A 144,179-nucleotide genomic window follows, 5' to 3' on the forward strand; every position below is an offset into this window, starting at 1 on the left:
TGCACATACACACATATACATATACACATATACACATACACACACATACATATACACACACACATGCACATACATATACACATACACGCACACACATACACGCACATATACACACGCTCATGCGCACACATACATGCACACACACGTGCGCGCACGCACACATGCTCACACAAACGCTCACACAAACACACACAGATGCACACACGCTCGCACACACACACACGGGCACCCATACATGCACTTACATTTGAACACACACACATGCGGGTGCACACATGCACGTGAACATGCACACATGCTCACAAATGCGCGCACACACACGCTCACACAAACACACACACAGATGCACACACGCTCACACACACACACATACATGCACATACATGTGAACAAACACACACGCGTGTGCACACATGTGCACACACGAACACACATGCGCGTGCGCACATGCACGCAAGCTCACGCGCACACACATATGCACACACACGCTCGCGCGCACGCACGCACACATGCACACAAACCCGCTTGCACACGCTCACACATGCACACGCACACACATACATACACGTACATATATAAACACACACACACACACAGATCTCTGAACATGCTGCAGGGTATATCAGAGTAGCCACTTCATTGTGTCCTTGTAATGCCACAGCGTTAGTTGTAAGCCTATCAGAGTGAAGGGGTTACAGTGCCGTAGGTGCTCACAGTTCATCAAGTTATTATATTCCAGTAAATGATTGTAAATCTGTTATCTAGTCTTTAAAAATAATGAAATACGCAGCTGTTTCTGCACAGAGGGTTTGGGTTCTTGCCCAGTAAGGTGCTTTTCCCAGAGCCTTTGATTTTTTTTGTGTAATGTTGTCCAAATGTGAAGATCTACCACCATGGCCTCCCTGTTGCATGCTTAATCCAACATACCTGAAGACACTGATTTGTTTGCTCAGTGCCGTTGAATATATTATAATTTCAATGGGACCTAATTAAATAATAAGTAGATGAAGCCATAACATGTTTAATAAATAAGGACACAGATGAACATTGTGCTTTTTCCTGATTTTCTGCTGATTTGATGTTTGCATTTGTTTGTTTGTGTTTGTCTTCTGGCAGTGTGTTCAACAGCATAACAAGCAGGGAGATCCATTCTATGAAGCACAAGAGAATCACAACCTCATTGGCGTAGCTAATGTGTTCCTCGAGTGTCTCTTCCATGATGTCAAGCTTCAGTACGCAGTTCCTATCATCAGTCAGCAGGGGGAGGTACTGCGAATAACACTGTGGTTCCTGATGCGGGATCTTATGTGTTATCTGTGTGTGTGTGTGTGTGTGTGTGTGGTGTGAGACTGTTTAAACGAATATGTATAGCTCTGTGTGTGTGTGTGTGTGTGTGCGCGCGTGTGTGTGAGGCTATTTGATTGTGTGTGTGTGTGTGTGTGTGTGTGTGTTTCAGGTTGCGGGGCGACTGCACGTGGAACTGATGCGTGTGAGTGGACCAGTGCCTGAGCGACTGGCAGGCAGCGACGACTCCTCTGAGAACTCAAGCGAGAGCAGCAGCTATGAGGTCATGGACACTAATGGGGAGATCGTCCACATGGCCAAGAAACTCACCTGCAGGGTACACACAGCTCACCCAGCGCCCATCTTTACACTCACACGAGTACTCGACTAATCAGAGGGTTGCCGGTTCAAGCCCCACCGCCACCAGGTTGCCACTGTTGGGGCCCTCATTAAGGCCCTTAACCCTCAATTACGCAAGTTTTATTCAGTCATAATTGTAAGTCAGTGTGGGTAAAAAGCGTCAGCTAAATGCTCTACATGTAAAACGTAAATCCTGACTGGTGAGGAGCTTTTGGCTGCTTCTCCAGCAGGTTGTGTTTTCTGATCATCATGTAAAAAGATGTGCTCGTTACGCTGTTTAAACATTAAACGTCTTTTAACGGCTTTTTTTTGTCAGTAAAGTGCCAGCTCCTCTCCAGGTGGAGCAGTTTAATGTTTGTGCATGTGTGCACTGTGCGTTTTACAGGTGCGGATCCGCGAAGCAACTGGGCTTCCCCTTAACCTGTCTAACTTCGTCTTCTGTCAGTACACCTTTTGGGAACAAGCGGAGCCAGCAGTGGCCCCTCCCATGGTCAGCCCAGACACGCCCTCTCCTCATACCACGGACTCACAGTTTACTGTGCTCTTCGACCACTGCAGAGTGAGCCAACACACAGGCCACCCTATAAGCATTAAGTCCTGTATAAACACACGAGATCCTGTACATACATACACATTATGAAACGTTATCACAGCAGTTATAGATGAACGGTTCTGCAGGGTTCATATTCTGTACCTTGTAAAGAATGAAGTGGTCTCTACCATATAACAACATCCAAAACACAGACTAATAAAGATTTGTTTCATTTCTCACATGTCTCTCCTGCCAAAGGCCTGTGCTGTGTATTAGTGTTCATTAACACAGCACCCAGGTGTGTTAGAGAGGTAGGACAGTCCACCGGTTCATCATGTGCTTGTGCTGTTTGCTGCAGGACTATGTGGTGCATGTCACAGAGGAGTTCCTGGAGTTCATCACTGATGGTGCTCTGGCCATCGAGGTATGGGGTCACCGGTGTGCAGGAAACGGCACGTCCCGCTGGGAGCTGGACACACTGCAGGCCAAGACACGCACGCTTCGGGACAGGTGATAAAACCCCTCTGTGTGTGTGTGTGTGTGTGTGTGTGTGTGTGTGTGTGTGTGTTCGTGCTTGGTATATCTCTGCAGAACAGACTACTTTCTATATTAAGATTATCCTGTTGTGGATTTTAGTGCTGTATGTAGAAATGCAGTCATGTTGGGGTTTTTTTTGTGTGTGTGTGTGTGTGTGTGTGTGTGTATTGTCCAAGGTGGAGTGAGGTGTCCCGTAGGATTGAACTGTGGGTCTCCATCCAGGAGCTGAATGAGCAGGGTGTTTACTCCTCTGTGGAGCTGTACCCCACCAGAGACATCAGCACAGGGGGGGTGTTCCAGATCCGCCAGGTCTCTCTCTCTCTCTCTCTCTCTCTCTCTCTCTCTCTCTCTCTCTCTCTCTCTCTCTCTCTCTCACACACACACACTCATATAAATGTACAATATCACACTACAGGTTATTAACTCTGTGTGTGTGTGTGTGTGTGTGTGGGGTCCATTTCCCAGGGTCACTCCCGGAGACTGCAAGTGACTGTTAAACCTGTTCAGCATTCTGGAACGCTCCCACTGTTAGTGGAAGCCATTCTGTCTGTCTCTATTGGCTGTGTCTCTGCCCGCTCAACCAAACTCCAGAGACCTCTAGACAGCTATCAGGTGTGTGTGTGTGTGTGTGTGTGAGCCGTATGAAATGCATTTAAACTAACTGTATAGGTAGACAACTTTTGTTTACTACCCTTAACTGTAGCTAAGCAGTGCAGGGGATAAAACAACACAGCATTCATATTCACTTATAATAGGAATAATATAAAACTTACAGTTAGGTGTAAACACAACCACAAAATACCAGCTGTGAAACAAGAAGTCTGACAAACTTAACTTTGAACCTTAAACCAAGAGACATACATCAGCAAATCCAGGAGGCTTGAATCAGCAGCGGCTTGTATGATCCTCATGAACTTGATAGCCACATCTGATTGGATGCAGGAAAAAAACTTAAGACCAACAGGTGTAAAAGCTAAACAGGGCATTTCTAGAAAGTTCACATCCAATCACCTCTTTTGGCAAGACTTCTTGTTTTATGCCGATTTAATGTGCTAGATCTAATGTGCTAAAAGCTTGTTTTCTGAGGGTGTTTAGGTTGAAGAACAGGGAAATGCACCAACAGAGTATATAGGGTTGTTGTCTAGCCAAGCAAGTGCGCGTGTGTGCGTGTGTAAGACAGGGTATGTGTGACAAAAATTGGGTAATGGAGTGTGTGTGACAGTGTGTGGGTGACGGAGCATGTGTTCTCTCCTGGCAGAAGGAGGAGGATGACGATATGGATAGTTATCAGGTACACACTATCTCTGCCTGCTCCTGTTCGCTGTTCAAACAGGCATGATGCGAATGAGCTGCTACCTGTCCACTTACAGCCAGGGGGCGCTGCTGAGTAAAGCCAAAAGCTCATCGAGGATAGACAAAGTACTAAGTGAAGCCAAAAAGAACAGATTAAAGAAATACTTCATCCAAAAATGCTACCATGTGAAGTGGCGGGGATCACATCACATTTCACTAACTGGTTCCCATACCTTTTTTTGTTTGAATTGCTATTAGTAATGTAATGTTGGCTTTGTAAGGCTAAGGCTTGAAATAACCATAGCCAACATTTATCTTTCTTTTTTTAAGGCAAAGTTCCAAAATATTCAAAGGCAAATTTGTTACGTTTGTGTCCAAATAACTTTGGGGCAATGAGGATTAGTTCCTGCAGCTGGTGTCTTAACAAGGCCATGTCGGTGTGGCCAGCTCTCTACAGATCCCCAGCCAGCGTGAACCACGTGGCCACTATGCAGGCCTGAAGCAGGCTGCTTTTCTTGGTGTGTGTGGCCTGCGCTAACACCCCTGCGCTGGGCCCGGGGCAGAGGATGCTTGGGGAGCGAGCTTCGTTGCTGCACGCATGGCTGCATGGCTCACTGCATGGGAGAGCGCATTTGGACATGATCCAATCACAGTGCTTCTACTAAAGGGGGTGAAACTGGCCTCATCCGTGCAAAACCGCCATACCGGAGTTCACATGTTCATTTTGTGCGCGTGTATCATTTTTATTTACTAACAGCAGTTTGGTGTGTGGCGGGTTACTGTATTAATATGCACTATATTAATTTTCCTCTTATCCCAGATGTAGTCGATCAGCCAAGGCAGATTTTCTATCTGGATTTTGCACTGGTGCTACGTGGCTAACATAGGCTAGCAAGCAAGGGGAGGTTCTACTCCCAAGTCAGCAGTGTGTGAGGTGCATGCCAGCATGAGCACAGCCCTGGCTCGAGTTGAGCTGGTTCATGTGGCTGATCAACCGCATTTGGGGTAAAAGAAAAGCCAGCCTGTTCCTCTAAGCCTTACCTGCTCTTGTATGGATATGGGTTGTTGCTGTATTTAAAGTAAGTGCTGCGATTTCAGTCCTCGTGTTTCCTTTTGTATGAGGGTGACGTTTGTTTGTTTTTGTTTGTTTGCGAGGAATACATCACACAAAAATGCAATGACAGCCGGTTGGAAGCAGCATGATTTCATTTGCATTACATTTGCATAACTCCAACCGGACCCTTCTCGGTTTGAAATGATTACAAGCTGTATTAGCGTTTTTGGGTAAAGTATTCCTTTAAGGGATTGCTTAAGGATATGAAGGATGTTCAGATGAGTGCTTGCAGGGATAAAATGACTGATCCCAGACCTGTCTCTCTGCAGGAAGAGGATCTGAACTGTGTGCGTGAGCGTTGGTCTGATGCCCTCATCAAACGCCGCGAGTACCTGGATGAGCAGATCAAGAAGATCATTAACAAATCAGGTGGATTTTTCCCATCCCGGGACACACGTATTTCTCTTCTTATCCTTCTCCTTTTCATTATGTACACTTTCACTTTTACACTGTGTTTTCACCTTTACTCACCCAAACTACAGCCTTTTCATACTTGTATTTAATATTTATATAATTTCATATTTACCCAAACTACATTCATTCGTATTTGCCCAAACCACATTCATTTGTCCAAACTACACTTTCATATTTAACTAAGCTACACACTTGTTTACACAAACTAGTTTCATATTTAACTAAGCTACACACTTGTTTACTCATGTTTACTCAAACTAGTTTCATATTTAACCAAGCGACACACTTTCGTGTATCATTTGTTTTTGTACGTAATCTTTGAGCCATTTTTTAAACCTTTGATTCTACACTTTCACCATTACTGTTTTAAACTTTCAGTTTTTCTCCATTCTGCTTTTTAATTTTGTCAGTACACACCCTGTAATAACTTTATCTTCCTGATTGTGTGTGTGTGTCTGTGTATAGAGAAGTCCGAGGAGGATGTGGAGAGGGAGGCGCGGTTAGTAGAGCAGTGGGTGGGGCTTACTGAGGAGCGGAACGCGGTATTGGTCCCAGCGCCAGGAAGCGGGATCCCCGGGGCACCTGCGCAAGGGTAGGAACAACTGCCAGCAACCGTAACACTCAATCCAGGGTATTGGACACAAGTCCTTATTGGCCTCAGCAGAACACAGTGTAGTCATCTGTCAGACCCGAAGCAACTGGAGCTAACTCATCATTTAATTACCACACTCATTTAATGACCACCCCCCTTTACTGCTCTAGGGTGCCCTCTCCTGGCATGGAAGCCCACATTCCTGTTCTCTTTCTGGACCTCAACGGTAAAATGACCACACTTTGTTTTGCTAAGCATAAATTTGTCTTTGGGATGTAAATGATTGATATTGTGCTTTTATTCAAAGGGATCTTGAATGTCTTTTCTAACTTAAAGGCAGTTCTGCATTGCAGTGTATCTGATTCAAAGCATGCTGTTCTCCAGCTGATAATCTGACAGTGAGTGAGCAGCTCCCGGGTGTCCACGCGGCCGGGATCAATTCCATCCTCCCCAAAGAGCATGGCAGCCAGTTCTTCTACCTACCCATCGTCAGACACAGCAGCGAGGAGGTGCACCTCCCCGGCCGTCGCACGCTCACGCAGACACACACAGACTCCATCATGGTGCACACCCCGGGGGACAGCTCTCAGATGTCCAGGGGAGCCCTTGTTCTTCACAGATCGGTGACGTTTTTCCGCCGAATAAAGGCAGCAGTTTGCCGGCTGATTCTTTGATGTAACACACTTACACTCCTGGTGACGTTAGCGTGATGGGATGAGCCGAGCTGGTGCTGAGCCCTGCAAGGAGAACGGGGAATCTGGGCTGGTCTTGTGGACGGGGCTGTTTGCCATTCAGTGGCTCTGTCTTCCAGGTGTGTGCGACCTGCTCGTGGGACTCCTCCATCCATGACTCCATCTACCTGAACCGCGTGACCGCCAGTGGTGAGCGCATCTACCTGATTGTCAAGGCGACGGTGCAGCTCAGCCACCCAGCCTCCATGGAGCTCGTCCTCCGCAAGAGGATTGCTGTCAACATCTACAACAAACAGGTTGGCAGGACACGCCCACGGTCTGAGGTGTTAGCAAGACGCCTGCAGACCGAGGTGTCTGCAGGATACGCCCACAGCCAGGGTGACTGCAGAGTCTTAAAATGGCTCAAACTGAGTTTTATTCACAATAGAACAGTTCACATTTGTTTATTCATAGTCCCATACTAATACTGTACTGAGGACATGCTGCTTCTGATTCACTGCAGACCTTCACGCAGAGTCTGAAGAGGCGGATGTCTTTGAAAAGCATGCTGCCCTCTTGTGGCGCCACCTATGAAATCGTGTCCAACATCCCAAAGGTGAAGAAGAAGCCGTGTTTATTTGCTGAGAGATCAAGTCTTGATGGATTCACTTTTGGTGTAAAATCAGATCTGAATAGCTTTCATGGTAGACTCAGACCTGCATTTGAAACCTGCTTCCCCTATGATTCTAAGTAGTCATTTGGAAATCAAGGCTTTTGAAGAACCAAAAGAGGACTAGCTTATATCACTGTCGTTACACCATATTTTACTGTTCATTTCTCATATTCACACACACACACACACACACACACACACACACACACAGGCCTCAGAGGAGCCAGAGGAGAGGGAGACGCTGGCATTGATGGCAGCACGGGGGGAGCCTGAGGAGACACAAGATGGGGAGACATACATCGAGAAATACACCCGAGGAGTTCTGGAGGTGGCCAACATCCTGTGTCTGGAACGACTCCGGCAGGTACACACACGCGCGCACACACACACACACACACACACACACACACACACACACACGCGCGCGTACACACACACACACACAAACACACACACACACACACGTACACACACATACACATATGCGCACACACTCACACTCGCACACACACACGCACACGTACACACACGCACACACGCACACATGTGCGCGCGCCCGCGCGCGCCCACACGCACGCACTCGGCTCATTGGGAAATGAAGAAGTTGATATGAGAGTCTGGTCCATATAACAGTCCTGTGATCCCCTCAGAATCATGTGTGTGTGTGTGTGTGTGTGTGTGTGTGTGTGTATGTGTTTATGTGGGGGTGTGTGTGGGTGTGTTTTGACAGGCAGTGACGGTGAAAGAAACACTCTCAGTTAAAAGCAGACACATACGGAGAAGCCTCAGCACTCCCAATGTCCAGCATGTAAGAGACACTTGACCTTCTACCAGCACACACACACACAGACTCACACACACACACACACACCTACACATGGGAGCACTTTGTGTAAATTCCCCTGAGATGTATCCCGTTGTGCTTGGTGTCTCAGACCTCATGCTGTAAGTCGGATGCTCTGTGCTGTGAGGACGAGGACGTGAAGGTGTGCAATCTCTCCTCCTCCTATCCATGTTTAAGGCAAAGCTCTGGAAATTCCACTTTCACACTTTGCGTTTGTCTGCAGGGACCAGGGGAGCTTCAGCAGGATACCGTGGACTGCCATTTCTCCGAGGCAGGCGTCTCCTCCACCCCCGCAAAAGACCCTCCCGCCAAAAACAGGGAGAATCATGGTACAGCCGCCGCCCATGGGGGTTAGTGTGCCACCACAGGCGTTTACCGTAGCTCTCTTGAGAAACCAATCATAAAAATGAAGAATTATTTTAAAAATTCATAAAAATCATACATCGCTTCTGTCACAATTAAATCTCCTTATTTTTAAAGAGCTTTAATGTTTTGTTTTGTTTTTTTTTAACCTTTTTTTTCTTTTTGGACATTCTACAGTTCATGCACATAAACTGACTCAATGTTATTGTTTTATAACATAAAACTACCACACCTCTCGAATACAGTGTGTGTCACTCTGTGGCCTTTGTGTGTTGGATGTGAAATAAGGAGATGGCTCTTGTGCAGGGTCCGTACCCGAGAGCCCCACGTTCTTCATTTCCAGTCCGTTCAAGGGTCTCTCGCCTCAGCCGCCCAAGTTCCTCAAGGCCCTGATGCCCGTCAGGGAGGAAAACAAAGCCAAACGCTCACTGGAGGCCCGTCCTCTGCTGGGACAGGAGGTAAAGCTCACACTCTCTCTCTCTCTCTCACTCGCTCTCTCACTCACACTCTCACTCACTCATTCACTCACATTCTCACTCACTCTCTCTCATACAGGTACCCACACATGTGCATACACACACTAATTTATGCATATATCACAGACATAATTTCCTTGCTGCGTTTCTCCATCTCTAATTAAATATTCCACCTAAACCAGTTCATTCCACCTAAACCAGTATTTTTCAGTTCATATGTCACACCGCATGACGCCCTAGTGCCATCTGTCATTAACAGAAATAAAATGGTTATAACCTGACATGTCAGGCATAATATAAATATGTTAACAGGATGTAGTGCTAAACGTGAATAGCAGCAGAGATTAATGTGTTGGCTTGTACAATGTAATCTTGTCCCCAGCCAATCAGATGATTCCTCAGCATGGTGTTACGCTCCTAACTACTGATTGGTTACTATTAAAAGTGCATGGGCTGCAAAATGACTTTCAAAGAATGGTCCAATCAAATTGATAATGTAATAATGAGGAGCCAGAGGAAAGGGAATTACTGTTATGCAAATGTATTTACTGCTGGCTGCTAATTTTTAGTCATTCTTCATTCTTGGCTGAGCTATTGCTTTAAGAGGCCATTCATTTGAATTCATTGGAAAGTTTCACTGACGTTTGTTACCAAAGCGCTTGTTGTTTCTAAAGTAGCTTTTTGTAAATCCAATCAAATGCTACAAAAATGGAAATTACTTTAATATAAACAGCCAGATTGTTGTTGTGATCCCATGCCCTGCTCCTTTAAGATGTAAATTAAAACCAGGCTTTTTAAAATATGTTGTAAAGTTTCTATTCCTGTTCAGAATAGGCTGTATATGTGGCTGGAATCCAAGCAGGAATGTTTGCATGCCTAAGCCTCACCTAACACTAATACTACTGCCATCAGCTACCAACTGCATCTGCCTGTATGCGCTGTTCTGCATGCTCTGTGTGTTTCTGGGTGTGTGTGTGTGTGTGTGTGTGTGTTGCACCTGTTGCAGAGCATGCGCTGGCTAGTCGAGAGCTCAATTTTGGCTTACGGGGGTCGCTGGCCCCGCCCCCGGGCCCAGAGTGAGGGCCACAACAGCATGACAAACCACACCCCCATCATAACACATACTGCTGTAAGTTTCAGACATACACACACATACACCCACACACAGGACACAGAGTCACACTGCTGTAAGTCTCTCTCTCTCTTACACACACACACACACACACGTTGAAAATATTGAAAAGCATCTCGTCTAAACACACACAGCAACAAAAATAGATGGTTATTGTTTCTTCATAACAGTATCTAAAACACAGGACTGTAATCCCCAGAAGATACCCTATAAGATTACAAGAAACAATGGAAGATCTTTTGTACATTTTTGTACAAATTGGTGATGACTCACTGATAAATTTAAAGGAATTTATTAAGTGCTCTGAAAATACAGCCTTTCCCCTGTTTATTGATCCCTTTAAAAATATAAAGTGTTGAAGTTCATCATAAATAATATAAAAACACCATCACTAAAACTTGAATGTTTTATCTTCAAACAGTAAATTCGCAACAAAGAGTTGGATAACAGCATTCATTAACGTCTGTTTATTGATTATTTGTCACTATTTGCATGGTTGATGTGTTCATGTCACACTTAATATGCCATTTCAATCTAATAATTCACCCATTCTGTAAAGCACTCCATGATTTGCAATCGAAATAACACTTAATGCCATAATATTAAAACACAGTCTGAGGTACCTAAAAACTCAGTCAGCATTTGTAGTTGTTACTAATGAATGAAATTGGCAGTGACTAAAGAACGGGGAAATGGATGCAGGACCTTTAAGGCTTTGGTGAAAGAGGGCAGCAAAGTTGTGTCAAATCCACTACATTGTGATTTGTTTCATGTCTGGCCATGGATGATTGGTCCAGGATTCAGAGGAGGAGGAGCCTGAGCTGCACCAGGGCCTCGGCCATGCCAGTGTTCCAGACCTCAGTTCTCTCACACACCCGAATGCCCAGCTGTACATCCCCGAGGACTTTGCCAACTTCGAGGTGTACAACGCCAGTCTGGAGGGCCAAGATGCCGCTCTGTGCAGGGGTGGAGACTTGTCATCGGCCGTGGCCACGCCGGGCGTGCATGAAAGCTGCGGAGCGGAGAAGGAAGTCCCGCGGAGCCCGACGGCCAGCAGCTGCACGAGCGGCTACTTCTCTCACAGCGCCTCCAACGCCACGCTGTCAGACACGCCGTTCACAGGCAGTGAAAGCTCGGACCAGCTAAGCGTCGGCTCCAGGGACCCTGCCGAGCACCAGCAGCACCCTGGCCCTGCATGCAGAGCCCCCCCGCCCACCAGACATGCCTTAAGCGGGGCAGCGTGCACCCAATCCGGCCCCGGCCCGACCTCTCCTCGCTGCCCCGCGTCCTCCGTAGACAGAGCATGCTCGCTGCAGCTCAGCGCAGGAGCCGCGAACACCAGCCAGGAGTTCAGTGACTTCAAAGGCGCCGGTGACGGTTTTGGTGAAGAGGAGCTGGGCCGCTTCGAGTCTGAGTGGCAGACGGAGCCGAACGGGTCACACACATGTGCCAGGCTCGAGCAGGCCTCCCCGACGCCCCCGGCACACGCTGACCACTGTGTCTTCGCCCCACCGTGTCACCTCCAGAATGGGAAAGTCTCTCTGTCCTCTCCCACACCCAGCACACAACCGCATGGTGATGACAGCTGCCCAGAGACAGAAATGGCTGCTAAAACATGCCATGCTCCCTCGGGAGAGGATGAGGAGGGTGGCCCTGTGGCCCAGCTTCCAGATTGGATGGCCCCTGGGGAGCAGGTGTGGGTGGGAGCAAGGAGCGGCACGGTGCACTACGTGGGTGGAGTCGAGTTTGCCCAGGGCATCTGGGTTGGAGTGGAGCTGGACCATGCCGTAGGTATGTAAACTACACGGGTAGTGCGGCTGGGTGGGTTGGCTGATATTGGTGGATTCATTTAGGGCTGAGCATATATGATCAAGATATCAGAATATTTCCATGAATGATCATACACATCAGTGTTTAGGCTCTACGGGGTTCGCAGACAAGCTGGAACATGTCTAAGGAAATTCTTAGAATAACATTACCATCAGGGATTTTGAGGAACAACACTCCAGAAATAAAAAATGAGATTTAATGGCAGTGTATACATTATTTTGACAGTAACCGTGTTCCATGTTCATGTAACATTTAATGACTGAGGCTAATGTTTATGATAAGAGAAGCCCGTCTGCCTGTGAACCAATATGTGAGCTTAAATAGAGCAGATTTAAGTACAGGTAATTAACTTACATTAACTAAAGAGTTGATCAAACTCATCTCATCTCACAGAGTCTTGCAGCTCCCTATTAAATCACTATCTGGACTGATAAAGTAGATGATCTTCAAAGGACTTCTTCACCCCTGTAATTTTAACATTGCTAATTAGGATGCAAATCTAGCCATGGCGTCTGCGGGGGACTTGTGTAACGCCACCTCCTCTTCCACGCAGGCAAGCACAACGGCACGGTGCGGGGCCGGGTGTATTTCCGCTGCGCCACAGGACACGGTGTGTTTGTCAGGCCCTCCTGGCTCAGCAGGGGCCCGCCGTCCACGGACTCAGACACGCAGCCCCATCCGCTACTGCTGTAAGGCTGCACCACAGATGCATTATGGGACGGAAGGCGTTTCCCCAGGCCCGATGAAGTGGACTGCCGGAACGGACTTCACAAACCACCGTTCAGCTGGGAGTTGTAGCGTCACAAATCAGAGCTGATGTGGAGGCAGTCTGTTCTCTCAGTCCGGTTCTCTCCTTCACTGTATGGGCTCCTTCCTTCCTCTTGCTGGTTTTGTGTGCTGTTTTCTCCTCTGTGTCACTCTCCTTCCATCTCTTTCTCTTTTGTTGTCCCTGGACAAATATTGCCTGTGTATTTTTTTCCCCAAATGTAAGATGTTTCACCATCATTCTTCTCTGAATGTCAAATGCACAGTTGCACAATTTTATATCATGATTTAAGCTCATCCTTCAAGGAAATTTCCATTTTGGCTTATTTACCACTTTTAACATGACTGAAACTATTAATCCTAATGTTTAGCTAATGATAGTGTCCTTTCATGAAGGCTAAATATGGAACTCTATTGAAGTTGAGAATGTACTACTGTTATTGTTAACATTTTTATCTTTGTGTGATTATATCAGGTGTTACCAAAGACATGGCAAATCTGCTGTTAAAACTGAAATATTTTGTTTTAGTTTGTGTGTGTGTGTGTGTCTGCGGAGAGTAAGGTTCTGACTTTCGCTAAGTGCCATATCTCTGATTTAATCGCCAGAAACACATCAAAACTTCTAAGATTGTGGTAGATTTTGAGTTTTGGTGCCTTCGACAGCACGCCGCCTGTTTTTGTGTTGCATTGCTGGCTTTCTTAGTACTGTAAAAAAAAAAAAAAACGCAATGAGCTTCGGAATCACTGCGCGCTTGCACTGGAGTGGCCTGGGCGCGTATTTAGCTCACTCACAAATGCTCACTTCTGCGCCGCCTTCGATGGTCACCGTGAGACCGTGAAAAAACCTGAACTCTGTACTGTGATCGGATCGGAACGCTGTACAGAGATCGGATGCATGAAGCACCTTGGTTTTGTTACGCCTCGGCAGTAAAGACGCCTAATGCGCTCACACTACAGCGTGTGTGACCGGCGGGTGACCGACGTCTCTCAGTTGCTTTGACCTGTTTCACCTTTCCAAGTCAGCTATGCTGGCGATGTTGTTTTTTTTTAACAGTTTGTTTAAATAATGAGTAGTATTTTGCTAGTTTTTAATACTCATGCAAAAAAATGAATATATTTTATAAGTTGGAATGGACAAAGAGGAGTTGAGCGACATCAGGAATTGGGAGAGACACGCATACAACTTTCGTTGCCTGAATAATTCTGAAACGGTTAGACTCATGGAAGTGGATTGTAATACTGTAATTACGTGTCGATGAAACAGACACAAGCCCTTACTTTATAAGACAACTAAGCTGCTCTCCTTCATGAGGAGTTGTACATATAAATGTATTTGAACATATATAATGTACAGAACTGTATTTATATTGTATCTCTACAAAATGTACAAAAAAGGGTACAAAGATGTTCCAGAATACAACGTTTACACGATGAAGTTCCTCTGTGTCTGTTTTTACGCGTCCAAAACACGCACTTGTCTATACAAAACAGTACTTTGCATATGTCAGATATTTTTGTTTAACGTTAATATTTGTTTTTCCTTATTTTCACTTTTCCTCATGAAAGGAAAAGTGAAAGATTCCTAGCACTTATTTTAGTAGACCTATCTGTAAATACGGTTATGTTGAATTAGACTTTTTAAAATAAATAATATACTGAGTGTTAATCTATATGGGCAAATATAACCAAATAATCTGTTGGCCTTGGTCAGAAAACGCTGTATGCAGTAATGCAGAGGATTCGGGTTTTTTGTTCGTTTGTTTCGTGACATGGAAGAGCATGAATAGTTCCCAAAAGTAGAACAAAATCTACAAATTTGTGCTACTTTCTTCACAATGTACTAAGGACATTTCAGTTTTCATCTGTCATTTTAGAATCGTGCATATGCTCCATAGGCTGCTCACCCACGTCTGACTAATCGTAGCCCTAACGCTACCAGCACCAAGACGGTAAGATTTACAGATGTTCAAATGTCAAATTAAAATCTCTTATAATACGCCACTTAGACTTTTTTGTATTGCTAAAAATATACATCTTAGATAAAATTAACAGAACCAAAAAATTGTCAATATTGGCGGTGCGACTGTTCTAACGTTTGTGTGATAAATTGTGGTTGGGTCCGCCATGAAGCTGTCAGGACGGGGCGTTCGGGGGGAGTTTCCATAAGTCCTCAGCTGAGACAGAAACGGTCAAAGACGAAGTTGGAATGAAGTTTACTGGGACGAATACACTTTTAATTTAGCGTTGGAAACACGTACTTTTAACTTTATCTAACTCGGAACAAAGACTTTGTGTATTGCTGTTGCACTTTTGCTTTAAGTCGGTGTGAAGGACAGGATCAGTTGCTGTCTTAAAGCACTTCTTGTCGGACCGTGTGAAGGACAGGATCGGTTGCTGACTTAAAGCACTTCTTGTCGGACCGTTTTCGCCTTGTGTCGACGCTAACGGCGCGGAGGATGCACACCTCACAGACGGACACAACTTACACCAAGATCTTTGTCGGAGGGCTTCCCTATCACACCACGGATTCGAGTCTCAGGAAATATTTTGAAATGTTTGGGGAGATTGAGGAAGCTGTCGTTATCACGGACAGGCAGACTGGAAAGTCCAGGGGTTATGGCTTTGTAAGTTTCGTGTAACCTGTGTCATGCCGCTGTTGGTTACTCTAGCATTGACATTATTATGGTTGTGTTCTTTGTCCCTACAAGCATTGTGCATATTCATTTTATTGACCAAACTGTCATCTATTTATTTACTTTCCTATTCAAAATAAGAATGAAAAATTGTATTACTTGGGCAGTAGTTCAAACGCCACAACTGCATAATAACCGTAAAACTAACTCATTTATACATATAGGTCTTAGCAATAACAGTAGACATGCACAGTCTGTAATTGTCTTTACATAATGTTAGCAAAATTCTGTAGTAGCATGAAATCGGTTTTATGGTTGTCTGCCATGATCAGGTGACCATGGCAGACCGAGCATCAGCAGAGAGAGCATGTAAGGACCCGAACCCTATCATTGATGGCCGGAAGGCCAACGTGAATCTGGCCTACCTGGGAGCCAAGCCCAGGATCATGCAGCCAGGTAAGAACCCAATGTGCTGAGGCTACACCTCAGGGAAGAGAACATCATGGAGCCCCTAAACTGCATTCAGAACCAATGCACAGATAAAAAGACAACGAACAATCTTCACCACACACAACTGAGAGTCCTTCAGATCCAGGCTTGCAGGATCAGGGAGTCTATCGGTGTTGGGTCTTCCCTCAGGACGTTTGAGCTTGATCATTCATTGATGAGTCAGGTATCTTCAGAGCAGGTTTGTAGGATCACAGGTACCATGCTGTAGACCTCCAGGACTGGATTTGAGGAACAGGAACAGTGGTATTGCATTATGCTTGTGCAAGCATCCGATTGATGCAGATCACAAAGGCCCTGATGATTAGCTGGGCTCTGTTCCTCAGGGCTGGGATTTAAATTTTAGATTTCAATCTAGGCTTACAGGAAAAGGAAGTGTCACTCATTGTTTTGTGTATAAGGACAGATGTTCTTAGTGTCATGTAACAATAATAAATCTGTCTCTGTGTGTGTGTGTGTGTGTGTGTGTGTGTGTGTGTGGGTTTTGTTTTTTGTTTTTTTCTCCAGGGTTCTCATTTGGTGTTGCTCAGATGCAACCAACATTTATCCAAAGGCCTTATGGGTAAGTGGAGTTATAAAAATGCAAATTATTGATGTGATTGTCTAGTTGTAAATGTTTCATGCGTTTTTAGCAGTATGCTGAACCCTATGGGTGTCATGCTATGGGCCAGATAATGAAGGGGTCAGGAAGTATGTCATCACATCATTGATATGATCAAATGCCATTCCATAACTCGGAGAAATGATTAGTTATGAACTTTACCACTTTCACACATGTAGCTTATAATGACTTTTGCACTTTTGTTATTCCTATTCATTATTTTACTTGTCTTTTCATAGAGAAAAATGTGCCTTTAAAGCAAATGTCATACTGCTTGTGTCATAAATGCTGTTATTTTCTCTGTGTCTTAGAGATAGTGAGGATGTTCAAACCCAACTACAGTATCCTTCCCCTTTCCGCCAGGTTATGAGGTGTGTGTGTGTGTGTGTGTGTGTGTGTGTCTTTTCTCTTTGCGTGTCACTGCGAATTGCATTGTTGACAAACTGTCAGAAATGAGCATGTGACATCACACCATCCCCCAGCCTGTCTTTTTCTGATCTGGCATTCTGCTTCACGCTTAACATAAGACGCGCCTATGCAGTTAGGTGGGATAACTCAGGTCGGCTTTGCACAGATTACTTTAAACTCTGCTAGTAGACATGCACAATATGAAAATTATTGTGATTTGCAGCATGGGTGTTGTTGCTGTTGTCTTTGGAGAGTTTAAGTTTGGCTGTGCCTGGCACAGTCCGGAGCAGATGTTCATTCTTTTCTTTTATTTGTTTGGGTAGTGCACCCCAAAACCAACCACAGCTTATGGCCTGCATGTTGTATCCGTTGTCTTTTAACTCTTCCTCTTACCTTTGCTGGTGTTCGTAGAAACTAATCGGTCCTTTTTCTCTTTTTCATGACCGCTTTACCATTGAAATCATAATTAAAAAAAATTATGGGACCTATTTATGGTGAAAATTATGGTGAAAAAGTGTCTCTAAATTCTAATCAGTCATATAGACCAAAATGAGGATGAAGAAAGTATAGATAGATGATCACATCCAACAAGTAATCAAATAAAGCAAGTAATATAAAACCCAACGTGCTCAAAGTTCAGCTAAAAAGCTCCAATGTTTACATGGATCATGAGAAGCTCAAATATATAACCTTCATCAGGGAGCCCTAACTTGACGGCCAAGCCTTGCATAATTGTGCGTAACCCAGTTTTACTGACCTTCACGGAGGGGCCTGCGTGTGCCCGGCAGAGCACGTGCGGGCCCCTGCCGCCATGACTGCGTGAATTAGTCCTGATCTAAAAGGGTCTGAGCACAGAGCAGCTGTCGCACCTCTGTTGTGATGCCTGCCTGCCTCTCCTCTCACAGGGAGGATAGCAGGTGGGGAGGGAGGGGCGAGGTGCAGGACTGACAAGGGGCCACTGCCTCAGAGAACCGCCTTCCTCTGCGCCTGGGATTCAGAAAGCAGCCTTATTTAGCCTTGAACTTTAAGCGCCACAGATCGTAGGGGTCACCCCAGGAAAACGCGGAGCAAGCTAGTGCATGAGCTCAGTGACAGCAGTATTTTTAACCCTGGAATGCATGGATGGGGATTTGGGTTTCTGTTTTTGCACAGAGAGTTTGTCCTCAGTCTCCACAGCCAGAGAGCACGCTATTACCTGTTACTATGTGTGGCTTTATTGGCTGTTGACATTCTGGGCTGGAGATGAACAGTGCTGCAGTCGAAGCCTGAACTGCTCTTTGCAGTTGTGTTCAGTTGCCATGAAATCAGACTGACTTTTCTGGAAAAGCCTGCCATGGTTAAAACCCACAATGTTTTGGCCTGATAATAATTAGACATCCCAAAAGGCAGACAAACAAAGAGGAAGCGAGAGAGACAGACAGATAGATGAATAGAAAGTTGGGTGTAAAAATATTTAGGTAGAACCTTATTCTGTCTGTGTGAGACTGCATGTTATGGTGTTATAGCAGATAAACAGGGCTGGGAGTATCGGCCTGTGTGCTTCAGTAGAGGAGACGCGGCGTAGTCCCTCCTGACATTCTTTGAGTGTGTGTGTGTGTGTGTGTGTGTGTGTGTGTGTGTGTGTGTGGGCGGGCGGGGGGATGTTAAAGAGAGAGTATGACTGGGTGAGGGTGAGTACACATGTGCAGAAGAAAGAAAGTCAGTGTGGTGTGTGTGTGTGTGTGTGAGAGAGAGAGAGAGAGAGACAGAGAGACAAATGGTGAGAATAAACTGTGAACTCCATGACAGCCTTGCTGCCATGAGTGTTGAACTAATGCTCAGCTGTTTAATTAGGGTGAGCTGTGTGTGCTGAAATGGAGACCTGACTCTAAGTGTGTGTGCTACAGGACAAAGGAATTACCCATACTGTTCTACTAAGCTCCAGTGCAAAATAATGCATAGAGACACATTTTAGTAGGTTTGATCTGGTGGTGGTGTGTTGGACTGGTGCAGTTTGGTCTGGGGGGTGGTGTGTTGGACTGGTGTAGTTTGGTCTGGGGGGTGGTGTGTTGGACTGGTGTAGTTTGCTCTCCTGGTGGTGTTACTGGTGCAGTTTCTATTGCTGGTTTTGGAAGAATCCTTTTAAAGTCCTACTTATTGTAGAAGTATAGTTTTAAAAAATAAGTATATTTTAAAAAGTATTTAAAAAAAGTAAAAGTTTACAAAATATCTATCATTTATTTTAAAAGCCTTTTCTCATAATGTTTCAATAGTTGTCTCCTACAGTTAATAGGAGTGTTGTCTGCTTTGTTTGTTGTCTGGACATTGATGCACTTTTCAGTGGAAAAGTGTTGTTCAGATGTGATCTAGAGTGCTCAGTTTGCCAATTAAATAGGGTTGCCATGTTTGTGAGGCATTATCATATCACTTTTATCTCACCTACCTTTTTGTTTGTTTAAGAATCACCTTGTATGTGGACAGTCCGTAGGCCGTCTGGCGCTGTGCATGGTCTGTGTTAGATATCGCCCCCAGCACCAGTCATCAGGGTCTGCCCACAGGGGGCACTGTTAGCTGGATATTTTGGGTAATAGACCACTCTCAGCTTGGCAGTGAAAATTTCTTGAGTAAAAATCTAGCACAACTGCTGAGCCTGATAAACTATGACCAGATAAGCACAAGGTGGGTCTTTCTAAAAACGTGAAATAAATGGTGTTTTTTGAGTAAGCGCTACATTAAAATAGATTATAATAGATTGTGTATTAAATGCAAGACAGTCTAAACAAGTTGCATCTAAGTGTTGCATTACTATTTCCAAATGTAGCATATTTTTTAAAAGTTCTGTTCTAAATTCTGAAAATGTATTTTTTGAGTCTGAGTGAATTTATGATTGGATGTACAGTGGTATGAAAAAGTGTTTGCCCCCTGCCTGATATCTTATTTTTTTGCATGTTTGTCACACTTAAATGTTTCAGATCATCAAACAAATTTCAATATTAGACAAAGATGACACAAGTAAACACAAAATGCAGTTTTTAAATGAAGGTATTTATTATTAAAGGTAAAAAAAATCCAAATCTACATGGCCCTGTGTGAAAGTGATTGCCCCTCCATCTTGGTGATCCCCAAGACTTTTGGGAAAATACTCTGTGGACTGACAATACAAAAGTTGAACTTTTTGGAAGGTGTATGTCCCATTACATCTGGCATAAAAGTAACACCGCATTTCATAAAAGCAACCTCATACCAACAGTAAAATGTGGCGGTACTGTAATGGTCTGGGGCTGTTTTTCTGCTTCAGGACCTGGAAGACTTGCTGTGGTAAATGGAACAATGAATTCTGCTGTATACCAAGAAATCCTGAACGAGAATGTCCGGCCATCTGTTTGTGACTTCAAGCTGAAGCACACTTGGATTCTGCAGCAGGACAATGATCCAAAACACACTAGCAAGTCCACCTCTGAATGGCTTAAGAAAAACAAAATGAAGACTTTGGAGTGGCCTAGTCAAAGTCCTGACCCGAATGTGATTGAGATGCTGTGGCATAACCTTAAAAAGGCGGTTCATTTCTCGAAAACCCTCCAATGTGGCCGAATTACAAAAATTCTGTAAAGATGAGTGAGCCAAAATTCCTCCACAGCGCTGTAAAAGACTCATGGCCAGTTATCGCAAATGCTAAGTGTGTCCCAACCAGTTATTAGGTTTAGGGGGCAATCACTTTTTCATGCCACTGTATGCTTGGATATTGGATGAAGTAACTGTCATGTAAACTATACAGTAGCAACCCAATTGTTTTATAATCCCTCTGCTGAGTGGATGTGCCCTCTCATGTGAAGTGTGTGTCTCCATGGGAATGATGTTTACTGACGTATATGTGTGTGTGCGATGTTCCCCAGGATTCCCACTCACTACGTGTACCCTCAGGCCTTCGTCCAGCCGAGCGTCGTCATCCCACATGTCCAGACCACGGCTGCTTCAGCTGCCTCCTCCTACCTGGACTACAGCAGTGCCTATGCGCAGTACTCCGCGGCCGCTAGCACCTTCGACCAGTACCCATACGCCGCCTCGCCTGCTGCCAGCTACGTCGCCGCGGCTGGGTACGGCTACGTGCAGCAACCGCTGTCTTCCCCTGCCCCGGTGGCGGCGTCTACAGCTGCAGCTGCGTTTGGCCAGTACCAGCAGCAGCTGCAGGCAGACCGTATGCAGTAGGGGGAGGAGCCAGGAGGGAGGAGCCTGAGCACACGTAAAACTGGAGCACGCAGACCCAGCATTCACCAAGGAACAAACCCAGCAAACCCATCTGTTGGGTTGGTGTGCCATGCCCACTTGTGAGATTGCTGGGGAGTTTTTAGAATGTTTTCCCCCATTCACACTGGGTCATCTGGTGCCTCAGTTCCTAAATGGCATCATTAGGCTGTTGGTGTTTGTTGGAGAATGTCGGGTTCATGCGTCTTTGGCTTAAGAGGAGGCAGGGGATGAAGAGACTAGTTTATGGCCTGATAGTGCCGGTGGGAGTGGATTGGAAGTGTGCTAGGGGGACATTTCTGACAGTACTGCAACTCAACCAAAGATCATCGTGGTGATATTGGACAGAAATAAGGTTTAATTGTTCTGTGCTTGTGTCTACTGTTATCCATTTGTTTTGTGTTTTTTTAAAAATTTTGTTTGTGTTTATTTAATAAGGCGAATCCATGTTCTGTTTTCACCAGTGGTGTCACACTATTTATCGTGCCACTGGACTGTTAAGGGAAGCTTCCCAGAAGCATCATCTCTTAAAAGATTTGAACTGTTACAAAGAGTGCTTGCTTTACCAGTTGATAAGGATTTGAGTACTATATTGCTTTTTAAAAACTAATTCGTGTTGACAGTCACAGTAATGTTTCATATTTCTATATGTTTTTAGAGGCAAGATTGCTGGCTTCTTACTGAATGTTGTAAACATTGCAAATTTAGGAGCAAAACAACTTCAGACACTGTGGTGATCTCCTGGAGAGCTGAGACGTTTCTGCAGCGTTATTCTAGGGATCGTTCCTGTGAGTCTGGTGCCACAGCACGCTTCTAAACCTACACGTGCTTATTCATATACATGACGGAAACTTCATTCACATGACCATCAACACTACAGCGTGTAGGTGTTAGTTACTGGTGGGTTGCAGAGCTGGCCTATGACATCATAGAAACAGAAACTGTTTCTATGGTTACAGTGCCATATGTCACAGGAGTAAGGTCTTTGCATTTAGTGCTTTACAAATCCAGGGATAAATGCTCCTTTGCATGTGCTACAGCTACTAGGGATGACAAAAGTGGAACTACATTTTCTGGAAAAATGTCTGCTCCCTGTGGCTTCGCAGTAACAGCTGTAAGCCGATGTTTAAACTTTAGATGTCACCCTGCTGAACACAGTTCGGGTCCGTGGTAGAGAAATGGTTCATTTATATTCATAAGATATGGGATTCTATACAATGCCGCTGAAATACACATTTGGATTTGACGGGTTTGTATAGGAGTGTATGATGATGTCTGTATATTGCAATGACACGCGTGTTTTTAGTATGCCCTGTTGCTTGCCAACGCGTGGAGTCCCTCCCATCACTGCTGAACTGTGTGCATGTGCAACTGTGAGTGTGATTTCTTTGTTTTTCCATCATTTTGTGATGGAGGTGTTCTTTACAAATGGGGGTTCAATTTTATACTTGAATGATACATTACATGAAGAATATCTGGAAATAAAACAGCCCTTCCATCTGAATTGTAGTTTTTTTAAAATAAGAATTTCTAAACATATTTTATGAAAACTATTTTTTTTAGTGGGAAAAAACATTCAATATGTCCATGCTTCATCAAAAAATATTAATAGTAGTATTAGTAGAATCTATCCCTCTATGGCTAGAGAAATGTTTGGGCTCCTTTTACCGTACTGCCTGAACTCCTGTGTTGTTTTACGCTGTAATTCAACAATCATGACTTCATGCTCCATGAAAGGTCTTGTAGTGTTAGCTGATGTGCAAATGTGCCTAGGGTTTTTTGTTTTTTTTTGCATATTTTAGGCATATGTTATCAGAACAACATAAATATATATATATGTTTCAGTAGACAGCATGTGTTCTCTCTGGGGATCAAGCCCATGACTTTGTTACAAGCACCTTGTGCTACCTCCTGTACCCAGTGAACTACAGGAACACTAAAGGTTTATTAAAGGTGCCAGTATAATGAGAGAAATGTTTTAATTAACATTGCAGTAATTGAGTAAAAATGCTATATTTTATATGCTTTTTCTGAATTTTTATAACCTCATAAAACATGCCATGATTTGGCTGCCTTTGTGTTACTCTGACATCATGAAAAACAGCACTTTGTAATATGGTAATGAGCTCTACCTGCATATTTTGACAGACATTAAATTTGAATGTTGTTCAATCAGTGTTGAACAAGTCAAGGCCAGATCAATTCACCACATATTTGAGCTGATATTTTACTCCCACTTACTTATAAATTGTTCTACCCATTAATCTGTAGCCTGCTACAAATGTGTGTGTGTGTGTGTGTGTGTGTGTGTGTGTGTGTTCCTCAATGTGTACATTGCTCATGTTCATCGTCACAAGGCCATTGGCACGTGGTGACTCATAGCAATGGAGCAATGGAAAAAGTCACTGCCAAGCACACTGCTAAAAAGACACTGTTAGGGATGGGACTTAATTCCCCAGTGTGGACTTCCTAAGCACACTGAATCAGTTCTAGGGCATACACTTCACAGGGCAAGAAGTGCCAGAGGGTTATTGACTTTTGAAAATAAACTAGAAAGGGCACAGTCCCTACAGACCACAAGCCTCTGGACAGGTGGAATGTGCAAGCCGTGTCATCAGTGAACAGTTAACCTGAACTCCACAATTCAGGCGAAAATGGACTGAAGCCGCTGTACTTTGCAGTAGAAGGGCAACCAGCAACAGCACTCTTAAGTAACTAAGTCATTACTGGGAGACCGACGGTAGTCCCAGGGGTGACCGATCTCTAAAAAGCAGACATTCACTTAGTCAGACTCGCTCCTTATTTACTCTCAGGTTCTATCCCAAGAACCACAGGAAGCTCAGAGTTGGCTCCATGGTGCCTAAGACACCCAGGTTGAAAGTGGGTCATGGTGAGAAAGTACAACAGACAGACTTTAATACCTTGGTGGAATGATCTTTATAAGGTTCTGCTGATTATGGATTTTTCCTGTTAAATGTGAAGGGAAGAAAATATGGACATGCTTTTCACTGGAAATTTGTCCCTGCTCCCCAGAACTGAGCGTTAGGAATAAGCCGGGAGAGAGTGGGAGAAACACAGAGGCTCATGAAGGAACTGTGTTTTTTTAGGTCATGAGGGGCCACCCCTGCAGGTGAAGATTTCAAAACAGTGTGCAGCTATACTAGCCCTCCCTGAGGGGCAGATTGTGGGGAGAAAACAGGGAACACTAACATTGGTCAGACAAAGAATGTTTCAGAAGTATCTAATTGGTGATGGAACAGTGCACAGTGCACATTTAATTTTCTCTCGCTCCCTTGTCTTGTTAAAGATAAGAAGCTGACACTGCAGATTGGTGCCTGAGAGATGAGTCTACAAGATCAACATGATCAACAAGCAAAGCTCCTGATAACCGTCAGGGGCGAAATGAATCAAGTGAAACTTCTGGACTATGTCACATGTACACTTGCTGTACTGAACTCTACACCTACATGCCACTATGTTGAAGCCTGTCAACACATCTCCACGAACTATAATAGCTAATAGTCAGTTTCATAAAGGGAACAACCTTCCAACAGCTGGCAGAACAGGCAGACATACCATTCCTGCTAAAGAAACCTTAGGTTCTGCAAAAGCCAAGCATGACAACAGAGGTCAGTACAAGTGCAAATATGGTCAGCACGCAGTATCACACCTTGGAAGTAGGCAACACAGTAATAATTAGTGAGGGAGGAAGTAAAATTCCTAGAATTTTGTTGATTTAAAAGGCAATATTTTTGCTCTTCTTTATTCCTTTACCAGAGCACATATTTTGTTGTAACAAATCAATGTGTCCCACAACTCAACTGTACAAAATGGGATTTCCTGGTCTGCACACCCCATCTCAAACTGTGACACAACTGCCATAACTCTACCAGGTAATATTCTTAGTTTTCATTAGATGACAAAGCCTGAAATTAATGAAGGTTGTCCCACAGGACAGTAAGTATGTAGTGCTATTTTGCTGCCTATGGGTGAGGATGTTCACTTTTAAAACATTTTTATCTAATTTTTCTCCCAATTTAGTCATCATGCCAATTCCCATCCATTGCCTAGCTAACCTTCCCCTGTCATACAACACCTACCCACCCTGGAATTTTCAGGCAAGCACAAGCTTCCTCTGGGACGTTTTTTAAACTGCTGCAGCACAGGGCAGCTGAACTTACTCAGAAGAAAGCACTAACAGCCCTGGTCTGAAAGTGGAAGCACACAGACATCCATAATTGTCTGGTGTCACTATGATTGACAGGGACAGGGAGTAATGTATCCCTCCCAATCAGAGAGCAGCACCGATTTTGTTCCCTTGGACATCCACTTCACCCCAGTTTAACATGCATCACCCAAGATTAAGAAGAAAAGTGTTATACAGGGAACAGGAAAGCTTGCTGTTTTATTTCAGCTTTAAGAAAACCTTCATGGTTCGAACTCAGTGTAGGTACCCATGTCTTTTCTTTTTATGTTCAGACTATGCTTTTATGAACTGAGCTGTACATAAATGATACAAATTTTGTGTGTGTTTACACAAAAAGGTTAGATTTCACTCGCTCCATTGCTTTTTAACATGCACTGAGATTATAATGACGTTGGGGGACTCTATGCACTAGAAGACTATGATAGCTGGGATTGCATGCAAAGTCTTAATTCAGGAACATCAGGAAATGGTTGAGACTGGCGTGACCACAGTAAGGACAAAATTTATGTTAAGATCACTTATGAACAGACTGAAAATTGAATTGTATCATAGTTTTGATTTGTCACATTACATGTCTTACCTTTACATGAGATTTTTTTTTAAAAACAGCAAATCAGCAGTGGTGGGGCTCAAACCAGCAACCTCCCAAGGCAAGCACCCTAGCCACTGAGCCATCACTAACCTTGCTGAATGTCACTCTTATTGGTATAGCATTGTGTAGTTGCCCAGACGGAGGACTGAACCCCAGTCAGCCACTATACCACACCACATGCAAAAGTACACAAAGCCAAAAACTGAAGCAACTGGCATCTACATTTAATCGGGGTGGTCTTAGGCTATATTTCAGCATTTAAAGCTCAAGTGGAATAAATACATTTTTAAAATTATTGTTTTATGTATTCTAATTATATTGTCCTTTTGCACCAAAACTCTTTCAAGTTGTAATGCTATAGCTTTACCTTACCAACAAATGCACTGATAAACATAATTTTAAAAAGTTTATTTCTTCTGTTATTTGAAAATGTTTGCACATGGTGTAGTAATGGAAAAGCATTCACATTTTATAATGAGTTTCACACTGCACTATTGCACCAAAAATCTCATTAAATAAGGCTAGAGCCTTTTTAATTATTCTATTTATTTTGTACTTTAATAACCTCAGATACTTTTCCAGTTTTGTATCTGATTATGAGCCATTTCCTATTTTTTATTTTTGTTTTTAATCAGTACTTCACAAAAATACGACCTATGCAAGAGTTTACATTTTACTAACTATATCAGGGGAACTCTGACACACTAGGCTGAACAAACTGCAACCTGCACTACTGTCTGTTCAAAACAAATGAAAGGAAAACATTTGGGATTTTGTTTATTTAATTTGCTTATTTCCCATTGAACTGAACTTGTGACTTCTGCAAACCATCACACCCTTAAAGTACTGTTTATTTTTAGTGTCTGTCATTTGAAAATGTTTGTACATGATGTAGTAAATGAAAAGTTTACAGTGAAATTCATGTTGCACTGCTGCACCAAAAATCTCACAATACATAAGCCTTACCTTCAAGTGAGATTTTTCACCATGATACACAAGACACACTACTTTCTTTCATATATATCTTTCATGTTTATACATGCTTTAATAAAAGAAAACATTCGAATTTTACAATAATATTCACACTACACTTTTGTACTGAAAATTTCAGTTGATATAAGGTACATTACATTATTTTAGATGACTTTTCACAATTGATCAGAATCTATCAGAAACTATTAATTAGTTTCCATCTAATTTGGTGAAATATTTGTACATTGTACAACAAAGAAAAAATATTCCAATTTTATGACATTCAGCTGGACTTTTTGCACCAAAACTGTGACAACAGTAAGGCTATAGCATTACTTTCTTGTAATATTTACACAAACATTAGATTGTTATTTTACCCAAAAACCTATAATCCGTATGTAGGGACCATAAAACGGCGCAAAACACTTTTTTTTTTTTTTTTTACTGTGAATGTGTTTTTTATTGTTATACTGAGTGTTAATTACTCGACTTCCCAGCATCCTTGGTTCTGTCAGCCTCTTTGGAAGTGGACCTATCAAGCGACAGTTAAGAGTGATTGATATGTTGCTAGCCTATCAGTAATGATAATGGGGAAGAAGCTGCGGAGAGAAGGGGAGATCGGAGTTCGTCCTTTTCTCAGGAGAGATTAGTGTTTTTTTTTTTTTGGGTGACGGAGTTATTGTTTGGCGACTTAATATACAGGTTATGTTGGCCCAAACCAAAAACGTTCCCGGTTTGACTTGCGTGCTACGCTGTTTATGTGTGTAGCAGTGTAGCCATCGCGAGGTGTAGGTTTGTTTTTTTTCCTCTAAAATTCTCTGAAGTTCAGCAAAGACTGTGTGCTCATTTACTCAAGAGTACACGTGCAATCCTCTGTGCGAAGACTTCCCACCGTAAGAGCAGACTTCCTAAGAGGAGGATGACCGAGCTCAGTGAGTTGCGACTGACCTGCTCAGACCAATAAATCTCAAGTTCATACTGCGTCTCTACTGACCTGGGTATCGCAAGGTCTTACTCGGAGGACTACTGCTCCAGTCACCGCACTAGTGCTTCGTGAGTCGTGTGGATGTGTGAGTACTCTTCTGCCCTGCGTGCTTCGTGGACCCGGGAGTATCGATTCAGTTGAATCAGTGTTTTGATTCACATCTCGAAATGCTTCACACCAACGAAATGGGCGCCAACGAGTTAAAGAACAAAGTCCAAGCGCTTGTGAAGACAATCTTTATAAAAAAATTTCACACTGCACTATTGCACAAAAAGTCTCACATTACATAAAGCCGTCTTAACTTCGTAAAATTTTCCCCAACATATACACTGATTAGAACCAAAAAACTGTTTACTTATACTTTGTCATGTGAAAATGTTTGTACATGCTTTACATAAGGAATAAGGGCTTGGGTTTACTTTTGCCTCAGCAAAAAGTGAAAAGTGCATCGTTTTTTATATTTGAATATGTTAATGCTTCCACTTCATTAAAGAATATACACACATTTTCAGTTGACAAAGTAGAAAATGTTTGCAACAGCACTTATGTTGGAGAAAAAGTCATACGGGAAGGTAAATCCATAGCCTCATGCATTGTCAGAGTTTCAAGTGCAAATGTGCAATGTGATTTTTTTGTGAAAAATATTTCCTATACTATTGGATGTATAAACATTTTGAAATGAAAGAAAGAAGAAAAAATGTGAATATTTAAGGTATATATTATTGAATAATCATATGTGTAGGTGTCCTTATGTAAGAGGGAATCATTTGCTTGTCAATAACAACAACTTTTCGCCTTTGCAATTTCAGGCAAGTTTCTCAAATTTTCTTTACAATTGGTGAGGACTTTTTCAATCTGTTGGTGCTCATCTGCACCGACACCCAAATTATTGACAAAATGCAAGCTGGGCTGTCTGCATCCTTCTTAAGACTGAGGTATTTAGACAGCTCATTTAATGATATCAAACTACATGTGTAGTGCAGTGGTTCTGAGATCAGCGTTTGTGGACCGCTGGACAGTCCATTTACATTCACGGCATTTGGCAAACGCTCTTATTCAGAGCGACTTACAAAAGTGCTTTGTCATTTACTCATAGAATACATCCTAGCCAGTACAATAGGTAAGAATCCAATATACCAATGAACTAGAATGCTGTTGAAATACAAGGATCAATGCTGATGCCTAGAAGTGCAAAATACATAAGCTCTATCTATCAGTGCAATGAACAATAAATACCAGAGTTAGTCAACACAGGAGCAGTCAACATCAGTGCAATAAACAATACCCTACAATAAGTACTAGAGTTTCAGTTGGTCAACATAGGAGCAGGGTCAGTGGTCATTTAAATATTCTACAAATAGATGGGTCTTCAGTCTGGGTTTGAAGACTGCAAGGAACTCTGCTGTCCAGACAGCAAGTGGACGTTCGTTCCACCATCTAGGATCCAGGACAGAGAATACTCTCAATGATTGATTGTCTTTTGCTCAATTCTAGCTGACCATCTGGGCATAGGGGACCGATTTAAGAAATCCTTGTGTGGTGCATTTTTAATGAGGATGACTTGTACTGAGATTCTGTTAAAACAGTGTTCACAAGGATGACTAACCTGGGAAAGTAGCTGTTTCTGAGCCTGTTTCTGAGAACTGTGTTTGCAGTTCTATACCAGCATGGTTAGAGGAAATTGAGGAAGAGATGAGTGGGGTATATGGAGTCCTTGATGATCCTTACACAGTGTCACTTGTAGATGATTCAGTGTCTAATTACTGGATACCAACCATACAGTTTTTATTATCCCTCAAAGTGCTTTCTGCTCAGCCTTGCTGCAAACATCAGCAATAAGGCTGTATAGCTGCTGCTGTGATTTTTACCTGTATTTTAGGATATTTTAGTGTCCTAAGACAAGGCCACAGCTAACAGTTTGAACAGGTCAGCGACAGCAGTGTTTCACAGATTGCTTTTAGTGGGCTCATATAAGTGGAGGAGTAAGTCTTGGTATACCAAAAACCTGCAAAAAGCAATGATTTTTCCTTTCCTTTTATTTTTCTTTCCTGTCAGAAACAATTGATATTTACTTTAAACCACAGGAATCGCCTTTTCCACCACTGAATTAATATTCATCAGGTGATTTGGCTATTTGGTTAGTGGGACTTTAATGCTGTTTAGTCTATTGTTGCTTTATGTTTGGACAGTCTGCTCATGAGTGACCTTATCCTTAGATGGTGCAGCAGTGTAGAAATTCATATATATTCTAGTTCTAGTAAGAGCTCTGGCTGATGCATTTTGAACTAGCTGGAGGTTGTTTATGCACTTAATGGTACAGCCAGATAGTAAGGCATTACAGTAGTCCAATCTTGAAATGTTGAATGCATGGACTAGCCTGTCTGCATCATGTGAGGAGAGCCTGTTCCTAATCTTTGAAATGTTCCTAAGGTGGAGAAAGGCGGCCCTAGAAATATTATTTACATGAGCTTTGAACGAGAGACCAGGATCCATAATAACTCCAAGATCTTTAACTGTTGGAGATGATGTGATTGGGAGACCATTGAGGTTCATTGAGTAATTTGAGAGCGAGGACCTAGCTGTCTCAGAGCCTAATAGAAGCACCTCTGTTTTGTCTGGATTAAGTGCGAGAAAGTTCCTCAACATCCAGTGTCTGATGTCCTTTATGCCAAGCTGATATATGTCCCCTGGTTTGGCTGAGACATATAGCTGAGTATCATCAGTGTAGCAGTGGAAACTAGCACAGTGTTTACGTATAATGTTACCCAGAGGTAGCATATACAAAGAAAAAAGCAGAGGCCTACAGAAAAGATCCTTGAGGGACAGTATAGCTAATCTTGTTGTATGCTGAGAAGTCTCCATTTTAAGTATGCACACAATACGATCCAAGAACATCTAAACGAACCAATGCCACAAACTAAACGCGCCGTGACAAAACAGAGTGGACTGAAAACAAACAAGAAAAAAATGTTTCCCATTACAATTCGGTACAGGAAACGCACGTCGTCTTCCCTTTGCAGTTTACCTTCTTTGGGGTGTGCAGCGGAGGAATTTCTGGCTCTATTTCGACTCCTTAATGCATTTTAACATCTCTTGCTTTTTCCAGATGGTAAAAATCGCACCAAGTATACACAACCCCGATAAATCAATATAATCTATAATACATGCGTCATACGCCACTTATTTTGGTTCGATTGTAAATTTTCTTTTTTTGGGCCAGACCAAGGGAACCGAACTTCAAGTATGGACACACCCTTACATTCACATTATATAACTGAACTCGGCTGTTTCTAGTTCTCTTTAGTGCTGGCGGACTTTCGTGTGACGTTTTCATAGCACAGCTCCTTTAGCGCTCAGACCCCATTTATGTAACAATTCTGAGAAGGCCTGGAGTAAAATGGTCGTGCTGCTGTTATTGGGCTTTGCATTTCATGAAGCAGATGAGAAGGTAAAACAGAAATTGGAACTGACAACATGAATAGCTAGAAAATAGACCAAGAGGATTTAATCATTGAAGAAACGAATTTTGCAGCAAAACCACGCAATTCAGTTGTCTTGAATTCCTTTTTATCTGTAAAGATTGTCCTTATACATGTAAGCCTCGAACTTCGCCTTAAATAAAAAACGCGAAACTGACCCGGAATGCTCTGTTTCCACGACACATTATCTAATCGAGCGGACCATACAGTTAGGATAGTTTGGGGATCTGTGTATGGTATTTTTACACTTGGGTCTTTTCGGCGTTTCAAGTGGTCTGAGACCACTCGGTCATGGTTTATTTTGCATATGTGAACAGGCCAATCTTACACGCTAAACAATAAGGGTTCTCAGGGCCATATTATTTATTTGGCAGCATCTGTAAAATATTTTTTATAATCGAGATCTGTCCCCACGGCTATTGGTTCTGCAGTCAGTGAGAAATACACCGAGGACTACAGAATCGAGTGTAAAGAGATTATCGACGTTTTGTCTCTAGATGGCAGCATATCGCCAGAGAGAATGCCCGAAGACGCTTATTTTCCGTATGGGGAATGAAGCGAATAATTTCCTCTACGCTATGAGGAAATATGGAAGTCCAAGGAGGCTGAGTTTTGTTAATTGTGCAAAAATAGTTTGGAAACTGAGAGACGCGATGCTGTGAAAATCCTTCGTCATCAGCGTTTATAACGTCTTTGTTCTTCTCAGAAAAATAAGAAACATCCTGCAATGACTGAGAAGACATACAAAAGAGACCACACAATTAGTCAACTTCACAACATGTATATTGACATATAGCCTTACACACAAAAGCATTTAACATGACACGTTTCACAGCTCTGTATTTGAGAGGTAGAGACAGGGAGAAATGACCACCTTCACCACGTGCAAAAAGGTATTTGTTTTTGGAATATTTCTAACACTTCAGCCTCTTCAGAGAATTTCCAGAAAAAAGTTGCTGACATCGTGTGATGCAGAAAGTCTTCACCTTGGAGTAATTGAGGTGTGAAACTGTCCACCTGAAATCGCATTGTAGAAAATCTTGAGATTGCATGTGCATGTAGAGCTTGGCGCGAAACAAAAATAATCACTGTTAGAGTACATAACTTGAAATAAGTCTGCAAATATCATCTCACAGCTGTTCTTCATTAACATCCTGAGACTTTCAAAAGCAACCATATCAACCCTATCAACCCATATCATTCAGTGTGGTATCTCACAAGGTTCCACCAGGAAAATGGACATTAACTTTATGAAGCATGTTTATTTATTTTCATGTTCTTTCTTTTGAACTCAGTAGGACCTCCTTGGTAATCCATTGTTCATAGCATTATCAGCAGAATTGTTTCATGCGCTCAACAATGTCTCATGAAACAATTCTGAACAATTTAGTTATCTTATGAATTCATGCCATAAAAAGCCACTATCATATAACAGCAGATACCACAGCAAAAGAGTTTCTGTTTCCACAGATTTAATACAATATTCATGCAGTTTCAGAACATTAATAATACTTTTGAAGATATCATATAGAAGTATATCTTTCTTAATTTCTCCTTATTTTTACTGCAGTATGTGGTCTGAACAGTATGTGTGCTACAAACTACTGTCCCTTTTACAAGGAAAATCTGATTAATTGCAAACATTATGGAGGCCTGAAAACCAAACGTTTCAATAGAATTTTAAGTAAACTGTATGAACACGATTCCTTACAAAACTGGCAGATATTTTTGCCTGTTGTTTGTTTTCTCACTTTACAATACCTACTAATGACCTATGTTGCCTAAGATTAACTATCCAATGATAAAATGACTAATTTGAAAACTGATTTTTACATTAGCTATCATATAGTGTAGTTATATATTGTTTTACACATTTACATAATTAACCATTACTGGGGCTCTGTATGTTTCTTGACTCTAATCCAATACATAATGACTGAAGGCTACAGTATTTCATATTTTAATGTGGTGGTCCCCTATGGTTTATTTTTTTATTGGAGTAAATTTATATTATCACCCAGAGAGAAAATAAGGAGTATCGCTTTGGTAGTTGTAGTCCGGACAGACCTTCTTTAGGAGTTTATAATCCACACTGTAAAAAGAGATGTAGACACAGATGACTTTGAATGGTTTGGAGCAGAGCCATGAGACGTGGCTGTGGGTCCGCTGGGAGTTGCACCCCTTTGAACCCCTGCTGCTTTGTTCCACCTTCTCAGATTCCACCTTGCAGTTGAACAGCCTGGACTTTACAGATTGCACCACAGTCTGTGGCATTAGGTCAAATTCCACCACTTTTGCAGGTGGAGTCAGTCCAACAGACACGTTCCCAAAACCAGTTGTGTTGCTCGTGAAGTAAACGCTGAAGGTTCCATTTCCAAGGTCCACTATCTTCCCTTTAATCAGCATTTCCAGAGTTGTGGTCTTTATACTGCAATGGAAGTCCCCCCAGCCAAACATCTTCCTTAGCTTCACAGGGGGTTGTCGTTTAGCCTGCTCAACCCGTGGGTGGGGGCCTGGGTAGGTAGGGAGCCAGTCTCCAAGTTCCTGCTTGGATACAAATTTCTCAGGTGAAGGGTAGAGAGGAAGCCAAGAACCAATGTTTCGAAGACTGGAAGGTTGCAGAGTCTTAGAGTCAGAACTTCCTGCAGATTCAAATCTTTCAATTTTCTGGAAAGCTGACATATTTTGAATGTTTTCCTCAATGGTCTGTGAAAGCAAAAATAAAAAATGCATTAATGAGGTTATAAATGAAGAATGGACTGGAAAAAGAATGACTGATGTGCACTTTTGTCTGATAGGTGTCTCTTGCAGACTATTCAGAGCTGAGATGGGGACATTGACTCTCTGACTCCAACTGAGATGGTCTGACAGCAGATCTGTTTTGTGCAAGCGAGGCATTTTATCAGTTAGCCTGCAAATCAATACTCCAAATATTACCTTTTGTCACTCATCAGAAAATCTGTTCAGCTATGACACATAAAGTCAATGCAAGGTCAGTTTTGAAACAGCTAAGGATAAACAGAGAGCTATACAGTGTGCCACTAAAGATTTTAGCGCTTTGACGCATCTCACAGTACACAGCTTGTATATTTAATTATGTCAGAGTCTGGCAACACTTCCACACAACTACCGTATGGGAATCTAGTGTGATGAAAGAGACATTAATTAAATTCTCTCCTGGAGGCCTTTGAATGGTAATCATATATCTTCATTATTGACTTCGTTACAGGGAATGAAGAGTGTGGCCAATAGTTAATAGCCAATGAGTCCCTTTCACATGTGATAGGTCTTTCTATTCACACTCATTTAGAACTTGAACCTCTTAAGAACAGATTAAAAATTGCTTCTTTTTTTTTTTTTTACCTCTGGGCTATAACACCTTGGTCTGTCTCTCTCTCTCTCTCTCCTCTCTCTCTCTCTCTCTCTCTCTCTCTCTCTCTCTCTCTCTCTATGTCTGTCTTTAAAGAGACTTAATGTTCACATAAGTGTGTGCCGATTCTACTTGCGGTTAAAATCCTGTGGTGCAAAATTATACTTCAGAACATTTTCCCCCTAAATGCAATATATTCAGAAATAAAATATTAAACAATGGTAAACATGTCAGATCATAAAATTGTATGCTAAGGCAACATCAGTTAATCTATTCATTAATTCTAGCCCCCTGTGGCTTTCTCTTAATAAGACAATGTTCACAAAATTGTAAGAATTCATCTGTTTCTCTTAATTTATCATACAATGCTCCACTCTTTTACCAAAGTTCTATGTCACATAATTAACTTTTAATGCAGAAGCCATGGTCAGGATTAGAGCTCTTTGATGTCTTGAACCTTGTGTAATGGATTAGGACTAAACATAGCACACTGCAGTCAAAGGCTAAAGAATTACAGGATCAGTGTGGTGATCTTTACATGCATTTATATTACTTCTCTTTGGGAATCATCCTGGGGATAACAGTGCTTATTCAACTGGGCAACCTCCCCTCTTCAAATATTCACACATGGGGATAAATGGAACCTTATTTTCCATTGCCACATATATACATTCAGTATCAAACCTTACTGGTGACATGCAATTAACCACTTATGTTTAATTTAGTAATGTCCAACTTAATGATGAAAACTTGCATGATGTAGATAACGTTAATGAAGGATTTCGATATAGTCAATATATCTCAGATACAAACAAAGAAGGGAAGGCATACCCAAACTGTTGCTACAGTCATCATGTCAATGTCAGTGCTAACACAAAGTTAGCATCCTGAAACTTGTGACAGCAATCATCTCCAGACAAAATCCCTGTGAAATGCAGCTGAAACTATATGAAGCTCAAACTCACAAATTTAGTTCAAATAATATTTAGAATAATCCTGGATCCGAGTCCGCACATTTACTGTTACTGAAGTGTACACATACACATCTCAGGATGGTTCTACACACAGCTGCATTATTTACTATATGTTGCACAAAGTCAAATTCAGCCGAACGGCAGCTGTCATTACGAGGAGGAAATGTGTCCTGGGTATAAGACAAGGAGATGTGGGCAGACTGCTGATCAATTCTGATCAAATAAAAGCTTAAGTATAATCAGAAATATCTCCATTGGGTGTAAACAGCTGTTATAAGTGGGTGTACTGTAGCCTACTATAGGGAGCTTTAAAAATGACAGAATATTGCTGATAAATTAAAAATAACTAAACAAGCAACCAACCAAGCGAGCAAACAGTATGATGAAATTAATAAATAAATGAATACGTTGTTCTACAGCCTAGGTACAGTAAAGTGATTACCTCTGACAGCTCAACAGGAGCTGCTTTCTTTTATTTATTTTTGTTATATTGTTGGACTTAATGTCTACATTTCAGCATCATATAAGCCAGTACTTTTCCTGATTGATGTATCTGTGTGTATTAACACTGATAAAGTGTGCATTAGCATTAGTAAAGCTTGCTATTTTCAGGTGATACGGGAGTTACACTACTCAAAATAATTAAAGGCCTCTATCACCGTCTGTCACAGCTTTCCTACTACCCAGATTCTGATTGTTCATTGAGCGACACTTACCATGAATTCTATAAACTTTGTAAATGAGCATCTATTTCTCAATAAGATGAAATGGATGATGGGCAGACTATATTAATTTCATGGTGGCCATATCTAATCAACCTTGAAATTAGTTTTGGAATTACTTTGGAAAGAAATACAGGAATTGTCAGTAACTAGCACAAAATCAGACTGAAAATGGATAGAGTTGTACAGCTAAGCTAAACCTAAACTGTACCTTCTATTTTTATATTTACTTATTTGTTTTTGTTTGTATGTTTTTTAAGTGATTTTTGGCGTCAGCATAGCTCATCGCAGTTCTGTTGCCAAATGTAATTCATAGTTTCTATTAAAAAAAAACCCTGGCTGGTACTATAAAAGTGTCAACCAAAGGACACGGAACTCTCCGTGGTGCTGAATCTATAACCAACGTCAGTAAGTCCAGCGAATTTCAGACGAGGGAACTACAGACTGGACATTATAGAGTGGGACAAAAGTATATTTCTTACCTCGTAAATGGTGGGCAGTATCATAAAATATAGCAGACTGTACGCAGAGAACATCTTTTCCTAAGGTTTCCTAACTTTTCTTACCACTTTCCTTAACCGCAAACGCAATTCAGACAACGTAAAGTAATACTATAAAGTATTTAATACTTCATGGAGCTAAGAAAATACGAACGTTCATCTTAGAATTAGGAAATACAAGAGGTAGATTTGGACAGCCGGTTTGTGCTGCTTAAACGAACCCGAGAGATGGCTTCTCTCTGAAGAGGCGCGTCGAAACCTGCCGCATTATATTGTTCAATAGACGAGGGAGGGAGCGCGTGGGAAAACACACAGGTGCAAAGCCAAGTCATTTAAGTGGTCCCGTTAAAGGTACATCGCGTGATTTCCCAACCACAAAACTTTGCACTCGATTAGCCAAAGAATTGACTGAACGTTTATTGAACTGAATATATTTTATAATGCACGAAGGTAAATTTGTTTTGGACTTAAAGAAACAGGAAGAATACCTTCTCCACATTCATACACAAGACCATATACATACGTCACTCGTTTCGTCTGGGGTATTTTATATAGTATAATATAGATTTAAAACATTAAACTATTTTATTATAAACAATGTTTCCTGCCAAAACAACAAACACATATGAAAGTAACAATACAAATATGCCACCATTTAAGTGTAATCATAGGCATTCCATAGTTAAAACTAACATAAATCCTAAACAGAAATGCCTAATTAAACAAAACATATTAAGTCAGTTACATATCTATTATTTCTAGATTTCATATGGGGATGCAATTCAGTCATTCAAAAGGCACAAGTATATCTTAGAGGAATGTGGGCGGGATCTTGAGCTAGCCTAAGACAGAGCTGCTAATACACATGTGCAGGTTTGAATGCTCTTTTGTCAGTTCAACTTTCATAACTTGCACTAGACAATCTTAGATTTGAGCTGCACTGTAAGATTTCTATACCATGGTGATATCCCATACCTTATTCTCTCTACAGCAACTTGATGAAACACATAATCCTCTGGTCCACTCTGTGCGCTCTGAGCCTGTGTAGAAAATACTCTATAGCTTCTGCTGAAAATGAGAATCCACACTTTCCCCAAGGGTTAACCAGCTAAATGTCTCACTAGTAAAGACACATGGCTATGAGCAAATTTCGATGGCAGGGCCATTAGGGCTTCACTCTGTGATTACAATTTCACTATAGGGTTAAAAATCTCCTGTCATAACATTTGAAATGAAGTAAGAGGTGTCACATGACTGATCAAACCTTTTTATTTCTACATTATAAACAAAATATTAGTATCCTTGTACAATAAACTAGGAATAACAATATTATCTGAAAAGTTCAGTGTAATTACTGAAGTGTGTCTTGATATATTATTTTATATGTAGTGTATGGCGTACTGAGTAACTAAACAAGCTTCAAGGACCACTTGCACTAATGTTTCCTATTGGTAACCATTAACCTTAATATGCTGGGTACATAACGGCTTAGTAATGAAAGGATTGTCATCCGTTGCCTCTGATTTCTGGGTCAGCAAATAGGGCCTATAGTATTAAAAGCTAAATCTAGAAGTAAAAAACATGTGTACACAAACCTTTGGATCTTCTAAATGATTTATAATGTATGGAATACTGATTATAGCAACATACCTTTACTTGGCCTACAGGATAATCAGAGTGGGTTTAGTAATAAGTTTACATCATCTTTGGCCATATACACTAAATATTTGCGAAAGTATTTAATTATGACCAAAGTTAAAGCCATCACGGTTTTCAACTGGAAGTGTTTTCCTAGCACAGGGATAATAACAGATTTTTCTTTCTCAGAGACCTGGTAGAATGAGTTTATATTTTCTTTGCTGAATGTTATAATAACAGCAGTAATAACCATCTGAACCTATACAAACATTTCTAAAAATAACTGGACTTTGTGCAAGCCAGTCATCAGCCTACAAGATACATCGCAAAGGCCTTATTCCTTACATTTTGCAGTCCTCCCTCCCCTTTACTATGCAGTTTATTGAGTCCCATTATGTTCTTTTTGACAGCAACATTTTGCACACAAAACCTTTGTGGCCTGACTGATTTGCATATTCTAAAATACTCTAGCTGGTACAGAGAAAACCTTTTTTGCGTGTCTCTGTAGTATCACTGGACCATAGCCACCATCCTGGATTGTGCTATCCTACATTTACAACATATACAGAACGTTTACAGTATTTTAAGTATCTTGGTGTTAGTTGGAACATACTAGATCAAAACCATACACGCAGCAGTATTTAACATGTCTGGATGTTTCTACATATGGCTGCACAAAACACATAGCTCTGACACATCAGCATATTGTATATTTATTATCTGTAATCCATCAGATACATAAACAACCTGTACAAAAAGCACTAAATTTTGTTAATTTTCTTTCTTACAACATGGATTTCAACATTGTGAACAAAGATAAGCAATACCACTTTTTGTACTAAATTTTTACTAAACATTTTTTTTTGTGCAATAGAAAAGAAATGTACACACTTTCATGAATATCCCAAAAAAATAAAAATAGTTGAATCATTATTTACACATCATATGAATGAAAAAGTAAACATCCACTTTCCCAGCTGCTAGAGGGAGATGGTGAGATGATATCCAGCTAAGGCTGAGCAGCGTTAGCAGCTGGGATAATAATTCAGAAGCATATAGCTAAAAATATTCAACCTTTTCATTTTTTTTCTCTTCAGGATTTACATAAGTAATAGATCTTTTGTATTATATTGTCATTGAATGGGCTCTTAAATGGTTCATGATCATGAGACAGAACATTATATAATGAGTTGCTTTATATATAATGTTTGATTCATTTCAGAGACTAAAGCAGTAAATTTGGCATAACATTAAATGTTGCAGTGAAGAGAATAAACCAAAACTCTTTCCATTCTAACCATACCTGTTTTTTTGATTGCTCGTATAAAATACAACTATGATATCATTATTAGAACTATTACCTTTGGGAAGCCATATTGTTCTTAAAAAAACATTAATGTAAATTAGGTTAAATAACATGGTAATATTGGACATCTGCCTTAAATCTGCATTGTTCTGTGAAGATCTGGCAATTATATCAATTATTAATAAGGTTTTTTTTTTTGTTTGTTTCACATTTTCCATATTTCTTGTTCAACAATAAGGCAGAAACTGCTGGTCTTCACACAAAACAACCAACAAGCACAAAACAGCATCAGTGTGTCACAATGTTTTTTGTTTCCTCTCACAAGTGCATCTCAACAAATAATATAATAAAATCTTAAGAATGGAAAATAAAATTCTAAAATAAACAACCAGGCTATGATGAGCAAAAAACAGACACAACCAACAATCAATTCAGTGCACACTGGACCAAAAGCAAACAAGTAAAACAAAACAACAGCAAAAAACCAACCAAAACCTCAAAAACGTCAGCTTTGAAAAAAGAACTGGAACATGTTCTCATCATCGGAGCCTGCCCACATATGACTTCTGTGTTGTCTCTTCGTCTGGTTGTCGTCCTGTTCTTCTCCAGGACAACACGGCCGTGTACTCTCCTGGCAGGAGGTGGCGCTCAATGCAAACCCTGACTTAAGTGCATGTCATGCTGCACTAATATAGTGCAAAAGTGCCTGAATGGGAGTGGGGAGAGGAGGCAGTGCTCCCGGGAGCACGGGGCCGCGCTCCTACACTCCACCTCCCGCAGAAAGGCTGATGCCCAAGAGTTCTCAAAGGAGAGTTCACCTCTAGTCCATTAGGAGTGTGATCAACGGAGCCCACTTGTTAATATGTCTTATAAATTCTATAAGTGTTCTCTGTTTTTTTGTAGTTTTGTAAAGAGGGATCCTCCAAAAGGTCCAGGGTACGAACAAAACGGGGACAATATTATCCATGCTTAAGGTCTGAAAGGAAAGACCTTGATGCTGCTGTTTGGTTTTGAAACTAAAGTAATACTTTGGAAAAAAGGCGTTCTCCCTTTCTCTGTGGGAGTCGTGTGGGCTCGGCTGTAGCCAAGGTAACCTGTTTTTGAGGTTTTCTGTTTGCCTGCTTCTTCATAACTTCAGCTGTTCAGGTGAATGAGGATTCAGTATTTGGAATGAAGTGTTGAACATTGCTCGTTCGTTCGTGTGTGTGTGTGTGCGTGTGTGTGCGTGTGTGTGCGTGTGTGTGCGTGTGTGTGCGTGTGCGTGCGCGCGTGCGTGCGCGTGTGTGTGTGCGTGTGTGCGTGTGTGTGCGTGTGTGCGCGCGTGTGTGTGTGCATGTGTGTGTGTGTGTGTGTGTGTGTATATGTATATGTGTGTGTGTGTATGTGTGTGTATGTGTGTGTATGTGTGTGTGTGTGTGTGTGTGTGTGTGTGTGTGTGTGTGTGTGTGTATATGGGTATGTGTGTGTGTGTGTGTGTGTGTGTGTGTGTGTGTGTGTGTGTGTGTGTGTGTGTATATGTATGTGTGTGTGTGTGTGTGTGTGTGTGTGTGTGGTTGCCCACGCAGGTCTACATGTCAGCATCGCCGTCGTAGGCCAGTGTGAGGGGCTTTAGTCTGCTGTTATTATTCTGTCTTCGCTGGGGTTTCTTTGGCTTTTTGCTGAGGACAAAAGTAAGAAAAGTGCAACGGTATCACATTCCATGACTTCACAATGGATAAATAATTTTCATCTAGTCATGTGTGAAAACATCTGCACCTGACCAAGCAATCAGGACAAGTGGTAGTCCAAGAGGTATTACTCAGCAGATTGTACTGATCAGTGATATTGGTTTAAACAGGAACGGGAAAAAGTGCACTATTAATCCAGCATTACCGGACAGCGTGTTCAAATTAGCTACTGTACATTTCAAGGTTATTAATATTATTAGAAGACCTCTTATCATGTCATTCCATCTACAGGGACTCAATTTGGATGACTCAAGCAGTGAAGGTTCTGGTATAATACAGATAATTAACATGTCCATGTACACTGATTGGCCACTTTATTAGAGATACCTGCGCTTTTATGATTGGAGCGTTCTTGTATAGAAATTACATATGACCCTGGAGTGCAGCATAAAATCCGTGTTTTCCATGGATTGGATTCATTGTGAATCCACATTAGAATGGGAAAATCCAGTGATCTGGAGGAGGCAGGGCCATCGGTGCTAGACTAGCCGGGGCAGTTTTTTTCAAAAACCGCCATCCTTGTGGGGGTTTTCCCTTGCAACAGTGTGGAGAGTATACTGAGAATAGTGTGATTTAGAAAAAAAAAAAACATCTAGTGGACGGAGATCTTGTGGATGTAAACAACTTGTCAATGAGAGGGGTCAGAGGAGGACGTGAAGATTTGTGCTGATGAACAGACGGTGCATAGTCAAGCAAATTGCTGCTGAATACAAAGTGGGTGTGCCAGCTAACATGCTCAGTTGCACAACTCGTCTTTCCTTAGCACAGATGGGTTATTACAGCAGACGACCAATTACAGTGCCACTACTGCCTAAGGGTAACAGAAAGTCAAGACTCCAGTGGACATGAGCACAAAAAACTGGATCACTGAGCAGTGGAGAAACATCACCTGGTCAGATGAACCCAGATTTCTGCTGCACCATGCTGATGGTTGGGTCAGAATTTGGCACAAGCAGCATGAATTGATGATCCTATGGTCTAGTGTCAAACGTTCAGGCTGGTAGAGGTACAGTAATGGTGTGGGGAATGTTTTCTCTGCACACCCTGGGTCCTCCCCGCATAGCAGCTGTTTGCCTTATGAAAGAAGGACACGAGGACAATGCACCATGTCACATAGTCATGGATTGGTTCCGGGAACACGACAGTGACTTTTCCTTGCTTCCTTGGCTTTCACAGTCCCCAGATCCTAGTCCTACAGTCCTTTGGAATGAGGTAGATTGGGCTTTTGGAGTATGTAAGTACCTCCATCTAATTTGCAGGAACTGCAAGAATCTATCCCTTATACATGGGCCAAGATTCCAGCAGAACGATTGCAACACCTAGGCAGAGCTGCTGACACAAAAGGTCCTGGGCAGGGGGACAGGGCACTGGGGTCAAAAGGTCAGAAGCATGATCACAGAATGGTACTGGACTCAGACATTGCCAGCACTCTGGGCAGGCGAAGGTGGATAGTGGGCATCTCAGGCTAACCACACGCCCATGTGGTGGGCGGAGTCACGTGCATCCAGGCAGCGGCACAGGACACAGTGCAAGGATGATGATAACAGTGATGACAATGCTGAAAATGATAGTGATGTTAAAAATGGTGGATATGGCGGGATGACGGTGTGCTTACCACGCTAGGTAGGTCATGGACACTAGAAAGACCAGGAGCACAAACCCACCGGCGGCCACTCCGTACACCCAGGTCTTCAGTTTGCCATCTGTAGACAGACAGAGGTGAACATGTTACATGGTCTCTAAGCTACACTGGTTTCAGGAAAAGTGATCCCTGACCAGACCCCTGGAGATTAAAATGCACAATTAATAATGAATCATTTTAATCATTAATCATTCTCAGGATCTTAATTAAATTGAGTTAAAAAATTAATTGATTAATTGAGTTAAAAAAGACCATATGAAAGACTAAAACAAAACTATAAGTCTATAAGTCTCTGAGCTGATAAAACACTATTATTAGTCCAAATTTCCCCTCTTTTCATCCACAGGTTCACTCTAGGGTACACAGCTAAATGAAATAGCCAAGTTACCAGGTCCGAAGGGCTGAAGGTACCAGGTTCGGCCCGGCCGGCCGGGCTCCTCAGTGGTACCGGTGGAGGAATCAACCGCCTGGCTCGTCTTCACGTCAGCACCGTTGCCACCAGCCGTGGGGATCTCCAACACGGGGATCTGAGTGCACTGCTCCAACTGGCCCTCGGCAGACAGCACCTCCGTGTAGCCTTCCTCGCACATACATAGGCCATCCTGCAGGGGGCAGCAGAGGTGCAGGACTGGCCACTCTGAAATTCTGTTTTGTTTTTTTTTTTTTAAGTAGCTGCTGACACATTTATGAGTAGAATGATTTTTATAGATCATATTGTAACAAATCAGTATAATTGGAAGCACCGTGGTCCTATAAAGCTTAAGACTGATGCCATATATCAAAAGCTTAAATGTAAGGATCAGTGTACCTGTGAAGCCAGTTTTAGGGCTGAAACAGCACAAGCTTTTCCACAGTAGTGAAACAACCGCTCATACCTGAATACTAATACTGGTACTAGTACTAATACTAGTACTAGTATTAATACTTTGCTGTGCTCTTAGCTATCTGCTTATTTCCAGCTAAGGTACATAACTGCTCTTAGTAGGACTGCACAAATGTCAACAAGCCACTGCCATACACCTCAGCATCGTGGTAATTCCCACAATCCTCTTTTGTCTCACCTCAGAGCAGAATGAACGCGGCTTGTCACAAGGTGGGTCACAGGACTGCTCCACCCCAGGTGGACTCGTGGGAGGGCAGCCACCTACAGGTCAAAGGTCAAAGGGAACATAATGAGCGCTACAAGCAGTGGAAGCAGCATGCATGTGTGGGGGGGCATAGAGGTGTTTGCGCCCGATAAATGCTGACTTCATCAACGCCCTCCCTTGGCATCGTTTGCTGCAGTCTCGCTCGCTGACCTGGTTTCTGGCAGAGAGACAGGCAGACAGAGCAGCACCGTACCTGTGACATTCGTTCCATCTGAGCGCTCACACCAGATCAGACCCGGGGTGATCACCCACCTATACTTGAAACACTCGCCGTCTACAAACGAGAAACCAGGGGCACATAAACGAAAAAGAACACAGCCACAGTGTGGCATAAATCAATAGGCTTCAAGTGATCTAATCTTACTCACACTACCATAAAAGCATTCATACATATTTATGAATGGGCCAACAAGGATCCATAATACATGTTATACAGCAATCCAATATAACCTCTCAGAGTGAGACAGTGGGTCACATATAGTCTATCAGTTTATCATCTACAGTGGGCTGTAGTAATTAAAAGTGCAAATCTAGGATCAGTTCTTTTGTCACTCAAATCCTTACCGATATGACTATGAGGCCAAAGAGCACTGGTTCTGGGTCAGAGGTTTCTAAAGTACATGACAAATCTGCCATGACAAAGATGCGTTTCACTGATGCTAACCAGGGGCCAATTACTAACCGGAAATTGCCAGTGAGAGGGTCCACCATGCAGGGGCTTACTTGACTCCACTTGCCCAAATGGGTGGGGGGTGGGGGGGGGGATATTTCTGGCATTTCAGAGCCATATGTCCTGCATTTCAGCACGCCATATTAACGGGAGTGTATCAGACTATTCATTTCCATTACAACTTGGAATAGAAGTGACAATGTGGAGCGATGAACTTGGTGCTAATCACATGCATAACAAGAACATGTTGACAATGCTCTGAAAAATCTGTGAACAACTTCTGTCAACCACAAAGAAGGATGAACTCAGGACTAGTTTCCTGAATGCAATATAAGACTGCATTTCATACACTGTTATAAATATTAAGGCTCTAAAATGATCTAAGGGACTGCTATTAATGTAGTCAGATGAAAATGCAAAAAAAATGTTTTAAATCTAAAGAGGTCTATAAATATACTGGTGAGACAATCTATAAACAGCCTGGGAAATGTAGTGTCATGTAGTTATAAACTTAATGAGGATCTACAGCTGTGCTGTAAATGTGAAGGTGAACGCGTTTCTTACTGGCGCAGGGACGAGACTGCCACTCCTGCTCGGGACACTGGCCGATGTTTTCGGGCTCCTGGGCAACGGCAGCACGGGAGCGCACCTGCACAGCACCCACGTCCAAGTGCTGGCCCCTCACGCACACGCCCTGGCACACGCTCCAATCAGACCACTCCATCAGATAGCAGTCTCCTGGGAGGAGGAGCCACAGAGGGAGAGGGAGGGGGTCATATAAGGGGGAAGGAATCTGTGGCACGCTGTCGGACGCCGATTCCCTTCTGGAGATTACTGTCGTGCTGTGTGCTTGACTGATGACAGAAATGAACTGAATTCTGATAGCAGAACTTTTTCACATACCAAACCAGTGAACTCAGTACATGTAATATCCATGAGCTCAGCCGAACTGCTGTCTGACTCTGCGGTCTGGTGCCCTGGGAAACGAGCAGGGCTGAAGTGGTATCTGCCGTGGTACCTGGACATGGTAAGGTACAAGCCTCCTCCAGGATGATGGTTTGGTCTCCATCCACAGCCTGCTCGAGAGAGGCACACAGCTCCTCGTCCACACGGCTGCCTTGCTCATCGCTGGAGCCGTCCGACACGAAGCAGGACAGGTTCCGGAAGCGGCGTCCCTCACCACATACCACATCCTACAACACATACACAGCCACCATCCATCCACATGCCACCATATACACATAAAATTAGTCATACACGCAGACAGAGTTGCAGACTGGAGAGGAAAATGAAGGCTTATGAAGAGACAGAAAAGGTACGAATGGGGAAAAGTGCATTCTGTGCTTTATTTTGCATTTGGAGTCAGGGTTTCCTTGTCTTTGATGACAATGGCTGAGCTTTTAGTTTTCAGCTTTTTTGTTCTGCTGTGCTTAGAGAGTTTAGAACACACTGGAAATATTGGTCAGAGTTGCACTCCATCAGCAGAGGAGGCAGTCTGGTTCATGACTGCAGTATTTTTCTTCAAAAAATAGAAATTCATCAAAGAGAAAGATGGTGAAAGACAGAGAGAGAGAGGGCTTAAAGAGAGGACATTTAAGCAAAGAAAAAGCAGTGAAAGTGCACATACAAAACTGCAAAATGGAGCGAGGGAGAGAGGGCTTACAGAGAGGACAGTTGAGAAAAGACAAACAGGTGAAAGTGCACAGGCAAAATGGAGAGAGAAACAGAACAGAAAGATATAGACAGGTACAGAAATATCAGAGAACTAAAGAAATAGAGTCAGAGTGCTGATAAAAGTGAGAAGCACTGACATACAGGGAAAAAAGCAGGGGAGGGAGAGAGGGAGAAAGGGGGAGGTTAGGATGGCAGAGGCAGGCGTTGGACCTCTACGCGGCACTCCGACCATGGACTGTACTGCCAGCGGTAACATGGTCGTACAGGACATGGCTTCCACTGCTCCAGCTGACGGGGACACGGCCTGCCGTCACCCTGGGACGCTTGCAACACAGTCCGCCTCCGGAACATCTTCCCTGGAGCACACACACACACACACACACACACACACGCATGCGCGCACGCACACACGCACGAGCATGCACACACACGCACGCGCACACACACGCGCGCGCGCGCACGTACACAGACAAAAACATATGATGAAATGAATTATGTTTTGAATTTAGTGTGAAACTTGGCATTCACAACTTCTTCAGCCATCTGGCAAAGTACAAGAAGCCATTCATCTCCCATTCCATATGTTCATTCATGGCAAACGAAAAATGCTTCTTGTGCTAGTGCCGACTTCTGTTTAACTTGTGGGAGTTTCTGGCCAGGATTTCAATGAAATGAATTATCTGAACCGTTATCTAAAAGTTACCATAAAAGACTTGTGCACATCTTAGCTTTGGATTTCCCACTTCTGGACGGCACAGATCCAGAATAAAACAGCTCGCCGTCAGGGCTGATATGTACCCTCAATCAGAAGTCAGAAGAACAGAAACATAAGCAAAGCTATAAGAAAATGCAGGAGTGACGGCAGGGCTAAGGGCGGGGCTTCAGCACATAAACATTCCCTGTCACAATTTATACAAACGCAAAGGGAAATACACCTGCCTACTTCTGAAGACCATTAGCAAGTCCTCGACTAAGACTGTGGGCTGTGGAAGAAGACTTCTAGCAAATATTTTCTTATTAATCATTAAATATTAAAGCTATTTTAGGTAAACAAAATTCATAAAGTAACTTTAAATCACGTTTAATAAAAGGTTTAAAAACTAGTACTGATTCAAGACATATTTCAGATGCATACTAATCAGAAAAATATATGTGCTATTTATACAAAGCAGAACATAGTATTGGGGTTATAAAAAAAATAACCTGGAGTAACTTGAAAAAGGAAATATGCCTCAAACAAGAGAAAGTGGATGTCTATTTCTGTACCCTCTCCTCATTGGTGTGTGTGTGTGTGTGTGTGTGTGTGTGTGTGTGTGTGTGTGTGTGTGTGTGTGTGTGTGTGTGTGTGTGTGTGTGTGTGTGTGTGTGTGTGTGTGTGTGTGTCTCTGTTTGTTTCTGTGGGTTGGGAGAGAGTGAGAGAGACAGGAATAAAGATTTTGAAAACATGTTGGTGTACTTCCAAGAGGAAGATGAGACAGCATCTCTCAGAGCTAAATGTGTTAGCCTACCCTATCCATAATTAAAGGAGCTGCACATAAGAAATCATCCATGTTTACCATCTATAAATATATTCTCCTTTTTTCCATTTCTGTAATGTTGACATTTATGACTTTCTTTTCTCTCTATTACATCACATGCACATGCAGAATAAGCACAGCACATCCATCATATACAACACGCCATACATTACTAGTAATGTCAGTAAAGTACAATCAAGCAGAGGGCAGATGCAGACTAAGCTACGTCTACACGCGCAAACAAATGGAGTTCCTCCCTGTGTCAAAACCAAAGGGAGTCCAGTAATCGAACGCTTCTGCAGAGAACGTTTGCAGGAGCCTCTGACATAAACTTTAATGCATCTAAGATTGAATCAGTGAAATGCATTTAAAATATTAACAGCTGTGATGCTACAGGAGGAACCATGTTTCACAGGGGTTAAACGCAGGAAATATTTGAGTCTCCAGCTGAAAAGGCGTCGCCTCCGCACACAGTCCAGAGCCCCAGTGCTTACACCATATCTCCATAAACATACTTCAGCTTTTCCCAATTCTCCAGCCTCCGACTCAGACAAGACACACTCAGATAAGACACATCCTACACACACTCACACAGCAGAGTCCCTAGCAGCCTCTTCCAACATGTCTGCTTCTCTCTGCCTCTTCCTACATCTCCCTCCCTCCCTCTCTCTCTCTCTCTCTCTCTCTCTCTCTCTCTCTCTCTCCCTCCCTCCCTCCCTCCTCCTTCATCTCCTCCTGTGGCTCCCAGCCTGGCTGCACCCTGTCAGTCTCTCTCTCTCTTGCTGGGTGCCTTTGGGCTCATTATGCCTGCTTTTCCTCAGTGAGGCAGAGAGGATTAGCACACCCACTTAAAAAAAAAAAATGCGGGGGAAAAAAAGCCCTGCCTCCCTGCCTCCCTGCCTCCCTGCCTCCCTGCGCCTTCCTCACGCTCTTCCCGCGCCTTCCTTTCTCGTGCCTCTGTTTCTCGCCTCTTATCCGTGTCATTGCACAGGACAGATGGGCGGGCACGAGAGTCGGACAGCGTTCGGAGGAGAATGTGCCTGCAGCGTGCAGATGGCACTCACGCCAGGAACACCCGGAACAGCTTCTGCATGGCAATGATCACCCAACAACACTGCTGCTTTTGCCTGAGGCAAGAATGTCAAACCAGAGGACTGGAGGACCACAGCAACTCCGGGCCTGGAGCCCTGAACTTCAACTCCAGACCCCGAATTTAATTTCAGGTCTTGGATTTTGTAACCACTGGAAATAAAATGTAATAGTTTATGTGTAACTGATTGGCCACTTTGCTGTCACACTGTTATGGAAAGATAAGCTGGACATAGAGCTTGAGGGCTGTGATACTTGGGACAGAAATTAATTACCGGCAATTACAACAGCTATGTCCAGGTTTTCGATGGGGTTTGGAGGTGAAAATACCTGGTTTAGAGTTTTTTCTGCTCTATGCCTCAAGGGCATGATAAGTAGCTGATGAGGTGAAATCAACAGCTACTTAATTGCAATTTCCTTCAGGATCAATAAGGTGTTATCTTAAATATTCATATGAAACCAGAGGAAGCAATTGACAGCGCTTCCAGCCGAGTAGATCTGGGCATATGTTCTGACAGACAGACCTCACCTTCCAGGCCGCAAGACTGCGAGCACTCCGTCCAGGGTGACCACTCTGAGAGCTGGCAGTTGACAGGGCACTCCACTGCACACGAGGTGTTCATCCGCCATGTCCTTTCTAGGCCCAGCTGCGTGTGGGGGCAGAAAGAGCTCACCGTCAGCACAGACATACCGGGTGCTTCCGCTTACTACAGCTCAGAACCCTGCCGTCCAGAAGCACCGTCCAGCACACGAGTCATGTGTTACTCCCACACCTGCATGGTCCAGTTCAATCGACGTTCTCCTGTGCTGACTGAACTTCCACATGCCTGTCACTTGGTGTAGGCTAGCCCAACAATTTTCAGGGCCGGGATGTGGCCTGCATTACCTCGGCAAGCCTCATATACCGTCGGATCATTGAGTGACCTCACCAGCTACTGCCACACAGCTGAAACCTTATGCAGTACAAATTTTATTTTCACTTTTTGTACCACAGTGTAAAAATGATTTGTACTATTAATGTAAAAAATGTTTAGCTTTAAAAAGTCTGTGCTATCTTCAAATTTTGAGTGGACTGAACTTCATATAAAATGAAAAAAATTGTTAGCTTACTGTTAACTTCTTCTGTTCTGTTAACTTAGTATTTTAAGTTCCCTGATCACTTATTTTTTTAAAGTACACAAACTCAGATAAACTAGTCAAGTGCAAGAGCATATTTAACTAGAAGAGGAAGAAGAAGAAGAAGAAGAAGAAGAAGAAGAAATATTTTGCAGTTTGTAATATTTGTACACTGTATGATCCAAACCTCCTTGCAGAACTTGAGATCCACAGATTTTCCGTCACTTCTCACACAGTCCAGCATGCGGGTCTTCAGACCATTACCACACACAGCGTTAGCGCTTAACTGGCACGTGCTCCAGTCTGAGAGGACACACACACACACACACACATGCATATGCACGCACGCACATGCATCCAACCACCCACCCAGCATGGCATACCTCATGAGTGATGACATACTTATCAACTGCATAGTTTTAATCAAATATGCAAGAACCACTGCAATATACACACTAATCACCACTTGTTGCAATTCATAAGTATCACTGAAACACAGAGGTCAAGCAATTGGGAGCTGATTCTGCAGTAATCCTTAGTAATTCAGGTCAACTGCTTGGAGAGTTTCTGGGATGGCACAAATTACAGACATACAATGGCCACAACCTGTTCACTGTATGCAATTCAGACTCCTTAAATTACAGGTCTGATCCATGCATAGACGGCCCTAGTACCACTGACTGTAGGTAAACTACAGGTCTGGTCCATGCACAGATGGCTCTAGTACCACTGACTGTAGTTAAACTACACATTTGCATTAAGCAGCAGCTGCTACAGGGTTTTCTAATGCAACTGTGGCTGGTGCTGAATAATCAGTTCACAGATCTTGGAATGGCAGAGCACTAAAAGCTTTCTCCTGTAATGATCTCAGCCATAATGCCTTAAACAGCCTGGCGCTACTGGGACACCAGGAGAATGAGGATCTCTCTGTCCAGCACTCGCTCTTGGAGCGATGCTGACCTGCACCAGAAGCCAAGTTCAAGAAAGTGAAAGTGTTAAATGTGCTGAGTCCAGCACGTAATTAGCTTTATGAGCTGCTCATGAAACAAGAGAACATAACGCTTGCTACTTAAGACAAGCCATTTTAGGCCCCCTTACTGTTACAGGGATAGTTTGATCAAAATCGTTAACGTGGTTATCACTGAATGAAATGCTAATGCGATTAACACAGAATGAAATGCCAACACGGTTATCACTGAGTGAAGATTGGAAGTGGCAGGTACGAACCTGCTTGACTAGTGCCGAACGGGGTAATGGATATTAGAAACTTTAGCAGTACTGGTTGTACTGGCTGTGTTGGAAACTGCCTACTACATACTACTCGCGTGCTGAATGGGCCACAAATTAGTATGCCATATGCAGTTTGCAACCAAAATAATTTTTCTCATTATACAAAAGACAACCAGATGACGTAATATTTACGGCAAATATTCCAGTACACGACCAAAGCCATCTTCGGGTTGTACCGCATCCCATCATGCAACAGTGGCTGAAAATCTTTCCCATGTGGGTGGAACCTTCACACGTTCATGTGACCTCTTAGTATTGCTTGCTTGCTTGGATACTGTACTGCATACTGCTACTGGGACCAGTATCCAGTATATACTGAGTGCAATACACAGTATGCAGTAGGCCATTTCAAACAGAGCCAGAGTCTTGTTAATGACTGATACATTATGGGTACCTGTGATGTTGTAGCTGTAGTGGTGGCAGTTCCTGTTCAGCACGCAGGGCTCTGCCTCTGTGCTCCTGGGGCAGTCCCTGCCCTCCTTGGGCAGCCGCAGGGTGTAGGCCGTCCTCTGCCGCTCTGCACGGCCACTGCAGGGCTTTGGGACACACAAGCGCAGGAGTCAGGCACAGCGGCCTCGGGCATTCTTGCATGCACCTCAGCTGATCCACCTTTCTAGTAAACTATTAAAGAAGCCTAGCAGCTGATGAGCAGAGCTTGTTGGCGGTGGAGAACAAAAAAGAATTCTGCTGCCTTCTTCTCTGCCCAAAGCCAGACGACTGTTGTCAGGTATCAGAATGGGATGCTCTGCTTTTAGCATGCTGCTGCTTTGGACTCCAGCACGTGGCAGATCTCACTGGAGGCAGCGGCAGCCCCAAAAATAATCAGCTCCCTCTCGTCATAACCCATATGTGTATGTGCGTGTGTGTGTGTGTGTGTGTGTGTGTGTGTGTGTGTGAGAGAGAGAGAGAGAGAGAGAGAGAGAGAGAGAGAGAGAGAGAGAGAGAGAAAGGAGAGTGTGATGGGGCGCAATAATGACTGAGAAAGAGCAAGAGGAAAATGGGAGAGTGAGAGAGAGTGAACAGAGATTGAGTAATAGAGTGAGAGAGTGAGAGTTAATTAGAGTGAGTGAGAACAGAGCTGAGGACAGGACTTGCATTGCTAATGTCTGCCTAACCACAGTGGCTTGCCCCAGCTCTAGATCTGGAGAGAGATAGCATTGCCACAGCTGGAGTGTCGCCTGGAGACCATGTGCTGACTCCTCACGCCGAGCCAGACTACCATAATGTCAGGCCCTTGACAGTGAATAGTGTGTAATTAACAACGTCTCCGGGCCGGGAAAAAGACTAGAAGAAGGACACAGATAGAAATCACTGCTTTTTGAAAGGAATATGAAATCAGCCAGGGGCTGAGGCTAAATCCGATAAGCTCCAATGCAGTGTGGCATAGAGCAAGCAAGAGCCTGAAGCCCGCAATTAACATGACTCCTATTTACATACCTCTAATTACACAGTTAAATTCACACATCTACATACCTCCATATACCTCTAATTGACTCTTATGTTGGGGTGCCTTTTTCGGTTACTTATTGAGTTAATGAGGTTCACTTACAATGCACTGTGAACTACTAAATCACACACAAAACATTCTCAGATTAGTATCTGATTGAACTTTTTTTAACCAGGAAAATTCATATTGGAATGATTAGAAAAGGAAGCAAGAGGAAGATTAAAAATCAGGGACGGAGAGCCGTGGAGCCCCCAGAATGACTGTAATAACAGACAATGGTCTTTGTAACAAATTCTAGCGGATATACTCTTCTAGCTCTCTGTTTGGAAGTCTTTGTAGAAACAAAAGAGGGTGCAAACAAAAAACCCCAAACATTAATACCTCAAATTCTTTCTAACCAGGGCTTGCATCACAGAATAGGACCACTAGCTGTGGTGACAAAAATTGCCATAGGATGTTCAGAAAAACAGGGAGCAGGGAGCAGGGAGCAGGGAGCAGGGAGCAGGGAGCAGGGAGCAGGGGCCCAGCTCTCACCAGCTCACAGGGAGTCCAGGGACTCCAGTCAGACAGCACACAGTCCTCTGGGCAAGGCAGCCTGCTCTCGCGGGTCCCTGGGGGCATTTCCTCTGGGTCACACAGGTAATCCTCCACGGTGTCCGTGGGGCCGTCCGCCGTGTTCAGCATACACCTGCCCGGCACATGGCACTTGTCACAGATTGTTAGGGGCTAGACATTTTGGGGTTACAAATTATGGGATTCTCCATTGGGAACTGCTCTATTAGTCTTGAGTTCCACCAAGACATTAGACTAGTTTTGCCCTTGAATTTGGCCTGTTAGAATCGGATCAGTTTAAAATACTGCTGGCGCATAGATACTATTGCCCTAGCAATATAAGTCAGGACTGTCCGGTAGAATGTCTTGTCTTTACAGTTTTTGTGATATGCCACAGTTTACCTTGTCTAACTGAATCAAGCTTTGGACTATTAGACTTTAGACTATAGACCTTTAGTCTAACTGTACAAACTCATTTCAAATGGCCAATTACGTCAGACTCACTGCTGGGCATCATACAAATTTAAATCCATTACCTCTGACTAACACAATGATGAACCAACATGGCTATACATTCAGATGTGACAACATCAACCCTGACTGCAATAGGGACCAATCAGGAGGGAACATCCCTCCAAACGCGGCCCATGGGAGCAGGGTCTGTTGTCCTCCATGAGGGTGGGGGGATGCACCTGACCCTCCTGGTCTGCACTCCATCGCCGCAGTTCTCCTTCAGGTCCATGTTGCTGACCTTCCAGGCGCTCCACGGCTCTGCCACCCACATATACTGGCTGCAGTCACTCACGCACGGCACCACCTCATACACCTGCGGCAGGGATGGTGCACGCCGAGTCAACACGGGGGCCGAGCCCGCACCTATCAGGCTCGAGGCGCTTCACTCTGACACTGGCAGGAGCGTCTGAACCCCGGACTTCAACAGGGTGAGGGATATGACTGCCTGATTGTACAGTACGAGCAAACATGGCGAAAATGCCAAGTGTAATTTTGCTTTTGGATCTTGTAATGTCAGCAAGCGTGCTTACCTGAGCCTGCGTCCGTGAATCATTTCAGTAATGATTTGGAAAAAGGAGAAATGAGAATATTGATCAGAACATGGAAAAACATCCATAACCCCCTTTACCGCCAAGAATGTGGAAAAAATAAAATGTCACAGTCCAAATTCTAAACAGATTCTAACATTTTGTGCCCAAAAGGTAAATAAGAGCTTGGCCCAAGACAGCAGGCATCAGGAGGGGGAAGAACACACATGCCAATCATCCTGACCTGGACTCCGCTTGTACAATGTGAATATAAACGGAGAGAAAAATGTTTTGTTTTACATTATTTTAAGGAGACGTGCTGACTCAGTCCTGTCCGGCTCCTTTGGACATTTATTTTTATTTCACTTCCAAATTCTTTCAACAGCAAGCTGTTGTTCTTCAGTAATGCAGGGCCAAAAATGGGATATTCCAACATTAGCCATCGCAGAGCTGTAACAAAATGTTTATTTCTCCTAAAATAGCAAATGTTTCTCTTGCGGGCAGTACACACATTTCTTGTTGTGCATTGTCTAAGGTGTGCTCCCTACCTGACTGATGTGGTCCAGTTTGGGGCAGGGTCTCCCGCCATTGTACGGCTTCTCCCGCAGCCACTTGGAGCGAACTTTGACCCCACTGCCACAAGACTTGCTGCACCGTGACCAGTTGGACCACTCACTGAGCTTGCAGTCTGACGGGCACGGGATAACGCATGCCTCCTCAATATACCCTATGCGTGGGCAAACGGTTTCACAGGGTCAGAACCGGGGACGCATGGATGCGCTGCCTGTCCGCAATGCCGCAAGGCTGACCTTGTGGGATTTTGTGAACTTTGCTAAGCTCTAGCAGTTATCGGCGACCTTCACGGACCTGGAGATACTCTTAATGAGGCCTATAGGACACAATCCACTTCAAATCAGCAAATGCGACCCTTCACTGAGGTCAGAGGTATCATGAAGGAAAGATTCCAGCCTAGCCTGTATGACTTGACTGCATTTAATCCAATGACTTACAGACCCTTTTGTAAGGAACATCGTATTGCATCACACCTGAAAAAAGATGGTATGAAGTAATTAGCTGATGCTAATGAGCTGAAACAGGTGTGTTAGAACGTAAAGGAAGGGGCAGTGCATGGTGTACGAGAGCCATAGATTTTCTGCTACATCAAGGAACATCAAGCAAAAAGACATTGGCACCCAGCTGACATTTAAGTATGGTCAAGCTACTGCTACAAAGCTGATGTTTGCAGTCCACACGTAAAAACCCCTCTCGATCTCAAACCACTCATACAGTGGTGCAGTCTTAGCAATGAAGCAGGGTGCAAACAGCTTTCACCAATGGTGATTCATGTCACAGTGTGAAATACAGAAACCTGGGCCTGCACCCTGCGAGAACCTAAGTGTAATTATACACTGTCATTCAGGAGTCTGTACGGGCTGTGCAGGGTATAATATGGTATAATAAAAGTGCACACATATGCTGTAATAACTTGTGCCAAATTATCGTGAGCTATATTAATGTGTCGCATATTAAAGGCACCACATTGGTAATGTAGACACTCCTTAGGAGGTACTGTGGAATAACAGCGAAAACCGTAGTGGAACCTGATTGGCTGCAGGTATCACTACATGCGCAATGGCGGCCAACACGCCTGGCAGTCAGCACAAACCTTTTGTCGCCAGGGGATATTCATCCTGACAATCATTGACCTCTAACCAGCTGAGCCAATACACAGAGTTTTGACTCAGCAAAGCAATGTGGGATGCATCCTGGCAAAAAAAAAATTACACTCTGGCATATGTATGGATGTCATTGCTGAGAATCCTTTGCATTATCTCACCTAATGAAAGCATGGCGACTTTTTTTGTTGTTTGGGGGGGGGGGGGGGGGGGATACAATTGCTCATGCTCAAATAGTAATTGTATTTCAGCGGTTAAGAGCATCCAGAGAAAACATTTACCTTGCTACTCATAACTCAGCAGCGAGATACACTTCTTTATGCATCCCTATGTGGTAGCTGTAATTGAAAAACCCAAACGATTACAATAAGTGGTGGATAAGGACAAAAGAGAGCCTCCCAGCATGACTGGTCCTTCACTCTCTGCCAGTAGGATTAATCATGTGACATGGCATGAGAAGCAGCAGTCCTGTCTGGACCTGACCTTGCAGCTGGTGTTCAGCAGGGTAGCGCCCCAGGAGAGAGCCCTATTAAGGCCAAGTCATCCCCTCCAGCGAACTCTTAGCAACTCTCCTCAGCAGCACTCCTTAACAGCTGTCTGTAAGTGTTATGTCTCACTAGCTCCCGTTCTACCCCGCTGCAGTGGATACATGCCTCCCCAAGAACGAGCACACCCCCCCTCAGTACACTGCTAGAGCTCAGACTGACATCCAAGCCTACAGCCATGTGCAGACAGAGGTTGGCTTTGAGTTCACTGGTCTTTAAAAGCATGCTCCACTGCTGTCTGTCACTGGTCAGCTCATCACGGTGATGACCTTGTTCTCTTAACCTCCTTGCCCATCACTGCCCTGGTAGAGCAGAGGCCTGGCAGAGCGGAGTACTGACAGAGGAGCGTTCTGATAGAGCAGAGTTATGACAGAGCTAGCCCATGATGACTTCTCCCTGTACGACACCTCCCACTCACTCAGAGGGAGACACACACAGGCACACCATATGAGTAAACAAGTTTGATCACAAGCGCAAGCTTGGAAGCCTAAGTAAACCTCAGCAAGCAGTGAAGACCAAAAACCCATCACAGTCCTGTCTATTAGGAAGCATGTCAGTGTGCCATCGAATGGCAAGCACCTGCATGCGCTCTGAGTTCTGTTCCAAATGTAACCATTAAAACACGGCGCCCAAGGGGCTGATCATGGGTCTGATCAACATCAGCCGACGCCCTCGAAAGCAGCACAGGCAGACCAGAAAGAGCAGGTGGGAACATGAAAAAATGGCAGTGTTTACGCTGTATTAATTATCATTCAGACTGGAACCTGGAGTGGGAGAGGCATGGAGACGGCGCCTCTCGGTCTGTGTGCTGAGAGAGATGGGAGCTGCGATGCTCAGTACTTTCCTTTATGTCTCAGGAAGGAGCGATATAAAGGCACTGGTGATTTCCTCCCCAGCCCAGGGCAGGTGTCTGACAGAGCTCCCTATTATGATGAACTATTATGATTAATTCACAGAGGTAATAAGGGAGAGAAGGACAGAGGGAGAGTAAAGAGAACTATAGCTGAATAAATGTGTCAAAGAAAATTAAACGGGAGAAAAAAGGAGAGGTAAGGGAACAAGTGAACAGGATAAAAGAGGGAGGACACATGAGAAGGAGAGAGGATATTAAATCAGAATGGTTACTTCAGTGAAATACTGACTCAGGTTACTTCAGTGAAATACTGACTCAGGTTACTTCAGTGAAATACTCAGTCAGGTTACTTAATTAAAATACTGACTCAGGTTACTTAATTAAAATACTGAATCAGGTTACTTAATTAAAATACTGACTCAGGTTACTTCAGAGAAATACTGAATCAGGTTACTTAATTAAAATACTGACTCAGGTTACTTCAGTAAAACAATGACTCAGGTTACTTCAGTGAAATACTGACTCAGGTTACTTAATTAAAATACTGAATCAGGTTACTTAATTAAAATACTAACTCAGGTTACTTAATTAAAATACTGACTCAGGTTACTTCAGTGAAATACTGACTCAGGTTACTTCAGTGAAATACTGACTCAGGTTACTTAATTAAAATACTGAATCAGGTTACTTCAGTGAAATACTGACTCAGGTTACTTCAGTGAAATACTGACTCAGGTTTCTTCAGTAAAATAATGACTCAGTTTACTTCAGTGAAATACTGACTCAGGTTACTTCAGTGAAATACTGACTGAGGTTACTTCAGTAAAATAATGACTCAGGTTACTTCAGTGAAATACTGACTCAGGTTACTTAATTAAAATACTGAATCAGGTTACTTAATTAAAATACTAACTCAGGTTACTTAATTAAAATACTAACTCAGGTTACTTAATTAAAATACTGACTCAGGTTACTTCAGTGAAATACTGACTCAGGTTACTTCAGTGAAATACTGACTGAGGTTACTTCAGTAAAATAATGACTCAGGTTACTTCAGTGAAATACTGACTCAGGTTACTTCAGTGAAATACTGACTCAGGTTACTTAATTAAAATACTGAATCAGGTTACTTAATTAAAATACTAACTCAGGTTACTTCAGTGAAATACTGACTCAGGTTACTTCAGTGAAATACTGACTCAGGTTTCTTCAGTAAAATAATGACTCAGTTTACTTCAGTGAAATACTGACTCAGGTTACTTCAGTGAAATACTGACTCAGGTTTCTTAATTAAAATACTGAATCAGGTTGCTTAATTAAAATAATGACTCAGGTTACTTAATTAAAATAACGACTCGGGTTACTTCAGTGAAATAATGACTCAGATTACAGTAAAAGCAGCCTTCTAAAAACAACTTGAGTAGAAATCAAAAAGCAGACGGTTAAAAATGTACTCACATACTGAATTACCGACAGAAGTGGAATATAGCTTCTTAGTACAAACATCATCTCACAACATGGGCATAATTTTGATACTTTAGAAAGCTCCAAAGCGAGGATCAAAGCAGAACAGATCCCAAACACAGAAAAGGGTAAACACATGTGACAAAATATGAATGACTAACAAAATATGAATGGATACAACTTACAGAAAAGAGGACTCTTTTCTAGAATAGTTTTGCTTATACCTGAGGATTATTATTATTATTACCTATTATGATTTAAAATACTCAATATATGTAACTGAGAAAAAGCTGCTCCACTGTCCAACTTTGAAGTGGAGGAAGGTGAAGGAATTGAGAAGAAAAACAGAAGAAGAGACAGACAGGGAAAATGGCAGAGAGAAAGAGAGACAGAGAGAGAGACTGAAAAATACAGCAAGAGAGTAAAAAATACAGCAAAACAGAGAAAGAGAGGGAAGAGAGAACGAGAGAGAGACAGCAGAAGTATTCCACACCGAGTTTCCATACAACCCCTCCCCCAATATATAACACAACCTCACAGCAGGCCTGAAACGAAATGATGACATCTCACTCACTCACTCACTCACTCTCTCTCTCTCTCTCTCTCTCATCATCTGCATCTCACAGCACTGATTCATTCGGAAGTCAGAAATCATGTGGCAACTGGCTAAGATGGAACATCTCTTAGCTCTCACAGTTTGACTCTGTATGTGTCTGGCCCATGTGCAGGGGAGGTGTGTGACAGGAATATAATTAACCTGGCACATTTTCACACATTTTCAGCAAAAAGAAAAATGTCAACTTTCAGTTCTCAAGAAAATAAAAACAGCGAAGAACTGGATCTCTCACACTCAGAGCATATTCAATTCAATATGTAGGCAATAAATTAAATAATGCAAAAACACCAGTTGAAACAGTTGTTATAATGAAGCTCAACAAAATGTCAACACTTGTATGTGTCCTTGCTATTTTTAACATTAATTGCGATAAATTTGTGTTGTGCCATTTTAAAACCACTTGTAGCTGAAAGGCAACACTATCATCACACTTAACCTGGCACAGTCAGCGGAATTGAGCCTCTAGTGGTTTATTCTGTCCTGTATCTCTATGAGCTTGCTACTGAGGAAGCCAAAGGAAGCCATCAACCCGCACTGCCTGTTTCAAACTGAAAACTATCAAGCTTTTCCCTTTACGACTAGCCCAGCTTCCAACCTGAAATATATTATATATAAATTCCAGAAGGCTTATTCCTTATTACTGTTACTTGCTGATACTTTTTTTCATATTCTGTCCTTCCCAGACACTTCAAGATCAAGGCCATTACCAGGTGCTCCTCTTTGTTTTCTGTGCAGGTGGTTTTACGGTGCTTGTGATGGATGCAGTCGCTCTTGCAAGCATGTAATCATCACTGCTATACATCATCTGCAAGAATTGAGCTGTGTGCTTCCTAGGTGTGCTAAGTGAGAATGTCCAGCAGGGTCTAGTGTCAGCTTTGATTGGCCCAAGGCCCCATGGACTGTGCTAAGATCTAAAGGGGGGGATTAAGATGAGCAGGGAGTGGCAACCAGCAGGGTGCAAAGGTCATGGTGAACCGAAGAGTCAGCGAGAAACATTCTGTCCACGCTGCTTTGCACCCGAAGCCTCAGGGTTAGAAGAGGGGTTGGAGGAATGGAGGGTTGGACGGAGGGCTGGATGGACGGAGGGCAGAGAAATAAGACAAGAAAGGTTACAGGAGCAATGGAATGAAGAACAGACAAAGCTAGAAGAAGAAAAAAGAGACAGGAAAGATAGATTTCAATTGCAAAAAAAAAAAAAATCTTAAAATGAGAAAGTATGACATAAAACAAAAGTCAAAAGAATGATCTTTGTGCAAACAATTAGATCATTTAGTTCGTGTATGTTCAAAACACATTTTTTATTTATTTTTTTGTTTGCAGCGTAGACAACGCGATATGAAGGAGAAAGATAAGTGGTGGAAAATTTGAATCCAGCAGTGGAGGTGTAGCGTGTGTACCGGCTGCAGCAACGGTGGGCTGGACTGGGAGAGCGCAGGGACAGAGCATTGGCTGGACAGTGCACCCACCGTGGCTGTTGCAGCGCGAAGTCTCCACCAGCCTGCTCCCCTGGTCGTAGCACACCACGGCCTGGTAGCGGTAGCCCTGGCCGCACTCCCTGCTGCCTTCATGCACACGCACACCCGGCAGGCCCGCGGCACCTGCCGGGCCCTCCAGCCGCCCCTCAGGCAGGATGCAGTCGGACCAGTTGCCCACAGGCTGGGCGTTGTACTTGTCACACGGGCAGTACTGTGTCTCGCTCAGCGGATACACCTGTCCGTTCTTGCACTTATCCTTCCTCTTGCTCCTCCCTGGAAGAAGAGGAGGTGGAGCGAATGAAAGCCATTCGGGAGGAGCGTAAGGTGGAGTGTGGCCTCCCTGCGGGTTGGGTCCTGCAACCAGCTTCAGGCTGCCTGGATCTCTGCTGGTGAAAGGCTTTTATTCTCGCTCCGCTCTGTGGAACGCTCGGATGGGTAAGATCGGTGCGAGACCAGAATTCGCAGTAAAGGTGTTTCAGACTTCGGGAACTTATACTTTACAATCTCAAGTCAGAATATATCTATCTTGAGGACAATCAGCGTCAATCAATGCCAGCGCTTAATTATTTGTCAGTGCTTAACAATGTTCAGAATCCAATTCAACCGACTATGTGAAGTGTATAGGGGACAATTCTTCACGGAACTACACTTTCCTGACATATTCGTGGGCAGACTGTTAGGAAGGTATTGCTTACCCACAAGAGCTCTCCTTCGCGTGCGCACCCCCACACAGTCAGCTGTGCAAGACGAGAACTTGGACCAGATGGTGAGCTGGCAGTCATCTCGGCATGGAAGCTGGCACTGCTGGCTTACAGCAGGCATGGAGCCGGCGAACTTCAGACACTGGTCTACGTCTGCTATAGAGCTGTCCAATTGCCGACAAGACACCGCTGTAGGATCACACCCACACACATGCACAGATTAACACACAATAGTTGGGTACATATACACATAGGTATACATTCATGCCCGTACACAATTGAGACAGGACTATGTGGCAGATTTCAGAGACAGGCAGGGGCGCAGGGCCAGAGAGATGTGTGAAAGGGTTCCACAGGACAACGTGGTTACATACGCATCTCTGAGTGGACGCAGAGAGCAGAGAAAAGCTGACAATGCTTCTGGCTGCACCGGCAAATCTCCACTATTCCCAGCATTTGGCTTTTTCTTACATCATATTCCTGAGCGATTCATTTCAAACTCACATGACAGCCAGAAATACTTCTGGTGTGATTGGATCCCTGAATAAGGAGCCTGTAATCCTTGCCAGCGCAGCAGCTGTGCTCTACAGCCTCAGAACTATGCTCCTTCATCCTATTCCTGCGGTCACGTGCATCACCTATTTTTTAATTAATTTTTTTTTTTTTTTTTTTTTTTTTACAAAGAGGCACTGCTCTACAGAGCAGAAATATTGCTTAAAAGGTTTTATAGAGCATTTCTAATGCTGAGCTGAGGTGATGTCCTACAGCGTAAATAGGGTGTCAGTGACACTCTGTTATCAGTGTCCACCAAACTAGTGGCACTTCAGGAACAGTCACCAGGGTCATTCAAGAACTGGGAGGTCAAACAGCCCATTGTGGTACAGCTCGTATTCTGCCATTGTGGATACAGACATAAAGATGCTTGCTCTAATGTCCTCCATATCATGATTTCTCAAATCTATGGAGGTTTTTGTTTGCAAGACTGATACATTTGGGACACTTTCATGCTCTGAGCCCGGAACATCTTGGACAGTAAGAGGATGAGATTTCTGCCGCGTCTCTACAGTACTGCGTGCTCTGTTCTGACCATATGTTCAAGCATACACAGTCTTGGCTATGAGGTTTAAGAAACAATCACTACAAGAATTTTAAATGTTCTGAAGATTCATATGAATTGTATTGAGCACAGGACAGCTTTATGTGGAGGAAAAACAGTGACATTACCAAACCACAGGGCATGATGTAACGACTTTCCCCAGGTGCATTCACTTTCCTAAATAATGCTATAAAAATGGATTTAGTTTCCCAAATAATTACTAATTTGTGCTGTTGAAACTATGCAAATAAAGAATGTGCCATATTTGAATGTTTGAGCAATCTGAGAGATGCCTGTCATGTCTGAGCTGCACAACGGTTTCAGGTGTTTGCCAATGTAACGATGATGCGGTTAAGATGTCGCACCTCTGGTCTGTAGCCCCACCCCGCACGTCTCCTGAGCCCCTTTGTTTTCCCGCCGAATGCTCCATGGCACCATCTGACACCGGCGCCACTTGTGGGTCTTCCACCTGCAGCCGCCATGGAGGAATAACACCATCGCGAATACTTTAAGCCATGCTGTGAGAGAGGAAGCTAATAACAAGTCTCTGTTCAGCAATGCCTGAAGAACCTAGCTGGGTTTCTGGTAAACACCTTCATGGTTGGCTTGCTTGGCCATATGAGCTGCCCCTCTTAGCAATATAAGGCCCAGACATCACTATTGCTCATGTTTGCATCAGCAGAGAGAGAGAGAGAGAGAGAGAGAGAGAGAGAGAGAGAGCAGCATGAGAGAGAATTATAGAGAGCAAGAGAAAGAGTGAGTGGAAGAGGGAGAGGGTGAGAGAGAGCTGGGGGCAATGTGTGCACACCTGTAACCAGGGCAGAGTGAGCTTAGAGGCAGACTCTCACACTCTCTCTCTTCATATAGCACCTCTGGACAGTCCAACCCACCGTAGGCTGGTCTCTGGATGACAATGCGGAAACGTGACTGCATGCTCTTCCGGCCACCATCCCCTAAAAGACACGACAGTCGGAGTCGCGCATCGAGAGTGATTAGGCAGGCTTGGGATGGCAGGCTGTTTACAAGAAGGGTACTTATGGAATACATGCTGCATTAGAACATTTAAATATTCGCAGTCTAAAGAATCTATAATTTCTTGCTTTTTCCTATGAACTGTAAGAATCACAGAGCACGAAAATTTCACCATATTGTCCATTATATCTCTATGAAATCTGGATGACTAATCCACTTACAAGAACAAAGCTCTCATCAGAAAATCTGGAATTGCTAACAGCTAGACAAGCAGATTGATGTCCTTCTGCCACACAGAGCATGCCAGACTATGAAAGGCTTTCTTATTGCACTATAAATCTCAGTCGTGTGTAGAGCACTGCCCCCCGGCTTTGGTGGAAAGTTGACTATCCGATTGACCTCATACAAGTGTTTTACCCCAAACCTGAAGCTGAATGGTTATGTGGCGTACCTGGTTCACAGGACACAGGACAGGCAGACCACTCACTGAATGGTGTGACTATACAGTCCTTCTTACAGGGCAATACGCATGGCCTCACAGATGGTGGACGAGGAGCTTCTGGGCATCTTAAACACACACACACACACATACACACAGACACACACACACACACACACACACACACACACACACACACACACACACACATTGGAAGACTAATACTGATTCATTGAATTCTGCATATATTTAAAAGGAAATAGTGACCAAACTATGTGGGATCAAAAACACAATAAAAAGGCCTTGAAAAAACTGATTAGTGCTTAGTACTTATCATGCATAGCAACACTGTAACAAAAAGCATGCAAAATGGCTTTTAGACTGTGTTTGTTCATAATCCTCAACCATCCATAATAGGATTAATTATCAGGTTTAGCTACTCCGTCATTTCTTCACACCACCTGCTTCACACATCAGAGCACTTTAAGAACCTGCAGCCTAACTGCCAGTCCTGAACTCAAGCACAGACATAACCTCCAACAACAATGTTATATTTGTATGAGAATCATATATCCGCGTTCAAAGTGGTGCAGATTAAAACAATTTACAGACACAGACGAGCAGTGCCGTGGCTTCTAAATTGGATGTAATGACACTCATTTCTGTGTAGGATTAAAGGATGGTTTCAACGTGACCACTTTCAGAGTCCCTGGACAGAATTAAATATAAGCCCCGACAGCAGCTTTAGCACAATCATCTTTCTCAGCAGTAAACTGTCGTTGTTCCCCGCTGTCTCTTGACCTCAGGCTATACATTCGCCAGCCTGAGGGACATTAGGCCGTTAAAACAAACTGCTTCCTTTAGCGTCATGTTCCACAGATTCTATCATTGGTTGATAATCCGCTTTTATCAGCGGCTTTTACAGCCTGGCGAGGTTTCCAAATGTGGGTTAGTTTATTATCCACGGAGTGCCGTTCTTGCCACTGCCGACCGCTGGATAAAGGGCGAACAGAGGCAAAACAACCAGGCCTATGGTAATCTGATCTTAGTCCGTATTATCCGGAGCTTTGACCTCATCTGCGGGTCCGTGTGCACATCTAATTGGAGAAAGCTTCGTGACCTAGCGGGATCAATTTTAACATTATGTTTCTAAGGCAGACCAGACCTTTTATTAGCATCATTCTTTCTGATGGGACAGACCACAATGCAACAGAGCTGCAGCAGCGGAACACCGATTTATTTTTAACACCTATAGATGCAGTAAATCTGTATCTTTGAGGCAAGATTGGGCAAATAAGCGTGAGTTGCTGCTGTACTACATCATGCAGACAGTGACTACAAGCTTTCTTAAAGTAAATAATCTCAAGGTTACGTAACGTTTCTTTCTTTTTAAGATAGGTAGCTTTGGACTTTTCGGTCTCATAACGGAAAGCGTGTTGGTTTATCAGTAATTCCATGCAACCCAACAAATTGAAAGCTCTGAGTAATTTGGACTAATATCACATTACCATAGGCCTGGTTGTTTTGCCCCTGTTCGCTCTAAGGGGCAGCAACAGGCTAGACAAACACAAAAATACGTTCGAATGGAGTACATGCGTGGTCTGTGTCCACTACAGCAGTGACCTGTAGTGACACTGTAAGAATTCTCATTCAAAAATAGACTTTGTGATGGAAACTTCCAAGGCATCAGAGTATACAGCTCCACTGGACTGAGGGCCAGTGGAACCCTACCGAGTCTTACAGAACAGTGCTATACCAGGGAGCAGACCATTTTAGTCCCACCTGTTGGAATGCTGGGAATGACCTGGGCCTGACTGAACCACCATAAACTGAAGATGATGACTAGGGCATGGAAAGCACCATGGCCAGGGTAATTTAATTCTCCTCAACGATATTAGATATTAATAAAATAAAACGGGATCCTAATATCTGTGCATGGCTTGTAATCTTTCCTTTGGAATCTTGCACCAAAAGTAGTTCACACATTTTGGAAATTCCAAAATATTAATTACTTGGCTACATCAACCTGCCATTTGTTTTTAACAATTTTTTAATAGGAGAAAAATGTCAATTCTAATTGATGGATTTCCTCACTGCATTGCCAAAACAGATCATTAGTACCACTTAGAACACTTGAACACCGCTGCTTCCTTAAGCACCTTTCTCAGAATGAGATTCCATTTCAAAGTGATATTATGAACATTCAAATGATAACAATATTATCTTAATAATTATTATTATTATTGTTAAATGTTATATCCACAAATGAAAATGGGGTGGTGCATTTCCTGTTTGTCTGCTTTTGGACAAAATGGCAACATTATTTGGATGATCTGGGTTTTTGTGAAATTGAAATAAATTGCTGAAATTATAAAATTACATTTATATTTGTATTGGCAAATGCCAATGACAGCAGCTTTAATACAAACTTTCTCTCTTTCTCTCTCTCTCTCTCTCTCTCTCTCTCTCTCTCTCTCTCTCCCCCAGATCTTTTTCCCTCTCTCTATTTGGGTCAAAATAAATGCCTTGCTGACAAGCTAACCATCACAAATTTCAGAGTGTGAAGGAAAAACATGATTCTTACTCTTCCTATCACTCGTCTGTGTGAAACATCAAAGGTGTGGGTCTGCAGGTTTTGTAGTTTCTCCTTCACAGAGACAGCGTGAGGGATAGGTGTGGGCCTGGCAGCCCGTGGCCCAGCTATGAAGCTATGGCCTTCTGAAAAAAGCCCAGGTCTGATGTGCCTCTATACATCTGAGGAAGTCTGAGGTACTGTGATTAAATGTTAGCTAAAACCTGGACCATCTGAGACACAGAAATGGCCATCTGCTTATAAAGAACCATGGTATGGGGTAATGCATAATCTTAAAGCATTTTGTCTCAGATACATGCTAGACTAATTCCAAACTACATTTTCTTGTATTTTAGGTGTTTTGTTTGTACAGGACATGGTGACTTCTGTTATTTTGTAGTGTTTAAATTGCATTAAGGAATCAAACCCACTTAATTGCTGCCATTATCATCAATGGAAAATTAAGCAGTTTATAAATGACTGGGATAATTAGCTAGTTTGGGTCTCCATGTTTATTCAGTTTTCCCCAGCCTAGTTTTGCCTGGAGTGAAGAGATAGGCTTTGAGTACAAATTGTCTCCTTCCTAAAGCAATCTATGCCTGGCACACACACACACACACACACACACACACACACACACACACACACACACACACACACACACACACACACACACACACACACACACACACACATTCTCTAGTGAGATGGAAACAAACTCAAACACAAATCTCATTACCCCATTCTAAGACTTGAATCTGGGACTACTCGAATATGGGGTTGATGTGTTCTTGGCCCTACTAATGAAGTCATCAGTCAAACATATCACAGTATTGCTAAGCGGTGGAAATGTATGCATTAAATCATCATCATCACAGTTTCAGCTGGCATAGTTTTTGCATGCTAGAACCATATACAAACATGAAAAACGACCTTTTTCTTACCAAGTCACATATCTTTCTTATTCAAACACTAGTTTCAAGGTACTGTATAAGGCTCTTAGTAAACAGGTGGCAGTTCCCAAGGCATTAGGCCCAAAGCTTTTCCAAAGGGGTCTCCTGCATTCAGTCAACGGAGGCTGCCTTAGGCAAAGGCCCCAGAAAAATGCATCATACATTTATTCAAACTTTGAACCATACATTGAATAAGACATCTTACTTTTTGGGGGGGACTTGGCCCACATTGACTTTGACGCAGATGACCTTGCGGGTCTGCATACCCGTTGGGCAGGATAGTTTATCCAGGCCAGAAGGGGCAGCCCGAGGGCCGATGGTAGTGGAGTTGAGTGTGGTCAGTGAGGGGTCCTCTGTGCATGGCCCCCATGGGCCTGTCTGCCAGTGGTACACCACACAGGCATGCTCGTTACAGCCCCTCACCTCCTGCAGGGTGCTGGCATTCGGACAGTTGGCACCTCCTGCAAGCACACGCACACGCACACGCTGCATTAGTGTCAGCTGTCCAACTGGAATGAGCTTTCAGCAGGCCTTCCACCATATTTGAAAGCCTGCTAGCAACCAGTGCCTGATTTAACACCTCAGAGAAGGTGCAAGACAATGTAGTTTGGCACAGAATCATCTGTAAATTGAAACTACGTTGGGAATCATAAAGCATCTAGCGTAATTAAGAAATGAATTTTTTTAGACATCTGCTGTCAGCACAGCATCACTACTTACTCCGTGTTCACCTCTAAATGATGGCGTGGACATACTCGCTGGGACTCCATGGCAAACAGCAAAGTGAGTCTGAAAAGGCCCTGGGCATGTCCGAATAACCGCAGACATTCCCCAGCTCCCCGGGGGATGGAGAGGCCCCGAGGGTGACATGAATCCCACCATGGCCATCCAGAGAAAGGTGATTGGCTCCCTAATAAGGAGGAAGCTCCGCCCACGAGCAAGGCTGGCAGCGAGCACTCTAGATAGTGCGACTCTGACAGCCGCATGCTCTTGCCTACAGCATGGGGCTGTATAAAGAGGCACAGCGTTGCGAGAAAACTGAAAATGCGGCCATCTGAATTGTTGGAGAAGAAGAGCAATGTTGCTCCCAGTTAGAACACTGTGTGTAACAGACTGGCAACTTTTTACAGCTGTTCTGTAGTTTTATAGCCATATGGCATTTGATGCAACGGCACATCGTGAAAAGAATAAGAAGGAGTAAAAGAAGGGTCCTTGCAGGCAGGGTCCAGTCACCAGTCTAAGCATACATTTGTCAACAATTTTTAATTTGTAACACTAGCATTGTTGAGTTCCCCCACCTCTGACCTTAACACATACTTATCCCATATTCATATAGAAAGAAGGGGGCAGAACACTGGTTCAGTCCCTCTGGAGGACAGGCAAGCTAACAGTCACAACGCAAGATGGTGGCGAGTCGTTCAAGTTTAGCTATCACTTGACACTGCCCCTGGTTCCCAGCATGCTGGGATTCATGTTACAGAGGCTGCTATGGCACTAGGTCTAATACTCCACCCTGTTCCGGTGAGAGCGCATGGAAAAGTGTAGAGTTTGCCAGACTGTTTTTGACAGCCTAGCCGCTGGCTAACTTAGCTTGGTGTCAAGGCTGAATTGCCAAGGTCTGTGGCTTCGGTTTGGTCTCTAACTGCATTCAGAATTTTGCGCTGAAAAAAGTTAGCTTGTTCCCAAGTTCCCGATCTGATATGATGCGTTACGGCATTTCAGGTGTGACCCAGAGGGCATTGCTCTGTGTTTTTCTTTATTTTTTTTTGAAATGTATGTTTGCAGTATAAATTTCAGTCCTCTGCTGACTTACTCAAATCTAATCTGAAAGTCATCCATAATGCATAAAGGGCTATCTGCCTGAATGACTGCATTTAATATCTGTCTCTTATATTAGAAGGCAAGGTGGATGCCTGCTGTATGGAGAAGGCAGCCAGCATAAACTTGCGATAACACATAAAAAGTAATGTTTGTCTTATTAAGGGGGATGCAACTCACAAGGGCACTTTTATGGAAATTGTTCCTTAAACAAACCCATTCAAGCAAATGATCTAACATTCGCAATGGTTATGGTCTACTGCACAGTGTGCTAGTATTACATTTTGGCTTTAGACAGTGATTCTTATGGATTTCAATAAACAAGGCTGTATACAAGGGCTATGTAGTGATAATTTCCACTTCTAAGAATACATTAGCCCCAAAACTCGAAAAGTATAGTCTATAACAGCACTCAGTCCACAGCAACACTGAAAAAGAGGAAAGAAATGTGCCAGAGCTCAGGAATCTTTGATTAAATTAGTTGGTTAAATGGTTAAATTGATCTATGTTGTAGAATCCTGACAAGTCATAAAACTCCTACATTTTACCCTCCATAATCATTATCCATGTCAGGACCACAGAGGTCACTGTGAAGAAAGAGACAACTGCACTTTAAAAGTTCTTAAAACTGTCAGTTCTGAAACTGCTGTAAAAACCCCCTGAGAACTTAAGACATTTACAGGTGTTGGGGTACATGGAGCTTGTGGATAAAAAGCAGCACCTAAAGACAAAATGAAGTCACCATTTAAAGTTACGCATAGGTGGCTTTGGAGTTACCTTCTCTGGCATTGTAGGCCAGGATGGCCCTAGTTCTCATCTGCTTGCCCTCTGTTGTTTTGCTTGAGCAGGTCTGAGAACAGGTGGACCACGCTGTCCAGGGGCTGAGGACGCAATCTTTAGGGCAGGGGACCACACAGGGCACAGCAACAGGGATGTCATCCTCATTACACAGCTCTCTGCTCACCTCCTTACCTGCACACAGAGCAACATGAAGTGTTCACAAGTGATGGCGGATATCGGTCATCAGGTTAGGTCCCCCCAATTGGCATATTATATGGGATTATATTATACTGGGAAAAGGCCTCCTGTGATTCTATGTACGTGGAGCAGCAAAAAGCCAAACATGGATACATGCTGGGTCACGTGGCGGGAAGCATGGTCTTTGTATTGCACATGGCGTCAGGCCTAGAACGAAAACAAGCAAAACAACTCCCACACACAAGTGGCAGGAAAAAAAACATCCAGTGGCACAACAAAAGCTCAAACTGCTATCTCAGTGCTGGCGTTAGGTGTGGCAAAAACAGAGTGTGAGAAGCACGTTGCTGTCGAACTGAGCTAAATCCAGAGTGAATCCATGCAGAACGCCCGCCTACATCTGTATGTGTTGGTGTGAATTATATTCTTAATCAGGGGCTATAAATAGAGAAAGACATATACTGGAAGCTCTCACGGGTTGCAGAAAAATGTACACTTATTTAGAATTCATGTCCTCTGCAGGATGTCTCTGCAGACATCATGCACACTTCACGCACACGCATAATGAATCAGTAAGCTAAATACTCTTTTACTTCAATTTTATTCTACTGTTTAAAAATAAGTAAAAAACAACAGAATCCTTGATTTTTTTTTCCCTCAACTTTTCTCCATGTAAACTTCAGGTAATAGTAATATAGTACTGTCTCGATTTAAACAATGAATCAAAAGGAGAGGAAATTAGGACAAGACAGATGAGACAAAAGTGGCCAAATCATGCTCTGAAGAGCACAAAAGCCAAAAAAAAAAAAAAAAAAATCAAAGCAAGTGAGACTGTTGCAAAGCTTTTTTTTATTGATGACAGTGATGCAGCTGTATCGATTGGTGCAATGGAGCGTGCCCATTTGCGTTCTCCATAAATGCCTGTTCTCAGAAAAAACATGCCCCACCCCCATTTAAAGAGCAAATTAATGAGAACTTAGATGTGGTTGTAGTGCAGAAGTAAACAGAGTCACATCACCACAAGACTGTGGGTCTGAATCCCATTATGGGAGACCCAAAGGAAAAAAGTAGAAGGCAAAAAGATTGCAGGTTCTAACAGCAAAGGGCCTTCCACAGTATTCATAACTAAGAAAGTGTGGCTTGTTTTACGATGATATAGTGATATAAAAGCATTCACTTTTGGTGCAGGGTTTTAAAAACCCTTTTAGAGCCAGACAGAAATGTTCCATGACGGTTCAGTATCGTTTTAAGAGTGTACAAGGCTTTCGAGAGAGTCTCCAGAGACGTGTTAAACTTGAGGGAGTGTACTGAGAACCAATGTGTGTGTGTGTGTGTGTGTGTGTGCGCGTGTGTGTGTGTGTGAGGGAGAGAGAAAGCAAAAGAGATACACAGACAGAAAGATGAGGATGCACTGAGGATAAAGGAAAAGTAAGAGCAGAGATCTGACGGAAACCTTTAGCAGGTCTGATGAACACTTCTCAACACAGCCCGCTGTTCCCTAGTCAATGTGCCATAGCTAAGGGAAAAATCCATTCTGTAGGCAGAATGAGAAACTAGTGTTATCTGTTCCCACACAATATATATGACCTTGGCTTAGAGTATCTTCCACAACCTCACAGTGGCTGTACGAACAGGCAGCTTTGCTTCTGGCTGCAATTAAATGACTTGACTTCAGTGCTGACACCAAAACAAAACATTTCCAGAGACACTGAAGGGGAAAGAACAGCTCCTTTGGAGAGAGTGAACAAGATAGTGAACGTTTGGAGAGAGTGAACGTTTGGAGAGAGTGAACGAGAGAGCAAACGTTTGGAGAGAGTGAACGTTTGGAGAGAGTGAACAAGATAGTGAACGTTTGGAGAGAGTGAACGTTTGGAGACAGTGAACGTTTGGAGAGAGTGAACAAGATAGTGAACGTTTGGAGAGAGTGAACGTTTGGAGAGAGTGAACGAGAGAGCGAACGTTTGGAGAGAGTGAACGTTTGGAGAGAGTGAACAAGATAGTGAACGTTTGGAGAGAGTGAACGTTTGGAGACAGTGAACGTTTGGAGAGAGTGAACAAGATAGTGAACGTTTGGAGAGAGTGAACGTTTGGAGAGAGTGAACGAGAGAGTGAACGTTTGGAGAGAGTGAACGTTTGGAGAGAGTGAACAAGATAGTGAACGCTTGGAGAGAGTGAACGTTTGGAGACAGTGAACGTTTGGAGAGAGTGAACAAGATAGTGAACGTTTGGAGAGAGTGAACGTTTGGAGAGAGTGAACGAGAGAGCGAACGTTTGGAGAGAGTGAACGTTTGGAGAGAGTGAACAAGATAGTGAACGTTTGGAGACAGTGAACATTTGGAGAGAGTGAACAAGATAGTGAACGTTTGGAGAGAGTGAACGTTTGGAGAGAGTGAACAAGAGAGCGAACGTTTGGAGAGAGTGAACGTTTGGAGAGAGTGAACGAGTGTTTTTTCATGGAGTCAGATTTCTGTTTGATGAAGGTTAATTCCGAGTGTTATCAAATGTTTAATCACATTTTATATATTACCATACTTGTCAGTTTAAGGTATCCATAACTCTTATTTAGTTGTAGAACATGCAATCAGACTTTGGGTATATCATATTTTCTATTACTCTATGTGTTGTAAAAAAATCAAACAGATGTATTAAAATCTGAAAATTTGAACATGTTTCAGTGCTTAGTAGGAATGATATTATATATGATATAATTATATATGATATAATAGGATAATGGTGGTTTTGGCACCAAGATCTGCATATGACATTCAGTGTTTTGAATACGTGTCTCACCATGGTTGTTGACGCAGAGGACCTGTGGGAGCTGGGTCCCTGGCCCACAGTACATGTCGCCATTGGGGACACACTCCTCCAGTCTAAGTAGTCTCCAGTTAAAGCAGCTGGGCTCGTCACACGGAACAGCCTCCACCAGGTGAGGACAGCTTCCCTCTCCGCCTGTCGGGTAGTTTGTGATCTTCCGCCGTCGAAATTTGAATCCTGGATCCAGTACACATAGAATATGGATGGTGATGAATCTTTTGATGGTTTGGCTTTAGCTCTGGAGATGGAGAGTCAAGGTATAAGGATCAATGCAAAGTCAGTGCAGAAATGCTTGACCTCAATCTTACCGCTTAGGTTTATGAGGAAACCTCCACATTTACGCTCATTATGGGAGAAATCTGCTGTCAGCATAGGTGAAGGATTGGCTGTAAATTTATTTATTAATTTTAAGGCTTTCATTGCACTCCATTTTCTTGACTTCATTCTGGTTGCTTTTTAACATTAAGCATGATATCACTCATTTAAATAATGTGAATAAGGGTATGCAAAATGAAAATATGAAACACTGATTGGTATACCAAAGGAAAGAATGAATATTAATAACTGCATTCACTATCCTCCAGAGTGCTGAACAAAATACATAGAAGAATGTCAGGAAGTGCATAAAAACTGTTATTTCACAGCTTTGAACTTTTTCTGGGGAGAAGGTGAAGATTGGTCATTAAGTTCCCATACGCTAATATTTCTGACAGCACCACTGAGTAGCACATTGAACTTGCCTCCAAGAAAATTCTCATGTCAGTTACCTTTTAAACAGCCAAGCGTGTTCAACAATGCTTTGTTGATTAAGACTACATGGAGAAGCAAGCTGAATATGCTTATGCCTAGAAATAAAATGCATTCAAACTAATATGTTTGGTGGTGCAGACACCACCCATGTGATTAGAAATTTGGATTTCTTAGAAACTCACTGCAGGTGTACAGCTGGAGACCGTAGCTCTGTCTGCATGCACAATTTGTGTTAGCCATCCTCCAGACACTGACTTGTGCAAATATTCCAACTGCTGCACCAGCCAAAGCTATACCAGCGCTACACTCTACTGTATCACTCCCATGTCATTACACCGCTGTGCTAAGAAATGGTCCACTGTCTAAATAACACCTGTTCAGCACTGGGCGTGTGGTCCGAAAATCAGGCAGAACATGGCTGACAAAGTGTGTGTGTCAATAAATCACAACTATAAAATCTAAATGCCTAATATAAATGGTCCATGTGTGTAGGTGCAATCAAAACGTACATGTTTGGTGACTGTGTTCTGAGGCTGAAGCGATACCTTTCTTTACTGTTTGGTCATCGCAGTTTTCAAAGGTGCAGGGGCCCCAGGCCCCCCAGGGAGAGACCTCACACTCGATAGGACATGAGAGACGACACAGCTGGCTGGTACTCAGTACTGGCCCTGCACACAGCTGTCTGTCCACAGGCTGCCATGCTGAAGGGCACACACACACACACACACACACACACACACACACACACACACACACACACACACACACTTTCCATTATACCATGATCACGGATGGACATGTAGATGAAACATGTTGAGCGATTACAGCTGCAAAGGCTGCCGAAGTGTATGTCTGTATTAATCTCTTTCGCAGCTCAGAAGGGCTAGCATCTGTTCCCTACTACACAGCAGCAGAGAGAACAAGCAGAAAAACAGGGTCATCAGTGAGAATAAGAATAGCGCACTCTTTAACACGGGAGAAAAAAGAAAGACAACAGTCAGAAACACTGACGACAGTGCCATCCGCAGAGGTACGACACAGGGTTTTCTCTGCTAATGCTCCTGATTGAGAAGCCTCTGTGCTGAACAGATGACAGGCCGACTTCAAACGGCAGCCCAAACACTGCCACGCTGACGGGCATGAGAAACGTGCTTGCCCTGAGGAGTGCTTCGCTCCAAATACGTGTCCTCCACTTGAACAGGTTCAGAATGAGTGGCCGCTGGATTCATGCAATCTCCTGAAATAACCAAATTATGGAAATCTAAGTCAACAGGGAAAAGGATGTTCAAAGCGACAGGGCATGCTAACTGCTTTGTCTCTGCACATTCCTGGAATTAATGGAGCCAAAAGTCATAACTAACACATGGAGATTGACTTATCAAAGGCTAAATTAACATAGCACTTCACACATTGTACGTGTTTACCCTGCCAGATGGTCTAAACTCCCCCTACACAGTGAGTGTATAACCAATGCTCTAGAGCTGTGTAAATAATCACACACAGAACACACAGGCTGAGTGTAACTGTACCAACACAACGCTGTCCATTCAAAATGTTCTCATGTTAACTCTGCTTAAGTCCAAGAAAGCAACCGCTTGATGCAATGATGGCCAAAATTACTTTTTGTGACATTCAAAAACTGAACTAATTATAGTGGGTTACGACAGTCAAAGCAAGGGCAACACTAAAGCTGTTGAATGGCTTCAAATATCTAACAAGAAAATAAACAGGTGCATTCACAACACCCCCTGGCACTAATACACAACTAATCACCGACACGAGCTGCCTGGGGCTGCCTTATCTGACATTCCTGATCATTCTCACACACCCGCATACTGCCCAGTGACGGTCTGTGCAGAACTAATTACATTAACTGCTGCCTCAGCCACACTTGCTGAGGAACACAGAGAAAAAGATCCCAATTTAGAAGCAGATATGTTGGCAAAGGCGCAATGGAGCATCTGGACTAATTGAACTCACTATAGCCAAACAAAGGTGTACTATCCCTGTCAGGGATGGAGAATAAGTGATTGTAAACAGAGTGATTCAAAAGAAAACCTCAGAAGAGAGGAGGGTATAGGCTTATAAACCACTCAGTCATAACCTAAATGATCAATAATCAGCTAAGAGTTGTACAGAGCAATGAGAAAAAATAAGTTTAGCTCTTTTTTATTATCCCAGGAGCTGGGACTCAGACTGCTTCCAATCATTTCATAGATGGTTATGGAAGTGATCACGGGTCAAGGCTGTCATAGGAGGTGCCTATATGTAGATTTATCCATCAATTAATTCATTTCCTAATGATTAAAAATTGATTTATCAGCTGGACAGTTAACTACTGAGTGGCTCAAATGGGCTCCCATAGCAGAGAGGGGATTTCTGTGTACTAAGGAGCTGGTAGTTAAGGTGATAAAGTTAAGGTGTTCACTCCACCTTACATGTGATTTCAAATGTGCTAGACAGGAGGGGTGAGGCATTAGGCTCCAGGCTTCCCTCAAGCTGGCCTTCTACAACACAGAAGATCTATCGCTAACAAACTCAACAAGCGCAGTGTGGAAGAAACTACCTTAGAGAAAGAGCATGCCTAAGAGCAATAAACATTCTATATACAGGAATCTCACAGGGCCATGTGGGATAAACCTGCCATGTACAACAGCTGTGTCCCAAGCATTGTTTAAGATGTTTAAAGTCATTATTATCTGCTTTCACATTTCAAAGTTATGTAAAATGCAGGTGGTGCTCTCCACTGATAATTGAATGCCACACCCCAAAATCTTAAAATGGTTCTAAAATGTTAGCAGAAACCACAGGAGGTGTCAACAGTGTGAGGGCTCTTGAGAGAAGAATACAATACTGGCATCACTTTCTAGCAAGTGCCCATAAGGCAACATGTTCCTGCATGTCATTCACATTCTGGCAAGTCGTTCTCTCTTATGGATGGCTGTGCTGCTCCTGTGACACTGGTACAATATACATCGCAGCACAATTCCACAGAGCCGCCCTGTGTCCTAGTCCCCTGTTCCCCATCTGTTCTGGTTATCGTGATAAAGCGACAGGACCCCTGCACTATGTCAATAAGTCACACTCCCCCATACATATATGCACACAGCCAACTAGTACCAACCACAACCAGCCTCTTCCGACCAATACCAGCTGCCGATCCCCCCCCCCGGCAGCGATGTCTTCTGCGGTGATTACACGCCTGCTTCCGCCTTTAAGAAGTGCCAGCTCTAAGGCAAGATCATGGGTGTGTTCTGAAAGGTCTCTCTTCACAGTTATGAGGGAATGTGCGAGAGAAGTCAAAAAGAAGGGTTGGGGAGAGAGTGACAGAATGAATCAGGAAAAAAGTGAGAGATGGAAAAGAAGAGGAAATAAGAGAGAAACAAGAAGAGGCGGAAAAGATTGAAAGAAGAAAAGAAAGGAGAATGAAAAACAGATAGAGGCGCGGAAAAGAGGAATGGAAGGAGATAACGTGATAGAGAGAGAGAGAAAGGGAGACAGAAAGAAAGGTAAGGAGTGACAGATGGAGGGAGATAGTCATGGAGGGAAACAAAAATTAGGTCTTTTTCTAGAATGCGTGCCACTAAAAGGAGGTGGCTGTATGTAGGGAAGCGCTGATGCAATCCGTATGAAAATGTGTGATTTCCTATTCACGTGAGTGGGTGGATGGGCAAACGGCGGTGCTCATTTTGTGTGCTCAGAGCCTTATTCTCCAAGAAAGCCAGGAATAAATCCCTGCAGGTCTAAGCATTCTGCCAGAAATACACCTGCTTTTGATGCATTTTACTACTTTGTGGTAAATGACATATCACAAACAAGAATCGCAATAACTTAATTGTTTGTCCTTCTATCCAGTTTACTTTACTATTAATTCATCCACCACTGATTTAAGATAACCACGTTAGGCCGTGCAAAGTCCATATGCAGATATCTCATAACTGCTGTAGAATTTAATGATATCAGTGTCTCAAATGTGACAGTATCACTCCTAACGATGTGCACATTGTAACCCAGCTTTCACATGCAGCCTAAGTCCATTGGGATCTGGAGGCGTGGCTTTGTACCTGACTTGTCTTGGTTGCTGCTCAGGTCGGAGAGCAGTTCCTCATTTGCCTGGACACAGTACACCTCCCTCACTTGCAAGCCACCCCCACACAAGCCGGTCTGGTTTCCACGACGCCGGTCCTGCTGGCTGAGCAACACATCCACGCGACACTCACCCCACTCTGTGGTCCTCCAGGCATAACTGTTGGGGGCATGTGACAAAAGCCCAAAAATTTTTCCTGACATATAACATTTACATATTTCATTTACATATTGCATTTACATATTACATTTCATCTCTACTGCAATTCCTGTGTATAAACATGACAGTTTATTTTTACAACCCTCTTATCCACAGCAATTGATATTTTTCAGTATTGTAAATATATATTTATATTTTTCAGTTAGTACATGTGCCACCTGGGCATCAAACCCATGACCTTGGTGTTACCATTGCCAAGGCTTTTAATATACATTAGTATTTTAAATGCACTTGGAAAAACAACTTGTGTAAACACTTCAGTGAATACAGCATCAAGTGATATACATGCATTGATATATTAAAAATACACAAAATATCCAAATATCACCTGGTCAAATCCATCATGAAAGAAGCTGAAAGTGTGGCACAATTGTGCAGAAACAAGACAGGTTACCATCAGTCAATGAATACACGGGAGTTCCCGTGAGGACACAGGGATTACCGAAAAAGATATGGAGCCTATAGTTATAACTAATCTAATAATCTCAGTGCAGATGGTATGTTGGTTAAGATATCCTAGCAGGGTTAATTTAATTTAAGCACTATTCAACAAAAGCTGATTCAGCCTTATTTATAGAGTACTTTCCTACTGCAATTGCCCTTATTTCAATAGGTCATTTGCTACAGGTTCATAAACCATGTCAGGAGACATTCATTGTAGAATTTACAATTTCAAAGTGTTATTTTTTTCTCACAACTGTCCTCTGTGCAGGTCATCTCTAGTTCTTATGATCTTCTCTGTGCTATTATGCAGTGCTGCTAACTGGTTAGAAAGCTATTGGCTATTATTATTTCTTGGCTGCAGTTCAGCACCAGGGGAGAGTGCTGGTATCCTTTTCTTGCTCCTTTGCATTCATAGCAGCCTACCAGCACATTAGCCAGACTGACCCATTTTCCCGTTTAGGCTCTGAGTAGTATGCGTTAAAGGTACACTCCACCCTAAAATGCTAAAGGCATTAGTAAGGAGCCATTTAACACTGTAGAATTAACAGTGCGTCTTTGTGCTAACTGTTCCTGCTAGTTCTTATTCAGCACTAGTTATTCCAGCACTTTGGGGTACAGCAGTGTGCTTTATGTTCACTGATCATTCTAATTTACAAAAGGTCTTTAGAAAATGGAATGGCCAGTGGTCATTTCACACTGATTTTAAAGAAAGAGTTTGTATTCCTGGCCATCACATCTTTGATCAGCGATGGGGAAACTGCTGCTAATGAAGCTGACCCTGTCTTAGAAACGCCACTCCGGTGGGAAAACGGAAAGGGTGAGGTGCGCTTCTTTATCTGCACACTCACGAGATTCTGAAAGGTAGGAAAAGCATTTAGAGCTGCTACTAGCAACCCAGTTGTGCGGCCCTGACGTTCTGTCCCTGAGGGCCGTCTCTGTGATGAGAGGAGGAACGTGACCTCCCCTCCCAAACCAAGTGCTGTTTGTCTCTAGACCCAGGGCTGGGCTCTGAGCCCAAGGCTCTCGCCTCCTCCCTTACGCCATATGTTCTCTGCATCACTCCTCTTGCGCCCGGTGTGTGGCGGCTGGCTGAGGGTCAACTGGCACCCGCTGTGGGTGAGACACCCGATCGAGCTGCATCGTGCTTGTGTGTGTGTCCCAACACTGCGTGGCTGTTTTATGGCGTGTTGTGTGTCAGCGGAGAATGCTGGAGAGACTCCAACCTGCTGCCACAGACTGTCATAGACTAGGGGAGTGCCCTGTAAATCTCACGATGTACTAGTGTGCAACATTTAGTGCTTTTAAGAGCATTTCCATGGAAACCGCTGTCCACGGTTGAATGACTGGTCATGAGTGTGAGTACAACGAGCTTGAAATAACTATATAAAGCAAATCTGTCTCTTATGACAGATTTGACAGTTTTGCTCATATGTGAGAGTGCACATGGAATGGAATAACACTGAACACCAATAAAAAAGTAAATTGTATAAAAATTTAAGATTCCACATTTTTGTCACTGCTAAGCATGATGCTCCATCCACTCTTCCGTGGACTTGCGGTGTTGGGCACTTACGTGGCACAGGGTGGAACACTGTCTCCCAGGGGCTCGCAGGGCTGTCTCTCCTCCAGTAGGGGGCACTCTGCGCGTCCACCCACAGGGAGCTGGCGAAGCTGCCTGCTGCGGCTACGGGTACCCTTTGGAGTGCTGGGGTCAGTGCATGTCTTCGAGCAGGGACCCCACTCAGCCCACTCACTCAACACGCAAGCCTTGGGTACAAGGCAGGACTGGTGCAGATCTGGGAGACTCCAGTGGGGGCAGTGGCTGCAAAGAGATTTTACGTTTTGCTTTGATGTATGGATTTACGTACATACCTACGCAATTTTCCTTTTTAGCCTTTATACATTAGTTACAACAGCGTCTTGGTTTTGTAATCCGCATACTGTTTCAAAGTCTGTGGTACATGATTTAAAACTAGATTTACTATATATTTTTTATTGTTTCATGCTTTAAGTGACGCTGGGCTTGAGTTGAATTGGCCTGACGCTCATGAAAAATGTTAAATTATCAGTTATAATTCATGAGAACGTGCCATTTAAATTTCCAATTTCGTACTAACACCATGCAGCCCCTGAACAGTTAATCGATCCGAATGTCAAAACGACTGTTAACCGTAGTCAGCACGCTCAAGTTACCAGAAGTACTTATTTGCCAAAATTGACAATAATAATTAGCTGGGCTTCTAAAGACCTTTCAGTGACCAGTAATTTGATGCAGAAAAAAAAGAAGCATTTTCTCTTTGTCTGTCTCAGTCGTCTCGAGGTAAAGCCGCTGACAAGCAATCAGAGCTAATTACAGGCTGCGCATATCCACTCCAGCTTCATTTAGCAGCCTCCCTTACAGGCGACTGTACTATACTGCGTATAGTATACGGTAGTGTACCGTAGAATACAGTGCTGGTGACAATAGCCCGCGATTGGCGATCGTTAGACTCCAGCAACAAAAGGCAAACGAAGTCGTATTAGTTTGACGTTCTTAAACGTGGTTAAAGATAACTTAGGGAGTAAAACAACACAGGGAGTACCGGAGAATCGGTTATTCTCTCTGCGGCGGACAATTGGGGGAAAAAATCAATTTTATACAACAAAAAAGTTACCATATTCTATAACTGAAAATACTCGCAAAAGATGAGAAACCTGATGAAAAATAAATGAAAAAAACTTAAATACACGTTACACGTGACAACAGCTGCCATTTGGATATTTGTTCATTAGCTAGATGCCTTTCAGGATATCGCATCTCACTGTTTGTGAGCGATACATTCCGCATCGACACCGAATCTTAAGGCAAACGAGCAGACGCAGTGAAGCACATGAAAAGCGATGGAAGCGGAGCGCTTCGGAGGACTACTGGCAAGAGCAGCACAGCTACTGCTTCAGAGGAAAGGGTGTTCCACTTTTCAGAAGTGGCAAACAACTATGAATATTTTAGAGGCAGAAATAAACAAGTCAAAGATTAAAATTTATGCTTCTGGGAGCATGTAAATTGTCTAATGGCTCCATTCGATATATCATGCTGAAATATATATATATATATATATATATATATATATATATATATATATATATATATATATATATATATATATATATATATATATATATATATATATATATATAATTACTAGATATATCGAATTATCGGATGGATTCCGCACATGATAACATCTGAATTTGACGTACTATGTAACATACCATGTAACTTATGTAAGCATTTAGCTATGAGGGCAATTTGATAGCACTGCTTCCATGATCTAAATTGAGATTTCAGTGATGTAAAATGAGAAACGTGATGTTTAATATGTGTATGTGTCTTCTGGAGGGCTGCAGCTGAAAATGAGCTTCTGTGCATCCTATTGTTCAGTGAGACTTGGGCATATCAAAAACTACATGACTTTTACTTGATTTAAAACTGTGGCCTTTCAAGGCTTCTTTTAACAATTAAAAAAATTCTGTCTGTAAAAGACCGATTTGGTCCTTTGTTTTGTTCATCTCCATACAGTCTAGTTAGAGGGACCAGTGCTGAGGTCTAGCCATAGCAAGGTTTTACCATGGAATGTAGGGTTTGTACCTGCATAACAACAAACAGCACAATCTGGGATCATGTAGGCTGATATGTGGATGGTTAAAGGTTAAAGTGTTGTCACTTTCGTTCTCCACATCTTTTCCCACTGTTCCTGTACCTAGAAACATTCTGTGGGAAAGGCTATCTGTATAATCTCTTTCTAATGACTGCTATGAGGCTGAGGAATTAGTTTTTTCTTTCTTATTAAATTTTTTTATATTGCTGGCTAAGATTTAATTTACATCAGGGTGGGAATAGAAATGTCAACAATGCAGTGGAAAATAGACATCTGGAAAGAGGGAGTGCTCAACTCTGACAGCTTGGCAGATAGAGATAGAAGGGGAAAAGCGTAGAGTGTGGAGCAATTGTCCCTTTTCTGTCATCCCCAGACAGAGCAGCAAAAAAGAGCTCTTCAGTATACAGCGCTGGAGCATCTGAAGATGCCCTTAGCTCCAGTAGACTGGAAGGCAGAGCTAAATAAATTGCCCACTAGGGAGGTTTCCTTGTCTCATGATGAGCTTGTTAAATCATGCTGAACATTTGGAGTAGAAGAGGAAAAAAAACGAGTGATGCTAATTGACCAGTAATACAGTCCTCTTGCTCACCTGAGCATCACAGTGCTGCCGTTGCGGTGCACACAGGCCACCTGCCGCTGCTGGAAGCCCACCTCCACATTCCACAGGTCGCTGTCCGGGCGGTTCAGCCGGTTGCGGTTCCTCTTGCTCTTGATCAGCTCGCGTGTCTCTGGGTCCCGAGCAGTATCATGGCCCTTGCCCTTCCGGCGGCGGGCCTGGCGGGCAGCACGGCTTGCGGGCTGGCTGGAGGTAGGGGAGGGCGTGGGGGCCAGGGTGCACACTCCCCAGGCGCCCACGCGCAGGCTGAATGCTGCCTCCTTGCTGTCGCAGGTCCGCGGTGCACACGTGCGGAACTCGGTGAGGTTGGGGCATGGCAGGCCGCCAAACTGCGGCGGCGTCAGCACGGATCGCGCGCGGTTCTGAAGGCCCAGGCCGCACGTCTTGGAGCAGGCAGTCCAGGGACTGAAGTACGACACCACACAGTCACGCGGGCATGGGATCAGACAGGCCTGCTCCAGGAGCGGCCGTGGCTCAAAATACTCGCAGATGGTGTCGGTGGCGAGGGAGCCGTCGGACCTCAGAGCACACCTAACCTCCCGTGTCTGGATTCCCTCCTCGGCCTGCGAGCAGGTGACCGGGTGCTCGCCGGCCGAGCGTGGAGCCACGGGCATGCACCGACCCCAGGTGCCCACTTGCCAGTCATACAGCTCACGGTGCCAGTCACACACACGGAAACAGCTCTGCTGGTTGGCGGGACGCACTCCCTGGAGGCAGTTGGTAGGCAGCGTGGTCCAGCCCTCCACATGGGCGCACCATACTGCCCGGCTCTGACTGCCACCCAGGCCACACTCGCTGCCCATGCACCTCCCCCACGGCCCTGAAGATCAGCAGGGGGCACAGAATGGGACCATGAAAGTAGTACAGGAAGTACAGAGTACAGAATGAACACATAAAAATCCTAAATTTCTACATTTAGGAAAATGAAAAAGCTCATAAAAAGACTCTCCCACTCCACTAAGCAGAAAAGTTTAAAACAGCGATTATATAAGGACACCGAAACTAGATGGTTAATACAATGCAGCAAAGTCGACTTTACAGCTGTTATTGTTGCTATAACTGAAGACTGAAATTAAGATCCTTTATATGTGAGATGTTCACGTCACTGCTATTTGTTTACCTCTGACAAAGTTACAAATAAGTTCACACAAGTCTACAACAGTTGTAACTAATTCAAAGTTTAAATCCAAGCAATTAACCTCCTTAACTTCAGGCTTGTTGCTTATTTATGAAACTGCAGGCTTATTATTCAGTAACTATGCTGACTTAGTAGTAATTACATTGTTACTTCATTAGAACACTAATATAGGTGAGTAGCTACAAGAGTTACAAATGAAAGCCTGGTCACCCAAAACCTGCAGCTCTGTGGAGTGAAAGGGGGTGAAATTACAGTTGATTTCGCTGGACCTTGCTGATTCCTCTTTTGGCTTTGTTAATAAAATAAAGCTGACTGTGGATGTTTCACGGGAGCTCCTAATACATCCTGAATGCTGAGTGAGTAAGCAGCTGAAATATGTTACGCTTTAATTAAGGCCTGTTACTGTTATTGTACAGCAGAAATGTGACTTCAATTCCGAGCACGGAACAGGCAGGAGGAGGAAAAGCTTTGGAGAGCACATCAGACCTTGCTCTTCACAATGTTTCAAGGCAGCCTAATTGCTAAGTTGCATCCTAATTGCTAAGTTGCATCCTAATTGCTAAGTTGCAGCCTAATTGCTAAGTTGCATCCTAATTTCTAAGTTGCAGCCTAATTGCTAAGATTGCTGGTCTGTGACAGTAAATATGTTTTTTTTCGTCATCCAAACATTTGTAGGCCCCTAAACATATAGGGGTAAACATGTCTGCTCAGGTCTTGAAGCAGGCTCCTGAGGGAATTCCAATATGATTTTGAACCTGGGAAGGGAAGGCTTACGAATGTGCCCTGATGAATGAGCACATGCAGGCTGACCACATCTATACGCATGACGACCAGATCAAAAGTGGCTAATACAGTCGGATCAAACTGTGGTTGTAGTGAAAGTGAAAGCCAATGCTTCCGCTTCAGTTAGCAGCTCAGACTGTGTTCCACAACTGCCGCACTACACCAGACGGATCACTGCAGCTTTGCTCCTGTGTCCTGCCTTCTGCTTGTGGCACCATTGACATCAAACGCAATCCTTAACAAGGCCTCCAGCTCTGAAACGGCTTGCTAATTTATTTATTTAACTCATTCCTTAATTAGGCGATGGGAGGGGAGCCCCATTGAAAGCGAGGTCTCATTTCGGTGGGACCCAAGCGTGAATGGCAAGAACGCACCAACTGGCTCACTAGAGGTGGCCATGTCCAACAAGCATGAGAATGAAAGGCATCGTTAGTCAAAGTGTTTGGCTTAGGGTGATTCAAAGCGCACGCAGTGCGCTAGCTTGGTTATCTGCAGGCCAGCACTAATGAAGAGTAATGCAAGAAATAATTGGACAGCATCCTCTCTCAAATACATCCACATCCATCCATAGCCTGTTTCCTGCCTGCCTGTTACACACTGATATATGTGTAGGGGTGAGCATGGGGACTCAGAGGAGGGGATGTTGTGGGGTGAAGCATCGCAGAGTGTTCCCTACTGGCCACTATGGATCAACACCATGGGTGGACGTCCTGTATAGGGACTTTGGGAGGAAGGCCAGGTTTTCACAAATCTTATGGCTGGTGGGTAAAAATTTCAATTACAACAGCACATTTCCTCTCATATCTAGGCCTGTGTAGGCTTTGCAGGGCAATAACTAGTGAACTAGTAACATCCAGAATTTAGTCTTTGTGAATCCGAATTTATGAAGCACAGGTTTCCTCACCAAAGCACCCACTCCGAAGGCTCCTAAATCCACTGCAGATCAGCAGTTAGGTGGGAGATCTGGCAGGCCAGATGGCGAGGCACCGGGCTGAGATTTGGAGGGATAGCGCGCCGCCCCGTCCTTCACATTTGGGACTGCACTGTGGGGTCTTTTATAGCTTCAAAAATTTTGTTTGGGGAGGGGGGTGTGAATCAGTGAAAGAGAAGGAGCGAAAAAGGCGGCCTGCTCTCCTGCCGATAATCTTCCCCGCGGCAAGCAGCAGCGAATGCGAGCCTCACTAAATCTTTCCACTAACAACTGTGGGATTTCGTTTTCAAGTCTGTGCTCTCTGGTGCCGTGTCAGCGAAGGGGTGTCAGACAGTGATTATCAAAGAAACAGAAACCAGCTATCTAAAAAAAAAAGTAAGAGAGACAAGATGCAGGCAAGCGTGCAAGCTTCACTGCTATAATCCGAGATGGAAATTAGAAGCCCTGCACCGATGCATTGATGTCAGCATTACTGTCTTTTAAAAAAATTTTCAGCTGATTTTTTTCCCCACTGGCTTATGGAGTACACAAGTTTCCCACAGACACAGCCAGACAGTGAGGGGGCTGTATGACTATGCGTCTCATAGGGCCACACTGATTAGGGGCACAGAAGGGCTGTCAGGCTATCCAGCAATTACGCTGTATGTTTGCGTTCTGCGTATCAAGAGACAGCTGCTTATGGTGGTGTTGTGCTCAGCTGGCACGAGTGTTAATACCCGCATAAGTATGACTGAAGCAATGTCGTGAAAATTCTTTGTAATGACATTAGTTCTCCATTCTGGACCCAAGTGTTCCACCCTTGGCTAGCTGTCTGCTGAGCCGCGAGCACAGAAAAGCAGTACAGCGGTGCAGCTGGGTTATCTCTTGGTCTCTTCACACTTCATACGTATAATGAACAGGAAACAGCGTCATGTAGCCCACAGAGGGAGCAGGGTGTCAAGGCCGGGACTCCTGCTGGGTACAGCCCAGCACGGGAGCAGCCTGATCATCCATGCTGCGTGGTAGTCTTGCCACAGTCAACAGGTGATTTAAGGTCACCGGACAGTGAACACCTGTCGGGTCAATAGAGAAGCCTTTCAGTCAGTTAGGGTGTTAGGGGAGGGTGGGCCAAATTCTCTCAGGCACCATTCAGCAGGAGGGCGGTTACTAAGTGTACCATCTCTCACTAGCGCCACCTTGCAGGGATTCAGGAGGAAGAGCATTATCAAAGTGTTCCGCCTACTTCACCCTCCATTGGTCAGAGATCACAAGTCTATGTGGACTTTGACCAATGGGCAACTATCCAGTGACCATTTGCATAACTGTCAGTACATATATAATCAGTCTCAGATTTTTTTTAAATCATTATCACATATATATGACCTAAAAATGAACCCAAAATTGCCCTGTACTCTTGACTGAAATAGCATACTAAAAGATGTCTAAACAACAACAACAACAATGTGTCTTTCAGATGTCATAAAAATCATTTTGCTACTGCATATTATGTGACATCTTAAAAATAATCAAGAAAATATGAAGGACATAAATCTTCCTGATCCAGAAACATATGCTATAAAAAGATACACTATAAAATGTTTCTACCAAAACACAAATAGGTTTCCAAAAACACCTTTCATTGTGCTTTGAAAATGTTTAAATGAGGAAGATATAAACATTTATTAATTTCCTGCCCTAGTTTAAAATGAAAAGCAAAAAGGAGGTGAGAAAACCTCAGGCAGCAAGCATTACTGTCATGAGCGATATTAAAACTCCTTAGCATTCTGAGATGATATTCTAAAAGTCTGTCTGGAGGCTTCAGTCTTTGAACACATTGCTTCAAACACAGTTTGGCCTTAATTAAACCATAATATATAATATTTTATTGATGCCTTGTTGCATCTATAAAAAGTTCTTACTATAAAAAGAACTTTTTTACAACACTGTAATAATTCCTCCCTGAAATGGGGCAATTTTAACAGCTGAGTAAAATATACTGCCTTGACTGTCCTGTGTAGCATGTGACCTCTGTTAAAACAGAATGCCCCATTTGCACATGCAATGATTCCAACATTTCAGAAGGTCATAAAAGAACATTGCTCTTGTATTATTTCATTGCCATCAGAATATGAGTGGCTTGACCCACGCCTCTGTATGCGCTGACACACCCTGAGATGCAGGCCATAAAACACTTGCGTGTTACAGCTGGTCCAAGACGAAGCCTCTCACACTAATGCAGAAAGGGATAAAGGTCACTATCCTGCATGGCAGGATACTGGAGCTGCTCACTCTCTCCATCACTCAGTGGGCCTCTGATGGCACTGCTTTTGGAGGACGAGGGGTACACCCCCCAGGAAGAGGTACACCCCCGCAGACTCAAATGCAAAGCTAACTAGGCTTGTAGTAGCTGGCTGTCCATTTGCATCATTAGGATAAATGTAATTAGTGGTTGTGGTCTCAACATACCTATGAAGCAGAGCATTTGTGTGCCATGGTTACAGTTTTGGTCTTTGATGAGCTGAAGTGCATATTCAATAATAGATGCAACCAAACATCAAAGCTCCTTCTGCTCCTAAAGGCACTAATCAATACGGAGGAATCAGAATGAGAGCTGTTAGGAACTTACAGTGTATCTAACAGCACATTTTGAAGCTTCACCTGATATGTGCCATCATCATGCTGGCAGGAAAAGGAAAAAAAAAAAAAAAAACAGTTTTAATGCACAACTGGAAAAAAACAGAAAGGCCTAATGGCGTTATGCTATTAGAGCACAATACGTTCGAGGGATAAACACTGAAATGTTTTTCTTTTTTTTAAAGGATAGATGCAATGAGAAATCGCAGCATGTGCCTGTGCCCCTGGTACCACAGTAAATATTAATGCAGTGCCAGGGTGCGCTCTGCTTTTCTTCTTGATGATGAAACAAGGCACATGCATGAAAGTGGGGAGGGGGTGGGGTGCATGGGAGAAATGGGTATCGGGGGCTCTTCTCAGCATCGAGGAGCCCTGGCTCCACCCATCTGCCCTTCGGGTAAGAGACATTAGTGTGACAGGGCAGAGGCAGGTGGAGCACAAGAAGCCCTGACTTTTGAATGTTGCAGAGCCCCACTGCAACGGAAGAGCTGCTGCACCCAGCTAGGCAGAGGGGCGAGCCAGTCACATGACCAAACAGCCTTACAACCAGGTCATGCACCAGTCAGTACAGGAGAAGGCTGATGTGACATTTAGAAAAGAAAAGAAAAGAAAAGAATGATTGTATGTACAGAGCAAAAACATCAATGTTCAATTAATGCCAGTGGTGTTCATATAAGTCCAATGGGACAAACATGGACGTTGCAAGAGTTATTTCGACAGAACTGGTATTAATTTACACTAGAGTTTGTTTAGCCACAAGCCAAAGGGTTTCATCCAGTGAAACCACATGGTTGAGAATGGAGCTGAATATGTGTTCTCAGCTGTGTCTTCCAAAGAATAAACGCCTTCTGCCCTGCTTGGTCTGGATGAGATCTGTTTGGTCCGAGATGTACGCTTCACTTTGCGTTCCTGATTGTGATGAGTAAAAGTGTGAAGGTGTGCAAGTAAGAAAAGCTCATGTGGTCCACATATGAATAAGAATTGGCTTTTCTCAGAGAGTTAAATGATATGTGATTTATATATATATATATATATATATATATATATATATATATATATATATATATATATATATATATATGTGTGTGTGTGTGTGTGTGTGTGTGTGTGTGTGTGTGTGTAAATATTAAATAATGCAGGAAGTAAGGGAGAACCCTAATGTTATTACAAATCATTATGAGTCATTACACATCTTTCATATGCAGAAACCAAGACTGAGCATCCATATTTCCCAGCCAATGGAAATAATCAGTCATACAGATAAATAAATAAAGAGGCACTTGTGTGTGCATGTGCAAAACATCACAGAGTATATAACTGGACCCCTGCACATAATACTGTGTCTCCTCTGATTCTCCGCTACACAGAGAGACCTCGGCAAGTCTTTCCTCTTGCCTAAAACATATCTTTATCTAAAACCTCATACGAATTTGAGACAACATCTAATGCTTATTCTCTTAGGAGTAAACTGCATTACATACATTAAATTACATACACAAATGAGAATACAGAAAAAATACAGATTTTTTTCACTGCTTCAAAGAGACCAAATAATCTGATCCAAACACAAGAGAAAGGTTCAGCTACGATTTCAACATCTCAAAAATTCTTCCATTATTTAAAAAACCATCATTCTTCCAAAAATGAACATATGGGATATGCATAGCAGAAATACTAATGAGGTTATGAAGATTGGAAGCAATTTTGTATAAGTTCTGTATAATTTAGTTTCTTAAAAAGGGCATTTATTCATATTGTAGGGTTCTTTTTTAATATAAATTATTTGGTAATGATATGATTTCATTAGGATATTTTGAAATAATGTAATGGTATTGCAAATAATACTTGAGGATATTGAGGTGAAATATTGGATAAGGCCTACTATCCTTGGTAATAATAACTTTATTTTTTTTCTAATATCATTTTATCTTAAATAACTGATTTGAGGTTAATTTGCCCTTAAGTGAAGCCCACTGAATAAATTAAACTGTTGAAACCCCTGAAAAGTGCAAAAGGATAGCATCATGAAGAAATATAATATGTGGCATTGAGTTCTTATGAATTCTTTCAGCCCTAGTAGAAAAAGGCAACATCCTTGCATTTGTCATACATCTTCATAGATAATTTCTATCAGTAAGGAGAGTAATATCATTAATTTAAGGCTTCATTTGAGAATATTGTACCATGGTACTTTTCTTCCTAAGCATTTAATTGTAGAGAGACATTAATATGTCTGTGACAATTTCTGTCTGAGACTGAAAATGATCAGTTTCCCAGATAGTGATTAGGCCTACAGACAGACCAAATTAGTTTGAAGTTGGGGTTAATCTAACTTTTTAAACCGGGCCCATCATGAATGGTTGTAAATTAGTGCTGATCTAATCTGAACTCGTCGACCAGTGCAGACTCCTTAGAGCTTTCTATTTGCTCTGAGACAACAAACTAAAGGCTAAAGTGATGCTAAAGGTTCAGCTGTTCAATGACAGAGATGGAAGGAATCATTACTACATTTAGATGATGGCAATTCATAAATTAGCAAGATGTTTCCTAGGGCATGCGACAGCAATCCCTTATGGTGTGTCTATATTTCAATCTATGTATCAATCCTTATGTGTGCTAAAAATATCAGTGCCTGTATCTGATTTCAACCAGAGAGTTCTGGGCTCGGAGCATTCAGTTCACGGCCGTGAAAAAATGGCACGGATAAGTTTCTGAGCCTTCCCTGAGATCTGGATTTAACAAATGAAAGAATTGCCTATGTAGTCTCATTGCTGTTTTTTTTTTTTCCAGGATTATTTCATTATCCACATTTCAAAGTATCCTGTTTATTCGCAGAAGGAAAATGATAGGAAAGAAAACAAGTGATTATAAATATAATCAACAAACATTTTTTTTTACAGTGTTAGTAAGCAGTGCTACTAAAGAAAATGTTTTATCTAGCAAGTAAACCTCTGTATGATAAATAGGTTTCAAACGTGCTCCAGGCCCCAGGTCTGCAGTTGCTTTATTGAGATAAACGGCGCAATCAAAGAAACATATCATTGCCATCTTCTACCTCCTCAATACTCACCATACTGATTAGATTCCATATTTAACCTAGAGTGCTTCACTCTTCAGTTTAACAGCACACCAGTGGGTCGTGAGAAACACTAAAGTCGTCACATCCCCAATTCTTTTCACACCCACTAATTAAGCAGGGATGCTGGGCTTTATTTATACATTAAGATAAAGGGGGTCATATTGTCCCTCTCACTGCAACCTCCTGATCATTCTCCTGAGTAAACTATCCACATTTTCATCTGAGTTCCCTGAGAAATGAGCTGCTGTGGATGGGCATGGAAAATGATTACGAAAAGCGAACGTACCCAGTGTGCTCACCTCAAAGCTCCCTTAACCCAGCTACTTTAAACAGCTCGGATTTAACTTATATAAGACGGAGCTGTTTTTAATCGCCGGGGGACCATGGGACCACTTATGGATTTGGCTTCTCATTGAGCACAGTTTCAGGTGGGTGTTAGAGCTACACTCCTATAGGGTCATTTAGATGCTTACAAAGTTGCTTTTCTTTCAGACGGGTAAATATACCTGGCTGGCCTGACAAAACGGGTATGGCAGTAAAAGGAGTGAAAAAACATTTGATTGCAGGACAAGTATTTGGCTAAATATTTCTCAGAAATATTGAGGTGTTTGAATGAAAGAGTGACTACTTGATAACCTCTGAGGATGAAACCAAGGGGGAATTGTGCTGCATAACTGCTACATACTAATCTCTTAATTGTGCACAAGAAGGAACAGCCATGTGTGTACATGACGTCACATAGCCTTGTTGTGTGAAGTAGGTGTGCCGTGAATATCCTGTTGGGGAAAACGCTAATTTCACAACATCACTGCCATCAGGTTTTACCAGCTCTTAGACGGAAGGACCATACATGCATCTTTAGAGAAAAATGCTTTCTTTTACATGTGAACCTACTAAACTGGTAGGTTTAAACCAGAAGCAAATCAAAAGTATTGATATTATGTCTGAATACAGAATAGTGCCTTCTACTAAACAAGCCTCCCTTTAATAATCAGCTATTTAAATAAGTACTAACTGAATTTTAAAAGCATTGTTTATTAGAAAGCGCTATCACTTTTGCTCACATAATGTCAGTGTTCAGACATAATGTCAATACTTTTCATTTGCTTCTGGTGTGAAGTATTTCATTCTTATTCTCATGAAAGAGTAATATCTGTTATTGATGTTGTGGAGTGCTGACTCATTTATAGACTGAGAAACCAGTCACTTTGGTAGGTTAGAGAAAATCTAATGTATGATAATCTACAGGCTCTACCTTCTATGGGTCTGTCATTACACTGATTTTTAAAAAAATTTTTTGTCCCATCAAGCCCTTCTGTATTCTACTTTGGAATAGCTAGAAAATACTTTTGAGTGGAAAAGAGTGTTAAAATTGGGCACAAATGACTGATCCTGACACCTTATTCTAAAATTTTACATCAAAATATAACGATGAGCGGTAAGGAGGCAGACGCATGTGCGCAGATGAGCGAGATTTAATAGGGGCAAATCCAAAATCAGTCGTTAAAGGCAACCCACGATCAAAGAGCCGACACAGAGAGCACGGGGATACATGATTAAATGGGACAAGGGCTAAGATACACAAGTAACTACACACAGATGCTAGAACTAAACACACGGAGGCGAACAGGGGAGCAGGCTATAACATAGACTAGGAAACGCAAAGGCACCGAGTACAAAGAAATAACCATTAGAATAAACATGCAAACACAATGAACTAATCCCATTCAAATGAACAGCCCCGACCAAGCCACACAGCAGGGTATAAATACATGAACTTCACAAAACTAGAAACGAGGGACAGATGTAAGCAATCAAACAAGGTGAGAACAAAAGGAAACTATGGAACGGAACTGAAAAAAAAAACACAAGACAGGGAAAACACGGAACACGCAAGATGGAAGGGACTGATCGAGACACAAAATAAATACAAGCCTAATAATCAGTATACAGTAAGTTTATTTATTTCACCAAAACTGGCTGAGGGTGAATACGTTTAAAAATTAAAATTATTCTGAAAAATTGCAATTACTTTTAAAAGTGGAAACAGGGTTATATAGTTGGCTAGCTATGACACAAAACTTTAACATCCCCAGAATATTTTTGAAGTAGTTATTGGTCCAATATTGTAACAGATGAAACTATGAAACTTGAGAATAACATGCCTGTTTATTTTTCCCAATTATCATGCTATAACTTATACCATAGAATACAGGGGAAGTCCACAAAATCACCAGCACAGTAAACCTTTTTTTCTTTATGAGTTTTGTCCAGAGGATACAGAGTCCAACACAATCAATCTATTTATAACCAGCATTAGTATAGTTCTGCTGGACCAGAACCACGGGCCTTTGGCTAGTCAATCTCTATGCAAAATATTTTTGCAGTATCAGGAAGAACAGGGACCAAAATTATGGTAACATGTGCCAAACAAGGAACACTGCCTGAGGAAATAGGAACAAAGGTTACAGACAGAACTCACTGACTCACCAGAAACTGTGTCATCAGCCCTCCACAAGCTGTTATTTGTAAAAGGGCAGGCATTTTGAAAGACGTCCTACACCTAAGAGTATGTAAAAACACATGGGATGGAGAAACCCACAAACGAAACCATTTGAGGAGTGTGAAGATAGACCTACTTTATCAAACCCATCCCAGTGATGGCAGAATGAACATTCGTGCTGATGCTTTTGCTCTAAAGTAGACTAATATGATGTAGAAGATATGGGAAATAAATCCGTCATTATTTGTTTTTTACTTATTTGCATACATCTGTGGATAAAAAGCTTATTTTGTAAACTCTACTGTTTAAATTTGTTATATGGTGTGTTTATACGGATGAATCTAAAGGACGTTTTCAACATGAAGTATCAACTGTAAGGAAGATAGAGGGCTTTACATTTACATGAAAAATGACCCATACTACCAGTAAAACTGAAAAAAACCCTCCATTCCAGACAAGGAGGACTGAAGCTGTTTGAAGTTCTTTTTGATTTTACGGTTTTTAAGTTGTTCTGCTCATGAATCCCATTTTTTTTATGATCAATCAAGAGAACATGTAAGGTTTATCTACGAAAAACCAGTCAAATCTGGTGTGACTAATTTATCATATTTTAAGGAATTTAATGTGACTGCGACAGGGAGGGAGCGAGACACGAGTGCGTAATTGCAATTCTTTTATTCTGTACCGAAACGGAACAAAGGAAAGCGGCGCAATGAGCTGGCACAATACGCAACACAAAACTCAGGTAAAATACGGCATAGACTGGCAGCACGGCGTTTAGCTAGTTGTAAGCACAGTAGCGGGGAGCAAAGCGCAGCACTGGACGAGTGTCGATGTGGGTTCATAAGAGGGAGAAACAAGAAAGGCACAAGTCGTCAGTAATCAGGCGACTGGGAGCGGAGCATGTGGGGTATGTGTGGGCGTCAGACGTGTCCATCGTGTTGGGTGCCTGGTGCACCTTGACAGTTAATAGAAGATTGTTGGTCTTCATCCCTATTCGTACCCCGTCACACCATGAGTAGCACTTTACACAAGATTTTTTCAACTTTGCCATAAGTGAACCCGCCGTGTCACCGTATTTGTAGCACATATTATTTTAGTTTGTTGTTATCCTGTTGGTACACCTCTTTTAATTATTTTTTAATCGAGAAAGCTACCTGCAGCTCAGGATAAAATCAGCAGGGGGTATATTGTTCAGTCAGAGGATAGCAGTGTGGGTACACAGATCGCGCCTTACAGAAAGTGTTGTAGAGATGGAAGGATGGACGCGCAGGAAAGTCAAGCAGAAGACGTGCCACACCGTGTGGGAAGATGAGGAACGTGGGTGGAGCTCCGAGAGCCAGGTCACGACCAGGCTGCGCGGCATGGGGACAACGCGTTCTCTGATACGCTGACACTTGGCATCATCTGCTGCATGATATTTAACGCGGAGACGACATGACATTTGAGAACAACCCCTAGTTTTGTTTTCCAGGTGTAGTCTTGACAACGCCGGCAACCATGCACTCAGTTTTACCCCTTGCTGTGTAGCAAATCTGAACTTGGTCACAATGGCACAGTTGATATGGCTCGTTCTAACCCACTAGCTCTGCTGCAAGCATTAACTTCCATACTGTCTAACACTGAGCAGCAGAGGAGCCCCAGGGAATGGGAATTGTTTGAACTGACCAAACACTTCCTAAAGATTATTAAATACACTAAATACATATTCTTATCAACTCCATCTTAATAATCTAGAGCAGGGGGTGACCTTTGGGACCAATCAGAGGCTGAGGAGCTCATTTGAGATCTGGGGAAGATATGGAGCTGTTTCCCAGGCTTTTTTTTTTGCTCTCACTGAGAAGCGATAATGGTGTCCACTGGAGAGGGCTATGGATTAGTGGAGAGATTCTCACCCCTTCTGTGCCTCTGACAATCCTCACTGCTAGGCCTGAATTCACATGGAGGCCAGTTCTGATGTGCCCTCTGCGTGAGTGCTAGCACTGGTAGACGCTGGCAAACGAAATGCCAGCATGATTTGCTGAGCAGCTATCCCCGCCGCTGCAGGGCTAGCTCTCCGAGGGAGAGCACACGCCCCAGGTCTGTAGACGCTGTTGTTTAAAAGTGGGCCAGGTAAATCCAATTATCCCTGAAAACAATGTGTATGTGTATGTATATGTGGAAGGGTTGCACTTCCTTGCTTTGTATTTTCAACACAGGAGCATGACAGCATGTAATTCTTTGGACATCTTATTTGAGTGTCATGCTGAATTCTTTGTGCACCTTGCACACAGCATCGTTCAATTCAGGACCGGAGCAGAGGCAGCAGACATAGTGGACGATGATATAATCAACCCAAACACTCAGGTCCTGGGCAGACAGGAATGAAACCAGTGAATAATTCAGAAAGCAATGATACAGTCCCAGTGTTCTGGGAGAGGAAGTGTCAACCAAAGTACACGTGCAGAACTGGGAGGACAAAGGAATGAATTTAATGTTGTGTCAGAGTTGCAAGGCAGTTCCAGTTCATTTAAATCTGAGATAAACCTTTGTGATTTTATCTTGATAAAAATGGTGATAAATTGGCATTAATTTTTGCAAATGATAATTTCACCTTCTTGTCTTCTTCACATTGAACCCAGCTTGTTTCATGAATAAAATGGCACAAATAATTAATTCCACAGGGAGAACATAAAAATTATGATGTACATAACACAAAAGGAAAAAAGAAAAATATGTTCCTTATCTTCAAAGAGCTTTCCAGAGTTTCCAGAATTAAATTGAAGTACATGACAGGGGGAAAAAAAAGCTTTTGATAAGCAGAACAGATAAAAAGAGGCTTTGTGGAGAGACTGCTTAGATAAGATATTGAGATCAGGAGCATGTGTGTCTCTGTGTGCATCTGCGTCCGTGTGTGTCTCTGTGTGCGTCTCTGTGTCCGTGTGTGTCTCTGTGTGCGTCTGTGTCCGTGTGTGTCTCTGTGTCCGTGTGTGTCTCTGTGTGCGTCTGTGTCCGTGTGTGCGTCTGTGTCCGTGTGTGTTTCTGGGCGTCTGTGTCCGTGTGTGTCTCTGTGTGCGTCTGTGTCCGTGTGTGTCTCTGTGTGCGCCTGTGTCCGTGTGTGTCTCTGTGTGCGCCTGTGTCCGTGTGTGTCTCTGTGTGCGTCTGTGTCCGTGTGTGTCTCTGTGTGCGCCTGTGTCCGTGTGTGTGTGTTCACAGTCCTAACCTCTCACCTACATGCTCTTTTTCTCTTTTCTCTCCCTCTGTCTCTGTTAATAGGCCAGATGGACCAATCTTAGGCTCTGGCTGGCGTTCAGAAATGCTTCTGGGCCACACACAAACCTTATGATTTGGCACCACGTTTTAAACACAACTCACATTAGTAATCATTTAAGCCATGTGATTACATAGTCATTTGTTTTTATTTTTCTTCAATTCGAAAATGAAGTTCAGTCACCAGGCTGTAAAATAGCTGAGGGGGCCGAGTTTGACATGATTCTGATTGAGCTAAACCAACCACTTTATTGAATATCACTGCTTGCGGCAGATAGCGATGGCTAATACAGAGGTTACAGGACTCTAAGACAGTGAACCAAATGACCAAATACAGTAGTGATGCTGGAGTGCAGCACTGATACTTAGAATTGACTGTAAAATATATGGCAGCCTAGAAGGTACTTCTATAGAGTAGGTGCATTTAATAATATCTCTTACTGTATACTAGCTACACTGCAGCATTATCATAACACATCTAACAAAAAGTCATGGATATTGGTTGATGATGAATAGAAGATTTATATTTGCATCCTAAGTTGAACAAGGCATGAACAAGAATGACTGCCAAGATATATTTGCTGGCTTTCTACAGATGTAGATTCAAGCCTTATACAGTGGAGTTTAGTCAAATGATTAATGTGCACCTCTCAAGTGCTAATAAAGTAATATTAAACATTGACATGATAAACTCATTTTATATTCTGAATTGCTCAGTATTGGGTTATTTATTGTGTTCATTAAACATTGCATTTTGTGCAGTGAGTAACAAAGCTATTAGTTGTTCCTCCCCACCTGTTAAGGCACCAAAATGAATCTTGGGTTCAATAATGAGATTATTACATCAGAAGGAGCCTCATTAATCATTTTGCAATTACCTAAACGGATGCACATCTGCTCACTGTACCATCGTTACCACACCAGTAAAGGCCTGAGGCTATGTCTCTGATATACCCACTAATGGTTTTAGTTCTCTGGTACAACTTGCCTTCTAATCTCCTGGAGCCATCTTTATAAAACTTCCAAGAATGAGAGGGCTCATCAGAGATCAGTTCTTAGCTTTCATATCATAATGAATCTGATGAAACTGATGAGGTGAGCTGATTATAAATCAGTACTCTCACTCTGACAACTTTCTAAATATAGGACCTGAAATTTATGAGATTGAAGCCAAAAAGCAAAGTGGTTTAGTAGGAAAACTGGCAAAAGATTCACTCCTGTTGAATAGCCTCAGCTTTGGGGTTGACTAATCTCAGTTGACTAACTGAGAAAATATTGCATTATGAAAACATCGTCAAAGTTTCCAGATGCGTGTGTGAGCCAGTCCCTGCCACCTGCAGCATAGAGTGTCATAGTGTAGTGTGTAAAGGCAACTACCCTCAGAGGTTACACAGACAGGAGGCCATACAGTTACTGCTACCCTGTCACTGCCCTGCATCTGCAGAAGGCCAAGCTAAACGAGTGTGCGCACACACACACACACACACGCACGCACACACACACCTTTGATTCCAGCACTCTGTCAAACAGCATCAGCCAGGGCACAGAGAGAGAATCTAAGTTGCATGATAACATGCCCGATTATCTCACGCAGACACTCTTTGCTTTGTTTCTTTGTTTACACTGAAAAATAAAAGAGAAACTGATCACGTCAGATGGTTAAAGTCTACCTGGCTTATATAAACAATTGTGTTTTGATCTAAGCCTCCTTTGGCATGAAAACAAGTCTTTAAACTTTAATTTGGGCTTACACATCCTGTCTCAAATACAAAGTACCAGGAGATCTGTTTCCAATAGCCCCTAAGGCTGAAGAAGCTATAATTCTCCATTTCCCAAACTGAAAGTAAGCTGCCATGTTGTGGGATAATCGGAGCTGGACCCCTAAGCAACAGGAAGATGAGGAGAGAGAGGGAATCAATGAACCACAGCATCAGAAAAGTAGGGATTTATCTTCGCAAAAGGAGACCTCTCTACTCCTTCGGCCCTCCGGTGACATCTGGACCTAGCCACCATTTTAGATTTAATCACATCACCTTAGAGTTGGTGAGGGCGTGGGGGGGGGGGGGGGAGGGGTGAGAAAGAGAGTATGTGTGTGTGTGCTGAATCCTTTCCATTTGGATTAGCTGTAATCAAATGGGGCTTATGTCAAAGCACCCAACTCTCATAGTTCCATCTGTCTGTGTCTCCTGACTAAAGCTTCGAATACATCATTTAATAATTTAGCAATCAGTATAATGAGTACTTCATTCAAAAATGCCCACAATCCTGAAGTGGACTATTAGGGTGCAGTTAGCATTATGACAGAGAAGTCATACTAAACAAGTTGAACTATTTATCAGTGACAGGCTGCTTTTTTAGCTATCAGTGGCATTTCTGTCATGCCATAGTTGTTGACCTGACATGACTACAACCAAAACACATACCCATGTAGCAAACAACAGCAAAAACAAGAGACCTCAAATCTATTCTTGATTCTTAAGTATCAGACACAGCAATGTTTGGCTTCATTATTAGTAAATGATCGCAGAGCAGTGAAATTGTCTGAAGGCTGACTGAGGGGTTTATCTCTACAGGGTGCCCTTATGGTGGAGAGCGGTCTCCGCTCGGAGAGGTCTCATGATTGAAACCCAAAGAGTTACGTTCAAAAAGACCTCCCTGCTAGGAGGAGGATCAAACAGACTCGACGGGCAGTGCTGGCTCAAAAGGCTGCATTTCCTCTGGATCAGACGCAGTCTGACTCTTGGCAGCGATGCAGGAAATTCTGGAGATCATGGGGGGGGGGGGGGGGGGGGCAGTTTAGCAGAAGCTTCAGTTATTTTTTTCCATTCTGTTCCTTCTTGTTGGCAGTGCTATTTATGAGTAATATATGATAGCAATCAGGGTAAGATGAGGCTTTTGTCCTCTGAGGAGCTTTAAAAATTACATAGAGATTTTAATGAAGAAATTGACATCGGTAGCCATTTTCTTAACACCTCCACCTCTCAGGAATACTATAAATACCCTCTTGCCCTGTGCTCAGCTAATCAGTTTTAAACCACAAGCAGTGTAGAACAAGACCAAATTTAATAAAGAAGCGTCATCTGACTTAATCAATCACAAGTTGTGGTGATAGCTCGAAGTGATGAAATAATATATTCTGCCCCCTCGCTTCCTGCAGAATCTATTTACGGGGTTGGGAAGGAGCGAGCTGTTCTCCATCCTCTGCTCTGGTCTGATGAAGCTTCAGAGGTGGAGGTCTACTACAAAGCTGTGATGTCAGTGCAGTGCTGTTCTCTCTTTCCTAACGGTGGTCCATTTGTATCATGGACTGGAGGGACCAGGACCCGTGCAGACCCACTCCTCTCCCTCACCCCCCACAGGCTGTCTACTCCACAGTCTGTGAGCTTGTAAATACCAGCTGTCCAGCATCTTGAGCCACCACAACAAACCAACATATGCACAGATACATCCACAGTTACATCCACATGCTCATGCACATGTATGCACATGGTGTGGTAAATCAAAAAGTGCACACACATAAATATGCACATACACAAAAGCACATTCATACTCACAAACACATGCATGCACATAAGCACATACATACACATAAGCATGCCCAGGCACAAGCACACATTCACAACATTCACAAACTCTCTGTTTCATACTTTCATAGTGAGATAAGCCAGATCATCAAAGCCACAAGATGAGAGCGAGCTGGTTTTAATGATATTAATACTCTCTATTCTGCTAGCAGACGCCTCCATCAGTGGGGGAGGTTTCACATCACATCACATCAGGCCAGAGTGAGAGTGAGAGCAAAGGGCATGGTGGAGCTGATGGGGTGGATCTACACCCTCCTTGGTTCATCAAAGGATAAGAAGCACCAGTGACATCTGACCTAAATACGCATGTCTACTGCACGCACACCTACACACACACACACACACACACACACACACACACACGTGCACACACACACACACACACACACACGTGCACACACACACACACACACACACACACACACACACACACACACACACACGCACACGTGTGTGTGCTACAGCATGTAAGCTGTTGTCATGGAAAAAGTGCAGAGGCACAGAGATCATTTAAATGTGAGTTTACAGCCATTTCTGCATAACCCACTGCTTCCCACGCATATAGAAACTGTGAACAGACTAATGTGCCCTCATATGAAAACCAGGCAGTCCAAATACATGCATTTGGACAAAGACTGCATGAGAAGTATAGGTGGATCCAGACATAGAGAGAGTGAGATACACAGAGAGAGAGAGAGAGAGATAACAGAGCAATGAAAGTGCATAAGGATGCAATATTTAATGTAACGTGGTCATCACACTGCTGTTGCCATGACTACAGCTGTCACCATGGCGTAAAGAGGTTTGTACCATGACTGACAGCCATGACAGCAAGGTAAATCCAATCCCTTCACAGGGAAAAAGCCCAATCTTCATTAAAGCTAGGCAGCAGACATGTGACGTGCTCGTTTGGGATGGACATAATATAGGTGATGAACCAGGATAGGAGGAGGAAAAACTAGGTGGCGTTCAGTGGTATAAGGAGACTCCCTAACAGTATCCCGTCTGGACATCTACACACCTTTACAAAGCAGATTACAAGGAATCAGAGGGTGATTTTTTTGTACAGGAGCAAGTTGGATTGAATGCTTGCAAAAGCAGAGGGCAGAGCTGGACATTCTGAATGAAGTTTGGCATGGCGTATTACAGAGAAAAAACAAAAGTTGCTAAAGTTAGTAATAGTCAATAAAAATGGGTGACGGTCCAGTTAATACACTTTATCTTATTATGAAAGTAATTATGCAAATAAGACCATGCTAACTGGGCCTACTGCCATTCACTGTTAGCTAAGAATCTATGCTAGTATAAACTGTGAAGTGCTCCTTTGTTGTTGATCCAGTTATGGTGTGACTGTAGATTAATGTGTTATCCACTCACTGTATATTATAAGCACTTTGCTACACTAAAAGGGGATACGCCTTGCTACACTTTGTGACCATATAAAAAGCATCAGGAATGTTGACTAATCAGCAACATCAAAGCCTTCTAAGATGTGATGGGATTATTGCATATTGAAATAAATTGCAGAGTGAGCAACAGCTTTGACCAGATGCATGGAGGGAGAAGCTGTGAATAAGTGGCACAATAATCAAAGAAAAGACTTGCCTGGTGAGGGCCTGTGTCAGTTGCCTGAGGTGAGCTATAATTGGTGGAGTAATGGAAATGAATTCATGCTAGCTCTTGAGGCCACTGCACAGGCCTCTGGAGCTGTGGGCAGTAGGGTGTGAATAGGAAGGAGAATGGCAAGGGGCTCTGCCACTGGGTGAAGCAGGCATACCATCTCTCTGAGCCAGGAGACTGTGGGAGGAGTGGTGGGTGCATGAAGGGCTGCACTGGAATGGAATTAGGCCAGCTGTCCAGAAAGGCAAGCCTGATCAGCGCACCAAGGATATGGCTTGGTGTTCCCATTGGCTGCTCTGTGAATGTCAGCTCATTCGTATCACTTCTCACCACGTGTGGCTACATTTGAAGACGTTAGATTGTAACAAATAATACCAAAACATAAGTGACAGGAGCTTTGTCAGAATTGTGTTGTGCTGTTGATGGAAAGCTTGCAGAAGGAAGGATGGGATAGGAAGCATGGACTACAGGGATGACTAGACTGCAGGTTTAATAAAGACATGTCATCATACTATCATGTTGAGATTGCAATAGAAAAAGATATATAGAGAAATAGAGCTCCAGAAACAGAGATAGAGAGAGATATACAAAGAGAGAGAAAGATGATGTCCAGTGCCTGCATTCTGGGGGCTTGACCATTCTGAGGCCATCTGGCCATTACTGACAATTCCAGGAGCATGTTGAACATGTTTATCTGCAACCTGACTGACATGACAGGCCCCACAATGTTCAAGGCCACTGGGACACTGCTCTGGTAGACCCCATCCATTTAAGCCTTGGGACAACAGTCCAATCAACTCAGAAGCCATTATAGCTCAAATGGCAAAATTACGATTTCCTGTTTGCTCGACAGACTAAGACAGACATGGTTGCTCATTCCCTGAGTTAAAGATGCACTCTCATTGATGTGAATTCATTCTCTAATATGCATACCATTGCTTTAGTCAGGCTATAGCTATCTGTCCTCTATCAAAAGGGAAAGCTGATAACAGAATCCTCTACTTTTAAATGCCGCATAGTATAAGTATAATAAAAGTGAGCCCACAACTCATCAGTGATATTGTCCTGGACCTAATAGCTATGAACAGCTAAAGCTACAAACAAATATGGAGAAAATGACATTTAAAACATCACATTTCAGGCTTAGCATGCATATAACCCAGAAATCATGAGCCACATGGAAGAAACCGCATGTAAAATTATAAGCCCTTTTGCCATTTTCACAGCATTATTACCTACTGGAACTGAAGCTAGATTGACCAACTAATAAATGTCACAGCTCTCAGATTCCATTTCTCTCAAGCTACTGAAAGTGGTATCATGAAAATGGGATCTCGCAGGAGATCAGAAGGAGACATTTTGAATGAATCTTCGTGGCTTGTTTCATTGGGTGTCTGACTAAAAGGTCCTTTTCAAATCTGCTCTGTTTGGGGCAATGGGATAGTAGTGGTGGAGTTTCTACTACTGGCACATGCAGCACTGGCATGAGTTGTCTTATATCTGTCACTGTCACCAATCGTCTGCCCCGTTTAAGCAGAGCTGAGAGGAAACCAGAGCTGGTGTTTTTCAGATATATCATAGTTAGGGGTCCTCATCCAATGTCAGATGTTCTTTTCCAAAGTGTTTTGGACACGATTTTCACTTAGTCATAGATCTCTTACCTATGAGGTCTGAGCCCAGGACAGTGGATTTACAAATAATCTTTGCTTATTGAAAGACTTATAGGACTCTTGGGTCAATCAGTAAACCTGTGAAATAACTAATCTGTCATTTGAGATGCATTTCAAATGAAGGCAAATGTCATTTTACTAAATCATATATATATATATATATATATATATATATATATATATATATATATATATATATATATATATATCTCAGAGCACTTATTTCATGATAAATAAACACTATGGATCAAAAATAATCTATAATACATGCAGTACTGCAGCATCAGTAATGACTTGACCTTAGTGTAAGCCCCGCTATTTAGATTAAACAAACAAACCTAGCACTGGAGAGAAAGAGAAGACTTCCAAAGTCTGACGATTGCATAATAAGGAGATTTTAACCTTTTATACTGTATCTTAGTTTTGCAGTGAAAAACTGGATAACGTAATTTAATATTGTGACCTTCAATAGCTCCAGAACAGGGGTAGTAGCTTGGCTATGAAAAGAGAGATTAAATACTTACAGTGCCAGAGGAGATAAAAGTGGAGAAGGACATCAACCATTCCTTGAAAAAAATGGATTTTACTCATGGATTTAATTCACACTGTAATGGTGTATTATTAGTGTGCCAGAACAGTTTAGAACATCACTGAACACTTTCAAACAGAATTATGTGTTCAGACTGCCAGAGTTTTGGCAACAACATGAGCCTGACACATGGAGAAGATGAAACTGTGAGTCAATGACATGAAAGCTTCATCCATGCCAGAATCCATGCTCACATCCAGCTTCTATTCCTTTACCACTGACAAAAAATCTTTGCATCTTTAATATGAAAGTTCAATGACATTTGGACAGAGGCAGACGTAGTTATGCCTATGTGCTAATCATCACCACTTTTAGGAATTGATAACAGACAAAGGCAGGGAAGCTGAAGATACCTGTGATAAATCCAGAGCAGATGGATGTTTGACTTTATCAAGTTGTGTAGCTCTGGCTCTGGGGAGATTTTGAGTGCATGTTCATTTTTATTGCAATGGAATTTTGATGGTGTAAATACAGTGATGATGCAATGGAACAGAGAACACGAACCGAAGGCCCACTTGTACAGCTCCTTTCATTCACAAGCCATGTGATTCACTTTCCTTTTATTTATCCTCAAACACAGACGAAAGCTACCCTCTTTGAAATGCACTAAAGGGAAAAAAAAAACAATTTTACAGATTAAAAAAATAAATGTCTATTGAAAACCTCCAAAAGAATAATGACCTCCAAGGCAGCCATGATAAATTTTATAGATGTCTCAAAAGTGAAGGCTGTTGCCAAAGGTCTAAAGTAGTAGCCAACCAATTATATCCAGAGAGAGTTCATTTGCCTCCAGATATTGTGAAAATTAATGTTGTAAAGAGTGATATTAATATGCTTTCACAGAAATAACTTAGCAATTTGAAGGGGCCATTGACCCAGATACACACTAGCATGTCTGAAACAAACGTTCTTATGTCCTCCCAGCACATATATTAAGTGTTTTATTTTTTTATTATGCCATTGAATTTCTATTCCTATTGCTCAACACAGGGTTGTCGTGTTTCCTGGGAAGAATTTCCATTGATTGACTAGCCTTATGCTCTGTGACATAAACCTTGTGCTCTTCATTGCTACCAGTTTCTTACATTACTGTCTCTTAAGTTTTAGCACTTTGATTGCATCTACTACAAACTTATGAACAATGGCATTGTTTGTGGAACATGTAAATGCAACGCAATTTCATGGTAACACAGAGAAGAACATCCTAGGTCTACATGGTAAGGCAAAGAAGAACTAAACCTTTCCTGTTCTGTAAGAGATAAGGACAGAAAGAATGACCAGCAATCACTGGGCAGTGCTCAACAGAAGACAGCCTACATATTCCAGCTGTCCCGATGAGGACTGTGTAAGATTGTGATCAGCAAGGTGATCATGAGTTGCTCTGACTGAGCACAAAAGACTGTGCAATCAAGATGTGTATAGCATGCTACGTAGTCTCTGCATCAAGGAGGGAGGAAGCATGGTGTGATGACGGAGCCTCGCTAGCCTTCTGTATTTCCCCTGCTTCCTGTGGTGTGAGCAACGAGCTTAAGCACCTACACCTGATGAGTTGCGAAAGCAAAAGCACCAATAACAATCGACCTAGCATGCAGCCATGCTTAAGTTTCTGGGCCAGTAGAGACATTAGAGTAAGGGGTGGTCAAATGACATTTGTTGACTTTACCTAAGCATAGCTTTGGGTCTAAGTGCTTCTTATGAGAACTTGTATGTCCGTGTTGAGGCTAGCAAGCCAGGCGCAAACTACAGTGTGCATTTAATCATTACAAAGGAGTCAGCATAGACACTGTGAAAGGCCCTACAGAGACATGCAGACCTCTGACCCACCTCCTCTGCTAGGAATGAATGAATACTGTAGATAAAAATACTACTGGGAGAGAGAGAGAGAGAGAGAGAGAGAGAGAGAGAGAGAGAGGATATATATATATATATATATATATAGAGAGAGAGAGAGAGAGAGAGAGAGAGAGAGAGAGAGAGAGAGAGAGCGAGAGAGAGAGACCAAGAAAAACAACAGCACCAGTTCCAGGTTTTTTTAGATTTGCTAAAGATGTGTTTGTTTAACTACAGAGTTATTTGTGTGAAAGCCAGGAGAAGGATAAAGCACTCCAAAGGCACTGACAAACGTATTAAAGGTAGCATGATGACATTTCTCTGGGGAGAACTCATTAGCTGTGGATGTGTGTTTTGTCAGGGACAGAGGTTTAAAACAAGAAGCTGGTATTATTTGTGCCAGTGCTATCATCATAACAGTGACATTACTGCTGCAGTATTCACTGGCTGAGACATGCACTTGAATGACCCTTCATCAGTTTTCATGAAAAATCACTCAGCTTGACATCTAGACTCAGAGTAACCATGAAGTTTAACACTTCCTCAGATGGCTGCATTGCTCATGGATCTTTGTGTGTTCAATATCTGCTGGGCAGAATATTTGCCCGAGTGCAGTGTAGACATGAGGATGAGAATGGCGAGGTGACACAGAGCAAGGGCTGATGAGGAAATCTGAGGAAAGGGTTTAATTGTTGCCCCAGAAATGGGGGGAAGGACCCTCCTCTTCTCTGGCGGAATTCACTGTGGCTGCCATGCTCAATGTGATGAGGGAAGGAGAAGATGAAGGTTTACGCTGCTATACATTAAAAACAGTTTACAATAAACGATAAAATGTTACAAAATGTGCATCACAACAGAACTATTCAAGAATCATGTGAGAACCACTCCTAGAAAAAAGGACGGAATGTTATGGTTACTAATGTCACATGCTTTTTCCAGCGTTTGTGACATTTGTATGTGTGTAGGCTGCTTTCAAATAAACTGCACTGAAGCCTTTTTATAAGTCACATTCTATATCCATGCAGTCAACCTTAGATCTCCCTGCAGTGCTTGCCTCTAAAGTTCACCATGAATGCCATTCTTTCTTCAAGCACTGTCTGAAGTACGTCAGAAAGAACAGGGGCCACAACCCTCCTCTCCTAGTGTCTCCATCAATAGCAGATGGCAGATATATTGAGCCTTCATGAAAGCAATAAAAGAGAGATGAACCAACTCCCTGCAGTTTTACGCGGGGCGTCCGCCAGATTCATTATGCATACAACACATTGTGTGGCACGACTGCCCTGAGCACTCTCAGGCGTGCAAGAACCTTATCGAGCTGTGTGAGTGCTAGGGCTCTGGATTCCAGCTCTGGCTCCGCTGCTATATGAGGGGAAGGTGGATCCCACATCACCTGTGCGCCCCCCGCCCCACGTGAGCCGAATGACCTGCTCGTTGTTGCAATCAAGCGACCCCGTCTTTGAGAAGCGAGGAAGTGCGAGCAGCCTCCTCTGCACTGCCGCGTCTGCTACTATGCTGTGCTGTGCAGCACATGTCTGATAGGAGGGTGATTGGTAATGATAGAGGCTGGGAAGGAGCCATGCTTGGTTTTCATGGTCTAAATCCTGCCCTTTCTAACCTCCTTACTCAGCTACATCCTCTTGAAAAAAACAAAACAAAACAAACAAACAAAAAAAAACCCCACATACAAAGACATAGACAACAGGGCATTGCGTGAGCAGCAGAAGCAAAGACCAAGCGGTGCCTGCGTCCTCGCTCAGCGCCTCAAATTGGCCAGTCACCAGAAACGAGGCGTAACAAATATCAGGCTGATATATCAGGCTTAGTGCATGGAGACAATCTCTTAGTGAGTGCATGGAAACACTCTCTTAGATTTACGGCATATCGGGGACACTTTTAACCTTGAAGACTTCTTGTGCACACGGAAATGAAACTATACATTATTGCCCATCTTCTTCATGAAATGTACATTCCTCTTAACCTACTGTAGTCCATTAATAATATTGCTGTATACCTGAACAGTGGGGTCAGTTACACAAATCAGTCCATTTTGAAACATACCCACCATATTGCTGTTAATAAGCAAAAAAAATCCACTTATGTTTAAAAAGACTGTAACTCGTTTTAGTCCCTGTCTCAGCACTTCAAACCTAATTTAGTCTTTAGTCATAATTTAGTCAAGGATAAAGGCAGTATGCTCACATATGCATTCATGATGAAGAGCAGGTCAGTCGTATGTTAGAGTGTACTAATATCTGAGTCACCTGCTGACTTATTTGCGACAAAATTAGCAGACATCTTTAAATGTAAAAAGAGCATACTTCCAAGGTGACTCAGTAATCCTCAGTTCAATGTTTTTTTTTAATTATCACATTTAAAAGATCCAAAAATGGATCCACTCAGGGGATCAGTTTAGTCTAACTGCACTACTGTCCCAGTTATCATAAGTCTGGAGTTAGAGCAGCAACAGTCGTACCTGTCTCCCAGAAGTATACTGACTTGCTGTCTCCTGAGGTTTGAGCGTGGACAGCGTGGACTCCACAGAACAGTAAGAGCAGTCTCCTCAGACACAGCACGGCGCGTCTCCACGTGCAGATGTTCAATGCCCCCCTCACCCCTGGCCCCATGGCTCTGCGTAACCCAGCAATTCCAGGCAATCCGAGGAAGAACGCAAACCCGACAGGAAGGTGATTCAATAGAGGATGTTCTGGAGGTGTTCGGAGAGTGACAAGCCTCCTGGTTGTCACTGTGGTGAGCTGGCTCAATGTCCTGGGGAAGGACGGAAGCGCTTGGAGAGCTCCACCTGCTAAACCTCTCTTCCCCAGTGCCTCCTGCTCTGACTCGGAGTGGTCCGAGTGAAAGGGAGTGAGCTTCAGCGGAACAATGTGGAGCAGCGAGCGCCGTGCCACTGTCCTCCAACTACTGCAGCTAACTGACGCGGCACCTCCTCTCTCTCGCTCGCTCTCTCTCTCAGCCCCCACCCCCTTGCCTTCCTCCCTCGCTCTCTCTCTCTCTCTCTCTCTCTCGCGCTAAGCACGAGGACGTTCACTCACTCCAAGCTCCTGCGACGCTAGAGGAGACAAGATCAGAGCAAAGCCTCCCCTGTCGCTAGGGGACGGAGAGAGAGAAGGTGAGAGAGGGAGAGGGAGACACACACACGGACAAAGACAGAGAGACAGACTAACGGAGGAGAAAAATACATACATTTTCTGTACTATGTGCAAATAAAAGAATGGGAATGGAAAAGTTCTTTTGTTAGCACAGTGGTCAAAAGAAAAAAATAACAATCGCCACTAGAATAGTCACTAAAATGCTGCCAGCGCATTCATGCAGGAGTTGTAAATCTCATTACATTAGTATGGAGTGATAAATCTTCCAGCTACATTTTGATAATTCCCCAGTTTGCACTTCTGAGACTAACACAGGATGGTAATAAAACCAGAAACTAATATGTATCTTTACATATCTTGACATGCACAAAAAGAGCTTTCATATGTCAACAGTCAGTTGCCAGTTACACTGCAATATCTTTGCAGGTCTCTTCAGGGCCCTGATGACTTAATCTAATTTCCTGAGGTCAGCGACCTGGCAGGTCCTGGACACAGATGGCTAATGACAATTTTACTTAGGAACATGGTGAATGTCAGCACACAGGCTGAAGCTGCAGCTCTGCTGGGCAGAAGGCTTTGATAATCATTAGATGCATTGCTAGGGGACTGGACACAGCGGCTGGAAGTAGTGCTCTGGGAGGCAGGTCCTCAAGCTGGGACTGACACTAATGATTAAATCTATAACGTTGATGGTTCATCTGCCAGCTCGAAAGGCAGCAACAGTTTTTTGAGTGAATGGAACTAGGATAATAACAATGCCTTTAGGATTCTATTTAGATTGCAAAGACAGTGAGCACCCCAAATTTATTAAAGTTTATGAGCATTAAAACTGTCAGTGCATGCACTTTTAGTATATTCATCAGTGACAGAGGAAACACAAATGTCTTAACCAATTATTGTTTTTCTTGCTTATTTTGCACATGTAAAGTGCTTTGCTTATTGAAGTACTGGGAGATTCCTTCACTCCGCTCAGAGACAAAAGACATCGCAGTTGTCCTTGAACTAACCTGAGCACATTTCTGATACATAAAAGATTAGTTCATGCTTACATTTAAAAAAAAAAAAAAAAAAAAAAAAAAGGAAGAATTTTAAAAAGCTGTGGAGAGTTGAGGTCAGTCGTGTGCGCTTTGCAAATGGTGTGTTGTCACAGCAGGGGTGATGTGGCTTGACTGGCCTGCGGTGGGAAGTCTACTCTGCCTCCTGCCGCAGGATGGACACTGGACAGACCTCACTGGACAGACGCTCAAGCAGAGTCTGCCAACATCACAGCCAACACCATGCAGCAACCTCAGCTCTAGATTCAGACTTAACCTGCTTTAACCAGGAGGAATGTTTCTCAGGGATTTGTTTCTTATGTTGCACTTTAAGATGAAAGCTGTAACATAAAAAACTATGCCTCCTTAGGGGATTATACATTTTAAATAAATATTCATTTTTATTCAATTTATTTAATATACATATTAAATAAATAAAACATAACTTATAGGTTTTTTTAAGGTTAATTCTGTATATACCATCTGGAGCATATGGTCAATTACTACAGACTATAACCTGGACTCATTTCTCTATACTTAATATGTGCATTCCAATAATAAATGTCTTAGGATATGTTTTATGTCAAACTGTCTTATCAAAACCACACTTATGTAGTGTTATCCAACTTTTGAACACTAGAAAAAAAACATTGTTCTAAAGTGTTCCCACATGAAAGTGTTCTACAAAATATATTGTTCACATAAATGTTTACACACTGCTCCAATAATTGTAAATATGTTTAAATCAGCATGTTTTTCATTCTGTTCCTGTACCATGAACCATGTCAGAATTATTTTAGTTGTAATAGACTATGCACAACAAATGTAATAAATACAGATTTTGTTAAAAATACCTGTTCTCTACATATATTATTTTCTGCATCACATAAAGCATATCTAAGATAACTGAATGCATTTGAGTGAATGGCATTTTGTCCCTTTTAACTTATGCTCCCATACTGCAGCTTTAGTGAACGAGATTCTATGATATCTGCAGAATACTTTCCCTGTATCAAAATAAATTCTCATAAAAAGAGCCACATAAATATGGAGTCAATTTTTGAGTCCTTCAAATTCCTGCACCCTTCTGTGGCCTGTGTGCCACAATCTGTTTCAAAATTTTTTGAATAATATTACATTCTATTAAACTGCCTCAGTGAGAAATACAGCTGATATGGAAAACCGGCGCCCTTCCTTGTCATGCAGGCCAAAATCCCTGAAGCAATGGCAAATCTACACTGCCCCTCACTTCAAATGCATCAATTCATGGAGGCCCAGCCTGTAAGCTTCAGTCCAGCTCCTTTTTGTCCGCACGGCATTCTGACTTGTTCTGCTTCGTTGATTGTAAGGACGACTGTGAACAAAGACATCAAATTAGGACCAATTCATCAGTGCCTAATGGCACAGCAACAAATGAGACTTAGAAATCCAACACATATTCATCTCTTTAACCATATGAGTCCATCATGAAAGCTACATGGCACTCAAAGAACAAGCCTGGTGGATATTATAATAATATATAGTTGTTTAAGAGTTATTCATGCATACTTATACAGAGCTGTTTACAGTTTTACAGTTTTGTTTTCAGATTTGTTTTGTTTCTTGTTCAGTCAATCTAGTGATCATTTTCTCTGTTTCCTGAAGCATTATGCTTAGAATTAGCTTGTGGGTGGAACCTCATAGTGTGAGCTAATTATGGACACTCACTGCGCAACACACAGAACAGATTTTGGTGCACATTGCTGAGTGTGGGATATGCAGCACTGTAAAAAGAAAAAGTTCCTTACCTAAACCACCCTCTGGGTGGACTGTTAGTTACTCTAGCTAATGAGTGCAGATGTTTTCATTAACCATCTGCATCAATAAAATTGCATGCCCCATCATAATGGTTGCAAAGTGCTGTGGGACTGAAACAACCATTTACTTGCCGTAAAAGATCAAACAGATACAAGAAACCTTGAAATAATGCTGAATAAGAGGGGAAATTACTTGCTCCCCTTTTCTAACAATTATTATTCCAAAGCACACAGAGGTAGGAGATTTCACCTGCAGCTAAAGAAAGCAGGCATCCATGCAGGAACATGGACGGGCCCCCACTGAGAGAGTCCGCTGTGTTGGGTGCACACAACTCAGAACAGGGGGACAAAGCAGCTTTGGCAAAGCCCAAGATGGCTGGCAGCCCTCGAGCACAAGAGTGAGGGGGAAGATGAAACGGAAAGCCATTCCCAGCAGCCCCTGCTCATGATCTGAGCCACTGCCGTGCCAGACAACAAACCAGCTGCCACGAGGTGGCTGATGTCACAATGACTTAGACTTGAATGTAAAATGTGGTATACAACATGTAAACACCATTAAATGCCCAATCAGTGCCCTGACAAGAAGATTAGGTTAAGCCTACCCTTTCCAATAAAGCATTCTCTTAGGACAAAAAAAAAAAAAGGGATTCTTGGAACATTCTGCTCTAAATGGCATCAGCTGCGATTCTTGGTATAATGGTGTTCACACACCTTTCGAAACAGGCTTGGAGGAGACAATGAAAGAAGGTCCTCTGAGCCTGCAGTCCATTACTAGGTTAATAGAGGCTGTGACTCTTTCTTTGGACATGGATTACTTATGGACACCACTCAACACTTTTCAGGCTGGCCAGGAGCACAACGTTAAGCATATGTATTTTTTTTATAACTCTGTTTTCTACCATTCAGATGCTGAAATGCTAGGAGGCTTTCAAATACCAGAGGCTATTGGGTTATTTGGAAACTCTTACAGTGATGTGGTTTGTTGTTCTAACCTGGGAATATCATCTCCGAAATGATTATATCAGCCAATATGACTGTCACATCTGAGAGTGCATTGGTATAATTCTTTCAACATACTGATGTCACCAGAGCTTCCTGGTCTTCCTTGATAATGACATTATGAGAGCTGAAGATGGCATAGTGAGGGAATATCCACACTCCAAAAAATCACCTCTAAAAAAAGCGACTTCTGAAATTTCCCTTCATCTTCTTTGACCGAATAACAGCCCACCAATAACAAATCCCCCAGTAACACAGCACCAGGGTGGATACGATTTTTCAGTTGGGCTGCTCTCCAGGTTCCTTCCTCAGGCCCAGGAAACTCGCTGTTCCTGTTGCTCTTACATTTCTCATTGGGCCTCTATACCTGTAAAGCAGCTCTGTGGCAATGTCTACTGTAAATAACATTAAGCATATAAAACTGAATTGAACTGAACTGAAATGGTGTGTGCACATGAGTGTCTGTATGTGTGTGTCCAGTCCTGTGAGTACATCTTATGGCTTCACATACATCTGCTTGAGTTGCTGTGAGTACAAATCTACTAGTGCAATTGTTAGTGTAATTCTAGGAAGAATTGAGCAGTGCACAAGCTGTGTTCTGTGCCCTATAAAATACTACATTATTTGGCACAAACATATAACATTGTCACCCAGTCTAAAAATAACATGCCAACCAGATTAGGATTAAAAGAATGCAGACCCAGACAGAAAGGCAATGAATTTTTACTCATCCATTCACATCTGTGCAACCACTGGGATCTGTGAAGTTAACTCCCACCTGTGTATTAATTTAATCCCACTAATACCCATATCCATAACACATAAAACATCATACCTATATACAGTGTGTGAGTATACACCTTTAGTGATTTATTACAGCTCAATGTTTGCATTGGTACAGTGTAAACAGTTCCTGAAAGCTGTGTGTAATACTACACAAGCATGTAATTCTGAAGGCATGGTGGACTGTTGTCTAGTCAGCTGTCATTCAGCTGAGAAAATTTACAGTGCTATTTGGGTTAGAGCTGGAAAGACATCAGACTTCTTAAATATGACCCTCTTTTAAAAGAGGATCTTTTATAAGTGCCATTATACCAGGTTGTCAAAGCACTTAAAAGATGCTCAAACTGGGACAAAAACTGTGCTGTGACTGCTAAATAGCTATTAAAATGGATATATTTGAAAACGCAGTTTGAAAAGACTGTCCACAGGGACCATTTCTAGTGTTTCAAGAAAAAAAAGGGAAAATTGCTCCTTTCCTATCTTATTTTCTGATAGAGAACACTGCAGAACATAAAAAAATGACACACCAACATTAACTAACAGCCTACCTGGAACCAAGGCGCTTCTGGACACCAAGACACCTACTTCTGGACACCTATCTTAGACAGGGGGGGCAAAGCAGGTCCCTGGTGTATGGTATGGAGACGGCTCCAGTGTTCCTGATGATTTTTGGGGAGCACCAGTCCAATACGAGCCAGGCAAATGAGTTCATTGGGAGGGAGGAGAAGAGCAGAAGCAACTTGCAGGCGGTCAACAAAAATAACCCAAAAGGAGTCCACTGTTTCAAAACGATCTTTCATTCTGTCATGGGTGAAGAACATGCCAAAAAGACGGAAGCAAATGTGAGTCTCCCAACAGAAGAGTTTAATGACCAAAAAAAAGAATACAAACGTGCACAAACAGGAACTAAAAAAAGCCAGCGCAATGTTAATGACCTACAAATGTCCATACTAACATAAATGGTTGTTGACTTCAGGAATATATGAGGTGATCACTCTCCAGTCAACATCAAAGGCTCCTCCATGGAAACTGTCACAAGCACCAAGTTCCTTGGTGCTCACCTAGGCTTATGAAGGGACAACATAACATGGCACACAGGTGACACGGCAAATGAGACTCAACAGAGAGAACTTAGAGAACTTCACCTGGACCCTCAATACCAGCTTCAAAACTCCATAGCCAAGAAAGGAAATCTTCTTCCTGAGGAGGTTGAGGAAAGCTCATCTCCCTTCCACCATCTTCACCACATTCTACAGAGGGACTATTGAGAGCATCCTGAGCAGCTGAATTACTGACTTAGACCACGGGACACTGCAGTAAATAGTGGGGAGAACCAAGGGTCCCTCTCCCCTCCATTACATTACAGACACCACATACTGCTTCTGCAAAGCCACCAGGATTGTGGATGATCCCACACTGACCAGACATTCCCTCATGCGTAAACACACACACACACACACACACACACACACACACACGTAACTGACATCATCTTACTCCCATGATTTTTTTTTTTGCACATCCCCTAAAGTCTGTTGTCAGAATATTATATTTAAGATAACAATGAGTCTCACACTCTTGTCTGCTGCTAGAATGCAGTGTTCAACAAATATTGTGTCTTCTTATGCTGGATTCTTCCTCTGTGACTGCGATATTGATGTATGTTATAAGATAAGCTAAATGTATGTTACAACTTTTACACATGCACACAGTACTGGTCGGTGTTGCCCTGTGTGTTATCGAGATAGGCCCTGAATCTCATTTTCATTGTTGTTTTCACTTGTGTTCTTTTGTATTCCACCATGGTCCTGGAGGAACATCATTTAATTTCACTGAGTAATTGTAGCTGGAATGACAATAAAAAGGCCCTTGACACTGCCTCCATACAGTAAAAAAAGAACCCTTCCTGCACTTCACTGTAATCAAGCACCTGCAGGTCTAATGACAGACTGGGTAAATAATCCGAGAGAAAGTATTAGGGTTTATCATATTGCCTGGCATGTTGTTTTGGTTTATAAGGCTTCCTCTGACCCTGTGTGGAGAGTCATGGTGAGCTTTTAATGACTGCCATTCTCCTTGCCATGTGAGTGTTTGTTGCCACGGCAACTACATTGAGTGACGTGTGGCTAGATGGTGTTTTGGTCATGTAATAAAGGAGCTTCCTACCACAGAGTAGAAAATGAGGTCTTTTTTTAATTCATTCATCTCCTCAGCCATTAGAGAGACACAATAACTCTTAGCTTTCAAATGAAGAATATTATTGTTGATTTGGGTAGATTTTTGCATCACTATCTGACTAGCTAGTCTTCTCTAAGAGCCACATCCTTAGCACTTTGCTAGAGGTTTGGATTCCTTATGGTAGAAATGCCTCTGACACCACATTCCATACAGCATGCAAAATTTAGATGATTTGCATCTCTGTCCCTAGGCCGCGATCTGAGATCGTTTACCCCAGAGGCCATGGAATCAATGTGAAATATGACCTCCTTCCCTCATGGGGGCACTGCTCAGAGGCAAGATGAGATTCAGTTTATTCAGATAACTCAATATTTCCAAACAAGCTAAGAATTTCCATGGGGGTACTATACGAAACAAGATGTTACAATAATCCAAAGACAAGACCCTTCATTAGGAGAAGATGTGAGGGCTGTTGCTTTTAGCTAATTGTGACGGTGGCTCCCTGCCAGAAGCCTCCGTCTGGCGGTGGTGGCATCCACGTGGCCTTTTGTTTATGTCGTGCTTTTCTGTTGCTTCAATTGCATGTGCTGGATGTTCTGGTTTTGTGCCATGCCCCACACAGGTGTTGAGTCTCATTTACTGTGTCAGCTATTATGTTATGTTGCCCAGGTGCCTAGGTGAACACCAAGGAAGTTAGTGCTTATGACAATTTCCATGGATATGCCTTTAATACTAAATGTTCATCTTGTACGTTCCTGAAGTCAAAAACCATATATTTTGTTTTGCCCACTTGCAGAGATAAGGTTCTTAACTTTGCGCCAATTTGATAGCAGTTGCACCTCCTTTCCGTATGTTGCACCTCCTTTTCTTATCATCCCTGCCAATGTGACCACAGTCATGTGATCAGCAAACTTGATGTTGGGGTCTGAGTTGTGCATTGCTACACACTCGTGAGCCACCTGATGGTGAACTGAGTGCACAGTCCTGGCAGACTCCAGTGCTCAGTGTGGTGGTGGTGGAGATACTGCTCCCAATCAGGACTGACTGACGTTTCCCAGTCAGAAAGTTCAGGATGCAGTTGCAGAGGGATGTATTCTGGTCCAGTAGTCTACATTTTTAGATCACATGCTGAATGAATGCTGAACAGAATGTATGTGTCCTTTTTGTCCGGATGGATAAGGGCCATTTGAAGGGTGCTGGTGATACGGGAACTGTAGGGGGTCCAGTGGAGAGCCTGCTGTATCTTGATGTGCATCATGACAAGCTTCTCAAAGCTTCAGGATACTGAAGACGTCTTTGGCATGGGAACATAGTAGTGACCTTGAAGCACATGTAAGTTTATGGGCCATTGGAGTGTTGGAGTGTGAAAAGCATATGCGTAGATAGACTGGAGAAGCTAGGAGTGGTGTTTGCTTCTTGGTTGGGGGCAGAGCCTGCTTCGCACAATCAGACCCATAATCAACAGATGATCTTAAGTCACATGCTGCTGAGCGAGTCATCTGTGGCCATCTGAATCACATGGCAATTTGAAAAATTAAAAGGTTATTTTGGAGATTAGAGAGGTGCAGATATAATTAAATTCTTTGTTCCCTTGTCAGAGAGCTCAGAATTTGTGCAGCCAAGCAGCAACTGAGGCGCTATAGCTACAACCGCTTCACAGCAGCTGAAACTCACGCACGAAACATTCCAGCTAGGACTAGAACAAACCTGAGCACACGGTGTTAGTTTTTACAGTCCCCGACTCCAGGACATTGACTTCTGGGAGGAAACCCTGAAGCCTCTGATGTATAAAACTGATCAACTAACTACCAGATAAAATCATTAATAATATTATATTAGTAATATTCTTAATATATTAACACATCATCTTATTTTGTGCTTTGGCCTATGCTATCTACCTAGTACTGGACATTTTGCTAATAAGCAACATCTCCTTACTGAAAAGATTCATTCAACAAACAAAATGAATCATACTTTGAATTAATTTATCAGTCCACAACCATGCTGATGACTCTGCAGTAGCAACATGTCTGCAAAGTATACTATACTTTGAAACAATGGGTAGATCACATGACCAAATAGTCTGTACCAGACTAAGATGGCAAGCAGCTCTGGGTTAGGTTTTGTCTCCATTTCATCAAGATGTGTTTTTATTGAGAAAATGAACATTGCTGTGAAAGTATGAGGATGTAGTCAATTAGGTTTGTCATAACTTGTATAATGTCATGTCCAAAATCACTTTAGATGTTTGTACAAACTACAGAGACTTCCACTGACACATTGATTGATTACATTTGATTTACAGCATATAACTGACACTTTCATCCAAAGTAATTTACAATTATGACTGAATATCCATCAAGCAATTGAGGGCCTTGCTAAGGGACCCAACAGTGGCAACTTGGCAGCAGTGGGGCATGAACTAGCAACCTTCTATTACTAAGTAAGTACCTTAACCACTGAGCTACCATAGCAACGCTACATAGTTACACAGAGCGGACACAAACTAAATGACACAAACATCCACGCTGACTTTCAAATCCTGTCATCATTAATCTAGCCAGCAAATGGCCTCGCTCTTCCTTTACAGAAGCTCTAGGAAAAAAAAAAAAAAAGTTTAACTTGATGTCTGTAACTTCATGTTCATGGTTCAGTTCCTGCTCATATTGTGCAACCCATAGCAAAACCACACCCCATTTTTTGGAAGTTACAGAATCTACCAACTTCCGAGCTCGTCATACCTGTCTTTACACGTCTTACGTGTAAGTTAAACACACTACTTTATGCGATCTATCATGAAACCTGGGACATATTTTTGTAGTATCTGAAAAGAAAGGTTTTCATGATCACATTTATACAACTGACTCACTTGTCGGGTAAATGTCTTGGCCCAGTGTAAGAAAATGGCCGACTAAAATAACAACACTTCCATCTAGTGGTTTCGCTGTAAATACAATGACTGTACATTTCGGTCACTGACTTAAATGCTAAAGACAGGATAAAACACTCTTTTTTAAAAACATAATATATATATTTTTTCATTTCTTTTTCTAAAAGGTTTTATAGCTTATACTCCATGCTTTACTAATAGTGTATACAGAAAGTTAATATTTCTGAGAATTAAGACGTGTACCCTTTACCATAGAACCCGCCATGAACTGTTAGCTTCCCATTTAAGCTACCAACACTCCTGTTGACTTAGTAAAGCACCCGAGACTGTCGCTGCCCTTCATTTTCGATTTGGAAATTGAAGGCGTGGTAAGGAAGACAGGAAAGGTATATTAGTCAGAAGTTTTTGATTGTGTCGTATTCACATGCAGACGACACGTCGAAACTTCAAAGGTTCCGTATGCATATTTACTCTTATTAATCAAAAGAGATTGATAAATGTCTTGATAGTTTTTCTTGGAGAAGAATGTCTGGTGTTGGTGTTGCTATAATTATGGTGATGTATAGCTCTCTGTTATACCCTACTTAGCCGAATCTTTTGAGATCTAGTCATGAAATTTTTGACAGTACGCACCTATAAAAAATCAGATGCATAAATCACGCAATTGACTATAATGGCGAAATGTCTAAACAACGACATTAAATTACTTAAAAGTGTTATTCATTTGTCCATATATGTTGGCTATTCAGAATAATTCTCACAAGCCTGTTTACCCGTTTTGTTCAGTAGAGGTCGTGAGAGAAATGGCAAAGCCATCTCACGAGCCTAAAACCATATGGTGCGATCACATTTAGAAAGGTGTTCTCGGAGGGTAAGGACGTATGCAAAAGTAATGTATATGCTGCCTGTCTATCTAGAATATAATTGTGCCAAACAGGCTAAAAATTAGTGTTATATCGTTGTTGTAGTGGGCTATGAGCGATGAATGGCCTCAACGTTTTCCCTTCATGGTGACACCAAGTTAATTTATATGCTTTATACAGAGTTCAGGCGCATCTCGGGAGCTTAGATTTCTCTATCCATACGTTCTGCTAATGTACAATTTTCATTTGTTACCCAGGTGGGAAATGTTACGCTTAGGCTGTATTCTATTTCGTTCGATTATGAATACGACCTCTTTGTCTTATTTTGTGTTAAATCGCGCAGTGGCGTGAAAAGTGGTTCCCCATATCAGGCTTTGCTTTTAATTTTGAAGCAATTGAATTCGAGCACAAAATTACAAAAAAGGGAAAAATAAATGCTTCCTTCAAATTTTGTATATGAATAATAATGCCAGTGAAACAATTTACTTCAACAATTCTAAACTTTTATTTTGAACATTCTTCTTTCATAACAGTGCTAAGAATTATACCATATAATTCAAGATTTAGTGCTAGACATAACGATGTTTCCAGCTATCCAAATACTACATTACAAGCAAATAACAGAATACAATATTTGTGCAAAAAGCATGTATACAATCAAAAATAAATATTTTTTTGGTATCTTGTAAGATGGCTGGAAGAACACATCTGTGGCATTGCATTGACACAAGTGCAAGGCAGGAGTGGTGGAGACAATCAGGCTTATTTTAAAAAAGGGCACGAAAAACCTTTGGAAAGCAAGCAAAGGTGGCACTTGCATGAAGAACACAAGCAAAGTGTTAGACTAGAGCAGGCTGTTGTGCAGCAATGGGAAATGGCTCATGTGGAGTAGTAGAGGGAAAGGTGAAATAAGGAACAGGTGAGGGCTATAATCAATAATTGGGTGATTTGGAAGTGACTGGGAGATGTAATTGGTGCTCATGGGAGTGGAGTTTTGGCCTTGTTGCTGATCGGGGCGATACCTTTGGTTCCTAAACCTCTCCCCCTCGAGGTTTGAACAGACAAGCTATTTAAGGATGATAAGGATGTTAAAGACAATTAAGACCTACAGATTTGGCAGAACAGACCTTCACTATAGCTGAACCTGCATGTAATCACTTACATCCAAAGCAACTTGCAATTATGACTGAGTACAACTTGAGCATTGAGGGCCTTGCTCAGGGGCCCAACAGTGGTAATTTGGCACTGGTAGGGCTTGAACCAGCAACCTTCCAATTACAAGGCAACTACCTTAATCCCTGAGCTACCATTGCCCGAAAACTCAAGTGAAGGACCAAACTGTTTTTTAAACAGATTACCACTTACTGCCCTGATAAACAGGTTAATTGTAAATTTCTTTGGAGGCCTATGACTTTTGCACTGTACTGTACTTATTCAGGGTGTCATAATTTCTGTTTTGACACAAAAAAAGGGAAAAGTCTCCACCTTAACAGGGTGTGACTGATGTCTTGAAAAAATATGAGTTGAGCTCATCAAAGGGCACACATTGTAACGCTTATATTTGTGACAGTACCCTCTTCTGACCCACATGCTGACTCTTTTAACAACCCCCCTGTGCCAAGACTTCTGTCCCACTTTCTTAGATAGGGGTTGCCCTCACTTAATCATGATTTATTAAGGTACTTAGACAAAGTACTTAGGTATTTACGTTTTCATGAGGTAGATGAAAAGCTTGAAATTCTGGTAGTTCTTGAATGGAAGGATATGATGTAGATTGCTAACACTGGCCTTGAGCGAAGGCTTGTACTCTTAACCACATTTGACTCTGCACTAGTCAAGACACATCTGAACACCAAAGTGTTGCTGAATGTGGAAAGCAAAGTAAGTTGCTTTCAAACCATCGTCTCCCCCTGTATGAGTGCAGCGTTTTTTGGGAGAAACTGGTGAACGTCAGCTTCAGTAAACATTGCACTAATGTCTGTGCTGTTGTGTAAACAGTACTAAAAATGCACATAGTGGAAAATTGAATATGGTGATTTAATATGATGACACTGTGCCGGATGTTATGAAACTCACCTCACCTAGCTCCTTGCTAAAAAATCTTTGCCACACTCAGATCAGATTGCAAAAGCTATTAAATAAGAAAATGAACTACTGGTAATAAAGAATGTGTAAGTTCAAGATAAAGACTATTCTCACCATTTTGTCTTGTCTTTGTTTGATCACTAGATGGATTATTCTACAAAAACGCTGGCAAAGGGCTGTTTTGGGAAGATATATAAGCAGAAGTACAAAGATACCTGGGCTGCCATTAAGAAAGTGCCCATAGCATACATCACCAAGGAACAGCTCAACAGAGAGTGCAGAGTATACTAGTGCGTAAACACACAGTCTTGATTCAACCTTTTCAATAACCCTTTTAAAATAATTATACATTAGAATTAATACATTCTAATGTAGCTAATGACAAACAAAAGCTAATGGGGAGGAGATGTTATTTGCATAACACTGACTGGCCCTGCATTAGCATTGTTAGCATTTTTGGATGACGTGTTCTTTTAAATTGAAAAAACTCTGGCAGTGATATGTGGAGGAAATAGCAACTCTTATTACTATAATTTTCTCATTGTCTCAGTGATTAATTTTATAACCTTCAAATTGCAGCAAAGTACATCACAACAATGTGGTTAAACTCCTTGGGGATCCATGGCTGGAAAATGGAATGTGGCACATTCCTCTGGAGTTTATCTTTGGAGAGGATCTTGAGACAACCATATTTAACACACAGAAATCTAAAATACAGGTAAATGTTTAATTCAGGGTAGTAAATGATTACTAAAAAAAAAAAGCAAATACGTAATTAAATGTAATTAAAAGTGAATTCTCTGTTATGTACTGTCAAAAAATTGACTGAACTTTTGCTACAGCTGACTACATCAGTGAAAGCCACCATCATCACAGGTATGTGTGAAGGCTTGTTTCATCTCCACAGTAAAGACATTGTCCACCAGGACCTGAAACCAGACAACATCATGGTAAGAGTGTCATAAGTGGCAGTGGGAAGGGTAGATTGTAAAATATGATTTGTAAAAATTAAGTAACCTGTTGCCCTTAAATGAAGTTAATCAAAGTAGGCAAACACAGTGTAAAACACGTATTATGTTGTCTAAACAACACTCCTAAGTCTATGTTGACTTGACAAAAGAATAAGGATTAAGACAAGTTTAAATATTTTTTTGAAGTAATAATTGTTAGGTGTGTGTATATTAAATGTAATAATTAACATCCTGTTACTCTACTTCCCATTAGGTTGAACATCAAACCCATCGTGCTGTGATTATTGATATGGGCCTGGCAAAGTTCATTGTGAACGGCTTGAGCTCAGCCCAGAACCTGGGAAACGAAGCCTATTCAGCGCCAGAGATCCTGCATTGGCATTGCATTCGAGACAAGCGCTCAGATGTCTGGGCCTTCGGCAAAATTATTGCTGAACTTTGTGCAGGGATCAGGCTGCCAACAGACTTTCTGTCTTCCCTCACAATTAGGGACACTCTGAAAGACAACCCTTACTGCAGTGTTGTGTCCAAGATGGTAGCTGAAAATGCTGCAGAGAGACCCACGATGATTGCAGTGATTGGTGAAATCCGACGAGCCGGAGCAGTTTTTGGGGCAGACACGGGGACCAGGGCAGGGGCAGGAATGGGAATAACTAACACAAGGTTTGAGGTGCATGGGAGTGGTAGAGGAAAAGTTGTAAATGATCTTGGGGTGAAGCAAATATGGCACCCACCAGGCCCTTTTCCAGGCGAAATGCGGGTCCACCAGTCACCAGCAGTAGATAATCATCGTGGTCCATCTCCACAGCCCCACAGAAGAGGGGTGGTCCCTCAAAACCCGCAGATGTGCATTCCTTGTCCTTTACCATTGGATGGAAGAGTGATTCAGCACTGCTATGATGAGGACACAGGCCAGATGGTGTACAAGGAGATAGTGACGAGGCATGGCAGAGTAGTAAAGTATGAGGACTTGGTGAAAATGACCAAGCCTTGAAGATCTTGCAGTGCAGAATTATTTAATCTTTCACCTAGGTGCACTAAGATTAGGGGTAAAGGCCTCTTTTAAGGTCTGGACATTGGAACTGTATGCTGTTTTGTGTTTTCCCCTTTTAAAGATTGTTGTATACCTTTGATGGTTTCATGTGAATTCTAGTTGTATCTGGGAAAAACTTTTTTTTTCCAAGTTCTGTGAATAATATAGGGGTCGGTGAAGGCATTCTGCAGAAGAGGAATGCCTACAAATGAGTCAGACTATAAAATCACTGGCAGAAAGTCTGAAGATTTGAGAGAGTAGATACAAAGGGCTCTTACTGCCTAATTAAGCCAGTGGCCAGTGGAGAGAAATAAAAATTGAAAAAGTGATTTTGGTCTTTTCACACAGCATGAGTTTTCGCCAAATGGTTTTGTGAGAAGCCATCTCCAGTATGCACCTTTTATTACTGGAGATACAGATTTGATATAGAGATATGAAATTCTGGTGTGATTATAGTTTGTGTAGAAGACACATTTACTCTTGTATTTATGCTAAACATTTTATATGTGTACATATTCTTTTCTTTCTTTAGAACATGCCTAACACAATGGAAAATATTTGTCAGTACAATGTATTGCATCTGCCATTATATAGATACTATATGTATATGTCATCTTGCAGCTTTGAGATAAAAGGAAAAATGTAACATCTTGCCAAAATGATGTTTTCTACACTGTAATGATCTCATCTTAATACAGTTGTTTTGAATGTGATGCTTGTGGTGATATTTTAAAGAATACAATCAGTGATGCTTGAAGAGCTTTGAAACAGAAAATGAGAATGCAATTGCAAAAAATAATCCTCAGATATATCATCTGTTCAGATTGGTTTTTGAGATCTGTGCAAATAAATAAAAAATAGCAAAAAGACCTGCAGTATTTACTGCAGTATTTAAGTGTATGTAGTCATTTAACACTGTAAATTCCAACATTAGGAAATGCACATTTGTCATTTATTGTGCTTTTTTGGTATCATTTGGTTTCTGGTTTTTTTGGTCTATTTTTTTTTCTGCAATGATTGAAACACCATTTTGTGTGGGCAGTTCTCTACAGCATACAAACTATGACAAACCTGCCTTTTCTCTACATCTTGTAGAAAAGGGCACGAACAGGTTTACGATTAGTAAACACCTCAACAAGTTCTGCAAGCGCTCTTTATTTCAGAACAGTGTTTTCAGGGAACTCTGTAGGACTAATACTATCACCTGTGAGTCTTTGCAACAATCATGGAATGTACAGCTTTACTGTAGTTGGCTTGCAGGGGATTGGTACAATGGGCTGCAAAGATGCAGATCTACCATAGCTCAAATTTGTTAGTCTAGTTGACATCTGCTTAAAGTTTCATGTAGTCTACAGTCAAGTGGATAGTTTTTGCTATTCAGAAGTGTTCTCAATAAAAATGAGCTGCTCATCATAACAAAAAAGGTGCAAAAAAAAAAATTGCTCAGTTCAAAATTGCATTTTTTTTCTGTGATGCATTTACTGCAAATTACCACATTATACTATTAAAATGTATATGCTGGACTTTTATAAATTACTTTGACAACTAGAAGTGCACTGGTAGCTCAGTGGTTACGGTAACGAAGGTTACTGGTTCAAGTTGCCACTGTTGGGCCCCTGAGCAAGGCCCTTAACCCTCAAGTGGTATTCTGTCATAATTGTAAGTCACTTTAGATAAAAGTGTAAGATAGTACATAGTTTTGGTAAATATAGGACAGCAGGATATTCTGTAATAGCAGAAAATTGTGAAGTAGGTTGTATTATAGGTTAAATATAATTTTCTAAATACCAAATAAAGACTGGAATTCTCCTTATACATTCTAGCATCCTGGGGTAGAAAGCCCAGTATGACATGACTACTAATATGACATTAGTCAGGTAGCTCACAGGAAAATATAAAAATCAAATAACAGCAAATAGTAAATAAAAACTGATGTGGTGATGTGTGTTTTCAGTTTATTTGTTTGATTTTTAAAAAACTGGGAACAAACTAATTATAAATATCTAGTGGCAGAGAGTTCCCAGTTGCCGGGCACATTTGTGGTATTTTACAAAATTTTACTCTCAGAATGTTTAGCAAAGTAGCACTTAATCTTCAAAGAGTAGACAATGACAAAAAAGTTAGCTAACAATTATAACGATATGTCTATGTTATTAGCATACATCTTCCCATTAGAACTTATGAAAACAAGTGAATGGTAGCTTTCTGGCCAGCAGTTAGCATGTCATTTTCTTTAGGCAAAGGATGGCAGAGAATTCCTTTTTTTCATTTTAGTTTATTAATGTTTGCATTCCTGACCTCAGACTAAAACGTAAAGCTATGTTGCAGCTAAAATCTAGGAGTTTTGACTCGCGATGCACTTTGTGAAAAAAAAAATAAAAAAAGAAGTAAAAATGAAGGTAAAAAAAAGTAAAAATTAATTTTATATATATATATATATATATATATATATATATATAATTATTATAATAAAAGGTGAGTGCACCATTCCTGGAACCAGTCAGTTTTTAGAATTCAAGGAATCTTATTTGTTCTGAATGATGAATAATTGCTGATATAGAATGATATTGCAAATTGCCAAGTTTTATTAATGTTATTATTAGTAGAAGTCATAGTACTAGTTATTATAGTAGTAGTATGCAAGTTGCTTTTGTGATGAGGCAGCAAGTCTGATAGGGTGATCAGGGGTGTAGTACCCTGACAAACTGCACCCCCTAGTGGATACTCTAGGAATTAGGGACCTCCTAGATGGCCCCAAGTGCAGATGCGGTGGTGCAAGATAAGGGGAGTGTAGAAGAGTGGCGGAAACCAACCAAAAAGATGAAACCACTACAAGAAATGGAATAGAACTGAACGATTTGGGGTACAAGAGCACACTGCTCTGCCCACTATCTATCCTGGGAAGGTGAAAGAAACTCAAGAAAGCTCAGATGGAGAAAGAAGGGGAGTGCCTGGTGTTGACTGGGGTGAGGCACACATGACTCGCCCAGTCCAAAATCAAACCAAGCCAAGATCCTCCACCTTAACTACTTCACTATGGAGGAAGTACATAAGACAGGCAGATGAAACAACTGGTAAACAAACAACTGATAGAACAGGAACTCTCCCCAGAAAACAACCACACACACACACACACACAGAGAGAAACTGTCCCTCAGAGAACAGGTCAGAAATTCAGAGAAGACCATTGTCCAAGACAAGACCAGTTACCAGCAAGCTTATCACACATCACACACCAAAGCTCCACAGAGTGGCTTTTTGCGAAGCCATTATACAGGGTAAGGCCACCTGAGGGAGATCAGGCTAACAAACCCTGATTAGCTCCCTGCTTGTGGCCTCCGTCTGGTGGCTGATAACTGGTGAGCCACCCGTTACAGTTTTGTATCATTACTAACTTTATTAAGTTGAATGAATAATAGAACTAAGAAGTAACAGAAATTACTAAATTATTCTCATTCTTTGAGAGATTATCTGTCAAATTATCTTTCTGCTTTGCTCTATGTAATTTCAAAAGTGCTAATGGCACACGAGGTTGAAACATTTATTCTCATGTCATATATTGTAAATATGCATGTCAGACTTTTCAGTGCTCAGCCCAGACTGAAGAAGCAGGAGTAAACATAAACGTACATGATTAAGAACATGTGTCAGTCTTTATACACTGATACTACAATGAGTAAAGATGTAGACCTGAGAAAAGTCAATTTACTGCCCTAACAGAGATTCTGCTTCAGATAAAAGCGTCAGCTAAATGCTGTAAACGTGATGAGGTGCCAAACCCCTCCACCCCCTTCTACAGTGCCCTCCTACCTGTCCATCTCCTCAATCCCACCCACCTTGTGAAAGGGATGTAAAAGAGACTGTAAAACAACGCAAGAAACACACACAGACGACAGGCAAACTGGATAATACAGAAGAGACATTCAAAAACAATTGACGACAAGTAATAACATTCCCACCCCCGTCATTTTTGCATGCTAAGATTATGATATGAGTGGTCGTTAAATTCTATGTACATTTTTCACCTTTCTTTAAAAAGTGTGGAAAGAAGAATCAGCTCTCAAATTGTATAAACTGAGACCAGATTTTCTCGACTGCTACTGTACTCTTTTTGAGGTTTGCGGTATGTCTTTATAAGTTGGAAAGATCTCTAAGGAGGTTAAGCCATTGATTTACTGAAATTTGTGTTCTGTCCTTCCAATTCAGCAGTGTAACATCTTTTGCAATTGTGAGTGATTTTAATATAAAGAATTTGAGGTGAACGGGTGCTGAGAATTACGAGAGATCTGAAGAGTAATAGAGCAACAATGGGACAGAAAGAGATGACAAAGACCAAAAATCTCTGACAGCCTGTGCCTGACCTGCAACCAAAACTGCTGGACAGGGGAACATGTCAAGAAAGCATGATAGTAATTGTTTGTTAAAGCTGGCCAATGTGGGAATACATGACTATGGTGTAGATTAGAGCATGTGATGGAGGTTCTGAAGATAAACCCCATACGGTGTAGTTTAGCGGATGTGTGTAGGTTCTGTGCAGTGTTCTGTATTGTATTAGCTGGAGATTTGAATTCCTGGTCATAGAGATGTTGTAGCATATCATTTGCCAGTTAAGATTACATATTTCTTTTAAACCTGAGGTCCATTTTTCAACTGGGAGTGAGATAGAGTGATCATTTGATGCTATGAGTATATATATTTGTGATAACAGGTTTAAGTAAGTGTAGTTTTATGTAGAGAGGGGGGAGCATGGTCTCTGCTATTGACTATTTTCTTTAGAATATCTCTGAGTTGAAATATATTGAAAATGTCATGGTAGGCCGGTCCCCTACCAGGAGGGACACGGACACTACCACTTACCTGCCCCACTCTCAGTCGCCTGTCTTTTAATGGGAGACACCTGCTCCGCATTCTTTACCTCCCTATATAAACTCCTACAGGTTCTGAGGGAAAACACTGCATGAGCGGACGAGACCACGGGTGCCCGTCAGTGCAACGCGACTCAGATTCAGGAGATTGATCTCGACTTCTTTTGTGTTTGTTTGATTGTCATGGAGAATAAAGAGCATATCAGCTCGACATCGCTTCTTGCTTCCTCTGTGCCGCCTACATCACAGAAAATGACAGTTATGTAATATGTTTTTCTTTTTTTAAATTTTTTTTTTATGTTGTCAAAGGTCATGAACAAGTCACCAGATAATGCCAGGCTATACCTCTGTCTCTATGTAGAAAATATAAAAGGTTTGTTATTTATTAAAAACATGGGAATGTTCCATGAAGTAGTCTGCTTAGAGGGAGAATAGCTGCAATTAAGAATTTTGTTTGAACTCTACCAAGCATTCAAGGTAGAACTTATTGTGTTGCATTTATAACATTTCAAATTTTTAATAGTTTTGAAACTCCGATTTTGACCAATTAATAGAATAGCCAGACAATTTGCTATATTTCTATATTAAATAATGGACTGATGGAATGGACAGCAAAGGATTAGTAATATATAGTAAAACTTCATCTGCACATAAACTGATTTTAAGGTGGTATGAATTTGACTCCATACCTGAGATTTTATCACACTGTCTAATGGAAGCAGCCAAGGGTTCAATGAAAAGAAAAACAACAAGTCGACATCTTTTTTGTAGTTGAAAGGATCTCGATATGTGTCTATTTGTTGAGACAGAGGCAGAGATTGAGTTGAATACAATGTTTATCCAGTTGATGAAATATAGGCCGAATTCAAAGTGTTTAAGAGAGGTGAATAGAAAGGACCATGCTACGCTATGAAACGCCTTTTCAGCATCAAGAGATGTAATTATATATGGTGATTTATTTGGTGAGGCTTCGCTATTATATTTGTGAATTATGTGAAATAGTCTGCATGTATTTTCTGAGGAATGTCTCCTTTTGATGAAACCAGTTTGATCTGTGCTTATTACTGACTCCAATCTGATTGGTAAAGCTTTACTTATGACTTTTATATTTTTAACAGTTTTGTAAAGTTAGAAAATCAGACACAAAAAAAGCCATGAGGCATCCTTCCACCAAATGACCTGTGATGTGGTTATAGTAGTCTACCCAGTTCCCATCAAGGATGTCACGAAATGCTCCGAGTCACGTGGTACGGCCCGCCGCGTGCAGGGGGATTCACATTTGTATAGTTTGTAGCCACGTTTTCATTCACGTTTGTATAGTTTGTAGTTTCGCATCTTACGTAGCCATGTGCAGTTGAGCATGCATGTCAAGTAGCTGTTTCATGCTGTTAGACTGGCTTTTGAAACTCTTGTATCTGTGTGTAATTATATTCACTTTTAATCATGATTAAGATTGCATGCGAAAATCCAAACATTTCACAGAATGTCAATTTCATTGTCTTCTGCATTTCTAATGGTTTTCCGCATTTTTAAAAATATCTCCCACTACTATATATATATTGGTAAAAGTGCATGTTAATTGTACAAAGCAGCACAAGTCTCTTGTATCAGAGTCGGTATAACGGTCCAGGCTCAAATTACCAACGCGGAGAGTACGGGGATACAAGATTAACAAACAAAAACACACGAAGGTAAACGGGAAGCAGGCTATAACAAAAGACGCTAGGAAAACTCCTGGATAAGAAACACAAATGCACAGAGTACAAACTGAACAACCCCCATGCTTTAAAAACACATGCGCGCGCGCGCGCACACGGAGCCAACAAACAACCACAATGAACAGCAAAACTAAAGGCGCAAGTTAGGGTTTAAATACAATCAACTAAACGAGGGACAGGTGTTGAAAATTAAATGAGGGGCGGAGAAAACGAAACTATGGAACGGATTGCAGAAACACAACACAGGGAAAACACGGAACACGGAAGATGGGAGGGACTAATCATGCCAAAGAGACACGTTAAATGGTGAACATTGTATTTAATCTTGTCGTGAAAAAAACAAACACTTAAAAAAGAGAAAAAATTAATAGGATGGAAATAAATCTGACTTCCCAGTGAAACCATCACGCTAGTGAGTAACATTTTGTCTGTTACTTTGATGAAGCCATTTAATCTTACGATGCCCAGGAGGCACTTTGTAACCTACTAAATAAATGTAACAACATGGATGAAAATATAAGCCAGTTGTCAAGACTGAACATGACATGACAACCCACTCGTTTTGCACGTAAATAACCTCATCATTCCTTTACCAGAGAAACAAGAGTCAATACAAACTTAGGTTCAGGTTTCACTGACTGCTTTCATTATACCATCCATTGCTAGACCACACCCCCTTTTGAGGTTCACAGAAGAGCTCTCTCTTGAAGACTGAATGTATTAGAATATGATGACATAGACAGCACAACTTTGAAAGACCTCTATAACGTTTGGATGAAAAAATGGTGTTTTATGGAAGAGACTTGTTATTTACTTGTTACTTGTTATTTCGAGCATTTCAGCACATTGTGCACCTTTGTTAATGTACTTCAGGTACATTCCTGCTAATTATAGGGAGAATTAATAAAAAAGCTTTCAGATTAACCGTAAAATTCACACTTTGTCTTTTAAGCCTAGATGGAGGACTTTCTAAAGACATGGGGAAAAGGCAGCTTTGGAAAATCATATAAGCAAAAGTATGGGGTACTTGGGCTGCAGTTTAAAAAGGCTACAGTCTACATCACCAACAGCTCGACAGAGATTGCACTAACATTCAAACTGCAGCAAAGTACATCACAGCAATGTGGTTAAGCTCCTTGGGCATCCATGGCTGGAAATGGCACATTCCTCTGGAATTTACATTCCACTAGAGATTATCTTTGGAGAGGATCTTGAGAAAGATCTCTAAAGATGTAACATCTCTAAAGCAAAGACATTGTTCACCAGGACCTCCAACCAGAGAACATCATGGTAAAAGTGTCATGGGGTTACTGAAACTCACAGAGACAGAGAGAGATCATAATTAATTTTTGCACTGTTCCTTTTCATTCTATTTTAGGTGGAGCACCAAACCCATTCTGCTGTGATCAGTGATATGGGCCTCGCAAAATTCTTTGTTGATTTTATAACCTCTGCCCTCATCTGGGGAAGCCTAGATCTGCCCCTGAGATCTGGCAAAACAACGTTTGAGACAAATGCTTGGATGTCTGGGCTATGGGCATTATCATCACTTAACTTGGTGCAGGGATCAGGCTGCCAACCTCTGGGTCACCTCAAAACCAGGGAGACACTGAAAAACAGCCTTTACTGTTGCATCCCAGATCATGGCAGAATGTGCTGCTCATCAAACCATGGTGATGGGTGAAATCCATCAACTGAAGCTTTGAGGGCAGAATGAAGCTTTGAGGGCAGACCCCAGGGCTGGGTCAGGACCACAATTGGGGGGATCTACATGATTAGGGGCTGTTGAATCAGGGGCAAAACAAAAAGGTCATGTTTATAGCCTTAAATTAGTATATGCTTTGTCTTTTATGTTTTGTACTTTATCTGCATGGCGAGAGGCCTGTTTTAGACCTTTAGGCAGCTACCTTTTGTAAGTAAGTAAGGCAGCTTACTTTTTTAATGTACAATGAGTAAAAATATTTTTACTGAAAATATTAGGAATTATAAAAGGGCTGGCAAGTTGGAAAAATACTAAGGAGAGAGGAGAGAAGAGTGAAGAGAATGGGTCAGAGGTAGAGGATATAACGTGTTGCTTACTGAATAAGGCAGTAGATGTTTGGAGAATAATAAGTAAGTAAAACCTGAAAAGTGATTTGGATATTTTCACACAGCATGAATAAAACAATCATAACCACCGTTATAATAATAATATACTCTCCTTGTTCTATGTATATTTTCAGGAAGTTATCCCTAGTGTCCATCTGTAATAAAGTACAAATATTAAATAGGTCTATTATTTGATGCTTGTTGCACCTTATATGTAGGAGAGTATTTTCTCTTGTATTTTTCCTAAATATTTTATCTATGTATACTTTCTTTCTAATACACATTTGTTTACACTTTAGTCTACTCTGGTACTGTACTGCACTCCTTTAACTGAACGCTCCCCTATTCACAAATCATGTGGTATGGGCCGCCATGTGCTGTGGGAATCGTGCTAGTTGATTGTTTTCGCTGTGACTACTTCTTGTTTGTTCCTCTTGTTAACACTAGCATTGGTAACACCTGCGCCTTGTTATGTGTATCGTTTATGTATGCATATAACCCCCTGTGTTTTGTAGCGTTTTGTTGGTCGTTGCTCATGGTCATGCTAGTGTTCACGTGTATGTTCGTGTTCACAGGTCTGTACCTGTGCATTGGCTGTATCCCATTGTTCACCGCTTTGTTTATTTGTGAGTGCCATTGATTGACCGTGTTTAATTTCCATATTTCATCTCATCCAAATAAATGTTTGTCTACGTTGAGAGAGTTGGATCCTGCTCCTTGCCCTGCGGCACTCGGGCTGTCACAACTTCTAGGTGGCATCTGATGTTTGTTGATAATGATTTGCTATAATATAGCATGGTTTTAGTTTCAGTCATATCTTTTCCATCAATGCTTATCTATGGTTGGTTTTGTAAATCAAGTTTTTTCATGCTCTACCACCTGACACCTTTCATGTCACCACCTGTAAATATGTTGGCATGTAAGAACAAACCACAATGGAAACTAAAATCTTTGGACAATAGGGTTAGGGTTAGACTTTTTAAAATTGATTAACAATAAAAATTGGCTTTTTAATTTTTATTATTTATCTAAGATAACTAAGAAAAATAAATAGTCACCACTGATATAAATAATTAAATATTACAGATAATGCACTTTTTGTGTATTACACATGCTAAGAATAAAATAAGCATTTACACCATAGTACACATTCTGAATAGGTCTCTCTAGATGTGTCCTAAATTAATCTGATACATACTGATACTTTCTGTAGCAATGTTTCAAAATTACATGAACTGGTACATTTATTATAGTGTCCCTCAGGGTTCTGTAGCGCATCATTATGTGTTCTCATTGTTAATACTACCTTTGGGTATAATTATCAGGAGCACAGAATAAATTATATTCATGACACATCTGAAAAACTATATATTGCTAGATAATACCACTAAATCCATTAATCTCCTACAGACAAGAAAAAAACATCAAAGACATGCTCATCAAGAGTGTGATAAATGACCATTCGGGTAATGACTGTGGTACTGTAGCCTGTAAGCGGTCTAGATGTGCTTCATGTAATTTTATTTACATGTCCATAAAATAGCTATTTACATGTCCACTAAAATAGCTAGTACAAAAGGATTAGCTGTTATCTCCCATTTTTCCTCATATATTACTGCGAGAGTTATCTATTGCATTTTGTGCAAGCTCGACATTGGGGAAACCAAGAAAAGGCTTGCTAATTGTTTTTGGTGAACCCCTTTGGACCATCAGAATCAAGGATTTGTCATTTCCAGTGGCAAGGCATTTTAATGCTAATGGAAATGCCATTAATGACATATTGTTACTGCCAGTTGTTGCTATGGCAGCAATGAAATATAAAAATAGACATTTCAGAGGAGGTCCTTTAACATCTGAGGAAGCAAAGTGCTTCTGAAGTTATAGGATTTGAAGCCAGTTTATGTTAAAATAATAGATGTTTAAATCACAAAATATATATTCCATGGGCTTCTAAAAATTCAAGAGTATGGAACAGTTACTTTTCTTTATCTTTCCTAACTTCATAACAACAATTGGCAATAAAAAACAATTTAGGGTCCACAAGTATTCGTGGTTTTAATATATTCTGTTTTAATTATTAAAGTATTACAACATGCTTTTTCTAGTCACCAAATGGAGTTAGAATTGTAGGTAGAATTTATAGAGGAAATTACTAATTTGCGGACACTAATGCTGACACTAACATTGACACTAAATTAAAGTGTATAAATAAATAAAATAGAAGCTTATTTTTCATTTTGTTTTCTATTTATTATTTACTCTACCACTCCTAATTAAGTCCCCTAACATGGATAAAGCAACTGAACATATTGTCTGTCACTCAAACACTGCAAAGTGAAACAGATGACAATCATTTTTATAAGCTATAAATAAATCCTATAATACATTTTTATAAGCTACAATAAAAGCTATAATAATTTTTTATAAGACATGCTATAATATTTTGTATAAGTTATAATTAATGTTACAATAAATGTTTATAAGCTATAATAAATGCTATAATAATTTCTGAGCGTATGCAGTCTATCGCAGGTCCCATTGCTCTGGCAAATCCTCGGTGCTCCACCTCTCCTGAATAATGACACCTGTTTCTTGTTTCAGGCTCATCGATGCTATGCCCTATATTCCAGTCTCTCCATGGCAGGAGGTGGTGTAGTCCAAACAATACCTTCATGTGCTGGTTGTGCCTTTAGTTCTTATGGCCTGTATTCCTTGTCCTGCTAGTCTAGTTCATTTCTTTTGTTTCCCTGTTTCCTCTCTGAGTTGTCTGGTTTCATTAAGGCTCACTGAACATTAGTATCCTTTGCTGTTTCAGTTCTTTACACAGGGCATGAAATGTATCCACAGCTGTAAGATATTGTGAATGAAGCTGTAATTTTTTAAAAGCCTAAAACAGGTTGAGAGAGAAGTGTATTAGTTCTGCTTAGAAACATCAGTTACTGATGATGATGATACAGTATTAGAAAAACAATCCAAAAGACAATTTAGTATAAAGCTAAGACAGAACCAAAAGCAGCTCAGTAATTTAGCTTGGTACCATGTTTAGATTCTTGTTTATGTTTATGTTCTTTTTTCTTTTTTCGCTTTATAAGCCCAGAGCTCCATTAGACAATAAGTATGCTGCTTCTATTTGATGGTTATACCACACCAGTTGGCTTTATTCACTATGGCTAATGGTACATTTGGAAAACCAAGAAAATGGAGTTTAGAGATCAACATTCAGCAGTTCAAAATGTAGCAATCTACCTGATTTGCAGCTGAAGAGGGATATAGATGAGTACTTTTTCATGAGGTTTGCGTCATGATTAATGACACTTGCTGTACTTACATGCCAGATGAAAGAAATCTGACAGACATAATTGGGCACATGAGAAAGATACAAAGTACGTTGGCACAGAATTATTCGCCCCAGGGGATCTTTTGGGCTGGTTTGAATCTTGGTTTGGAGAATGGTATCAAAGTGCAATAATGATTATCCCCATAATTAATAATCTTGTGTCTACTGTCTTGTATATGTTCTTGTTTACAAACACATCTTGTTAAGATAATGGCTTCAGCTGGTGCAATATTAAAAACAGGCATATACCTGGTACACGAGAAAGACAAGGGGGTTGTAGAACAACCAGAAGGGAAATTATGCATAGAGGAGGATGATACTAAACTAAGGGCGATTAAAGAGAAGCAAGGTGATTCCGTGATTGTGAATTATTATTATTATATTGAACACAATTGTATTGAATGGTTATATCCACACAAGTAGGTCATTTGCTGAACCCAGGTTGTCAATACACTATTGCACACAAAAAAAGCAGGTAATATGGAAACTCTCCCTCATACAGTTGGCATTATAAAGAGGGTTTTCACCCACCAGTAAGTGATACTGCAATATGTTCTCTCTGTATGTGCTCTAGAATTGCTCTAGAATTATGTCAGAAAAAAAGTGCATGATGAGCTCATATGGCACACACCTTCAAAGTCAGTAAAGGTCATGTTTAGTTAACATACAGCCATTTTCTGATAGAGACAAGAGGAAAGGTTGTGTGATGTGATGAGATAAAAGTGATATTTTCACATGCGTATGGCCCATCAAGGTTTCTGAAGTGAGGAATATTGGACATGAGGCTTAAACAAGCATAATAGTTAGCTAGAAAGACAAATGTAGGTGAGCAGTCCTGGAAACCCTAAACGTTTCGCAGTTAGTAACATACATACTACAGCATGCAGAAGCATGTGCTACATTTCAGAATGATAGGAGTATGGTTATTTCTTGTCTTACCAAAGAGTTACCACTGTAACTCCATGTAACTCTTTTCTTGGCACGTTTGTGTGAAGTATATTAGACTGAACAGAGTTGTAGATGAGCCATTCAGGTTGCTATTTTATTTCTACATATTTGTATGAGTGGATCTTCACGTGGCAGAAAACATTATACTAAAATCATATCATATAAAATGAAAAAAGAAACATTGACTTTGAAATGAAGGGTTTAATGACTGCTCATGTATTATGTATTAGCTGGTTAAGCTCTCACTCAGTGATGACAGTGGCTTGATTCAAGAGTTCTTAATGGTCACTCTAGACCATTAGAATAAACTCCATAATGAAAAAATTAAAAATAAACTATTTTAAGCTCTTTGTATTTCCTCCACAGAACCATGTTTGTCCTGTCATGGGTCAGCAGGGGGAACTTTGATAAATACCATGGGTGCAGACATCTTTGATGATGTTTTATGAAAATATTAGATTTAAGTAGATGATAGTTAAGCAGAATTGTTCTTATTTTTAAAGTACTTGTAAACGACTCAAGCAAAAGTGTAAGATGCACAAGATTAAATATGTATCAATAGGCAGTAGATAAATTAAAAAAGTGGAATCATTAATCTTTTCATCAGCCATTCAGGTGAAAATATATATTCAAAGCAACGCAGTCAAGAAGAAACCTACTCATGCTGTCGATTGACTACCAATAAGATGCCTGATGAGATTTCCAGACCTGATTTATTAAGTTTTTTTTTTTCTTTCCTAGATACTACAGTAGCACTGGTCACCTTCCATATAACAATTTACGTTACAGTTACATGTAGTAAATCTTTATAGTAAAGATTTCACGTCACAGCGATACTCAGGAATAGTTTAGCTAACTCCTTATTAAACGTTCAATGACTTTTATTTGAAATGTTTGTTATTTTGAGAAGCGGTCTTAGAAGGGAAAATGTATCATATGAGACGGGGACGATAGTCTTTACTCAAGCGACAGACTGAAAGAACTAGTACGGACACACAACTTTGAAAGTCGTCAGATTACTGTACTGTTCACACTACACAACGTGCTGTCTTGTAATCGGGACTCCTGAAGTCGTTGTGGTTTGCAGACTTGAGATCACACACTACAAGATCACACACTACAAGATCACACTTTCACCATCTGACGAGTCTGTCTCGTCTCCAAGCTACACGAAAACGAGAGAAATGACAAGGAGAATGTGTTACCCTGCTGGTCGCAACACTTTTCACACTATAGCATTTAGAATCGCTGAAAGGTTCAGATATTTAGCGTGCTAGATATTTTTCGGGACTCTGTCAGCGAACGGCGAGGCTCTCTTCTCGTCTTTGAACAATTCACACATAGTGCGAAGTAATTCATTATATATGGGAAGTGTGATTTTGTAACATGCGATGCCAATGGACATTTTCTACATACATGATTTGCAACCAAATCATTAAAATCACTTTTCATAAAGATTTTATATAATAAATAATTAGGTTATAGGTTTATGGCACTACATAACAAGGGCAAGTTCAATTCACTTCAAAGACTAATCAGTAATTGACAAATTAAAAACAAACGTTATGGTGTTTTCCCCTTTGGCAGAGCTATGTACAGGCGATCAATAGCATGAATTCACATGTGTAATACCAATTTAATCCACCAGAGGGTGATTTGTTCACTTGTTTTGTGTTTAAAATTTTGCCTTTTGTTTCTTTGTGAACGTGAATTACCACGTCAACAAAGCCCTTATGTGGAAAACATCATATCACTGTGGGACACAAGTACATTATCAATCAAAGGTTTGGACACACCTACTTTTTCTTTATTTTTATTTTTTCATAAAGCCATTAAATGACATTAAAATATGCAATGACAAAAATTATATATTTTAGATTTTCGCCTTGATAACAGCTTTTTAAACTCTTGACATTTAATCAACTATCTTAAAGGAGTAACCACCTAGGATGCTTTTCCATCAGTTGGTGAACACTCATTAGCTGAGATACTAAAGAAAACCTACTTGTAGGGGGTGTTCTAAAACAATATTTTTGAAAGTTTTAAAATTCCCTTTTGGAAGTAATTTCATACACAGGCAATCAAGAACATTTTACTAGAGTATGTTTTCAGTTGGATCAGGCTGAAAAAAAAAGACTCTCCCACTAAAATTAGATGAGAAGAAATGCAGAGTTGAGGCTTGGATCACAGCAAAAGACCATATACTACTTGCTAGGAAGAAATTTGCCATGGGTCTCTTAGGAGCTCCATTAGTGGCCCATTATTGAGGTCAGTCTTCAAGTTGCAAATGGTCAGTGCCAGTCCTTACATAGTCCTGTCTTGCACTGTTTTACACAGAATGAGCTATGGAGTACAAAAGGTAGTCATGCTCAGATGTTTTTTCCAGCTGATGGATCAAACCATAACACACTCTGCTCAGTATCAATTGAAAGCATAGACATGCCATATAAATATATAGCCATATAAACAAGCAACCAAATGAGGTGTGTTTTTTTCCACTTGGGTCCAGGGAAATTCAATAATGAAGGCTTGTGATGATGGACAAGAAAAGGGAATAATGAATGATGCTCAGGTTTTAAATTCCCTACACTTATAGGGAGTCTTGATTAACATGGAAAATGAATGATCACTATAATTGGGGGAATCACCCATTTATACCTTATGACTTTACACTTTCCTGGCACTCACGGAAGATTAATTTTAGATTTTATTTGATTAAATTAATAGAGGGCAACACTTTGTTCAAGTCTCAATTGGACGTTCCATTGTTTTTTCATTTGAATACACTTAATACATGATTTAAGTTTCATACAGGACATGTTGTGAAGTGAGATTATGGATAATAGCGCCCCCAGTGGAATAATTATACCGTTTCCTTTTTCATAATTGGACTAAGCTCTACTAATTGTGGAGTTCTCCCCATATAAAATCCATATTATTCTCACTGCAGTATTGCTGTACGGCTTGAACATTGTTAAATAAATGATGCATATTTTCATAAAGGCAATGGCCGTGTCTAGTCAGCTTCGTAGAATGATGAGTGGTGATTTTGTATCAGTTTTTGCCTTTTCCATTTTAATAGATTACTGAACAGTTATATGAACAAGGGGGCCTTATCTTACATGAGTACTCTTATGCTCATATGCTTGATCAATTAATGCCAGTTTTCAACTTGACAGCAATTGTTTGTTATACCATTTTTATAAAGCAGCAGCCATTCAAACTCACTACATTTCTTTGCTCTATCATCGTTATGCAAACACGTTAATTTCAGTTTATTTGTTTATAAAGAGTGACATCAAGAAGTCTAATTCAGTTAAATCATACACTAAGTAATTGTAACATGACAGTCAAAATCTGGAACACTATAGTGTGTTATTTGCTAAGCATCTCTGATAAAGACAAGGAAAGTGTGAGAGAGAGAGAAAGAGAGAGAGAGAATGACCTAATACCTAAGAGAAAGCAATGAGGTCATACCCACCTGACTCATACTCCCAGTTGAGAGCAGAGTGTTTCCACTCAAGGCATTACCTTATGTATCTGTGGTAGTGACCTCATTCATGTGAAATTCTGACATTCATTCAAAATGAACATACAGTGCAGGTTGTAATTGAACACTGATAGTTTTTGTTAATTGTGTTTTCTACATGGCAGTGAATAGGCTTTAGTATGAAACAGTGACCATGATGGTAAAGTACAGACTATAAGATTAAATTTCAAGATGTTTACATCTATACTGAGGGAAACGTAACCCCCTTGTCCGCTATTAGAATTGCTTTCCTTGTACTTGCACTCGCTGTCCACGTTATTAGGTACACCTTATAAAAGTACAATAACAGACTGCAGCTTACCTGGTGCCACGCGCAGTTTGTCAGCAACACCTCTTCCCAACTCAGTTTCTGAGCACAGAACCTTGGCTGATCATGTATTATAGGGATTATGAATCTTTCTCAGCACAGTGGCTAGAAGCAGTCCACCAACCAAAGACATACAGCTAGGACGGGTCCTGCTGTCCAGAACTGATCATTTCTGAAACACAAGAAAATAACAGAAATTGGACATGGCTCCTGATGAGCCTCTAATTGTGCATCTACAGGGTGTGCCTACTGGATGAAGTTTTTTTTTTTTTCTTTTTAAATCGACGATGAGTGTAGAAATCATAGACCTTTTTGTGCACGTGTGAACAGGCATTTTTATGCACAACTTCCCATCCTACAGAAGCTATTTCAAGAGGCCAAAAGTAATTTGGCAAATTGACATAATAAAAATAATTATCATATCTGGTTGGTTGCAAATCCTCTGCAATCAATGACAATGCAATCTGCAACTTACAGATATCATGAGACATTGGGTGTCGTCTTTGGTCAGGTTTGTAATGCAGTCCATATTAGTTCCTGCTTGTTTGAAGGGCTTTGTGCCATTAGTGTTGTCTTCAGTAAGTGAAATGTATACTCAGCAGGGTTCTTATCAGGTGAATGACTTGTCCAGTCATATACATTTACATTTTTTGGCCATAAAACATCAATGAAAGCTTTACCAGTATGTTTCATGTTATTGTCTCCCTGTGACCTGAAACACTGCCCAGTGAGTCTTGAGCCACTTGAGCATTAAGATGTCAGAATTCATATTGCTGCTTCTGTCACGAGTCACAATACTGGTAGTCACTGGGAGTAAATGGAAAGTTCCACTGGCAGCCATACCAGCTCATATTCTTGTTTCAGATGAGATGTTGTGGAAGATGTTAAGCAGGTACTTTTTTCTCTACATGTTCCTCTCTCCATCACTCCAATACAGGTGAATCTTTATCTTATTTTTAAGTAAGGTTTCATCCCAGAACTTGACTATTTTTTATGCAGATGTAACCTGGACTTTCTGTTTTTGAGGCCTGAAGAACAGACATGGTTTGCATGTTGTGGTAAACCCTCTGAGGCTTGTTTAGTCTTCTCTTCAAGTTCTTTTAAATATCTATGTCTGCAACGTTGAGTGTGCTTGGGAGTGGGAAAGGTGATAGTAAATGTTTGTTTTAATTAATTTATTTATAATTGCATATTTAAGTTATTGGTGGTGCTGTGAGAATGTGTCTTCAGTCTTCGTTTGAAGACAGCCAGCGGAAGTTAATTCCGCCACCTGGATGCCAGGACAGAGAAGAGTCTTAATGCAGACTGTAATGCAGGATGGTGGTTCAAGTCAAGGAGTACTAGAAGCTCGAAGGCAGTGTGTTACAGAACAAGGTACAATCAGTGCTTTTAGATAAATGGGAGCTGGTCCAGTTTTGGCTTTGAAGGCAAGTGTTAGTATTTTAAATCTGATGCGACCCACTATACGGAGCCAGAGGAGGGAATACATCAAGGGGGTGACATGGGAGAAATTCATGAGGTTAAAAAGAAGCTGTACAGCTGCATTCTGGATGAGTTGTAGAGGTCTGATGGCCCAGAGGGGAAAGCCTGCCAGAAGTAAGTTGCAATACTCCAAACTTGAGATGACAAGAGCCTGAACAAGAACCTGAATGGCATCTGTGGAGAGAAATGGCCAGATAATCCTGATGTAGTAAAGGAGGAATCTTTATGACCAGGTCAAGGTGGCAATATGAGGAGAGAAGCTGCTTATTCAGAAGCACATCATGGCCTTGTCAGGTGGAGTGATCCAAGAGTTCTCTATTGAGATCCCAAGGTTTTGACTTGGAAGACATCTCCAGCGACATATAGCAGCTCAGTCTTGCTAAGACTTAGCATCAAGTGATGAGCTGCCATCCATAAAGAGACGGTTGCTAGTCATGCCAAGATACTAGCAGAAACCTGAGTGTCAGCAAGTGGAAAGGAGAAAATCAGCTGAGTATCATCAGCAAAAAAGTGGTATGAGACATTATTGAGGATATGACCTCACAAAGAGCGGTTATAGAGGGAAAATAGGAAAGGCCGAAGCACTGAGCCTTGTGGGACACCGGAGAAGAGTTTTTTCATCCACTATTGTGGTCAGAAAGGTCTTTTGCTGTTGATAAGCTCACTGGTGTGTTCTTGCTTTTTAACAATGAGCCCAGTACCCTTTATGTTTTGGCTATGTCTATGACTGACTTATTCTGCTTTCTCCACCACAGGACAGTCTGCTTTATTGACAATTTACTGCACTTCGTTTTTCTTTGTGTTGAGAGATATCAGCAGGAGACTTTAGACACAAATGCCAGAATTAACTCTGTAATCAATTTTTAACATTGTGCATGCAACGACAAAGGTGGAAACAACCGGGCATGAGTAAAATTTAC

At 41.9% G+C, this 144,179-nt stretch overlaps 4 protein-coding genes across 7 annotated transcripts in view; 2 read left to right on the forward strand and 2 right to left on the reverse strand.

Moving 5' to 3' along the window:
* Positions 1-14,315, forward strand: part of kif13a (kinesin family member 13A) — a 56,815-nt gene extending 42,500 nt beyond the window's left edge. Inside the window, exons 20-40 of one of the 3 annotated variants that reach the window (XM_035525876.1) lie at positions 1,117-1,266; positions 1,457-1,621; positions 2,030-2,203; positions 2,535-2,686; positions 2,890-3,022; positions 3,179-3,325; positions 3,972-4,004; positions 5,390-5,489; positions 6,000-6,126; positions 6,297-6,352; positions 6,511-6,635; positions 6,938-7,114; positions 7,321-7,413; positions 7,682-7,834; positions 8,201-8,278; positions 8,406-8,456; positions 8,538-8,664; positions 8,984-9,135; positions 10,160-10,282; positions 11,083-12,076; positions 12,669-14,315. In XM_035525876.1, coding sequence (XP_035381769.1) covers positions 1,117-1,266; positions 1,457-1,621; positions 2,030-2,203; positions 2,535-2,686; positions 2,890-3,022; positions 3,179-3,325; positions 3,972-4,004; positions 5,390-5,489; positions 6,000-6,126; positions 6,297-6,352; positions 6,511-6,635; positions 6,938-7,114; positions 7,321-7,413; positions 7,682-7,834; positions 8,201-8,278; positions 8,406-8,456; positions 8,538-8,664; positions 8,984-9,135; positions 10,160-10,282; positions 11,083-12,076; positions 12,669-12,808 — 3,450 coding nt within the window. In that variant the 3' untranslated portion in view covers positions 12,809-14,315. Of the gene's footprint in view, positions 1-1,116; positions 1,267-1,456; positions 1,622-2,029; positions 2,204-2,534; positions 2,687-2,889; positions 3,023-3,178; positions 3,326-3,971; positions 4,005-5,389; positions 5,490-5,999; positions 6,127-6,296; positions 6,353-6,510; positions 6,636-6,937; positions 7,115-7,320; positions 7,414-7,681; positions 7,835-8,200; positions 8,279-8,405; positions 8,457-8,537; positions 8,665-8,965; positions 9,136-10,159; positions 10,283-11,082; positions 12,077-12,668 lie in introns of all 3 variants that reach the window. The other 2 variants (XM_035525877.1, XM_035525878.1) reach the window with 2 other exon arrangements.
* Positions 14,316-14,805: 490 nt separating this feature from the next.
* rbm24b (RNA binding motif protein 24b) lies at positions 14,806-23,270 on the forward strand. Its single transcript, XM_027014310.2, has 5 exons — positions 14,806-15,504; positions 15,846-15,969; positions 16,528-16,582; positions 16,933-16,992; positions 20,902-23,270. The coding sequence occupies exons 1-5, from the start codon at positions 15,337-15,339 to the stop codon at positions 21,212-21,214; spliced, it is 720 nt and encodes a 239-aa protein (XP_026870111.2). The 5' UTR covers positions 14,806-15,336; the 3' UTR covers positions 21,215-23,270.
* Positions 23,271-33,498: 10,228 nt separating this feature from the next.
* LOC113580032 (neurexophilin-1) lies at positions 33,499-34,167 on the reverse strand. Its single transcript, XM_027014324.2, has one exon. It carries the CDS (start codon positions 34,165-34,167, stop codon positions 33,499-33,501), a length of 669 nt encoding a protein of 222 aa, XP_026870125.2.
* A 7,339-nt stretch (positions 34,168-41,506) lies between these two features.
* Positions 41,507-110,133, reverse strand: LOC113580021 (thrombospondin type-1 domain-containing protein 7A). Of its 2 annotated transcripts, XM_027014309.2 has the most exons (28): positions 109,699-110,133; positions 83,607-84,453; positions 80,953-81,201; positions 78,694-78,875; positions 75,175-75,330; positions 73,853-74,056; positions 70,865-71,059; positions 68,475-68,730; positions 64,757-64,872; positions 64,142-64,286; positions 63,699-63,802; positions 62,232-62,426; positions 61,528-61,809; positions 55,456-55,634; positions 54,911-54,916; positions 54,560-54,693; positions 53,850-54,003; positions 52,263-52,404; positions 50,766-50,881; positions 49,992-50,109; positions 47,067-47,212; positions 46,201-46,375; positions 45,747-45,920; positions 44,706-44,786; positions 44,426-44,508; positions 43,753-43,966; positions 43,338-43,425; positions 41,507-41,653 (listed from the first exon to the last, which is right to left on the reverse strand). In XM_027014309.2, the coding sequence occupies exons 1-28, from the start codon at positions 109,847-109,849 to the stop codon at positions 41,563-41,565; spliced, it is 4,983 nt and encodes a 1,660-aa protein (XP_026870110.2). In that variant the 5' UTR covers positions 109,850-110,133; the 3' UTR covers positions 41,507-41,562. The 2 variants fall into 2 exon arrangements, with proteins under 2 accessions (XP_026870110.2, XP_035382288.1); XM_035526395.1 differs by lacking the exons at positions 41,507-41,653; positions 43,338-43,425; positions 43,753-43,966; ... (1 more) ...; positions 44,706-44,786; positions 45,747-45,920 and having other exon boundaries at positions 46,282-46,988; positions 47,121-47,212.
* Positions 110,134-144,179: the final 34,046 nt, after the last annotated feature.

Source organism: Electrophorus electricus, chromosome 5, assembly GCF_013358815.1.
Source record: "Electrophorus electricus isolate fEleEle1 chromosome 5, fEleEle1.pri, whole genome shotgun sequence".
In the NCBI taxonomy this organism is placed as follows: domain Eukaryota; kingdom Metazoa; phylum Chordata; class Actinopteri; order Gymnotiformes; family Gymnotidae; genus Electrophorus; species Electrophorus electricus.

What these genes read in the sequence shown, in the direction of transcription:
- rbm24b (XM_027014310.2), top strand. Translation starts at nt 15,337, where the DNA reads ATGCACACCTCACAGACGGACACAACTTACACCAAGATCTTTGTCGGA. An exon ending in AGTCCAGGGGTTATGGCTTT is followed by an intron (nt 15,505 to 15,845) that starts GTAAGTTTCGTG and finishes TGCCATGATCAG; the next exon opens with GTGACCATGGCAGACCGAGC. An exon ending in CCTTTCCGCCAGGTTATGAG is followed by an intron (nt 16,993 to 20,901) that starts GTGTGTGTGTGT and finishes GATGTTCCCCAG; the next exon opens with GATTCCCACTCACTACGTGT.
- LOC113580032 (XM_027014324.2), bottom strand. Translation starts at nt 34,167, where the DNA reads ATGTCAGCTTTCCAGAAAATTGAAAGATTTGAATCTGCAGGAAGTTCT.
- LOC113580021 (XM_027014309.2), bottom strand. Translation starts at nt 109,849, where the DNA reads ATGGGGCCAGGGGTGAGGGGGGCATTGAACATCTGCACGTGGAGACGC. An exon ending in GCGAAGGAGAGCTCTTGTGG is followed by an intron (nt 61,810 to 62,231) that starts GTAAGCAATACC and finishes CTCTTCTTCCAG; the next exon opens with GGAGGAGCAAGAGGAAGGAT. An exon ending in GCAGTCTCGTCCCTGCGCCA is followed by an intron (nt 44,787 to 45,746) that starts GTAAGAAACGCG and finishes TCTCGTTTGTAG; the next exon opens with ACGGCGAGTGTTTCAAGTAT.